At 39.6% G+C, this 144,179-nt stretch overlaps 1 protein-coding gene across 1 annotated transcript; it reads left to right on the forward strand.

The window, feature by feature from the left end:
• The first annotated feature begins 16,753 nt into the window (after positions 1 to 16,753).
• hoip (NHP2-like protein 1 hoip) lies at positions 16,754 to 61,945 on the forward strand. The gene is made up of 4 exons (XM_067149372.2): positions 16,754 to 16,954; positions 17,098 to 17,215; positions 28,641 to 28,778; positions 61,671 to 61,945. Exons 1-4 carry the CDS (start codon positions 16,952 to 16,954, stop codon positions 61,793 to 61,795), a joined length of 384 nt encoding a protein of 127 aa, XP_067005473.1. The 5' UTR covers positions 16,754 to 16,951; the 3' UTR covers positions 61,796 to 61,945.
• Positions 61,946 to 144,179: the final 82,234 nt, after the last annotated feature.

Raw genomic sequence — 144,179 nt, forward strand, 5'->3', positions numbered from 1 at the left:
GTTATAGCTAAACTAATGTCAGGTTCTCTCTCTCTCTTTCCAGTCGACTCTCCGTTTACGGATACGTTGGTAGGCCTAAATACTAGTGACAACGAACCGTGTGACGTTGGTTGTCAAGTTGATATGTTGGATGCACCGCCGTCTCAATCTCTATATACTGCCTGCTCTGTGCTTAGCCTACAAGGAATACAAAGCCTGCTCATTCGCAGTGCACTCTTCAGAAACAGTGTCCGCCTGGCAGTGCGCGTCTTGACCACTGCAGCGCTAGTATACCACCTCACATCAGCACTCACTAGCATTGATAACGGGAGCTAAAACTTGCACAAATTTACCTCTACACTACACTTCCTGTATATTATATACGTTACTGAACAGAATGAAGTAGACAATAATAAATGTTCAATTTTTACCCCTAGCTGTGGATTTTCATTTGAGATAACACACATAACTGTCGAAATTTGTGTCTGGCATTTAAAAGGACATGAGGTCTTCACTAGATATTTTTACTACCGCACCGTAGATTTTCAGTGAAAATGAACGACTTTAACTATTTTCCTTGATATTTTCTCCTCATAAATCGTTTTTCTTCTCAAGAAGTATTCTCGGCGATACTCATCTGTGATGCCATTAGCGTAGTTGGTGACAGAGGGGCGTAGATACTTCTGCATTATTATTCTGCTTAGTTCCTCAGGATGATCACTTTTCCCACACCGTAGAATAGGATTTTTAGCAACACGTGGCAACAGTATTTCGGTTAATGTTTGTGCTATTTTTGGACTGTCCAGCGTTACCGATAACATTTCGTCCCTTATTTGCCTCAGTTTCATCAGCAGTGAAACAAAACTTGGCTTTGGATACCTGAGACGTGAGTCCACCTCTGTCTTTGATTTTTATTAATGACGTTAGTGGAGATGGACTCTGGATACTACTAATTTTATCAACACAATCTTGACATGGCATGTGGTCTTCGACAACTCTTACCAAGTACCCTCCAATATATGCCATTGCAGCACTCGACGGAGCGGTCACTAGTGTTCCATAACTTATCCTTGGTACTTGGTACCACCTACACAACAGAATAAGGACATTATTATTATCAGAACAGGAGCAATAATAATAAGTAACCTATTTTTTTTACCGTCACAGGGTCTGTGTATTTTATGTACCATACACTGTGTGTTTATTGCTTTAATCCACAATTCCCTAGTTGGCTCTTGGCAAGGGAATTCATGGAAAACTTTATTTCTAGAGCCTTGTTTATAAAACGGTACACAGCAGTACACCATTGTAATATAATTGACGTATTTTAACAATATATTTTTCCCGTTTGGTCAGTGTGTGAATTAAGCCGAAAGTGTCAGGTTCCAAGTCGTCCTCAATTTACAAGAGTTTCCCCATTTCACATTGGATGGTAAAATTATATTCTGTGACGTTTGCAGCAAAGAGGAGAGGGAAACTTGTTTTATATTTCCCCGTAACGAATTATAATCAATTTAGCAAAATCAGCATGGTATTTTAAATAATGCATATTAAATGTCCGAGTTCTAGTAATCACTATATCAAGTTCCTGTGCTGGTTGGAAGTGTAGTGTGTTGTCAGAATATGAAAGGAGAAGTGTTGGAACAAGCACAAACACCAGTCCCCGAGCCAGAAGAATTAATTAGACGTGATTATAATCACCCATTTGGCTGGCAATCGAATCCGGGACCTTCTGAACCGAAGGCCTCAATGCTGACCATTCAGCCAATGATTCGAAGTAAACAAAATCATTATTGAGTTTCATTATTTCTATCGGTATTAACATTCAACTTTCGTAGTAAACGTCACCAGTAAGCATACAACGTGTAGAAATACCGCCAACCCAGGTGTTCATGTGAGGATGAATTGCAGCGCCTCTAGCGGCAAATATAGCATCCACAGGGCGGACAGCTATGAGTGGCTATTGGGCAGGCTTTGTATTCATTGTAGGCTAAGCTCTGTGCACGGCCGACTTGATGCGTCGCTCTAGCTAGCTCCTTACCGGCCTTGACAATCGGGTCCACGCACTGTAATCGGAGTAGTTATACAGCACGACACGCGGCGCTGGCGGCCGACCTATTTGTGGTAGAAATGCATACTTCTTTATGGAAAATATATTGACTTTGATTGCCGATTTATCGTAATATAGAGTTATGAAGAATGTTACATAGGTTAATATTGTTGAAATTATTAATCCAAAAGGTTACATTCGTTGATATTTGCCAAAATGATGTCGTGAAATGAAACTGCGGGGAGATGACTTAGTCCAGCTGACGTTCTAATATTGACTCTGATTGCCGATGTATCTTAATTTAGGGAATAAAATAGTATGTTACATTGACTAATATTGTTAAAATGATTAATCCTAAATGCTGCTTTCATTGATATGTGCCAAAACAACGTCGTGAAAAGAAACTGCGGAGGATGGAGTAGTCCAACTGACGTTCCTTAATTGTGAGGAATAATAATAATCGTTTATATTATCATGGCATTCAGATACATAGCAGAACTTACCACAATACTTTTGTCTTATGATGTTAATATTGAGAATAAGAGTCATTGTTCAATTAGAGTTTTAAAATTCTTCAAGCGCTGCTCTCAGGAAGGGGGCTGGACAAAACATTCAAGTCTTACTTTTCCATATTCGTTGTATGCATAACACAAATATTTTGACTCAAACATGTTTAAATTTTAATTTCAATATATATTTTTTCAGATTATATTTCATTCATACCTTTCACTAGAATATTAAATACCGGGCAAGTTGGCCGTGCTAAATTCAACAATAATTTTTACTTGAAATGCAGTAGGGTGGAATAAGTTGGCCGCGCGGCGTGCAGCTGTGAGCCGTGAGCTTGCATCCGGGAGACAGTGGGTTCGAACTCCACTGTCGGCATCCCTGGGGATGGTTTACCGTGGTTTCCCGTGTTCACATCAGGCTGTACCTTAATTAAGGCCACGGCCGGTTCCATCCCTCTTCCTTGTCTATGCCTTCCAATCTTCCCATCCCCAACACAGGGCCCCTGTTCAGCATAGAAGTTGCGGCCGCCTGGGCGAGGTACTGGTCATTCTTCCCTGTTGTATCCCCCGTCCCGCAGTCTCACGCTCCAGGACACTACCCTTGAGCTGGTAGAGGTGGGATCCCTCACTGAGTCCGAGAGAAAAGCCAACGCTGGAGGGGTAAACAGAGTAAGTAAGAAAGAAAGAACGAAGGTAAATACCCGAAATAGAAACGGAAAACTAAGATGAGAGTGCTACCTGCTTTTAGCCACTCCGTAATTTTGTCCTGGTCTACAGAGAATTCGTGAAATGATAGTTCAACTTTGCTCCTTTTTTTCCTGTTCGGAATACAAAAAAGGCACACAGCAATATATATTCGAATATTTCCTAACACAGTTCAAGAAAATCAAATCACCACACCATTATAAAACGAATTAGCGCATAAATTAAAATCCTTGTTCAGGACGAAGTTACAGCGAGAAATCACTTTGTTCTTGTTTCCATAAAATAACTGCTCAAAGTACGAAAAGATGCACAAGAATGTCACAAATTCCAAAATTTGTAAACACAATTTAAAAAATATAATCACCACACTACACAATAAAAAATAAACTCACTAGCGCATAACTATCAGATCTCAATATCAAGCCAACAAGTACCTCATTGAGAACACATTGCCAACATTTACGACAGCAAAACCATATAAATAAACTGGAAATACGGCAATTTGCATTATACAGCTTCCTGTCAGTGGGTAGTAGGTCAGCGCTCCAGCGGCATTACGGTGAAACTTTCCAATTACAGCTTTATGCTGGGCTTCACAAGCGATTGTCAAGGCCGGTATAAGGAGCGCAGCGAGGGATCCAGTAGGCCGTGCTCTGTGCCACGAGAATTGCGTTTACAGCGACATTGCAGATGGCAGCACTGACCGCACCCAGAGAACATGTTGGTTAGATGAGAGTTGTTCCGTAACATCAATATAAAATGAAAAATAATCTTTAACATGTTACTAATTGAGAGGATAACTAACATTCGACATTTGAGCTTGGCTTAAGATATAGAAACGTAAAATAATACAGTAGATATTATATTAGGATCATCCCATGCTGCATGGTACATGCCAATTTCAGAATTTTCTCGACACGAATAACGGAGCACCTTTTCCGTACTTTTCTTACTGTTATTTACCAGCAGTGGGCGCAAAAAAAAATTCTATCACTATTTCGCTGACCCTTTGTTTATGACCAGTTTTCAGGATACATTTTGTAGCACATAATGCAGTGCGTGCGTTCGTCATGTCATTAAATCCACCACCCAATCTCACTGAACTAAATAGATCTATTGCGTCTCCAGAAAATCATCTAGCGAGAACATAAAATAACCGATTTTGTAACAGATAAGAGACACATTCCACTATAGATTTCACAGTTAGCGAGACAGCATCTGCCGTCTCATTAGTGAGACACTTCAGTTTTTCACGTTTTGATTCCAACCGAATTATTTTAACGTACTTGATGAAATCATCATTCAACCATTGTAAGTATTTTATCTGCTGGTGAATAGAAATGCACAAAATCTAGATTGTTTTTCCGAAAGGCATTACAGTAATCATTTCTGAACTACAAGGGATAGATCGGAGACTTCTAAACCTTTAACGAGGAAGTAGGCAGCAGGACTAGATAACTTCTCTGAAAGTCGGATTACAAGAAAACACAACAGTTTATTCGCGAGATCGTGAGATTTTACAATATCTGTGCCGCATACACTTTCAACATTGACCACACAAGCAAACTTGTCACTGGTTCGGTTCTAGAGGAGCCGTACCTAATTAGCCATTTAATCAGCGATCAGTTACACTCCTGTCAGTTGGTCTGAGAGTTTTACATTCTGCTCTAAGTCTTTCCTTGGGATATCCCGACAAATACAATCAACATTTTCCATTTACGCTACCTGTCCAGAGTACTTCGTGACGGAGCTGACACAAGACCAGGAGTTCTGCCATATTCATAACCGTTTGGGATACCATTCCCCACGCCACGTAGTAGCGCGTGATTTGTTCTGACTGCCCGGACTTTGGCTTGCGAAAATTTTGGATTTGATTTTTAAAAATGGTCGTTTTTCCATTATATTTGGCTGCTTCCTTTACTTTTTCAAACGATAAATTTCTGGGTTGTCTTCGAATTGTCTCTGTAGTCTTTTAACTTTATTATGGTTAGTCATCAGCTGTTATCGCAGTCTCAGAATTCTTGATCGTAGCCTCTAATGTCTGATTTTTTGACCTCTGCTGTCATTCTTACTCGTTAGAATATTGACTTCGATTGATACTATTTCCGGCGGTTGAAGAGCATGTTTCATCACAGATTTCTTCCGAAGAAATATCTTGTCGCTGTCTGGTCTTTCGTGGAGCTATTTTTCTGGTTTGAAGGTAATGGGGATAATTCGAAGACCGACTAGGCACGCTCTCTGGCTCCAATATATTTTTATTTTAGTTTTTACCTCCATCTCTAAAATTGAGGCTTCAAACACGGGAATAATCGGATGGAATCCATTGATTACCCTTGGTTTATCCTTGCCTTGATATAGCGTTAAGCCAATTTTACCAAAGTTCTTTACTTGGGTGGATAACAGGAATCCTCACACCTGAAGAATTTGGATTTCCTGCTTTCATATACAGAGAAGAACACAACAATTAATCATTTTACAACCAGGGACACACACATAAATGCTTGATGCAAACGCACTGGAACACAATAACGTGGGTACGGAGATAAGTTGGGTGCGTTAGCTGGCGCCCCTAGCGGAGGTTCGTGACACTAAGAGCTCACGCTGAGAAGCACGTTAACCGTATAGCATAGAGCAGGCAGTTTATAGGATTGAGACGGTGGTGGTTGGATGACAGTAGCATGGACAGTCTAAAGAGAACAAATAAAAGGCTTCGCGTTGCGCTATTCAGAATGAAGAAGAAAATAGTAGATCTGGAAGAAAAATTACACCGATCAAGTTAACAGCTTGAAGATTGTAATACGCAACTCAAACCACTGAACATTATAAAGAAAGCTGCAGGTAAGGGTGTTGAAAAGCCCATTTATCTTCAAGTGAATAACACTCAGAAACTGCGCCCAGTATGGTCTGAAGAAACTATACGGCATTGTATTTGTTGGCGGATTGCTTCTCCGAAAGGTTACGAGTATGGGCGGAGATCAACATTAATACTGTGACCTTCACGTAGTACATTAGACAGACTGTGGTGGCCAAATTCTTGAAACCTCTACTTAGTAGTGTAGGGAAGTACCATACAGACAAAGTTTCCAGGTTTTCTTGTTCGTCGAAACCTCTTTCTCGAAAAGTCCTGAAGCTATATCTCTCTAGAGCACCACATTATACGTAGAACTCTTTAATTTTTCTGTTACTTTCAGATTTTAAATTTTGCTTGTATGCTTATCTAGTTGTATTCACGCGATAACTGGGTACGTCTGGTGCTGCCGTCTAGCGGCAGATTGTTTCTAAGTCGTGTTACACGTTTGAATATGGAATGAGCAGGCAGTATAAGCTGCCATCGGATGCAGATCGAGCAGGCAGTGGTTGACGAGATACTTTCCTATTTTGAACTTCAATAAATAATTTATTTAATGCACACAATGTGCAAAGAATTGATATACAAAATATTAATCTTCGTTACAAAATTTCACCAGTGATTCCGATCGCTGTATACAATTTAGAACATGGTACCTAGTACAGTGTGCACCACATCTTGAATATACACAGTTCAAACCTGGTTCATGATAATGCTTTATATTACATAGTTAATAATGGAACCCATGAACGGAGAACCTTGTCAGCAAGTGTCGCAGTTCATATCCACGTTACACCCACTCGCGATTTAGCATGGCATCGGTAGAGTAGAAATCTTCCCAGATGGCAGCCTTCTTCGATCGTAGGTCTCGAAACAGATGTATATAGTGTGTTGTTGCTGGAATTAACAACTGTAGCCTTAGCTTTTCCACATAAAATCCCTCTCTGCATAGCTCATGCACGAGTCGGGAAGGAGAATATTTGGAGAGGCACAGAGCCCGTTTCAAGTAGTTTGCCTTCAACTACTCGATTTTATCTAACTGTTTCATACTCAAATGTTCCCAAATGTTTTCCAAGCCATATGTTGCTATAGGGCTGATTTTTAGATGAAAGAGTTTTATGGCTGTTTCTAAAGACAAGTTTCTCAGATGTTTAATGTCAGATATTGCTTTCATAGATGCATTTAGACGGTCCATGAGATGGAGGGTGAAAATATTACCTTGGGTTTGAAAAATTACACCCAAGTATTTAAAATGCTTTAAGGACTTAAGTTTTTGGTCTCAATAAAGGAAGGTTCCATGAGGCCCCCCTCTTCTAAACGTCATGGACACTGTTTTTTCTACATTCAGTTTGAGCTTATTTTTATTCATCCAACCTACTATTTGGTTGAATGATTCCTGGAGTTTCTTCTCTGACGTTGATGTTAAGACCATATCATCAGCGTACATTAATAGTTTGACGCTTTCCTGGTTTACCAAATCCACTATGTCTGCTGTCGCAATGATGAACAGTAGTGGACTTAATGGTCTCCTTGTAGTACCCCGGTTGTTTGTTCCAAAATAATGGATTTGGTAATGCCATCTTCTACTTCTATTGAATTGTTGAGCAGTAGGTTCCTAATCAGCGGTATAAGGTAGTTCGTATTACCAATGATACTCTCCAATTTTTCTAACAGTATAGTTCTGCTTATGGTGCCAAAAGCTTTCAAATAATCTATAAAGATGACATGCAATTTACCCCCTGGTTTCTTTAAGGCTTCTTCTATGTCAGTCTGGAGACACCGGATAGCTAAAATCGTTGATTTCCCTTTTCTAAATCCAAATTTCGACTCCGGTAGGTTATTTTCCACCAGTTTAATGAGACGTTTACCTACTAGTGAAGTTAAAGTCTTTAGTAGAGTACACTCTAGTGCTATTCCTCTATATGAATTGGGATCTGCGGTGTCACCTTTGCCTTTATATAGCATTTTAATAGTAGATTTTCTCCAGTTGTCTGGTATCCTACCTTGCCGCAAGCATTCATTCATTAGGTGAGTGATGGATTCACCCAATTTTGGGAGAGCAGCTTTAAGGTGTTCATTGAAAATGTGATCTGGGCCACATGCCTTGTTATCTTTAGATGCTGTAATAGTTGATACAACCTCATTAATTGAAAATTCGTTAATTTCAGGGATTATTTGAAAAACTGGCACGAAATAATTAGTAGGTCGTGTGTGTCTCTCTCTTGAAGCACTGCACTCAAGTGCTTTTCCCAATCTTCCATTGGTAAGTTCCTGGAGAACTTCGGTTGTCTAGGCTTCAGGGCGAGGTAAGGATCTAGATTGGCACGTTCTATAAGTTTATTTTCTTCTTCCTCTCTATAATGATTATTGGCTTCTTTTAGTTGTAGTTTGTATGCTCTCCTTTTACTGGCATATATTTCAAATTCTTTTTTCTCTCTTATGGTTGTATGTAATGCTTCCAGGACATCTCTACGACATTTATAGCATTCTTCAGTGAACCAGATTTCCTGACCACAGGTATTGATGGTAGAGTAGCATTCTGGAGCAGCACTTCTAGATATAATGCAGCCTCATTAAGATTACCCTCTCGTAATAGGTTAAGTATCGTTTGATTATCTTCACCACAGATAAGAGACGGATTACTTTCTCTACTTATTTTTCTACGTTCTTTAACTGTATCAAGCGTACTTGGCCTATTCTCCAGCTGTAAGGAAGTTGCAACTGGTAGGTGTTTCCGTTGCGCCTCGAGAATAACCTCCTGCTTGATCGGCACAAACTTGGAGTTTATAAACACCAGATCCATTGTGCTAGCACCATTATGAGACATGTAGGTATTCATGTCAGAGGCATTCACCATCCGAAGACCTTCCTCTTCTAAGAAGTCCAAAACTTCTGTTGATTTTCGATGTTCTGTATCAATGCGGCAATTTAGGTCTCCGGCAAGGATAATGGCATCATCCCTAGTAGTCACAGTTAAAGCTTTACTAACTTCCTCAATAATCTCAGTTGATGAGAAACCTGGCTGGAAATATACGCATACACAAACACACGGCTTGGTTCGAACTACTAAAACGTTCGAAGATCTGTATTGTACACTAAATGGTGAGAATTGATCAGTGAACAGACATGCAATGCCTCCTTTGGGCCTCCCTACTGGAGATTTTTCTGCCATGACGAATGTTGAATAATGTCTACTGGTTTGCCACGCATGCGTTAAAAATGTTTCCACTAGGATTATTACATCAAATTCCTGTATCATCTCTTCTAGTGTGTTTGTCATGCTCATCAGTCCTTCAATATTCCATAATAGTAGCTTAATCTTTGATGTAGGCAAAACGTTGTCGTCCTTATCAGGCTTTGGTTGAGAGCATTGTATCCGAGCAGTTATGGGGTCGAAAATTATACCTCCTGACCAAAATCCTCCCTGGCCAGAATTCTGGGTTATTAACTTTTTCTAGGTGGACGAAACCAATACCAATTAGAAACGCCTCCTTTACACCTTTTGTGTCTAATTGGTCACAAATAATGTCATCAGATATATTGTTATCTCGAAGGAATTTAATAATATCCTATGTCTCCGTGTTCTGATGAAGTTTGCCTATATACAACCAGGCTGTTCTATTAGCCTCTCTTAGGTTGCTAGTTTCATCAGCCTTTCTCGAACCTATGATTACCTGTCTACGGTGCCGGTTTCGCTTCACAGCCTCCGTCCAAGTTCCCTCTTCGGTGTTATCAGATGACGTTTCTTTGTCTTCAATTACTCTAATGTTCTGTTCGTGGCTATTTGACTCCACTTGTGGTGGTTTCGGGGCCAATCCTTTCTTGGCAGTGATTCTTCCTTTTTGAGGTCTTTGGTGTTTTTCTTGGACTAATTCATTGTCTGCATTCAAGTTGGTAGCCTCAGTCGTTGTGGTTGCGGTGTCTCCCGTTGTTTTGGTGTTATTCGTAGTTCTTCTGGTTGCAGATTTTTCTAGGCCTTTCGACAATATGTCTGCTTGCTGAAGTCGCGTCTCCAGGATGAGCGTCATTTTCTTCATTAGATCTTCGCTTACTTCATTAAGCTTTTCCTTGATTTCATCGCTTGTTTGTTTATTTTCAAGCGCGATTTGTCTTGTCTCATGATCTCCTGAGGTTCCAGAGTTCAGTCCGTAGGTTTTTAGGCGGTTTCTGCATGTTTCACACATCCATAGCAGGGATCCTTTCTTTGACTTTAGAGCGTTGTACTCTGTTATTGTGAGCGTAGTGCAATCTCTGTGGAACCGGATTTCAGTCACATCACAGCTGACGGTATTTTGGTCCTTTGTCAGGGTTATGCACATTTTGGGCACTGCTTATTTTCCATGTTCTGGTTGTTTGGTTGCAGGAAGTTTCCTCGCAGTTGTGGCAGGTCGGTGGTTTCCAGGTGTGTCACCGTCATACGGGGTCTGCCAGATTAATTGTGTTTTGTGTGTCGTAAGACGTTCGTCACCCTGCGATAGTCCTCTCGCTTTAGCAGTGAATGCCTGTCCGTATTTGCTGCAGCTGTAGACTTTCTCTCTTGTGTGGATCGGTTATGAGATAGCAGTGATGGTCTGACCGCATTTAATGCAACTGTGGAGTCTGAGATTACACTGCACAATAAAGATATGGTTTTTTTTGCTAGTTGCTTTACGTCGCACCGACACAGATAGGTCTTATGGCGACGATGGGACAGGAAAGGGCTAGGAGTGGGAAGGAAGCGGCCGTGGCCTTAATTAAGGTACAGCCCCAGCATTTGCCTGGTGTGAAAATGGGAAACCACGGAAAACCATTTTTAGGGCTGCCGACAGTGGGATTCGAACCTACTATCTCCCGAATACTGGATACTGGCCGCACTTAAGCGACTGCAGCTATCGAGCTCGGTAAAGATATGTTTATTATTATTATTGTTATTATTATTATTATTGTGAAAAGCCTGTTCATTAATAGTAATCTATTGTCCCATTTAAATAACTAATAACGGCATAACTTAACGTTCACTGATCCTGAGAATTTATCTTCAGGCACAATCAGGTATTATTAGCTAAATTAACAGTCTAATAAAGTGCCTAAGTGTGGCGCTAATAAGATGTAAATTTCTGTCGAACTGTGCGATGGGCTGAAGTCCTTGTCCATCCTCCGTAATTGAATTCTGGGTCGTCTTGAATGCACATACGTTGAGTAGTTATTCACTACGAGGTATAACGATTCTCAGCTTACCTTCACGTCTCACATATGGACATATGTCTGGTTGCTTTCCATCCTGGCTCTCTACCGCAGTTAAGCATCCATACACGATCTCTCTCAACGTCACTCGGAAAGTGATTGCTTTGTAGCCTTTGTGGGAACCAAACTCTTTAATATTACTTATCTAGACTCACAGAGCGCGCTGATGCTAAGCGGAATATTGAACACTTTCGCGCATCGCCATGTTGCGGGCGCTTCAGCTTCGAATGCATGGCTAGCACGTGGTGATGTTTACAGACCCTTGCATGTTTTCGATTTGAATCATGCCTGTTAGTGTGTCTGGGTTGGTTTTGTATGTGACGGAGTGATAATATATTGTCAAATATTTTCAAGGAATGTGGGAGCTGATACATCACGTTAGTTAAACTGATCGGCAATATTAGGCCTAAGGTTAGGCATTACCTGTGGAATGGAAAGATATTCACGAGGGTGAATTCGTGTGCAGCCTTCATTTGTACAGACTGTTATCAGAAGGGATCTGGTATTTCTTTTCACATGTGAGTAGAAATTGAACTGTTAAAAAATAAGTTTCATTTACCATAATCGAGAACTAAACAGGTTATAGGGTGGTTGATTCAGAGAACGTATTGACATGAAATATAGAATATTTAGGCTTCTTTTTGTTGTTTTCCTTTTTCCAATTCATTGGGGATAATTGTTTAGAACTAAAAAGCTGTTCTGAAAAAGACTACATATTTTTCATACAAACTGTGTAGCGGTATTATAAATTTTATAAACCTGGGCCTAGAATCCGTAAGATATGATTGATACAACTTGATAAAACCTTCTAATATTAGGGTAAGGTATTGCTTCAAATTATCAATTATCTGAAAAATGATTTCTTAGTTCGTACGTCTTAATTTCTCCAATTTTTCCCACTTGCTTTATAATAAAATAATACAATTGTTAATACGCTATTCCAGAAAAATATGACAATATAAAGTTTAAACAAAGCTCATTACAATCTTGACAATCTGCATTAGAAAAAGCTAATCAAATTAACTTTTCACTATGACATTAATCTTTTTTGTTTGCAAGTGCTTTAATTTCAATTACATTTTATTTTGTGTCTGCAGTAAAGCATGGTGCTCATGTTAGAGAAAAATTAGAAAGCACTTTCAATTTTTATGTGCTCAGATAATATTAATTCAGAATGAGTTGGTAAAAGCAGTAATATTTAAGAAGATAATATTATTAGGAGGGTTTTACATCTTAAATGATAACATTCTTACTTAAGCCCAACCGGGCGAGTTCGCCGTGCGGTTAGGACCGCGCAGCTGTGAGCTTGCATGCGGGGTATAGTGGGTTCGAACCCCACTGTCGGCAGTCCTGAAGGTGGTTTTCCGTGGTTTCCCGTTTTCACACCAGGCAAATGCTGGGGCTGTACTTTTAATTAAGCCCACGGGCTCTTCCTTCCCATCGCTAGGCCTTTCCTATCCCATCGTTACCATAAGACCTATCTGTACCGGTGCGACGTAAAGCAAATTGTAGAAAATAAACCTTAAGCCTAAACCACGCAGAGAAACTCAAACTAACCCTAGACATTGATTTCATTTTAAGAAATACACAATAGAAGACTAGCACCACTGTAACGAATCTCAGGCAGCATTGACCTAAATCCAAATCACACAAACATGATAATTAACTTCTACTCAACCAATTACGTTTTTTTCATATCCAAACCAAACCAAACCCCATGGCACAACAGGCCCGAAAGGTCATGGCCTACCAAGCGACCGCTGCTCAGCTTGAAGGCTTGCAGATTACGAGGTGTCATGTGGTCAGCACGGCGAATTCTCTCGGCCGTTATGTGACCGTCAGATGGCTCCGCAATTGTAATCACGTATGCTGAGTGGACCTCGAACCAGCACTTAGATCCAGGTACAAATCTCTGACCTGGCAGGGCATTGAACCCGGAGCCTCCGGGTAAGAAGTAGACACGCTACCCCTACACCGCAGAGCCGGAATTTCATATTCAGAAAATGATAAAACATTTATCTGATGGTTTTAGAAAGATTTCTGCAGTCATGTACCTTTTATTGTTCAGGTAATTGAGTAAAATTTGCTGTAATGACTTATCTGAGAGGAATAATAAGCTATGTACCTTTCATAGAAAGATTTTATTTCACAGGTTTGCTTTTTTGTTGATATTGAAGATTATTGTTATCGGTACAGGAGTTTGTAAATATTTAATTTATGTGTTCTCCAGTCTGCTGAGAGACAGGTAATTTTTATCTCATGACATGCAATCATACTTAAGTTGTAGACCGCTTTTTGAACATGTCCTCATATTTTCAATAAAGGTAAATAATTGTTGATCCTAGGTTTCTCAAGAGACAGATTGCCACGTGATTCTCGTCCTTTGAGTCTGGCCTTCTTGCCATACGTACAATGTTCAAACACATCAGTTACAAACATGACCCTTATATTAAAGTGAGCGACATGATAATTTTCGAGGTACCACTAGTGTTTTATAGTAGTGTATTTTTCAGTCTTCCTATTCAGCCTGCTAAAGGTTTCTTTCTTTAGGTACGCCACATATAGGCTATCCAAAGGATTTGTGTAGATTGTTCAGTTTTTATGCAGAGGTATATTTTAATATTACCACAGTCTTGATATTATGCGTATTTATTGCGTGTGTATACGGTAGTCGGTGTAGGCAGTCATTAATTTTATGTTTTCATGTGTGCGAAATGTAAGTTAAAGCATGAATTCCATACAACGAGCTAGAATAACATAGAGGGGCTGTATACCTGACATCAGCGCTCCCTGCTTGAAGCAAGTTGATAAGGGGCAGCCATGTTATCGGTTGTCAAAACAAAGCGAATTGGCGCGAGAGCATATGTTGAGGTGACAAGGAGATCGTGCATGCCAATTTAATTCCCTAAGTTTTAAGAAGCGAAAAGATAGATTCTCGCTTTCAAGAATGCCAGCCGTAAGCTCAGCGTATGGTTGTACTAATCGGAGTAATAAAACCAAGGATATATCGTACTTTGAGTAAGTATTACTGAATTATAGCCGAGATTCCTTTTTGTAATTTCTGTTTGTAATTAAATCCATTTTATTGTTTACTTAGCGAAAGTACGGATAGCCACGGTAATTATTTGTCGAATTTTGTTTCAGATTTCGTTTAAAGAACAAGGAATTAACTGAACAATGCGTTGTGAGGGCGAAAAGAGATAAATGGTATCCCACTCAATTCAGATGCTTATGCTCTGTACATTTCCAGCCCTATTAAATTTTCGTGCCTTTGCTGGCAAGATGTAGTGTTTACAGTGCACTTTGTCTTCTGGTTTGGGCTAGAATAAATTTGTTACTTTCATTGACCTGTCTCAGTCTCATCCTTGGCTTTGACAATATGAAAGTGGCTGCGGTATGAGTGATGCTAGTAATGCCATTCCTTATGCAGCCAGTCCCTGCTATGAATGGTGTGAAAATGTTGCTCATAGGGTCGGTTGGTGCACGCATTTCAGTGGGCTTGGCAGACTGATATGCAATAGCAACTTCTGGCCCAGTGAGGAAAGCAACGGGAAACTACCTCACTCCTCATTTCCCTAGTACGCCTCTTCAGCGACACCTAGGAAATCTATGACAGCTAATGGTGGACCTGTTGAGGATCCAACCAGCCTTCGGGCTGAATACCCAACATACATACATACATACATACATACATACATACATACATACATACATACATACATACATACATACATACATACATACATACATACATACATACATACATTAAATTTTCATTCACATTTACAAATAAAGGAAATGGAACGGCCACCACCAAGAAAACGTAACCACAAAAGATCACTTATTTCTTTCAAACGTACACCAAGTATGATAAATACAGCATTTTACTGCTATTTTTGAAATGTATACAGCCTTTATTGTAGATGTCTGTTGCCTTGGTTTTTAAAACTATGCCACACTTCATAATGGACAACTTTCAAGCTAGTAATCCCAGTATGATATGGTAATGGGAGAAACATGATATCCCCCCTATATTATAATAAATAATTACACTAAACGATTATTGTGGTAAAGTATTCATGGACCGCCTCTGTGGTGCACTGGTTAGCGTGAGTAGCTGCCACCCCTGGAAGCCCGGGTTCGATTCCCAGCTCCGCCACGAAATTTCAAAAGGGGCACAAGGGCTGTAACGGGATTCTATCAGCCTGGGGAGGTCAACTGAGTAGAAGTGGGTTCGACTCCCACCTCAGCCATCCTCGAAGTGATTTTCCGTGGTTTCCCACTTCTCCTCCAGGCAAATGCCGGGATGGTACCTAACTTAAGGCCACGGCCGCTTCCTTCTCCCTCCCCTCCACAAGGCCCCTGTTCAGCATAGCAGGTGCAGCCCTCCCTCACAGTTGTATCCCCCGACCCAATGTCTCACGCTCCAGAACACTGTCCTTGAGGTGGGATCCGTCGCTGAGTCCGTGGGAAAAACCAACCCGGGAGGGTAAACAGATTAGGAAAGGAACACAGTACTCATGAGGATGAAATAATTTTAAAAATATTAACAGAATGAGGTTGTAACCTATTATAGGTGCCTATGATTTTAAGGTTTCCTGTCATAAATATTTATGTTCATCGTTTTTATTCTAATTTACGCTTAACCACAACAGCCAAGCAGGGTAACGCTCTTGTTCCGATTTCGAGACCTATTCGTATGCCACTGTGCGATGATTTCGAACTACCCTACAATCAACTGATTGTGATGTTGGCCTCGTGCCGCAATATGATGAAGTGGCGGTATTCGCTTTCATGCTTCAAGCTTTCGGCAACGGACTTTAATTCTCCCCCAGCGATTCTAAAATGCGGATTTTCTACACTTTTCGTCATTTAAAGGCCATGCCCCCTTGCTTGTGTGACAACAGGAAACATGTCGGACGTTCGTTCTATTAGGTTCACCCAGGCAGCGCTTCCGCCTCTCTATGTTATTCTAGCTCGTTGATTCCATACGATCTCCGCGTCAAGCTGAGGAGCGCCCGCAACATGGCGGTACGCGCATGGACATGTCTTCCCCAGTCACACGCTTCTGCGCAGCCAGCGGTGTGGGACCTTGGTGGGAACTATTAGAACCAGACCCCGAGACAAAGAGGATAGAATAGAACGAGAGATCATGAATACATGAATGATTGCAAATTTGCGTTGGATTTTTTTTTTTTTTTAGACATATGACGTAAAACGTGATAATATACTGTACTGACAGAATAATTATCCCTTATCGTTAAATACAATTTAGAAATGATCTCAATCACAAATGCAACACAAGACGAAGTAGAAAATCTTATCCCTAAAAAATAATTCCAAGTCGGTTGATAAAAGGAAAATTAAGTTTGACTTAATTGAACTTCAATAAATACTCAGTGACATATCGGAGTTCTGTGCTGTGTTGTATTCTTTGATCTCAACACAAAATAACACTTTGTTTATTACCCGCATCCTTGCGTTAACCTGAAAATTGTGTTGAACCCAAACGGGGTGATAGTAAAGAGTTTATTTTTATGCAGTTGAGGTGCTCCTCAGTGAAGCGAAAGATATTCGCGGAGAGGTTGCACTTTTGTTGATTTACTTTGAGGACAATCTCGGCAATCATCATCGAACATGGTGTGTAAGGCTGAAAATTTATGTTGTCGTAAGTGGAGACCCCACGTGGGTTCTCATTCCATGTAATACAGTTAGCGCGTACATTGTTTGCTTCTCACCATTGTTTAGGTTCTGTCATATTGCAGTATTGTGTTTCATTTTAGGCAGAAGAGGTTAATCCGAAGGCATACCCACTAGCTGATGCTACCTTAACCACGAAGATCCTAAATCTTGTACAGCAAGCTATGAACTACAAGCAGCTGAGGAAGGGAGCTAATGAAGGTAATATGATGGTGGTGATTGTTGTGCGGCGCTAAACATCTAATTCATCGGCTTCTGATGTAATACAGATGGGTTGTAGAAGGTGGTGGTGGTGGTGATTATTGTTTTAAGAGAAAGTACAACTAGGCAACCATCCTCAGATGGGTTGTAGACCACACATTAGTACTGGTAAAATTTGTTATATCTATCTCAAATAGGAAACATGTTTCAGCTAAAACGTAGGTAAATTTCAGGGGTCTTCAACAATATTTTTATTAAATCCTGTGTATGTATTTACTGGGGCACTGCGCAATATCACGTTTTTTGTTAGGCCGGTAAAATTTCAGCCCTAGTGACAAGATGTTTCTTATATTATAAGTGGAAATTAATTAAATCTTACGTGGAATGCTTCTCAGAGGAGAGATGTGTTCATAACGATGTCCAGGAACCCACCATCCATCCCCAAGAACTACATTTATAACCCAAAGAAGAGTATTACACGCTATTTTCATTTCTGAAGTAGCTGTTGCATCCCTATTGGCCAACGTAAAGTGGCACGTGATCTCATTCCTGTCAGTAATGTTAATCATAATCAGTTACCAACCCCAGCACAATAAAAGTGCAAGGAAATTTAACATGTTAAGTAAACATTGTACAATACAGAACAGCAATATCAATCAAGATATTTTACTTTTATGACCTAATAAAGAGCAGCACCCGCCATCGTCCATGGCTGAAGTAGCTACTTGCATTCCTATTGGCCAACGTAAAGTGACCTGTGATCTCATTCCCCTCACTTATGATAATCATAATCTGTTACCAACCCCAGCACAATAAAAGCACCCCTTTCCTTGTCCCTATATCACAGGTCTTGTCCAGATCCTATCCTAACCGTCCGCACGGCAAGAACCAGTCCAGACCATTCGTACAGATCCTATCCTAACCATCTGCATGGCACGATCCAGTCCACACCAAATAGTGTTTTCACACAATACTAAAGGCTTAAGGCTGCTTTGCGGCTTCTAACCTGGGGGTTTATGCCCCCAGACCCCCTTTGCTTGTCCCTATATCACTGGTCTTGTCCAGGTCCTATCCTAACCATCCGCACGGCAAGAACCAGTCCAGACCAAAGGTGTAGCTATAATCACAAGCACCACCACCACCTATCGAAGCACCACTCACTCATTAGTTCCTGAGTAGAGAGGTTGGCAGCATTGAGCACCGCTTGACAACATCCTTCCCGAGAAGGCCGCGAGCGTGTAAACAAACAACAGTTGTTCCGCGCGCAGCTGAATGTAGCGAGTATTGGGCTGTGAGGGGTCAACTATTGATTCAGTCAGTGAACAATCGACAATGAATTGATATTGAAAGTGACGTATCTTATTGAAAATCAAATGCAGAGAAATAACGAGTAAAAGTACACAAGGAACTTATCATCATTCCTAACACTAGACCTCATAGAATGCGCTGCTATCGCCTCCAGCCAAGGCTGCTTCGCGGCTCTAACCTAACTCAAACCCCCCTTCACTCGTCCCTATATCACAAGTCTTGTACAGATCCTATCCTAATCGTCCGCACGGCAAGAACCATTCCAGACTAATGGTCTTGTCCAGGTCCTATCCTTACTGTCTGCTCGGCAAGAACCAGTCCAGACCAGTCGTGTTTCCACACGAAACGAGGCCTAGGGCCGCTTTGCGGCTTCTAACCTGGGGGCTTATGCCCCCGGACCCTCTTTGTTTGTCCTTATATCACTGGTCTTGTCCAGATCGTATCCTAACCGTCCACTTAGCAAGAACAAGTCCTAACCAATCGTGTAACAATAATCACCACCACCACCTAACAAAGCACCACTCACTCATTAGTTCCTCAGCACACAGGTTGGCAGTACTGAACACCGCTTGACAATATCCTTCCCGAGAAGGCTGCAAGCGTGTAAACAAACGGCCGTCGTTCCGCAGGTGTGAAAGTCTTGTCACGAGGGCTAAAGTAATGATGTTAGGCTACATATTCCGTTATACATTGAATTACTTCGTTTTAGTTTTATTAATCTTTTCTCGAAATTACGACATGCAAAACTTAACAAGACATAGGCCTAGTCCTAATTTGTGTAATTAGGCAGAGTTTACAAGGGGACAGCAAACTTGACAATACAGCAGGACAAGATGGTACGGCTTCCATTGACTCTTTGCGAAAGATAGGTTAGAGATCCAACATGGTGTAGCTTGGGCGATGTCACAGCGCGCTATGCAAGGCTGCCAATTTAGGAACTTCGGTTCTGCTGATGACACAACCAGGCTAGTACCATTGGGCTAGATTGTTAAGGTCTGGCTAGTGACAAGACCATTGGGTTGGATTGGTTAGATTTGGTTAGTGACACAACCATTGGGCTGGGGGCATATCAAGTTAGGGCTGCGAAGCAGCCAACAGACCTCTAGCATCCCCTGGAGTCCTGTTAAAACGTGATAAAGAGTAAGGTTACGGGCGCATGCTGTGGCAGTTCGAAACAGTACAGTTTTTTATATTCAACTAAGGTTGCAGTCTTGTCAGAGTGTGTGCAGGTCATGAAAGTCTTGAAAATGTCATGAATTTTGTTTTCAGGTCATGAAATTAGCAAACGAAGAACTTCACATATGTGAAGTTTACTAGTCTCTACAGTGAACAAACCATCAGTGCCATGCTTCTTTTCATCATTTCTCCTTATCCAGCTGGGTTGAGGTACTTCTCAAACTACCTCTCTCCTTCTACTCATCATCATCATCATCATTTCCCTTTAATCAGCTGTAGCCGGGTAGGGGCAAATATGGTTCCTCTCCATTTTCTTTCGGTCTTTCCACCACTCCTCTTCCAACACTGTGTCCCAGTCCAGGTTTCTTCCTATAATACTGCGTTGGATTGTGTCCGTCCATCTCAATCGTGGTCGACCATGGCCTCTCCTTCCTTGCATTTGTATTTCCATCACCTTTTTTGGCATTCTTTCATCACTCATTCGCTTTACGTGCCCAAACCATCTTAGTCGGCGCTTCTCAATTCTATCATTCATTTTTTCCACTCCAATTTCTTCCCGGATTTTCTCATTCCTTATTTTGTCTCTTCTACTCTTCTGTAACATACTCCTCAAGAACTTCATTTCGGCTGCCTGTATTCGACTCTCATCCTTCTTTGCCATTGTCCAAGTTTCTGCCCCATAAGTAGTTATGGGTACGTAATACATCTTGTACATAGTTTCCTTTGCTTCCAGCTTGAATCCTCTTACTAATTTCAGCATCCAGTCGGGCATTCTCCATTAATTCACTTCCCAGGTATTTAAATGTTTCCACTACTTCCAGGGGCTTGTCTGCAAGTCTAATTTGACCTTTCCCTTCTTTCTCCCCTCTAGTCATAACAAGGGTTTTACTCTTCTCTGCACTTATTTTCAACCCACATTCTTCTATTTTCCCATTCACCACATCCAACTGTTCTTGAACCTTCCTGTCATCTTCTCCCCAAATCACAATATCATCTGCAAATAACAGCATGTTCATTTCTCTTCCTCCATATTCTGCTTTTGCTGTTCTCATGATGTCATTCATTACTATGGTAAACAATATTGGTGATAGAACACTTCCCTGCCTCAGCCCACTAGTTATTTTGAACCAACTTGTCCTGCCAACTTGTGTTTGCACGCACCAGACTGTCCCAGACTTTAGTCCTGGGGACACTGTCATATGCCTTTTCAATGTTGATGAATGTCATCACAATATCATTCCCGTTCTCCCATTGCTTTTCTGTTAGCTGTCTCTTAATGAAAATGGGCTCTATTGTTGACCTTCCACTTCTGAAACCAAACTGATTTTCCAGTATCTGATTCTCAACCTTGAACCTTATCCTACTTTCCAGTATCCTCTCCATTATCTTAGCAACATGGGATATTATAGTAATTCCCCTGTAGTTCTTCAAAACTTTCTTATCGCCTTTCTTGAAAATTGGGATGATTATTCCTTTTTCCCAATCATCAGGGACCTCCTTTTTCTCCCAGACAATCCTGAGAACTCGATATGTCCATTAGGTATCAGCCCCATGTGGATTTTTATCAGTGTATACTGATTTCATCATTTTTATAATTTTAACTGTTAATTCCACCTTTAACATCGTAATATCATTTTCTGTTTTTGTGTCTTACTACTGTACCACTATTTTTCATCAGGAATTTGTCAAAATTCACATCTTTTCTTATCTCTTTTGACTGTGTTAGTAACTGTCAGCCTTCATCTTTCATCAGCTATGTGCACACACTTTTCTTGCTTCTTAAACACCCATATAGCATTGTTTTGCTCCACCTCTACATCCTCTTCTCTCTCTTGAGAAAATCTTCCACTTTTCCTCTTTTCTTCAGGGTAAAAACTGACACCTTGTCACAAGATGTTTGTAACATTATAAGTAACTAGAAATGATTGAAATCTTACTTGGAATGAGTATCAGAGGAGAGAGGTGTGCATTGCAATGTTAAAGAACCTACCATCCCATACAGCAAGTCTTTCTTCACATGGTACAGCTCAGCGAAAGGCGGTATTTTACTTTTATAACATAATGAAGAGCATTACTTGACATTTACCATTGCTGTAGTAGCAATTTTATTCCTATTGGACAATGTAAAGTGGTACGTAATGTCATTCTGTCAATTATGATGAGATTCAGTTACCACCCCCGGTACAATAAAAGCACACGTAAATGGAACTGGTGAAGGATAATAATTTCGTGTGGCTATTTCTAGCCGAGTGCAGCCCTTGTAAGGCAGACCCTCCGATGAGGGTGGGCGGCATCTGCCATGTGTAGGTAACTGTGTGTTATTGTGGTGGAGGATAGTGTTAGGTGTGGTGTGTGAGTTGCAGGGATGTTGGGGACAGCACAAACACCCAGCCCCCGGGCCAGTGGAATTAACCAATGAAGGTTAAAATCCCCGACCCGGCCGGGAATCGAACCCGGGACCCTCTGAACCGAAGGCCAGTACGCTGACCATTCAGCCAACGAGTCGGACTGGTGAAGGATGACCAATGGTCTTGTCTAGGCCCTACCCTAAACAGTCCAGACCAATAGTGTTTCCACAGGAAACTAGAGGCCTAAAGGTAATCGCCCACTACACCGCGCTGCGCAGCGCAGCCGAGAAGAAATTTCCGTGGTCTGCTTCTTGTGAAATGGAATGGCTTAATGCCCACTGCAGGGAGCCGCGCCGCGCGGAACAAGCTTGTGGAATTTCCGCGCCAGAAGCCTCCAGGTTTCTGGAACGGAACTTTTTCCTTTCGGCACGCTTGTATGGGCGAGGGTAGAAGGAAGGAATAACGGGAAGAATGTGGTTTCGTGCCATTTCGGCAGTCCTCGTGAGTCCTTGACTAGTGCCATCACGCTCGTACCTTCACACGGTTAGTGGTATTGTGCACTGTAAGCCTTTCTGTTATCTTGTCTGCGTTTCTGTTGTCTTCTGAGTTGTGCTTCCTCTTCTGTTCTGAGATCATCGTTCATTGTGGTAAGAAAAATTATTCATAACCAAACTGAGCTAGAATTCAACAAAATCAACATCGAACCGGATGTTTTCATGTGTTTTTTATTGTAAATTTAATTAGAATATAATTTAAAAATGTAAAGGTGTTACTTCGCCAACAAACTACTCAGTCACGTTTATTAAGTTAGGTAAAACAAATTTAAGGTTCTCATTTCCTTTTTTAATTCAAATTATTGAAGAAGGATTGGTGCCTTTGGTGAAGGAACATCCCCATCTGTACGATCTCTCTCATCCCAAGTACAACGATAATCTGGCAAAGGATAATTCATCGGATAAAATCAGCAAAGAAATGGGCCTTAGTCACAACATCCATTAAAATAAAAATTAAATTAAAAATTCAGCCTTTGGGGAAGTTTTATTTAGTTTCCCAACTAGTTAATTTTGTCCATCTACGCTCTTTCAAAAAACACTGAGTCAGTTATTTTATATTTTATTTACTCCAGAACCTGTATAGTCCTAAAATAATTTAGTACATTATCTTAGGATGGAAGTTTTCAGCAACTCTGTGATACTTTCATACTATTTAATCTGATGCAATTGTATTATCTGTTATCATCTTTAGCCCTAAAGTACCTTCGGGTAAAATAGGCTTTTGTGTATCGCACAACAAATAAATAAAAAAAACCTTTTGATACGCTACAATGAATTATCGGTAACTACTCTTACTGTAGCTATATTGTGTTACTCTATTTGTACGAGAATATATTAAATTAAAATATAACTGAAACAAATAACTTACCTGAAGCATACAGCAAGTCTTTCTTCACATGGTACAGCTCAGCAAAAGGCGGTATTTTCTCGCTCTACACACGGCTTAACTATTTTCAATAGTTCATAGAATTTTTCTTGGGACATACGAAAGTAGTGGGAAAATTTACTTCGGTCCTTTAGTAGATCAGGAAATAAATGGTGAAACTCTCCGTACGTTTCCGTTTTCTCATAAATGTTGTGGACCCAAACTTTTCTTTTGCGTTTTTCTTCTTCCTCATTTGCAAGTAGCGCAACCGCAAATAATAAGTCCTCCTCGGATCTGGAACTCATATTTCTGTGAGAGCTGCACTTCCCCAACTGGAGACACGGCGGCGCGGTGAGGTGTGCTGTATGGGCGAAGTCTCGGAAAATGGCCCGTGGAATGTTCCACAAGCTTGTTCCGCACGGCACGGCTCCATGCATTGGGCAGCTTCACGGCTCTAACCTTTGCTTGTCACCATATCACTGGTCTTGTCCAGACCCTATCCTAACTGTCTGCATGGCAAGAAACCTCTTCAGGCCCTACCCTAACCATCCGCACATTAAGAAAAATCTTTTATTTCACCTTTCCACTACTAGCCCCTTAGTTCCTATTAAAACAATAATCACCCTCACCAGCCCTTAGTTCCTAGGTAACCGGGTTAGTTGGCCGTGTGGTTAGGGGCGCGTAGCTGTGAGCTTGCATCCGGGATTAGTGGGTTCAAATCCAACTGTCGGCAGCCCTGAAGATGGTTGTCAGTGGTTTCCCATTTTCACACCAGGCTGTACCTTAATTAAGGCCACGGCCGTTTCCTTCCCATTCCTAGGACTTTCTTCTCCCATTGTCGCCATAAGACCTATCTGCGCCGGTGCGACGTAAAACAAGTAGAAAAAAAACTTGACTGTACTGCTGTTGCTTGTAGTGTTTCTTCTTTGCTGGTGAACTCGTTACGATTCTCGAACAAAACTAGTGGAACTGTATAGATTCAATAAATTATCATTTGCAATGAAGTTTACGAACAGGTGTAAAACAGCTAATCGGAAATGAAGTATATCGACAGCACTATCAATTGTGCGATCGAGTGATCTTCAGAAGTGCCAACCTAAACATAGACTACTGTAAAATCTATATCCGAATGGTAATAATAACAAATATAATCAAATTAATGTGCATTTTTGTTATATGCATATTAAGGGGAAGTATTGTGTTGGGTTCTACGATAAGCCAGCGCCAAATGTTAAAAAACGGAAGAAAGTGTCGAACGGGGAAATAAAAAATGTAAGGCTAAATTAACAGTAAAAAACCGTAAGAATACAGGAAAAACGTACAACCTGGCAACCCTACGTCGCACCGACACAGATAGGTCTGATGGCGATGACGGGATAGGAAAGGGCTAGGCGTGTGAAGGAAGTAGCCTTGACCTTAAGGTACAGCCCCAGCATTTGCCTGGTGTGAAAATGGGAAACCATGAAATACCATCTTCAGGGCTGCCGACAATAGGGTTTGAATCCACTGTCTCCTGGATGCAAGCTCACAGCTCATATGCCCAACTCGCCCGGTCGTACAGAGTGTAATAGACTGCCTGAATATTGGTGGGAAGTAGCTGGGGAGTTAGATAACTTTCTTCTTTATCGTGCTATTTCTCTGGTTCATGAATTTTATCATACTACTGGTATGTAACACACTGGTTCATCGTAGCATTCGAGCTATTCAGTCCCTACTCTGAGGTACTGATTGGAATGGGCAGTGTGCATATTTAACAAATAATGGCAGAGGAATGTTCACAGCTATCTGCGGCCTGGTCATTCTAGCTCTGGAACTTTGCACTGTTAGATCAGCACCGTAGTACTGTTTGTTAACCCTGGAATGGTATGATGCTTAAAACTTACATCATTGGTATGATGTCGTATTTTTTACGATCTTGAGAAAAAACACTTATTTTGGTAAAATGGAAATGAAAAATCAAAACTTATATAACATATTTTAATTTTACACACTTTTAAAAGATAAAAATACATTGAATATAAAAGAAAATTTTATTGAGGAACAATGTCAAGCATTGTCTAGTCGTCGACGTCACCTAGCAGTTAAGTCCGTCTGAAAAGTTGAAAAAAAAATTGAAATTAGTATATTTAATTTAAAAAAATAAATTGTATGTTTAAACAGAGGGCTAAATGATCAAAAAGTTTTGGTAATAGCTCAAAATAAATCTTACTTGCAATGATATGATGTCTTGATGATGCTGCAGTTGATTCAAGCGCTGCAGATTTTGCAGATATCACCGCGGTGCTCCGCGCAGAACGCAGTGTCGCACTTGCTGCAGTAGTTGGCTGTCATTCTTCGCTTTTCAGCTGGGCACAGTTTACAAGTTGTTCTCTTCTTATCCATCCTAGGAAGAGCTGGATCTGCTGCTTCTTTTCGGCCAAGAACACTGAAGACCATACTTCTTAGCTCCCTCGGAAGATTGATAGTCAAGCGCTGTTCTAGCCATGGAAAAACCAACTGTTGATACAACTGATTCAAATAAGCTGATCTTGTCATGGTTTGTTCTTTTCTAGAACTCAAGACCCTGTTCAAAATAATAAGTGAGTTAACTCCTCCGATGTCGATCAAGTCATAAAAAATTCAGAGTGGCCATCTTTTTGTTTTCCTTGCACTAGATCTGACTGAAACCATTTGGTCAAGAGTATCTACTCCTCCTTTGGTCTGGTTGTAATGGTCAATCATAACTGCTTTGCCATCTTGATTCACTCCCTTGTCTTGGTGCATTGTGGAAATAAGGCAAACTACCTTGTTCTTCTTAGCCTTGTGCGATAGAAGTGTTGTAGTTTTGCTGAACAGGTATTTTGCATCACCAATGTCCCTGTTCTTCGTTGATCTCATACTCAAAGGTATTTCTGGTTTGTTTAGGCGGATCGTTCCTAAAAGTGTCAGCTTGTAAGGAGCCTTGAGCAATTCATCAGCCAACGGAACGGTTGTGAACCAGTTATCCATTGTTATGTTGCGGTTCGATCCATGAAATGGAGCCGTTAACTTTTTCACATAGTAGTGGGAAAGAGGGCCTTCGACAGTTGTGTTTTGTTTCCCTAAGTATGGCTCAGCAACTAACATATACTTAGAACCAGCATCACAAACCATAACAATTTTTAGCCCATATTTAGCTGGCTTTTTAGGCATATACATTTTGAATGGACATCTGCCTCTAAATGCAAGCAGCTGTTCATCAATGGTGAGATACGGGCCAGCCTCGTAGTTGTCTATGCATGATTTCATGAAAGCTTCCCAAAGGTCCCTTATAGGTGCGAAGCGATCCGTCGCTACTCTCTCAGCTCGGGTAGTTTTGTCATCGAATCTGAGACAATCTAATAAAAACTGGAATCGCTTTTCACTAAAGCAAACTCTGTAAACATTACCACTTACAGAAGGATCAAACATTATTGCTGTATTTAGGCTATTGTCCTTGTGGAGAGCAGAGAATATTAGAATTCCCAAGAGTGCCTTTATCTCTGTGGGAGAGGTTTGACTGTTTGAAAACTGGATTGTTTTGTAGTTGGCTTGCTTTCTCACTATTTCTTCATTTGTATGAGTAACGATTGAGTTCACCATAGTGTCAGTAAAGAACAACTGAAACACATCTAAAGGGGTTAGAACATCCTTACAGCTGCCTTTAGGCCGTTGTCGGATATTCACAATATTTCTAGGGGTATTTCTTGTACTTACGGTTGGAGGATTTTCAGTCCAGGAATAACCGTTTTTTTCCTTTGATTACTTTTGTCGTTCGTTGTGGAGTCGAGCTTGCAGATCCTGAAGAACCAATAATAATAGTAGTAGTAGCAGCAGCAGCAGCAGTATTACTACTATCAGGTCTTGATTCATCAGATAGAGTTGTAACCGATTTTGTCCCACAACTACCAGAGGGACGAGGGGTGTCAGGAACTTGTGTAGTAGTGCTGTGTGGGCCAACCACTCCTGATGTGTACATTGAATTCTTTTCATTTGATGAATGACCACAACGTTTTCTCTTCAATTGTTCACGAAATTCATCATCTGAGGATTCATCTGAGGTTGAAGGTATATAGTCGTCACTCCCAGAGTATGCTAAAATGTTATTTTCTGACTCACTTCCGCTATCTCCTTCATCTTCATCGGTATCAAAACTATCATCATTTAAAAGTTTGTCAATCTCCGATGGTGACAAAGCCATTTATAAAAAAACTAGTAGTCTAAAAACAGCGTAAAACTCGACAAAAACAAATAAAAAGATATACTTAATATAGCCTATGGTACTAATTTTCAACACACTAAGTCAACAACAACAACGACGAATATTTGATCTAACAATTAAACTTAAATTGAAACACAACACTATGCAAAATAGTTACACCATCGGTATGATATCGTAACATTCACGAACTGACGCCAAAAGCTCTAAAACAAGAGCTTCCAGCACGACGGTTGCACGTGCACTGACCTTGTGAGTTAAGTGGGGAAAGACATTGGGAGGGCCGGAAAAGTCCGCGCAGAAACCTGTTCTATGCAATCAAATTTGTGTTACGTTTCGTAAAAATTACGACATCATACCATTCCAGGGTTAAAGGTGAGAAAATGTGCAGTTTCTCATTTGATTGAGTATTTTATATGATAGCATTGCTCTTAATTGCTACTTTCCTACTGATGTTTTTGTAATAACCTATGTTGACTTCAGTTAGGAAAACCACAAAGTCATTCTTTCTGAAAATCCCATAGGGAAGCACGGGTACATGAGATAGTTATAAAATATGATGAAGCAAATTGGTTGTTTCATTTAATTTGATGTTGTTTCTTTGACATACAGTATTTTAAAGTGCAAAAATCTCACTTCAGTTCATTTAGTGATGTGGTAACGCTGTGCTGACTGTGAAAATATGATGTAGTGACTAAAGTAGGATATAGCAGCAAACTGAGATGATTTCCTCTGAAGTACTCAATTTTATTGTAGTGAAGGTGAAAAATCAGCTCTCAACTAAGGCTGAATGTCACAGCATAAGAGTTAAAGATGTATTCTTTTAGTTATCACTGTTTTTGTAACATGATAATCATGGTATGGATCGAATCAGTTGTAGCTTATTTATGCTTATCTATTGAAGGAAACTTTAGTTCAAGACTTTATTTTAAGTATGTATGTATGTGGTTTGTTACAGCTACAAAAACGTTGAACCGGGGCTTGGCGGAATTTATTGTGATGGCTGCTGATGCTGAACCATTAGAGATATTACTTCATTTGCCATTGTTGTGTGAAGACAAGAATGTTCCTTATGTCTTTGTGCGGTCCAGACAAGGTATGAATTTTCATGGTGATAAACTCTGGAATCTGATTTAATTATACATGTCTTTTGTTTGTAGGTTTATGTTCGGAGCATAAATTGTTAAATGTAGGTTTTGCTCAGGTATCTTAAAATAATAAAAGGAAGAGAGAGAGAGAGAGAGAGAGAGAGTGTGTGCGTGTGCGCGCGCACACATGATAACCCAGCCAAATCTATGGCACACAGAGATCTGAAATTTTTAACATAGGTAGGTGGAAGGGGATCCAGATTTTTCATTTTTGTCTTTGTTGGGGCGTTATGAACGAAAAACCAACAGAAAATTTTTACAAGAGAAACAAGTTAATTTATGACATGTTAATGAAAATTAAATTTACCTTATCCCTCAGGTCGGATTCCCCCTCGCAGTAAGAGCTCGGAACAGACACGTCCACCTCCATGGAAGACCAAGATGACAATCAAAGCACTAACATTGCTTCTTAAGGCTAGTACACACCTAGCGACAAAGTCGCAGGACATTGCATGGGGACAGTTGCGAGACACTGTCCCTAGACTGTTGTGATAACAATGTCCCGCGTCCACATCTATAGAGCGAGTTGCACCACAGGAATCGGTGCGAAATGGCGCAAGAAATTGCTTTATGTGCTTTTAATGTTGTGAATCTTTTTCTCCATCTTGTGAATGGACATAGTGAACCTTTTAGCCAGAGACTCCTTTGCTTCCCTCTATTTGTCTTTTTCTTTTTTTATACTTGGTAGACATAACATCCCAAAGACAAGGGAGGGTGTGTAAATCCTCAATGATTTTTAGAGTAGTTTCCATCGCAAAACAACAGAACACGAAACACAACACCAACACGTGGCGGCTATCTGCACACTGACTTTGTCTCGCAACACGTCCAGACTGCATCATGTTGCGCAAAATTTGTATCATGTATCCCATTTCGAATGGGAGACCTGCGACATGCAACTTTTGCATCGCGACAGTCCCAAAAACGGAAAAAATTTTGCAGGACATCCCTGGGATTTGTCGCGATACATGTGTTCCGCAACTTTGACGCCTGGTGTGTACTAGCCTTTAGGATATCGCACACACATCCACCCGTTTGCCCATATCACCCTTCCAAAACAAGGTAAGTAACCAACCAATCACATGCAGAATTTTAACGAGCAGCCTTCGCATCTTCTTCCATTAGGGTGGAATATTTCCCTCAGTCTCTGACATTTGCCAGAACACCTGAAACGACGTTTCATTCTGGCATCATACCCAGAAGTTTGCCAGAACACAGTAAACAAGGATTCTCTCGGGCGTCAGCGAGACGTGAGAATGACATAGCTAGGTCTGCTATAGGATGTCACCTCTCTGCTTTACTGAGCCGAACAAAGATTCGGTTTCTTTGGGTACTGTTAATAATAATAATAATAGTAATAAACTGTAAAATAAAACAAGGATTCCCCCCTTTACACATGCAACTCCAAAGATAATTTTATATGCATTTTATAAATGTGAACAGTACATACGATAGGTAAAGTCAAGGAGACATTTTAAGTCATTGCGTTGGAAGCCGTTTTCAGTCCCTGACATGAGATACCATGTTCAGTCCGTGATAATCTGGAAGTGTTTGTGTGTATATGTGCAATGCCCAGCCAGATCTACAGCACAAAGATTACTTATTTATTTCTTAATTTATTATGTTTTTGTAGGTGGCAAAGTTGGGATCTCTGCCCTCTCTTACAGTTAACCTCTGTAGTAATACATCAATGAGAGCAGAGCTTAGAGCAGGGGTCTTTAAATGGCGGACTTCGGTCCGTGTGTTTTTTTTTTTTGTTTTTTTTTTTACCAGACCTGCACAGTTTATACGATATCAGGAGAAAGAAAGAGAACATATTATGATTAAGAAAGTAAAAATATGACTAACAGCACTTGCTCCATAGATAGCAGTATCCTGAACAGGTTTTGCTTTTTCCTCCAAAGATGGCAGTGAATGTTTACTTGGATTTTCTCTATGCTGAAAGTCAACTCAAGAGCTGAGGAAAAGTATCCTTCCGCGTGGGAGCACATCCCCTGTTTTCTCTTTTCGTTTTGGTTTTCCTTCTCTGCCACAACCGGCTTATTATGAATGTCGAGCCTCTGACAAATACTTCATTCTCAAATAGAGTAGCATTGAAAGAAATTACTTCTTTTCACATCGTTGTACTTTGATTACGTACAGTATCTATTTATTTCTGTATTGATCATGTAAAGCGTACAGAATACTGACGAATACCGAGGCAAGAGAAGCAATGTTTATTTTTATTTCGTAATGCAATTTGTGCGTGGCACATGGGGACTTACAACGAAAAGTATGATGACATAAATATGAGATTCTGCTCGTGTGCAACGACTGTCGGTGGCAGTTACTCACAGTTCAACAAGCTGAAAACCCATCTGTGAGTAGGATTGCAAAATACAGTGTTTCCAAGAGTGTTGTAAATATTGTAGCTTTGTCATTCGGAAGGTTAAAAACTAACTCATGGTCCCCTCGTGGCAACATTTCTGCAGGTAGAGGGCAGTTACGAATATAAAGTACAAATTTTTAATTTTTATTATGATTGTTATTTAGAGTATACTAAGGGTCCTATACCCATACTGTGTTAAGGCTCTTCCTGTTTTACTTATGGCGAGTGCGTAATTTGAACTGAGCTGACACATAGGCCTATTGATGAACTGCCAAACAAACAAACAAACAAACGTTTTCTGTCACATAAAGCTGGCATGCATAATAGTTGAGTTAGGTTTTGTTTCATTTTCCTTATCGCCTTGGATTACTTGTTTACATAATTCAGACACTTTCTTAAATCAAAAACTAAAGTTTTGGTGACTTTAGGGAGACGTGTCCCGTATAAACACTGTACGTCAAAACGCCGGTTAGCTGCAAGTGTTTTTTTCACCACGTCTTCTACAGTCCACAGCTGATTCTCATATCTTAGGCTACTGTAAACATTCAGAACAATTTGTTCAGACTTCCTGCTTTATTTCCCTCCCACTTTTATTAGCTTTAAAGTATATCACAGATGACTCAAGCATCACGGCATCACCCACATGATGGTCACAGCTGACAGCCATTATGAATACTGAGCATGCTGTTGCAGCCAGTGTTGCCAACAGTTTTCTTGGATCAATCTTCAACGTCGTAAAAAGTATGCGAACTAAACAACAATGGAATGAACTCGAACAAAGCTTAGTAAGCACACAATGCAATAACATATCAAGCTCATGTTAAATAATTATATATTTGGCTACAAATACTACCGAGAACAATAACTGTTCCCAGCCATCTGCATTTGAAAGATACGAGTTGGTAACAAACCCGAATGACATACAACTTGTGAAATATTTTCCATATTTTTACAGGGCATACATTTTTAATTGGTCAGGTTAGTTCACCAGAATATTTAACAAAACTGAGGGAAGCTCCTGATTTCAGAAACAAGCAACAAACCTAGGAAGTAATTACCATTGCGGAAGCCTCTTCACTGACCAGAAGTCTGGCTAACATCAAAGTGACTGCTTAGGTCTTGAGTTGACTCTCGGTATAGTCTGCAACATCTTCCCTGTTTGTTGGTTGTTAATGTTATTTTTTAACCCTTCAAGCCGGTATTAAAAGTTGGCCAAGTTTTACCCTACAGCGGTAATAAATTTTAGAAAAACATGACAATTTCACATGCTGTCACAAACATTGCTGTTACTTCTAAACGAAATGTCTGATTTTGTTCAAAATAAGTGGATACGCAGTTCATATCATGCAGACGGTGTATCTACAGACGGAAAGGTGGCATGCAAAGTAATGAAATGCCTAATTACCTTCTTGTTGGAATGAAATCCGAATCAAAAGGTGTCCATGACTACTTGGGTGAGCATTCACTTACTATCATTATGTACCTCACATGCAATTCCCTGCTGTGTGTAATCATCATCACTAACACTTTCATTATCACTTGGATTGTTTTCATAACTACTTTCACCTAATATGCGTTTGAGAGCTGCATTAGATAAATACTTACCATGCGAGGATGCCGCCATGTTGTTTACAACGATCGACGTTGATGGAACAAATTCTTTTTATGCCAACATAATTCCGCATTACTATAGAAGATACTCCCCTGCATAGAATTATACCCTGCACTGCGAGCCATGCTAAAAGTTCACATTTGATAACCAACAGATGGCACGCAGATGTATGTCTAAATCATCGCTAGCCTAGCCCGTACAGGTATACGTCTAACTGCTCCTAGCTTATGTTTTGTAGGTCCGTACACATACCCTTCGAACAGGCTTGAGAGGTTAATTTGTTTGCAGAGCGAGCGACATCTAACTCATTTCTCTTTACTCAAGAGTTGAAGTAAGAAATAATTCATTTTCCCAAACTTCCTGTGGTATCTTGTAATGAAAGTTAGTTGCTCAGACTTTTGTTTGTTTTATCAGCTGGAGAGGGAATTTGATGAACAATTCGTGCAGTTCAGCAAATTTGAAGACTTTTTCAGGCAGTGGAAAAGTCTCCTCTCCATCGATTCTCGAAGAGAATGATGTACCATAGCAAATGAATTTTGGAACTTCAATATTGGCAGAATTACATATGGAAATGCTGCAGATGATTGAAGAAAGGGCAGGGAAAGTTGATGTGACGTTTTGGCTCTCTTGGTAGAGATTCTTTCCTTAACATGCGCAAGTTTATATGTTGACAAGGTTTGGGACAACATATCTGTTGAAAATATACACTATGTGATCAAAAGTATCCGGACACCCACAAAAAAATACGTTTGTTATCTTAGGTGCATTGTGCTGCCACCTACTGCCAGGTATTCCATATCAGCGATCTCAGTAGTCATTAGACATCGTGAGAGCAGAATGGGGCCCTCCGCGGAACTCACGGACTTCGAACGTGGTCAGGTGATTGGGTGTCACTTGTGTCAGAAGTCTGCACGCTAGATTTCCACACTCCTAAACTAAACATCCCTAGGTCTACTGTTTCTGATTAATAGTGAAGTGGAAACGTGAAGGGATACGTACAGCACGAAAGCGCACAGGCCGACCTCGTTTATTGGCTGACAGTTGAAGAGGGTCGTCAAGTGTAATAGGCAGGCATCTATCCAGACCATCACATAGGATTTCCAAACTGCATCAGTATCCACTCCAAGTACTATGACAGTTCAGCGGGAGGTGAGAAAACTTGGATTTCATGGTCGAGCGGCTGCCCATAAGCCACACATCACGCAGGTCAATGCCAAACAACGCCTCGCCTGGTGTAAGGCCGGCCACAAAATGAGACGCAGGTCCGTGAGGTGACGCAGGGTGACTCACGGTGAGTTTCTGCGAACCACAGAACTGACTGGACCCACACATGTTACGGCGCAGGGTGACGTGACGCAGTTGCTGCGCGTGGTGATCCTGCGGACCACAGTCCCTCTTTCGCAGTTTCCTGCAAGACTCGTGGTGATTTTGGTTGTTCATAAACCATTTTAGTGACTCAGGAATTCTTTTTGAAATATCATATTAAATTTATTTTTTGTCTAAACCACCATAAACTATATACTTTGTTTTGAGGAAGAATTAGTGTACAATATAAAGCAACAGAATACCAATTTATTGCAGTTAAATGTTTTATCTATTGATGAATGCAAAAATAATTGTTTTGAAAAGGGAAATTCCAAAAATAAACTCATGTGACAAATACAAATTATTTGTAATGGCTAAATTGAGATACAGTGGAACCTCGATTATCCGTTCCTGGAAAATACATTTTCCCGGAATATGCATTCAAATTACGTGGTCCCGCAAGCATCGTAATTAAATCACGTTGTAATAGTCCCGCATTATCCGTTCCTCGAAGAAACGATTTCCCGGATCAACCGTCCAGAAATTCCAGTCCCATCAACGCTAAATCCTCGATCAATCGTTTTTTAATAAACTGTATCTCACAAAAGGACGGCTATGGCATATTTATGGATCTGCGATAATTAAAGCAAGTACTGTACCGGTACTGGAAAAGCGATCGGCGGTGAACTTGCATAAGGACCATCTTAGCATCGCATTCGGGTGGTATTGTTTAGAGAATCTCGGAAAATCATAAAGCAGAGAGTGGCGACAACAATTGCAAGGAGACACAGCGCATTTCGACAGCTCTGCTTGAAGACGAAACGAGTTTCGTCAAATGTTCGCACTTATAAAACGTCCATATTACGTCCAGGGTTAGATGTTTATATTTTTACTTTTTTCGATCGTACTGCCGTAGAGGTTTTTGGCACTTTGCTCAGGGCACTGCAGAGTAACTGGGCTTTCAGGCAGGAATCGAAACTGCTTCTTAACACAAATTCAGTATTTTTGATATTATCGTACATGATTATGTTAGCGAGACCAAAACACATGTTGCACCTAAATGTAATTTTAAAAAAAGAAAGCCATGGGAGGTCTTGGAATTGCCTATTACTGTTTAGGTCCTAATGTAAGAATGGGAATTTTACGTTTTCGTGTTAAAATACCAAAAACCGCAGTCGTTTTATTTGCGCACGTTACATTTTAAATGGTTGGTATAATTTCAAACTCGCACTGACATGTGCAGCGAGCGCGCTTTCCAGATGACCTCAAGTTCACAAATAACCGTAACTTCTGAAGTTTTGATATTTCTTTTATCTTTCCAATTTGATTGGATTTGTGACGCGCAGAATTGAATATAATGCATTCGAGAACTTTTAAGAATCGATACTTATATTCGAAACCATGTTTTCGAGTTCAACATAACCTTTAAAAGTCGACGTAGGCCTAATTTGCGCCAAATACAGTAGAGACAATACACGACACTGAGCGAGATATCGAGGGACAGCTATTGGAGCACACTCTAGCGGATAGACCTGAACGGTACTGATTCTGTCATAAGAGCACGTGTATTTTTGTGTGAAGTTTTTGGTGTTATTTATGCGTTTTCAGTGAGTTGACATAATTAAATAGTAGCGTGTGCCATTCCTTGATATCTCCTCTTAACATGAGGGGAAAGGTATGTGCTGTGTTTGGCTGCAGTAATTACGAAGTAGAGAAAATTGCGCGGTCGTTCTTCAGGTTCCCTCGTGACAAGAACATGTAAGTAATATTGTGTTTGCATATATATTCTTCCAGTGACAGATTTTTTTATAGTACTTCATAATCTTCTGACCTGCTCGACCCATGTTTTAACGGGCTTAAAATATAATACGCATATTTTATTGTATAGTGCAGCAGTTAACCTTCAATACCAATGTGTTGTTGTAGATGTGATCTGTGGGTTTTGAAATGTCACAGAAGCGATTTGGATAAAGTGTACAAGAAAGAAGGGACGTTACGCTTGTATAAAAATTATAAGATCTGTTCAGATCATTTCCAGGCCAGCGACTTTAAAAATCCTCGACTGTACAGCCAAGGGTATGTTACATTTTTACTCTAATTGTACGTAAATATTCCTCAAAGCATCACTATCGACAACATTTTCAAACTTTTCTTTCTGTTATCCCTCTTCTCAGATTAAAGCCGGGATTTTATAGATTTTCTTTTCATGTTAAGAGGAAAATTGTCCAGCTATTAAATGTTAATTCATTGCATCATATGTGTAAGGAATGTGCCGATATTTTTATTGACAAATGTCTTAATATGATGATACATTGTTTTTAAATGAGGAAAAAAGACAAATCCAACCGTAAGATTTCAGGCAGGTATGCTAAAGCTAAAAAAGTAATGAATAAATGAAAGATCAAGCCATTTTACAGCAGTCCATTTCACGCCTTGTTTATATGTCTAATTTCAGTTTTTGAATAATAACCTTTTAAATAATTCTTCATTCATTTATCCAGAATTGCTTTAGCAACTTCGAAGTTAATATCTCAATACCACTTTCTTTCTAGACGTAATTTATTTATCCATTTCCGTATATACATTTCCATTGATGTTTGAATTTAGTGCGATTTGTTCAGGTCAAGTCACTAGGAGCGCCACCGTCGAATTGTCTCCCATTTTAGCAAGGCGAAATCCGTAAGTGTCGTGTATTGTCTCTACTGTATTTGTTTGCGCGGTACGAGATTTCCAGAAACTGACTACGAACAGTATACCGGAGATCAGGTCAAAAATTAGATGTATGGCTTTTCCGGCGTTTGCTCTATTAACCAGCGTTTCGTCTTAGGTCTGACACTAGACTCTTCAGAGTGGGATGTGTCAGACCTTACCCACTGACGCTGGGGTGTATGCAGGAGAACTTATCAGAAGCTTATTTATGAAAGATTAAGAAATGAACGGATTTCACATTCATTTTGGGTGCTTTCGTATATAATGTGCTTTATTTTATTAGATGAGAGAATTGAAAACTACTTGTGGTCGATTGTCGTTTGGCTTGGCGTTATTAGATTTTTCGAAGAGTTTGGCTAGCCTAATCAAAGTCGCTGAACTGAAAGAAGTTTTCACGGGAAACTGACGAAGATTCCCCTGTAAAACTGAATATAAAGTATCGAGATTTTGAACTCGCGTACCGGTAATTAATGCGGTTTCGTGGTCTAACATGCCCGCCTCTCATCCAGAGGCCCGGGTTCGATTGCGACCAGGTCAGACAATTTTACCTGGATATAAGTCTGGTTCCAGGTCCACTCAGCCTACGTGATTACCTTTAATTGTGAAGCTATCTAATGGTGAGATGGCGACCCCGATCTACAGAGCCAGGAATATCGGCCGAGAGGATTCATCGCACTGACCATGCGCACCTCGTAATCTGGAGTCCTTCGGGCTGAGCAGCGGTCGCTTGGCAGGCAAAGTCCCACTGCGGCTGTAGTTTGGTTTGGTTTAGGAGTTTTGTAAGATTATAATTATACATATTTCATTTTTGTGATGTTTAGCCAAATTGTTGATGGTTTTCATTCATTCCCGGATTTTCCGTTTTCCCGTATTGTACATTTTATTTTCATGGTCCCTCGAAAAACGGAGAATCGAGGTTTCACTGTACACAAATTGAAAACAACTTATTTCCATACACAAAAAGTGCGTTTTAGTGAGAAAAATAAGTAACAAATAATGTGACGAAGTCGTGACGAGGGGATATGAGAGAAGTAATTATGAGTATTAATTTTTTTCTTTTTACAAGTTCCTTTACGTCGCACCGACACAGATAGTTCATAAACTGCGTACTGAAACTGTGATCCAACTTGCGACGATTGTCGCCGTGACTCCCTCTGCCATGAAAAATTCGACGTGCCAGCGTGGTAGTGCCAACAGTAAAATTCGGATGTGGTGGTGTTATGGTGTGGTCGTGCTTTTCATGGAGGGGGCTTGCACCCCTTGTTGTTTTGTCGACACTATCACAGCAGAGGCCTACATTGATGTTTTAAGCACCTTCTTGCTTCCCACTGTTGAAGATCACTTTGGGGATGGCGTTTGCATTTTTCAACACGATCAAGCACCTCTTCATAATGCACGGTCTGTGGCGGAGTGGCTACATGACAATAACATCTCTGTAATTTACTGGCCTGCACAGAGTCCTGACCTGAATCCTATAAAATACCTTTGGAATGTTTTGGAACCCCGACTTCGTGTCAGGCCTTACTGACCGACATTGCTACCTTTCCTCAGTGCAGCACTCCGTGAAGAATGGGCTGCCGTTCCCCAAGCAACCACCTAGCACCTGATTGAACATATGCCTGCGAGAGTGGAAGCTGTCATCAAGGCTAAGGGTGGGCCAACGCTATATTGAATTCCAGCATTACTGATGGAGGGCGCCACGAACTTGTACGCCATGTTCAGCCAGGTGTCCGGATACTTTTGATCACATAGTGTATTTTCCAATATGAATTTGAAGAAAATATTTCAGATCCAGAATTACTAATGAACACTTGAGGACTAGTTAACCTTTGCTGGAACCATAGAGTTAGTAAATGATACGTTAGAGGTAGCATTGGCACCACCATCTACGAGAGAATCACTGTAGCGAGTGGAGCCTGTTGAAATCGCAGCTGTTTGGCTAAAAGCTCACTCCACTGTACTAGTCAATGTAAATAGGGGACTTTTAAAACTGTGTGGATATAGATAAGGTTTAAAATTCTTACATGTAAACATTCTCAATACTACAGTATACTTGTGATGCTTCTCTCCAGGAAAAAAGAAAGCCCAAAAAGTATAAATACAGGAGAAATATATGATAAGAGGATGGTGTTCAAGAGCAGTTAAGTAACATAAAATCAGTTTACTATTCATATTAAGTCTTCTAACAACATACGTATAGAATGGGGGTGCGTATATTTTGCAATTTTTTGTGTAAATAACCAGGACTTTTGTATCATTCTGCCCAATGACTGAAAATGTCCTCTCTCGTACGAAGCAGATTAGTGAGTTTTTAGGCCTAAAAATGTTGGCAAGAGTTTGGGGTAAAGTAGACATAATATTATCATTGCCGGTTTAGACCCTAGCTTTCTGAGCCCAAGTTGGCAGGTTCGAGCCTGCTTCAGCCTGGTGATACTTGAAGGTGGTCAAATATGTCAGCCTCTTGGAGATAGATTTACCAGCACATGAAAGAACTCCCGTGGGAAAAAATTCAGACACCTCAGCGTCTCCAAAAACTGTGCAAGTACTTAGTGGGATGTAAAGCCAATATTATTATTGTTGATGTTTTCTAAACGTGATTACAAGTGGAAATATGACACTTGGTTGTGGTTTCAGCCTATTGTGGAGTTTTTATTCATTTTTTCCTGAAATGTAAGATTTGCTTTAAGATTTTAATTTGTAAAATGATTTCTGTTAATGGAAAGGGAGAGTGGTAAATTATATGATTGAAGAGAACTGAAAAAATACAATATTTTTTACAATTTGCTTTACATCCCAGCGACACAGATAGGCCTTATGGCGATTATGGGATAAGAAAGGACTAGGAGTGGGAAGGAATCACCCGTGGGCTTAATTAAGGTACAGTCCCAGCATTTACCTGGTGTGAAAATGGGAAACCACGGAAAACCATCTTCGGGGCTGCCGACAGTGGGGTTTGAACCCACTATTTCCCGAAAGCAAGCTTACAGCTGTGTGGCCCTAACCACACAGCCAACTCGCTTGGCCAATAATTTATTATGCTTGTATATAGTCCTATATGACATTTAAAGGAATAATATTTACGAAAGTAAAGGACTCAGATTATCACGTAGTGTTGCATATCTAGTTTCTAAATTGTAAAATCTGGTAAGATATGAATGGGGACTGCTGCACGTATTGTACAAAGGGAAAGCAACAAACTCTATACATTGAAACCTCGGAATGCAGGTAACTTGGTCTACGAGTGTTTTGCAAGATGAGCAAACATTTTAAATAAATTGTAACTTGATAAGTGAGTGAGGTTCCGCAATACGAGCGTCACGTGTGCCTACGTTTTCCCCTCCTCTGTTCGTTTGTTGAATGGATGAACGAGGTCTTTGGTCCTGTAGTGAAGAAATACCTTTCAGAACATAATCTGCCCCTCAAAGTCTTGCTGGTAATGGACAATGCTCCTGCTCATCCTCCAGGCCTTGAGGACGACTTGCTGGAGGAATTCAAGTTCGTTAAGGTTAAGTTCCTTCCTCGCAACACTACTCCACTACTCCAGCCTATGGATCAGCAAGTCATTTCTAACTTCAAGAAGCTATACACCAAAGCACTATTTCAGCGATGCTTCCAAGTGACCAAAGGTACAAACCTTACCCTCCGAGAGTTTGGGAGAAATCATTTCCCAATTGTGAACTGCCTGAAGATCATCGATAAAGCCTGGGATGGAGTCACCAAGAGAACTCTCACTTTCACTTGGAGAAAGCTGTGGCCTGACTGTGTTCTTGAACGTAACTTTGAGGGGATTGTTGGTTACAATGAACCGCCGATTGTCGATGAAATTGTGTCCTTAGGGAAGACTATGGGGTTGGAGGTGAATGACGTTGACATTCAAGGGCTGGTGGAAGAACATAGCCAGTAACTGACCACCAACGAACTCGTCCGGGGAAGATGAGGAGGAAAAGTCAGTGGAATCTCTCACTTCAACTGAGATTCGTGAGGAGTGCAAAATTTTGTAGAAAAACACCACCCGAATAAGGCTGCAGCAGCGCGAGCGATGAATCAGTTCGATGACAATGCAATGTCGCATTTTTGTAAAATACTCCAAAAAAGGCAAAAGCAACAGTCATTGGACAAGTTCCTCGTTAAAGTTGCACGAAAAGAAAACAATTCCAGTGAGCCAACAGATAGCAGTGATTCCGTTAGTGAAATTCCTGCTACACAGTGACTCTTCTCATGTCATCTCTTGTCTCCCTGACACCAACAATGATTCTATTGTAAGGAAAAGTGCACTTTAGTGTATTTTACGTTATATTTTGTTTTAGAAATGGTATGCGAATACATATTTTTGTGTTGTGGACAAATCATCCGCATATCAATTGTTTCTTATGGGAAAACTTGCTTTGATATACGAGCGCTTTGGATTACAAGCATGTTGTCGGAACGAATTATGCTCGCAATCCAAGGTTCCACTGTATACAAGAAATATACTCAATAGCTTTTAATGTGATCTTTTCTTATTTTCTTTTTCATACCAATTTGCTTTGCATCACACCGACACACATAGGTCTCAATCTACAAGTTTCATTTCCGTATTGATTTTGATATTCACAAATATGAACTTTTTGAAGCTTCCACCTAATCAATACTTTATTTATATGTTATTATTTTACAGTATCGGTTTTGACCTTTTGATGGTCATCTTCAGCTGACCAACATAATATATAATTAAAACATCACTGTAAGAATGTCACATAATATGGGTAAAACATTATCAATTTACGAATGTTCTTTGTACTAGCTTAAGCAATCGTCTGCGTTGAATGATATGAGAATTAAAACTTAACATTACTATTATGAGCATGGATGATGTATGTTAAATATGCAATGTCCTTAAATTACAAAAGTCCACTGTTCCACATTAAAACTTATAGCTAGATGAATAAAACATTCTGAAGCACAATTAAATTAATGTGGCATATGGTACTTATGTGACTATGTTATGACGTGATCAGCCGTGTTTGTCTACTGATGGTGTAATGGTATAAGTTTCATGAAGTAATATGAACACTTATGTTGAAGAATAGACTCCATCCACCCTAACACACACAAGAAAGCAGCATACCATAGTATGATATATAGAGCCAACACAAGAACTGAATCTGATTTATGAAATAGCCAGACAAAATGGATACAAAAAAAGAAATGATCAATAAAATCATCTATGAAATAAAAAATCAACCCAAATCAAAACTAATCAGAACCAACAAAACCAAGAAAGATTACGTACTTTTCACTTTTAATAACACCCACATCTACCCTATAACTAGGGGCCGTATATTTTGGTAATAGCGATACGCATGAATTATTTTCATATCTTCTTTCTTGCCTATGTATGACCTTGTAGGTACTTAAAAGTACTGTATTTTAGCAAAATGAACTCAAAAAAAAAAATTGCGAATTCTGATTTATTGCACGAATTGCACAAATAATCACGAAATATGCCTCACTTGGTATGAAAAATGCAAAATAGTACCGGAAAAGCTCTCCAATAAACATTGAAATGTTTCTGAGAAATTTGCTATTGTAATTTCCTTTTCAGTTTCTTGATAGGCTGTATATTCTCCACACAAACGAACACAAAGCGATGAGCACTGTATATCGGATGTACGTGTATTCATTTCCGCGATCTCTAAGACAATCAATAAAAATTGGTATATGTTATCGATTACAGCAAATGGTGTTGCGGTCGTAGTAAGATCGGTCGTAGATACAGCAGTGCGCATTATGCTCTTTGGCAGTGGGAGTTTGCTACTGGCAAATGCCCAGCATTTAAGTATAAAAATGCCAAGAACTAAAAAAACAACAGTTTTTTTTCGAGGGCCGAGGAATACAACAGTGAGGTGCTCAATGTATTTGATGCTGCAAGAAAGATTCAAATATGTAAGTACTCTAATGTTCGTATTACGTAGAAACGGAAAGCCACGTGTGATAAACACTGCAGATAATCAGAAACACACAAAAACAAGAATGAAGGCAATTGTACATAATTCTAAGTGGCAAATAATAATCGATGATACTTTACACATCGCAAAAAAGTTGAAAAGTGATAGAGAACAGTTTGTAATAGACACAACAAAAGCATTCATGCAAGCCAGCATTCCTATAGAAAAACTGGATAATCCTGGCATGAAGACATGGATGAAAGATAAATAATACTGACTTTCTTGTAAAATACAACAGTATTAGTAGGCCTATTGTAAATAAATCACCTGGTAGAGTAGTAATAATGTTATTGTTTTTGTCCCACTAACTACTTTTACGGTTTTCGGAGACACCGAGATGACGAAATGTTGTCCCACAGGAGTTCTTTTACGTGCCAGTAAAACTAGTGACATAGGGCTGACGTATTTGAGCACCTTCAAATACCACCGGACTGAACCTGCCAGCATGGGCTCAGAAAGCCAGCGCTTTAACCGTCTGAGCTATTCATCCCTGGTCAGGTAGCATGAACATCTTCCAGGGCTATATGGCTTTGCAAAATGCAGTGAAAGAACATCTGGTACAGGAGAAGAAACAAGACATTGGTACTGAAGTTTCAGGTTTGATAGAAGACCACAGTGAATTTACATCCAAGTGTTCGCAAGCATTATGGTTTCCGACGTCTAATGTGGTCAACGAAAGGGGCTTCTCTGCTTACACAAAGATACTTTCTGACTGTCACACAACTTTGCATCCTGATGTTGAGACCATGCTTACTTTGTAGACAAGTAATTCAAAATGTAAGAAAAAAAAATGTAAGCTATGTATGAATTCATATTACAGGGCAGATCACTTAACTTCATTTTTATGTATCAGTGATTTATATACCGGTATTTATTTATATAACATTTTGTATATTTAGTTCTTCTAAGATTAATAACAATTAAACACATTGCAAGAGTTCACTTTAAAACCTCTAATCACAAAATTAGTTAGATTTACCCCATACTATAAGGTAGATAACGTAAGAAACAACGATCAGTACGACAATTTATTTCACGAAATACCTACCGAAATAGTGTCAGTTTTATTTCACCAAAAAATAAAGCCCTTACCTATAACTAGAGGCATGATTTTTTTGCAGTAATTTTTGAACGATTTCGCAAGAAGGATACTAATTTTCGCGTTATTTCACGAAATATATATTGCCGTATCGCTTTAATTTCGCTTTAATGAAATTCTAAAATTAATCATTAAAGGTTTCATTACTATCACTGATCGTTGATTGTGGATGTTTAATTGATAGACTGTACATACTTTTGAAGCCATTTCCAGACTGCAGTGTCGTCTACCTTCTCTAGCGGGACGTTGGCTTTGCGTAGCATCGCTGTTTCTTCATGAATAAATTCTATTTTTTCACTCTTAGCTTTCTTTTGCATATCTAATGAGAGTTCTATTGTTGCCTGCCGTTTCACTGTTGGAGTGCTAAATTTATGTTCTGAATGTTCCTTATTTTTAAAACAATGTTTTGAGACAGTATCTTTTTTTCTCCCACTCGATACGAACACTACAAAATTTACACATTAAAATATTGCTTTCCGAAACGTATAAACCTTCACTCGCAAACTGTTTAGCTCTGCTTGTCGAGCAACCCATCTTCGCTACTGTCTGTGATCACTTTCTTAATTTCACCTGACCACGAAGGCGAAATACACCCGTCAATTGTGCTGCTTGTAGACTTCATTAGGGATTCCAGGATTGCACAATGCCATGAGGAGACAGAGGTAGGATTACCAGCCACCACAAGAACAACATTCCAAACATTTCGTTTGACAAGAAGCCTGGAGCCAACCCTTTTTCCTTTGATGCCATGTCTTAAAGAGATTTTCCAGAACATGAATGATAACATATTTATTTCCTGTTGATGAATATTTGTTCGCTCTTCCTTTTCTTTTCATACATAATCTTGGAACAAAATGTCAAGTTCGTTATTCACTACAGATTTCGCTGTTATATCGCGCTTATCGCGAAATAATTGAAATTCGCTCTACAATGGCCTTATCGCTTTAATTCGCAAACATAATATCCATATTTTCTTAACCAGAAATATATGATTCGTAAAGATATCGCAAAATCGCTTCAAAATATTTTTGTCGCGTTTATCGTTAATGCGAAAAAATCGTGCCTCTACTTATAACCAACATTTTCAAAAAAAAAATAATCTAAAAATAGCCTATAGAACTACATACAATAACGCCAGTATTTTACACAACACCAAATCCATCAACAGCAATAATAAATACAACCACTTAGGAATATATCGTATGAAGTGTAACAGCTGTGAAGCCAGTTACATCGGGCGCACTGGAAGGAACTTTCAGATACGTTACAATGAACTATTATTGCAGTAAAACAATCATTTCTCAGCCATAGGCCAACACATTAAGGATTACAAACATAAATTTACAAACATTGAAAACGACATGCAAATTCTAAGTATCAACCCCAAGAACCCCTTACTCAACATAATGGAAGAATTTTATGTTTAGATCAGTACACCAATCCAAACATAATTTAAATGAAATTACGGACAGAATTAATAATCTTTTCAATGCAGTTATCCCTTGCCTAAAAACACTTACCTAAAAAGAATCAAGAAACAAAACCCAACACACATTAACCCTTTGCGGTCTAATTTTCTGTCACATGTTACAGCAGTCTGGCCCGAATTAATTTTGCACATTTTTACCTGGTCAGATTAAATTCTGAACTTTTATTAGTAACTATAATTATAATATTATTATGATTATTATATTGCATAAACATGAGTCTAGTGAGTTACAGGTTTACACAAAAGTCATCAGTGCAGGAGTAAAAAATAACATTAAAAAAATGAAGTGGAGTGATGCAGCTAGGAGGAACCTACGGTCCTCTAGTTTCCTGACCTGATGAATAACTTAGAGTAAGAGGCTCACTAACATGAAATGTTACAATCTGGTAAACACTGCTGTTGTTTGCATTTCCATTTGTATGTGCGAAAGTATTTTCTGCATAACTGTTACTCAAATGATCAACACTGACCTGAGAAGAGTCATCATTGCCGTGTGCCTTATCCCCTCCTCCACCCTGGCACATTACCTCTGTGCCGTCTTCTTGCTTTTGTAACAAGCACTGGAACTGCCTCTTCTAAATCTTCAGAAACAGTATATGATGGTCCGGGCTCATTCCGTGCTGTTTTACGCACAGGTCGATTCACTGAAGTTTCACTTGCAATGCTGGAGTTCACTTCATCTTCACTTGACAGTTCTCTAAACTCTTTGTCTAATTCAAATAAATAATCACCGTCACTGCTGTCTAAATAAACGTGCATATGTATTTCTCCTTCATTCATATTTGCTGCTATTATATCGCAAATTCAACTGAAACAATTCCCATTCACAGATAAACATCCCTAGTACAACACGTGTGCGCACTACTCAGTGTAAACAGAACACAGCTGACAGGCCGCGGGTAACAATAATGATACACGGCTACATATATCTCGTATTATTTCCATGGAGATAAAAGAACGGCTTCCTTTGTGCATGAAAATTTTCTCTATAAACATCAGGGATATCGATTGATCTCAATCAGGTCAAAGAACTTCAATAAATAACTTCTTACATAGAACAAAATATAATGTCGAGGTGAATTCGAAGTTGGACCAGTTACAATAAACCATGATGACAAGGTCATCTCGACGTTGGACCGGAAAAGGTTAAAGACCCGCCAGAAGACACGCCCCGCTCCACTCCTCCCTCAACAGCCGCAGCCAGAAGCAGCAGCTTCAGACACACACGGAACAGTGCACGACGTCGTCCCGAATAGCACACACCGAGTCAACAACAGTAAGTACACGCACACCTATTCCCATGTTATATAGACATTTCAGGCAAGCGTAAAGTTTCTTACACTTCATAGTCTATTTTTACAGATACAAATACGTCCAACAACACAATGTGAAGAAAGGAGCTTTCACGCTAATCAATAAGATATGTTAAAATCTAGCAACACATAATGACGTTTGACTAAATCAAATAACATAAAGACCAAGGGAAACATGTTATAAGAATGATCTATCTATAATTTTACACATCCTATTACATTTTATGGCAAAAACTATTTTTAACATGAACTGCAAGCACTGCATATAGATCGACGAAGTTCCACATCTAATACTGGACAACAACCTTGACTTCATAAGTGTTCATATTACTTCAAGAAACTTATACCAATACACCATCAGTAGACGAACATGGCTGATCATGCCATAACACAGTCACATAAGTACCATACACCGCATGAATTTAATTGTGCTTTAAAATGTATTCATCTAGCTGTAAGTTTTAATGTGGAACAGTAGACTTCTTTAATTTAAGAAAATTGTATATTTGAGATGCATCATCCATGCACATAATGGTAATGTTAAGTTTTAATTCTTATATCATTTAACGTAGACGATTGTTTAAGATAAGACGAACATTCGCAAATTGATAATGTTGATAGTCTCCGTGATTGGAATATTCGAATACATATTTTTCACATCAAAGCTATGGATAGTATTATATTGCGATAAAATTAAACTTTTTGTCCTATCACAAAAATCTATGGTTTTGCGGAGACTTGTATCTACATTAAATCTGTAATGTTTCTTTAAAAACGTGTGTACAAATTTGGCCGTTTTATATGTAGGACTGTTTCTGAAGTTTACAACCGGTCTAATAAGACATTGTCCTTGATGAACCGCAATTGGGCCGACCTTCTGTAGTATCAGATGATTTGGTGGGTGCAGTAGGCTCAAAAATCCGCAAAGACTGGCGTTTCACGATTTTTACTTATCAATGCAATTTCCATAAGTTGCACGGTCAGTGCTATACAAAATCTTTTCTGACACTGTGTAGTTCAGGAAACTGTGCTCACAATGGGTTCCCAGACTGCTTACTGAGGAACACAAAACAAGGGGAACGGCTTGTGCTTTGACCCTTTTATCCCGATACAGTGAGGAAGGAGATCAAAGTTTGGACCACGTTGTCACAGAGGATGAAACATGGCTTTCGCATTTGACTCCCGAATCGAAGCACCAATCGTTGGAATAGTAACACACGTCATGTCCAATCAAAGTGAAAGCCAAACAGACAGTGTCAACATGCAAAATTATGGTCACTGTATTTTGGGACAGACGCGGTGTACTGTTAGTCAAACTTTATGCCATGAGGGACAGCAATAAACTTCAAGGTGTCACCTAACCTAGGTTTACCGTGCATGTATTATGAAAACATATTTCAAGCTCCCTGTAGAATAATATTTTCACTATAAATTTACACAGGAACAGCCTTTTTGATTTTTTTTGCTAGGGGCTTTACGTCGCGCCGACACAGATAGGTCTTATGGCGACGATGGGATAGGAAAGGCCTAGGAGTTGGAAGGAAGCGGCCGTGGCCTTAATTAAGGTACAGCCCCAGCATTTGCCTGGTGTGAAAATGGGAAACCACAGAAAACCATTTTCAGGGCTGCCGATAGTGGGATTCGAACCTACTATCTCCCGGATGCAAGCTCACAGCCGCGCGCCTCTACGCGCATGGCCAACTCGCCCGTTTTTTTTTTAAATTTAACAAGACATGAAAGTACATAACCTAACCTCTGAAATTAGTTATGCACATCGCTGTATTTTGAGAAGAAGTATCACATTCTTATTTTATTTCAGTGCATAGTATTAGAATAAAGCAATCGTTTACTTCAGCCTTTATTTCTAAGGTGTTAACAACTGTTAGCATTGCACTTGTTGCGAAAACATATTATCCCGATGTTTTACACGAGTCGTCGTGAGGAGACCTCAGGCTCGCTCAAGATCGACTCGCTCGCGCGTAGCGAGCAATCGATGTAGAAGTGATCAACCGCATATCGTAGAGTCATATAGTGTATTGGATACAGTGTATGAATACAGTAGAATATCGATGCAAAATCGGTTAATTCAAAATCCCACCTAATTTGAAGAAGCTCTCATTCCCGGAAACATGACGTACAGTTTTGCCTGTAATTTAAATTGTTTAGGAGCCTCCGTGGCTCAGGCGGCAACGCTCCGGCCTCTCACCGCTGGATACTGTGGTTCAAATCCCGGTCACTCCATGTGAGATTTGTGCTGGACAAAACGCTGGCGGGACAGGTTTTTCTCCGGGTACTCCGGTTTTCCCTGTCATCTTTCATTCCAGCAACACTCTTCACTGACATTTCATCTGTCAGTCATTGATCATTGCTCCAGAGGAGTGTGACAGGCTTCGGCAGCTGGCGCAATTCCTATCCTTGCCGCATGTTGGGGGCTTCATTCATCCCATCCCTGACCCGGTCATTGACTGGAAAACAGGTTGTAGGTTTTTCATTTAAATTGTTTAATTCGAAATACGGATAATTCGTAATTCGAAGACCAATGTTGGTCCCATTAAGAAATTCAGATTTTTAATTCAAAGCTGCCATTATATTTTTTAAAAATAATATTTTAAAGAGTAATTTAAATTTGATATTTATCCGCATCATGATAGAACGCGTCTTCCGGAACGTGCTGGGGTAGATTTCAGTACTTTCACTCACTTCAGTGTGCCTACAGTGTGCTTCATATTTTATAAGGTCAAGTAAAATAATTCTTTTGCATTCAGCGTTTTAAGGAACGCCATAATGTCACCTAGCAGTAGTTTTTTTCTTCTTTTTTTTCATGGCATTTCAAAGGTTTAAACTGTGAATCAAGGTTAATTGCATGCAGTATGGGTCTTAGAATATTTTTTGATGCGGCAAGGGTTGGCATTTCTGAATTAAGAGTTGGCAGTTAATTTGAAATCACGTAATTCGAAGTCCGATTTTTGCGTCCCAATGACTTTGAATTAACAAGGTTTTACTGTGTTGATAACGGATAAAAGCTAACATGCCCGAATTTGCCCGTAATAACGGATGAATGAGTAAAAGTGTTCTCATTGGAATATGATATTGCACAGATTATTATAGGAATTTTCGAAGGTTATAATAATATTACAAGCCGTTACCGCTAACAAGAAGAGACTCTCTCCGAATGCGTCAATAAAAGTAAACCATGAAAAACTTCAAGAAAACAGAAACGACTTTCAAAGACGTATGCGGGAGAAGAAAATGGAGACTTGTGAGGATATTTGAGAGAATATAGCTAATATAGCTAAGGATGTTGCACCATTGCGACGAACTCGCAGACACCGATGGTGGACTACAGACTGTGATGTAGCAATTGATAGGAGAGCTGCAGCCTATAAAGCATGGTACGCAGATAAAACAGAAGATAAATTTGAGACATACAAAGAGGTACGCAAACAGACAGAAAAGATCCTCCGGCAAGCCAAAAGGAATCAAATATCTGAAGAATTTCGAAGTATTGACACGGAATTTAAGAAGAACAATACTAGAAACTTTTATAGGACCTTTAAAGAGCACATACATGGATATCAACCGTCTACCATGGGATTTCGAAGGGAAGATGGAAAATTGGTAGTGATTAAGAATGAAAATTGCGAGATATTAGCTACATATTTTGAGAAATTGTTGAACTGTGAAAAACCTAAAAATAAATGGCCAAAAGAGGATCCAAAGCAACGGAATGAAAACTCAATATCCCCTGACGAAAAAGAACTCCGTGAAATAATTACAGACTTAAAGAACAACAAAGCTGCAGGGGAAGAATCTGTCACAGCAGAGATGCTGAAAAGTGGTAGAGAAATCGCAATAACAATTTTAAGGCGAGAAATGGAAAAGATATGGGAAATGGAGTTAATCCCTGAAGATTGGAAAAATGCTATCATTCATCCTCTACACAAAAAAGGTGATAGAGCGGATCCTAACAACTATCGCGGCATTTCCATCACACCTGTAACTTATAAGACACTCTCTAAAGCACTACAGAGGAGACTTGTGGAACAAGTGGATCACCAGCTAGGCGAGTATCAAGCGGGATTTAGGAAGGGAAGATCGTGCGTTGATCAAATCTTGAGTCTGAAACGTGTACTAGAGAATCATCTCTCAAAGAATCTGGTAGTCGTTTTTGTAGACTTCAAAAAGGCGTATGATTCAGTCGACAGGGAAGTGCTATTCACTATATTAGTGGAATTTGGAATTGACGCCAAAACAACAGCAATTATTAAGCAGACTTTAACTGGGACACATTCGAAAGTTAAGTTCATGGGAGAGAACTCCAAGCAGTTCCAAATTAAAACAGGAGTCAGGCAGGGTGATGGATTGTCACCAATTCTTTTCAACTGTGTGTTGGAGAAGATTATCCGGGAGTGGGAAAAAGAACTGGACAGAAAATAATTACTTAACCAAGTATACATTGGAGGGTCAAAAAGTGGTGTCATGATTAATTGCCTTGCCTTTGCTGATGACGTTGAGCTGCTATCTAGGAATACTGACACAGCAATAGAACAGCTGAATGTACTAAAACTACAAGCAGAAAAAGCAGGACTACAGATTTCTTTCGAAAAACCTAAATATATAACAAACATCAAAACAGCCCCTCGGTACCTGAAGACAGAACACGGTAAAATAGAAAGAGTTGATAGCTTTAAGTATTTGGGTGAAATAGTGCAATTGAAAACAAATGAAAGAGAAACAAACAACAGCAGACGGGAGAAAATGGCTGCGGCTTTTCGTAGGACATATCCTGTATACAAGAAGAAAACCATCTCCAGACGAGCTAAACTAAGGCACTACAATACAGTGATTAAAACGGAATGTCTGTATGCTAGTGAATGCCTCCAAATAACAGGAAAAGCGGGACAGAGAGAAGCTGAGAAATTTGAAAGAAAGATCCTTCGTGAAATAATGGGTCCAAAGATTGTGGATGGACAGTATAGGCTGCGAGGAAGGGAAGAACTTTACCGAGACAATGAAAGGCTAACTGAGTCCATGAGAAAACGGAGACTTAAATTCTATGGGCATTTATTTAGAATGGATGAGAAGAGACTAACGAAAAGGATTTTCACAATACTAGACAGCAGACCTAAAGTGTCGGATAAATGGTTCAGGGAGGTGAGAAAGGATCTCAAACAGGTGGGACTAAATTCAGAAGACATCTCAAACCGAACAGAATTTAGGTCAGTGATCGACAGATTTCAGGGATTCCATGACGAACCAAAACTTAACCGTGGGTGGACGGAAGAAAGAAGACAGGCTGCCAGAGAGAGGATGCTGAAGTTCTGGGCTGTGAGGAAGGCTTCCAGAAACATGTAATTGTTATCTAACGTGGTCTCTAATGGCCGTAAACGAATATATATACTAGCAAGATACCCGTGCTTCGCTACGGTATTATACTGAAATTTATAATTGAATGCTTATTGTTTTATATATAACCCACCGAATTTCGCGATCTGACTGGTTTTCTGAGAAAATTCGCGATCTGACATGTTTTCTAATAGATTACGGCAAGTTTCCTCCCATTTTCCAATCTTTCCTTCCAACAATCGATTTCGTACTTCCCGGGCTAGGTCCAGGTATTCCACCTGGTCAGTTGGGTCCCTAAATCTTTCCCATCTTTTCCTATAAGCACTTTTAATATGGATCAAATCTTTGAGGAGATCCGGCGTGGTGTCTTCTTGGGTGCCTTGGCGGTACCAAACCCGCGGCCGAACTGCATTCTTAGTCATTACCCGTCCAGGACCCGTTTTCGGCGGTCTGCACATTTGACGACGGTCCAGAACATTATTATTATTATTATTATTATTATTATTATTATTATTATAGATGTTCTGGACCCCATAGCAAGATAATTACTTGGCGGTAAATTACATCTGCTGCCATTGTTAGTGTTAACAATGTGACCAGCACCATTGTCGCGCGTAGGCAAGTGTGCGGGATTTCTGGCAATACGAATGACATACTTCCGTTCATTATTGACCTTGTTATAGAGGTGAACAATTGGACGGTCAATCTCATTCCTATCGTTTATTTCAAAGGTGTTAAATTTTTTATATATATGCCAGGAGAATCTACTGTAATCTAAGAACGTTCTCCGAAGAAAAAGATGGCTCTTGAAAATGAAAGATAAAAAATGATCGGTTTATGATCAGAATAAGTACATCTAAAATCTACAGCCTATTTCCAGTCGTTCGACAGGGTCAGGAATGGAATGAATAAAGCCCCCATCTCGCAGCGACAATAGGAATTGTGCCGGCTGCCGAAGCCTGTCGCACCACTCTGGGGCAATGGATATTGAATGACAAATGAAATGATATTGGACAGTGTTGCTGGAATGAATGATGACAGGGAAAACTGGAGTATCCTGAGAAAAACCTGTCCCGCCTCCGTTTTGTCCAGCACGAATGTCACATGGAGTGGCCGGGATTTGAACCACGAAACCCAGTTGTGAGAGGCCGGCGCGCTGCCACCTGAACAACGGAGGCTCCTTATAACTACATTATGAACAGTAAAGTCAACTGGTCTCACCTCCTTTTACACCCCACCGCTGTTAAGTTTATTTACCCCCTCCCCACAAAAAAATTAAAAGAAGGCATGTTTCTTTATCTTTAAAAGAGATTCCAAACACCAATGTTCACGTCTATTACCTTCAGTTTTGAGATTTAAGTATCCCCATAAAAATAATTCACTTTTTTCACTTCCTTTCACACTCCTCCCCCTCCCCTAAGTGAATTTTCCGGCAAAAAACCTTGTTTCTTTTATAGTAAAGGATCTTCTAAATACCAATTATCACGACTCTAACTTCTTCAGTTTTTGATTTATGTGTCCTCATGAAAGGAATTCAACTACTTTTCACTCCTGCCCGCCAAGATGATTCCCCCCACCCCAAAAACGCATTTTTCTTTGCTTTTAAAGGATTTTTTAAAGATTCCAAATATCAAATTTCACGTCCTTAACATCTTCATTTTTGAGATATCAGTAGCATAATTAAAAGATTTCAACACCATTTTCAGTCACTTTTACCCCCCTCTACCCAACTGGTATTTCGGAAAACTAAAACCACATGTTTCTTGACTTTTAATAGAGATAAAAAATACCATTTTTTCACTTCTGTAACATGTTAAGTTTTTGAGATATACCGTAGAAGTACTCATTTTAAAATTTCACCCCCTTTTTAGTTCCCCTTAAGTGGAGTTTCCAAAAACAAATCACCTATGTTTCTTTACATTTACAGGAGATTTCAAATACCACTTTTTACGCCTGTAACATTTTACGTCACGTGTCAAATCCATGCTATCAAGAATCGAACTTCTAAATGATTTGTCAATTTATGCATAATGTTCTTAGGGCACAAAGGTTCAATATAATATGGTGTTTTATATAGTTTTTTATTTTTACAATTTACGTTATGTCACGCCGACACAGATAGATCTTATGGTGACAATGGGACAGGAAAGGGCTCGGAGTGGGAAGGAAGCAGCCCTGGCCTTAATTAAGGTACTGCACCAGTATTTGCCTGGTGTGAAAATGGGAAACCATGGAAAATCATCTTCTGGGCTGCTGACAGTGGGATTCGAACCCAGTATTTCCCAAATGCAAGCTCAGCTCACTTGGTTTATGTTGTTTTAACATTATTTGTACCATCCACTAACCCTGTCTTAAAGTAAAAGGTAAGATTGAAAGAGTTAACAGCTTCAAATATCTCGGCGAGATTGTGCAGATGTGATCTAATGAAAGAGAAGGTAACAACAGTAGGCGAGATAGGATGGCTGCAGCACGGTGTTTAAATCCAGTTGTTTCTATGGAAGTGAATGCCTCAGAATTACTGGAAAGGCTGTTCTGAGAGAAACTGAGAAGTTTGAGGGGAAGATCCTTCGAAAGATAATGGGCCGAAAGATCGTGGCTGGACAACACAGGTTGTGAGGGTGATAGGAATTTCATCAGAAATCCAAACGACTGATGGAATCCATCAAGAAACGACGACTCAAGTTCTATGGCCACCTATTTAGAATCGAAGATAAGCGGTTAACTAAGAATTTTTTTTACCATACTCGATGGAAGATCTAACACATGTGATAAGTGGTTCAGGGAGGTCAGGAAGGATCTAAAATAAATTGGACTAGATCGTGAAGATATTGTTGACAGAACCAAATACTGACACCACATCAATAACTTCAAGGGCTTTTATGAAGAAGAACAGCAAAACAGCAAATGGATAGCAAAGGAGACAGGCTGCCAGAGAGAGAATGCAAGAGTATTGGGCTGCAAAGAAAACTTCTAAAAATGTGTAAATGTTGCTTATTGTGGTCTCTAATGGCCGTGAATTAAATGCTGGCAAAGCCGCGGTTACCTAGTTTATCATAGGAGATTTTACTACCCTCGGGGAAAAACAGGATGGAAAGGAGTGAAATAGGCAGTCTGGCCAATACATGTGGTATTTACGAAAGAAAATGTCACATATTATAGGTCGGATTCCACATTAAAATGGAGATCCCGTTGCTTAGGATTACAAGGGTAAAGGTCACGCAATACTCTCTGAATAGCTTGCCTTTTTAAAAAAATAGAAAAATAAGAACGCAACGGCAAAGCGTTTAGAGTGACACACTCGACCAGGTTGGTTGTGGGAAATGGTGCATGTTGTTACAGCGGGTGATCAAAATGTCCACCATTGGTGGTAATACATGCTCGACACATTTGGAGAAAATGCTCTTGAATCCACCTCAGTACCTTGTGGTTTTGACTGATATCCTGAGCAGCTTCCAAGACACGTTTCCGGAGCTCTTGCAGAGTTTCTCCTTCTCTGTGATAACATCTTAGATTTCATGTACCGCCTAAAGAAGTCATCTAAGGGATTTAGATCAGGGCTTCTTGCTGGTCAGCTGGTAGCGGCGCACTGCGTTAGTAATGTGCGGGGAGCTGATCGTGTTGGAACCATGTGCTGTGTAGTATGGAGTGAAACATCCTCTAGTGATGGTGGTGGAGTGACTTTCAGAAACTGATACATCAGTCAGTCTATGAGTTAATACAGGGATGGTGAACCTTTTCCAGCTTAAGGAATGGCTACAAACCCCTCCCCACTCCCACCGACTTACTTTCTTAATTCCGAATTATGTTTCATAATATGTCATTTATTCATTTAGTGATTTATTTACTTATATATTTAATATGTATCTTGTAAGTTCATTTGATTGCATGTTTCATGGTTGTATTTTGCAAATACATAAAACATAAATGTAATTCTCACATTTAGTACCCATGTCATATATATTAAGTTCAATAACACACAAGAAGTACTTAGGTCGGAACCGAGATGGCTTCTAACTGTTGACTTCACAACGTTCATTGTAGAAAATAGCTGTTTGTAGGTATATGGTGACCCAAACAAAGTAAGTAATGCTATAGAAAGTTTCTTCATCACCGAAAATTTTGTGGGAGGCTGTCCCATTGTTCACGTATTAAGTTGTCTGGCTTCTGGAGAGAGTATTCACCATCAACAGAACAGTATTTTCTCCCATGATTCACCGAGTTGTACAAATTTCTTCACCCATGTACTGCTTTCTCCACATTCAATCAGCTCCATTTCTATATGGTCAGTAAAAAATTGACCTCTTGTCATTCATTTGTGCAAAATGAGATTTTGTAATAAAGTGTAATGTTTTCTCTATATCTCGAAATTGGGAAAATCTCTTGGAAATTATTTGTTTTGAATTTTGTGAGATGTCCACATACTTCTTACAAGTGCTTTTTTGTGCCTTCAAAAGTTAATTGATTTGCAAAATATGACATCAGTTCAAGTTGTGCTTTAAGTGAAGGAAAGTACTTAAAATTCCTTGTTTCAACATCCCTGACGAATACAGTTTTCTGTGGAATGATTTTTATGATTTCAAACAATATATCTGCAGAATGTCCCTTTCCTTGCAGTTTCTTATTCATAACACTGTATACTGCTATAAAATCACGAAGAAACATTTATTCGCACAGAGAAATAGGGTCCGTGAGTTCGGGGAATTCTTCGTACTTTTCTATCATGAAGAAGCGAATTTCGTCCAAGAGTACGACAAGCTTCTGGAGTACTTGACCACGACTTAGCCAGCGAACATTATTGTACAAGTACGCCACAGTGAGATTCCACTTCGTGTAACATTTTCAAGAACTGGCGATTATTTAGAGCACATGCAGGTATGGAGTTAACAATTTTAGTTACCACTGAGAGTGCTCTTTCAAATGTCCGCATATCTTCTTTCGCACGTAGGGCCTCCTGGTGTAACTTACGATGGACTGTAAAATAGGGTGTTTAACTTTTTCTTTAAGAAATTTCACAAACCCATTATGAATACCCACCATATTTGAGGCAATATTCTATAAGTGAAACCCCATTTTAATACATATTCTTACTTCACATAGTTCGTTATAACTTTACCTATTGTCGTATTTCGTAAACTCAACATTTTAACTAATTCCTCCCTCATCAAATTTCCACAAGGGAATTGGACAAAAACAGCAATCCTTTCTTGTAAGGTCACATCCGTGCTTTCATCAAGATAAACTGAATACAGCTGGGAGCTGTCCGAATCAGCTTTCAATTGAAGACATACTGAATACATCTGGGAGTTATCCGAATCGGCTTTCAATTTCTCCTAAACGTGTTCACTCATTCTTATTATTCTACCCTTGACAGTACTTCAGCTGGCTGCCATTCTTTTAATTCTGTTTATTATTCGTTGTTTGTTAGGAATGTCTTAAATTAATGTATCAGGCGTCAATAAGAAAGTCTCTTTCAAGAACTCATCAGAAATCGGTTTCCCATGCTCTAATAGCAGTGAGACAGATGGAAACAACCGCACTGATATTCCTTGGCCTGAAAGATGATACAAAACAACTTGTTTGTTTTGTGTATTGTCTTATTTCCTCATTTGGTATGGAACGAACATTTAAATTATTCGTTCGAAATGGCGCTTTACATTAAAAGTGCGGGATACAACGGTTTTCAAGCACAGGCAACACAAAGCTTTATTGCTTCTTTCTATCACTCCAAATTCCATTGTCCACTGTTCTTGATGAATCCGGTCACTACCTTTCTTAAGTTTCTGTTTTTTTTTCGGCACCGAAAACATGTTTATGAGGTCGGTATACAAACTACATTCAATAAACAGTAACACACGGCGAATAATTATGCGCTACTAGCTACCACACACTCACTGACTGATGGCCAGGTTTTCGATATTTATTTCTTACACGTGAAACACTATGACTATACGATCCACGCGATATGTGTATTCTGTAGAACAAGACGTGTATATACAGTATAAACTATAATATGTTCATGTGGTGTGCCATCGAAATCATGTTTGTGTGTCATCCAGTGACACGCGTGGCATAGGTTCGCCATCCCTGAGTTAATACCACAGGCATAACGTATAGAAGAGAACACTTCACCTGTTTCAGTGGTTTTGCTGCAGAATGGTGCTTGCTGCGCTATACAATTGCAGTATTGCATTGTACAATGTAAGATGATGTGAAAAGTGAGCTAAGTTTCAAGAAAATTTTGTACAAATGCAGACTTTCTTATACAGCACCCTAGTTAATATCGACCACTACTTACAGTGACTTTCTAAATCGTAACATATGTACACTTCCTGTAGAAGATCGAACTAAAAATAGGCTCTTTTCGAGATTGACAATGGAGAATTTTGAAAATTGATTGCAGCTGGTTTCTCAGAACACAATTTTATGAGCTGTATTACTAGCCTGTATAAAACTTGAGTTGACTCAATTTCGTTGCAACTGGAAATAGCTACAGAAATCTCAGGCACCTTTTCAAGTGCCTTCAAGTTGTTGCCTGAAATGCTTGATGTAACTTCTGAAAGTCTTCAAGAAGAGAAGTTAATATTACTCAGATCTTATTTCACTCTGATGTCCAGCTCATTGGCTGAATGGTCAACATCGAGGCCTTCAGTTCAGAGGGTTACCGGCTGAATTCCTGGGTGGGCCAGGGATTTTAATTGCATCTGGTTAATTCCCTTAACTCTGTGTTTGCCCCAGCACACTCCTCTTCATGTATATACAACACAGCACACTGCCTACTGCTGAAAAATGCAATAGTTAATACATCCCACCATATAGGGATGACATCAGGAAGGGCATCCAGCTGTAAACAAGGGATAATGGGCTGATGATCTAGATGTTAGACCCCTTTAAACAACAAGCAAAAGAGAGCTAAGTCTGCGACACAGTTTGCACCAGTATAGTTGATCCGTTATTGGACATTATCCATTTTCCAGCTAACTCATTCCTGGTTGCCAGAGTTTCGCCCCAGTGTGCTAAGTTGGGCTCATCAGTTGGTAAATAGCACACGCATGGCTAGTGCATACCGTGGAGGCCACTGAGTAGGCTACTTAAAGCCACCAGCAGTGCCAATTCTCTATAAGAGACTTTCTTATTTTCAAAAATTGATGCCTGCCTGACCATCAGATGATATAGGTGTTGATTCCCATAGGGAATACCAATATACAGTAGTTGGTCTGGTATTGGACATTATGAATTTTCCAGCTAACTGTTGGGCTTTGATCTTTGCCCAGTATTCTCACATTTTCAGCCGTTGTAACTCCTTTCTGTCCAGGGTGTACCTTTCTTACATTTCTCAGTCCTCTTGATTTTTCAGGGTATGTCGTACAGACCGTCTGTCTTGAAGATCTGATATTCCCAGTTCTTCATTGTCCTCAGTTTCTGTCAGCCAAGTGGTACAAATCTTCTTGTTCTGCCAGAAGATGAACAGGTGATTGGTCAGTCTTTTCGAAGGCAGTCTTACTATATGGCCATAGAAAGCTACTCTCCTTCTCCTAGCACAATCAGAGAGCCTCTCTATCTATATGTTCATACAGCTCGGAATTGTGCCGTCTACGGAATTCTTCATCTTCCTGAGAATTATCCTCTCTCTGACTTCCAGTTTCTCCATCAGACCTCTTCGGTTCAATGAGACACTCTCCATGGCATACAGAGCTTCTGGTCAGATGACCAGTTTCAGGTTGCGTGACAGGCTTTTTTTGTTATAAGTGTTTTTTGTCAGTCGATACTGTAGGCCAGTTCCAACTTATTGACTCTCATGGATATTGATGCCCTTTCTGATAAGTTTAGTTCATTCCATTTGCCGAGATACTTACATTTCTCAGTCCTCTTTATTTTTCCCTGTTCTAGTAGTATCTCTCTGCTAGCTTCTTTGATGTTGGTGAAGAACTCTGTTTTCTCCAATGACACTTGAAGACCCACTTTGGCTGCCTGTCTTCTGAGGCAGTTGACCTATATTGTTGCTGTATCATGCGAATTGGCAATCGGTGCCCTGTCGTCAGCAAAGGCCAGGCATCTACAACCAGCTCTTCCTTATGACCTAGGCATATCCCACTCTGGATACCGAAGTTGGTCAATTCTTTGCGCCATTCTCTCACAACCTTTTCAAGGACACGGTTGAAGATAAATGGGGGTCCATCCCCTGTGTCTCTCTTGATAGTCAAGGTTTCTAGAATGAGTCTGCGGGTTTTGTTGTCTAATTCCAGTTCCTGGAGAATTTTATTAAATGTTTCTCTATTGATGTAGTAAGTACAGTTTTAAAGTTGAGGATGTGGTCAGCACAGGATCGGCTTTTCTTGAAGCCTCCCTGACACTCTCAGAGTTGACTGTCCAGTTGACTTTCTGCCCATGTTAGAAACGCCTTGGAAAAAATCTTGTATGTTGCCGGGACAAGAGAAATCCCACAGTCAGTAAAGTCTCCCTTCTTATGAAGGGAATGAATGAATCAGCTGAGGTCCAATCAGGTGGTAATTTCTCTGTTTCCCAGGTGTTCTGTATGATCTCAATGAGCTTGCCCACGGCATTGTTTCCAGCACATTTCCAGAGTTCACCAGTAATGGAGTCCTCTCCAGCTGCCTTATTATTCTTAAAAAGTTGAATGATTTCACAGACTTCTTTCCGTAAAGGAGGCAGAGAGTCTGGGTTTGGTGTGGTTTGTAATCAAAACCTTCGCTGGCTAGATCACAATTGAGCAAGTTCTTAAAGTACTGGGCTAAGAGGCGGCAGTTGTCCTTATAATTAAAAGCCAGTTTGCCACATGAGTCTCTGAAGTGAAGACTTTTATTATATAACATCAGTATTAGATTTATTTACCTAAGTAATATAAATTTGTGTCCTCAACTGAAGATGGTGCAGCTCTTTTCAGGCACGCCCCCAATGGTGGTAAGCTGCATGTACCTTTTTAACCACATACCAGCCCTCCTGCCAATCTTTAATTTCTGCCAGTTCTGGGAATCCAGCCTGGGTCTACAAAGACAGAGAAGCTAACTGTTACACTATGGAGTAGAGGAAAGATAAAGAGTAAAGAAATGAAATATGGTATTTATAAACAAATGACCTAGCTTGACAAAGATAAAAGATTCCAAATATGAGGAAATTCTAGGTAATACAACATCCGAACCTATACAACTAGTCTGTAATACTTGCCGTCTCTCGTTTACTTTGGACTAGTATGTGAGAGTGTGCCAATTACGGTGAAAATGTGGTGGTGGGGGTAATAAATAGCTGGGCTTCAAGTCTACTATCTTGTCTCAAACACTGCAGCTAACACTGTCTCAGGGATTTACATGTGGGTCACTTGAAAGGTTAGTCACTGCCCCAGATACTAGTCTAAAATGTAAACCCATATTGACAATGTGCTCCTTCCTTTTGATCGTGCTCATTCTCAAGGACTTGTGACAAGAATGTGTTGGTACTTCTTTTCTTTGTTATTTGGTAGCAATAACGACTACCTACATATACTTATGTTCATGAATGAATGTATGTCTGTGTAAAGTTATTGTGTTTTTCTCATTTTTTTTTTTATGATTACTTTTGTTTATGTTCTGAGGTGAATAACTTCATGATTTGTTACAGCTCTCGGACGAGCTTGTGGAGTGTCGAGGCCAGTTGTTGCTTGCTCAGTAACTGTGAATGAGGGGTCGCAGCTCAAGCCTCAAATCACCACAATCCAGCAAGAAATTGAAAGGTTGCTGGTGTAAAGGTTATGCAGTACCTGCTGTTCATTAAGAAATATTTTATTAATGATCTTTAATTTAGTTAGGTAAGAGTTTATATTTTCATTCCACAAATGATACTTGTAAAGAAAAATAAGTCATTAAACTTCATTTTGTAATTAAATATTAAAGATATACCATTTGTTATTCTTGTAAAGACCCTAATCCTCTCTCATTGCAAATCCTAATTGGTCATTCCTCAACATTGAGTAAGGACAGGAGCTTTAAAGCTTCATCCATGCATTGGAGAGTATTGTTATCAAATCAGGTTGCTTTGTCATCACAACGCCCCTTAATTGAAAAAAAAAATCATCCACTTAAGGAAATTTTTTGAAATTGCATGCATGCCATACAGTAATGATTATTTTGATGCTCATCCATGGACTGGTGTGATATAGATTTCTATGCCACTTTATCCTATACTTACCTCTCGCTACATCTAACTTGTTTGTCGTATGCGTGTCTTGGCCTTCCTCTACCAGAGTTTTGATTTTCTTTCATTTAACTGTGATATAACTTTTCCAAATTTCTCCTTGATTTCATTTACTGCCTGTGTATAAAAATTTAAAAGAAGTGGGGCAAATTGCAATCCTGCTTTGCTCATTTTTGTAATAGTTGCTTCTCTTTCATATCTATTGATTCTTGTTACTGCAGTGTAAGTTTTGAACAGATTGTAGATATCTTTCTTCCTCTATAATTACTCCCAATCACTTTAAAATTCTCACAGTAGCTTGGACCCATCAACATTATCAAATGTCTTTTCCAGACCTTCAGATGCCACATATTTTTTGGACTCTTATCCTTTTCAATCCTCTTAGATGAAGTATCATTATTTACACACCTGAAATAATAAACTGATGGTGCAGTAGTTTTCACGCTTCTTAATACAGTCAAAACTGGTTAGGACGTTTTTGTAGGTACCGAGAAACAAACGTCATAAAGAGAAAACTTGTTTAAAAAATAAGCTTTTAAATTAAACGACAAAACTTTATACATAACGCCGCTGCTGAATGTGTTGGTACTGCTGCACAGATGTCATCAGTTGCATTTTCATCCTCAGGTTCTTGCTCATTACTGTCTTTGTAAGTCATCAGCTGTTCATGAATTTCGTCTACCATCTGCACTTTGCAGGTGGCAACATTGTCATCACATTCAACATACGTGGCAAAATTCACGTCGTCTTCATCTGTCCCAAGCTGGTCACATTCATCATCCATATAATCAGTGCTGTCCATTGAAACGTCATCAGTTGCTGAACAAACAAAGCCCGCTTTGCGGAAACAGTTTTGAACTGTGGTCTCGTTTACTGATGCCCAAGCAGATTTAAAGAAATGCATGGCATCCAGAATTGTGATTTTACCTGAAGCTGTTTCCACGAATACCAATCTCTTCTGCACAAGAATCTTTCTATATTTTTGCTTCACACACCGGATGGTGCCCTGGTCCAGCGGTTAGAGATGGCTTGTACAGTTTGCGGGAAGAAACACTACACATACATTTCTCAAATAAGATGTGTCATTTGGGTGCACGGCACAGCGTTCAATGAACAAAATGATTTTCATTTAGACTTTCACGGCCCGTGTAACTATTCATGAGTTGTATTTTTGGGCTTATGCCGTGTATGAAGAAAGGCAAGGTTCCTTTTGAAACGTTGAGTGTGTTTATAATTATTTACACGGCATAAGCCCAAAAATACAACTCATGAAAAATACTTTTCCTCTGCCGTACTCCCATTCTGGCTTCAAGTGAAATTCTCAAGAATCGATGACATCATCCAAGCATTGGTATTTGCTGTGTACTGGCATGGAAAGATACGCACATTCTTAAAACTGTGCGGATTCTTCCACTTCCCTGTTATGAGCGGCGTCAGTTTCTTTATACCACTCTTACTGCAGCATAATAGCACTGTCAGTCTCTACAGAGTTTACCTCCATGGCATTTCTCACCCTTGAACGCGTACATTTTATCAGGAAGAAGCTGGAAAAATAGCCCAGCTTCATCTGCCGTCAGTCTTTCTTTACTGAGTGTACCTCCATGGCATTTCTCACCCTTGAACGTGTACATTTTATCAGGAAGAAGCTGGAAAAATAGCACCTGCATTGAAAACATCATCAAGGCTATAGTCCTATAAGATTTCCAGCAGTGTCATTTCTCTCCAAGTCAGAACAGTATCGATATTGACGTTGGCAGCCTTCCCAGATACGGATTCATATGGATTTTACTCCTTTTTTTAAAAACCTTCAAGCCATCTATTAGATGCCTTGAAGTTACAGAATCCCATTTTGGCAGCTAAATGTGATGCTTTGGTCTGAATCAATGTTCCATCAATAGGAATATTCAAAGCCTGAGCTTGTTTAAACCAGTTTCGCAGAACATCTTATAAAGCTTTTACGGACACATTTCATTTGGCTGCTTCCTCCTGCCAGACAAGTGCCCTCAATCTTCTTGTGGTTGCTTACGATTGTATTTAAAGTTGTCGTAGGAATGTCCAACATCCGGGCAATTTGCACACGTTTCGTATGTGGATTAGCATCCACTTTCTCGATAAACTTTAATTTTTCATCATTGGTAAACTGTCTAGCTTTCTTCTTCTCCATAACTGAATGTCCTGCAAAGCACTCGTCCTGTGCTTAAATACAATAGGCCTTTCACTTACGTAAAATTAAGTGCTACACATCAGCTGTATACGTATGTACAGTAGGCCTAATTTGTACGTTACACAATTCACTTACGTATGAAAATTAAGCACCAAGATTAAGAAACAACACTCAGTACTGTTGCGCTATCCAAACAACCACAGCAAAGACACGCCCGAGTTTGTTTAAACCAGTTCCCCAGAACATCTTATAAAGCTGGAAACTGGCTTTTATGGACACATTTCGTTTGGCTGCTTCCTCCTGTCAGACAAGTATCCTCAATCTTCATGTGGTTGCTTACGATTGTATTTAAAGTTGTCATAGGGATGTCCAACATCCCGGCTACCTGTTGCCAAGGCAACTAGAATACTATCCCCTGTAGCTGTAGGCCGACATGTTAGTGCGCTTTGTTGTCCGGGTAGTCTGCGGCCGTAAAATTAAGTTCTTTGCCAAATTCTTACCCACGCCAGCTGTGGCTGGTGCATCGTGCGCATCTTGGCCTGGAATGCTAATTTAAATTCCTTATGGGGAAGTTATGAACGTACTAAAGCGTGACATAAATATGCTATCCAGGTTTCTTTAGCATGTATTTAATAGGATATGAACTGAGACTTAGGAATAATGACATAATAGCCAGGGAAACTCGCTAGAGAGGGACGTCCTAACCAGTTTCAACTGTACTTATTTTCTTATTTTTATATGCCTGAGGTACTAAACTGATGGATCAGTAGTTTTCATGTTTATCAATTTAGCACACTGATTTGTTCATTATTATTATTACTGCGCTTTATTATTACATACAGTATGCATATCATGTTGACTGTCACAACATTCTATTACACAATTTCACAACACTGGATATACACTCCTTAAACTTATTTCCACTACAACATTCAATAGTCTATCTTCTTTCTAATCATGTCTTTCTGAATGCAGTCCTTAGCTGATGCTATTAGTTCGTGAAGCATTGAAGAGTTAGATGTAATGGCAAATTGCTTTATGTCACAAATGCACTGTAGGGCCTGTTTGTGGATTCGAATATTGGTTTGATCTTGCTCGTCTCCTTCCGTCTGCTCCTCTTTCTTGGCCTTTCTCGCTCCTAGAAATGTTGCACCTGATTAAAAATTGTGAAGTGTAAGTTATTCATCACTTCTAATAAAGTTCTATGACTCGCAGGGAACGTTTCTTGCTTAACACAGGTCGGATATTGCCGATACGTTTTCAAGCGCTTCATTCGTTCCGTCACCTGTATGACTGTACCTGTTTATTTTAGAAGACTAGCCTTTCCCTCACAGAAATTCAGAAGTGTCACAGTGAAGAAATAGAAAGGCAGGTGCTCTGATGGCAGGGATGTCCAAAACCCATGCTTCAGTTTGTCCATACAATGATATTGATAATAGCAGCAGCAGTGCACAAATATTGTTCGTAGAACTATATCAGTTCATAATATTTTCCTCATTGTACAAACAGATTTTTAAAAAATATTTTCTTTTTCCGTTTTCGCATTGAGGAGATTCCGCATTATACAAAAGTAAAAGCATTAGAACACCGTAAGCTTTGCTGGGACCAGGAAAAAATTCCGTAATGGACAAGTTTCCACTTTATTCAAGTTCTGCTTTCAGCAAGTTTTACTGTACTTGCATTCAAATCTGTGTTTGGCTGAATAAATGCATTAAGAACAGCAGCATAGACTTGCAGTGGCTGCAGCACAATGCAGGTGTTGTGTATGTGTTGTCGTGACAGTTGCTGTGGGTGGAAGGGACAAATAAGTCAAGGACAGTAATTTTGTATACACCCGCAAAGGTAAAACACCTCTACTCTCTTCTCAATCACTTTCGTTTCTGCTCTTGGACATACTGTCGAGTTTACTCTGTATGTGTCAAACATAAGTTTTCTCATATACAGGATCTCTCATAAACCTAAACCGTCCAGCGGTGTTTCTACCCTCCAGGACCTAAGCAGCTGTACAGGAGGCGCGCGCATAATTCTTGACCTTACAAGGATCATGCACGTGTTTGACCTAGCATCAATAGCCAGTCTGAATCTCAGCTGTTAACACAGCGAGATAGTTATCGTTGCAACACTGTATTTGCGTACATAAAAGTTATTTTAAGTAAGAGTCGGCTCGGCGGGTACACAATGCATTTGTTCAGCAATTTCCTGGTGAAGTGCCACCATTGGATCGGCGGGTATGCGATGCATTTGTTCAGCAGTTTCCTGGTGAAGTGCCACCTTCATGAGCACAGATTCACGTACTTGTAAACAAATCTGAAACCACGGGCTCAGTGCTCAATAAAAAACATGCGTGCACACAAACAATTTTAACAGAGGAAAAGCTAGATGGCATTGGTGTGAATCTTTATGATTGATATTTATTATTTAAAGGGGCCTAACATCGAGGTCATCGGCCCCTAATGGTACAAAATAAGATGACAAATTAAAAGTCCAAAATCCTCCACTGACCAGAATTCGAAGCGTGAGGACGAAGAATGAATGGATGTATATGAATTTAAAACGATCAGTGGATCCGACCCACAGTGCCTCACATGCACAGAAGCTGGCACAAAACAATAGTATTACGGGCCAAGGGACTGCTTCTAAAGCACGATGCTGAATCGATTATGCTTGTTGTCGAAACGGGTCCAAAATCCAGGTCATCGGCCCTTCATAATGGTATTTATTGCTAGAAAAGTGGAATCATGGTATTTGTCATGTTGCGGTACTAATCAAGAGTAGCATAGACTCGTGGTATTCCACACATTATGGTACTACTCACTGGTAATGAAATTCGCACATGTATTACAGACCTACTGTGTTTCGCACATTGCGGTGCCACTGACAGGCAACGCAAACTTATGGTGTTCATCACCTAAGTGTACTAACCACAGGGACTCATACTATCCCGTGGTGTTCCTCATATAGCGGGTACTAATCGCAGGCAAAGCAGAACCATGGGTTTCGCCATCCCATGGTGTCGCTCGTGTAGTACTACTCTCAGGTAGGCTACTGTAAAAAGCCGTCGCGCTCTCATTTCCTATTAATCAAAATCCAAAATCATGTTGCGGTACTAATCAAGAGTAGCATAGACTCGCGGTATTCCACACATTATGGTACTACTCACTGGGAATGAAATTCACACATGTATTACAGACCTAATGTGTTTCGCACATTGCGGCGCCATTGTCAGGCAACACAAACCTATGGTGTTCATCACAATCGCAAGGCTTGGCCTATCATCAGGCTGTAAGCCATCATACCTGGCGTGGATCTGCAGGTGCTGTTGTCTACTCCAAGTTCTTTGTTTGCATCCGAGGAAAACCATAAACAGATCTTTGCCTTTTTCCCAATATTTTTCCGTATGGACCTGTTAGGCCTGAAGCCATACTGTTCCTCTTCAAACTATGGCTCTAAGATAGACTTGCAATCTGCTCTCTAAGATTTTCTTAAGCCCATGAGAAAGGAGTGTTATTCCCCGGTAGTTGGAGTATTTTCAGCGATTTCCTTTCTTAAACAGGGGAATAATGTCACCCTTGCTCCAATCAGTAGGTATCTTACCATCTTTTCAAACTGCATTGAGCACTCTGTGTAGCCACTGTAAAGCCTGGACTCCTGCTGCTTTAATCATGTCCGTGCTGACTTCATCGATTCCTGGGGATTTCCCTTGCAGCATCTTCTTAAGGGCTACTTCTGTTTCTGCCCATGTAATGGGAGGTACCTCTTTACAGGTTTCAACATCTGCTTCTGTCCTGTTCAATAGGTGATCAAAAGGATTTCTCAGAACCTCTCTGATGTCCTCTTCTTTCCTGGCCAAGTTTCCATTATGATCCTCAATTGCTTTGATGGTTTCAGCTGAATTCCTTTTGTTTTTGATCACTCTGAACAATAGTTTCATATAGCCTCTGCTGTCTTCCTTCAGTTTTTGAGTAAATTTCTCCTCTTCTACTACTCTTTTTTTAACTCTCAGTTTCTTGTCCCGGTAAACTTGCTCGAGGTCTCTGATCTTCCCCTCATCCCTTACCTGTTCTGGCTTACATTTCTCTCTTTGTTCTTTTTGTGCCATGTTCCTTTCCTTTTTTGAGGATCTTACTCTCTCATTCCACCAGGGTGTCTCTTTTTCCCTTACTCTCGCACTTGTCTTCCCACAAACCTCTATTGCTTCTTTTATCAAGGTGTTTTTAAATCTTGTCCACTCTACCTCACCACTCTCCACTTCTTCCGTAGGCAGTTGTCCTCTTTTACAGTCCTGATAGTTGGTCCTTTTTTCAATCTCTTGTACTTCCCACACCTTAATCTTAGGTTTTTTCCTGGTTGTTATCTTTGGTACATTAATGTCTTTCAGATGTACTACTAATAACCGGTGGTCGCTATTGAGGTTCTCACTTGGAATCACCTTGACATCAGTCACAAGTCTACTTCTTTCTTTATCTGTAATGACATAGTCAATGACCGTCTTGTTTTTTCCATCCCAGCTGTAACGGATAATTTGTGACTGACTTTTGTTGAACCAACTGTTTTTTACTACCAAACAGTTTCTTATGCAGAAGTTGAGGAGATGTTCGCCTTCCGAATTCCTTCTCTCATAGCCATGTGGGCCCATCAGCTTCTCATAGCCATTCCTGTCTGTCCCGAGCTGTGTGTTGAGGTCTCTGATGATGATTGCCCTCTCTTCACTCATGATCTCTTCTAGGTCTTCGAGAAACTTGTTCTTTTCATCTTGCTTGCAACCCATCTGAGGAGCATACACTTGCACCAGTGTCAGCTTCTCTTTCCCAAGGTGAACTGTTGCCTTTATTATCCTCTCATTGATGTACTGGATCTCTGTAATACCATCTAACTCATTAAACAATATCAATCCTACTCAATTTCTCATTTCTATGTTGTTACCATTCCAGTAGAGTGTATAGTTTTTCCTCAACAATTTCTTCCCTTTACCTTTCCATTTAGTTTCACTCAGTCCTAGGATTGATATGTTCCTTCTCTCCAAGATATCCACTAACCCTTCACATTTCCCAGTCAAACTCAGTACACTGATTGTTCCTATTCGAATGTGTTGTTTTCTCCGGGGTTGTTGCACAATCGCAAGGCTTGGCCTATCATCAGGCTGTAAGCCATCATACCTGGCGTGGGTCTGCAGGTGCTGTTGTCTACTCCGAGTTCTTTGTTTGAATCCGAGGCTCGTATAAGTGTTAAAAGCAATTGCAGTTACTATCCAACTGACTTGTTAGGCCTAACGTTAGAGAAGATTTTCTGTCAGGGTTATCTCCCTTAGCCTTTAGCAGTCTCCTGCCACATCTGCAAGGCAGCAGCTTCCAGTTTAATTTATGTGTCATTTCCTACACAATGGCTTCAACAAGCCCCCTGAGTGTGAACTCCTCTGCCCATAGCCATTAGTTCTCCCTTAGTTTGTCAGGTTTGGTAACAGCCACCCAACCCACGGCCACGGTAGCAGGATGTACCTGACCTGACTATTTTTGAGTAAGTATGTATTATTTTTTATTCTTCCTCTTTCGTTCTAGTAAATTAATTTCTGTTCAATATTTACGTTAAGTAACGATTAATCGCGTTTTCAACTTGAATTGTGAAATACATTGAAGGAATGGGTTTATTTTCTACTATTTATTATGTTACTACCATGTTTTTTTGTGGTAATCACTGTAAAGCATGACACTGTAGGCCTAATATATTTTCTTGGGATTGGAATGTATTCATTCAGCTATAAAGCACGTTTATTAAATCTCAAACAATACTTTCTTTGATATGTACTGGAAATTAAACACATTGATGAAATTACATTCATAGTTTTAACTTTACTCTTTCCCAGTCAGAAAGACCGTGAGTGCCTTCTTGAGTGACAAAACATCACGCGCCCTCTCGAGGGCTAAATGTGATTTATAATGATAGTGCTAAGGGAGTGAGTGGTGTAAACGTGAACAGTATTTGTTCCAGTGCTGATCAGTGATGTAACATTATGGCCTGCAAGGCCAATGCAGGTGGACCCAGGGCTTAAGGGGCCTGCAGACTTCCCCAGAAAAGCAAATCAATTATTAAATAACTTTTCCCGAATGCCACTTTACGCGGAAAAGGTGACATCATGATGTGTTTGTAGAATGGGCCCAAAAAAGGTGGTTTTTACAGTGCGCATATAGAGTAATTATCGGATGGTTGATTCTGCCTGTAAATTACCGTTATCGTGTTGAGTCTAAGATAGCTGTCTCTCACAAGTTGTTATTAAAGAGACCGTGAAAATTTGTACCAAAATATAAAATTTTACATCTAATTATTTCTGTAATCTTATAGTAAATCCTTTATATATATTAATTGGATATAGATTGCATTAAATATCTGCTGTAGTTATTTATATGTGTTAGTGATAGGTTTTATACAATTTCTTTAAAGGGGTGCAGTTTTGTTTCCTGCAGGCGGGTGTATTACATTCATTACGCCTCTGGTGCTGACACTATCAGTTTTGCAACACGGAAGGCCTCTGCATCTGCTCTTTTGTTGGGAGTCATTGGGGGGCAGACATTTTTGGATCCTGGTTGTAGTTGTTTCCTTTCTGGCCAATTCACTGTATCTCAATGTTTATCCCATGCCTTGCTATCCCATTCGCATAGGAAACGGGGAAATTTTGTATAGCCTTTTTGTTGTCCCAGCAACAACCCAATGATCTTCAAATCACCTAAATTTGCCACCCATGCTCATGATATTTAATTTTTTCAAGCACCAACTTTAAGGTCTCGTGTATGTTTCAGACATTTTTGTGGAGTGTGCATGTAGTACGGATGCCAGAACATTTGTATTATGAAGCAAAACAGCCTTTAAACTTCTTTTGGAAGAGTCAATAAAAACACACCAGTTACTATTCCCATGCACTATTTTCATTGGAATCAACATCCATATCATCTGATGGCCAAGCAGGCATCAATTTTCTTGTAAAGAGACGAAGTCTGTCCTAGTGCACTGGCACTGCCGGTGGCTCCAAGTAGCCTACGCAGTGGCCTCCACGGTATTCACTAGCCAGCATCTTGATAAGTGTGCTAGGTACCAACTGATGAGCCCAACCTAGCACACGGGGGCGAAACGCTGGCAACCAGGAATGAATTAGCTGGAAAGTTTATAATGTCCAATAACGGACCATTTATATTGGTATTAGTGTCCAGTGTGCCGATAAGGAGCCGTGTGTATTTTGTGTCTCACTGAGCCGTGCTTGCCCACGATTCTTTCGGTGTGCCATGTTTCACTTTCTCGCTGCAGCGGAAGCTCGGCTCCCCGCCAACGTCCAGTGTCCCGCTAGTGTGCCGTGAGTGCGCCACTCGCCACTGTCCGCTGGGAGTAAGCTGAATCGTGTGCCGTGAGCTCGCCGTTCCTGTTAATCGATTCACTCGGACACTTGAATGAATCGATACACTGCTTCAAATCACGCATTCAGTAGCCAACACTATTCACAATAACATTTAATTAACAGAATGTGACATCTTTCATCCACTTTAGATCAGCCATAGTTAAAAGACAAAGAAAAAAATTGAAACAAAGATACAGTAAAACACATTTAAAAAATTGGGTGATTCTGCTAACGAATCTGTCAAAATGCCAATTAAAGGATATTACCTATTTTTAATATGCTAAACATGCAAAATAAGTTAAAATTTGTAAAGTTTGATACAGAAATCGTTGTTGTTGTTGTTGTTGTTCGAGTCATCAGTCCTTAGACGGTTTTGATACAGCCCTCCACAACACGCTATCCTGTGCTAACCTTTTCATTTGTACATACTGTAATTACTACATCCTACATCTGCTCTAATCTGCTTGTCATATTCATACCTTGGTCTACCCCTACTGTTCTTACCCCCTACACTTCCCTCGAAAACCAGCTCTAGGCTACAAGTCCTAGGTGTCTTATGATGTGTCCTATTATTCTCTCTCTTCTTCTGGTCAAATTTAGCCAAATCAATCTCCTCTCACCAATTCAATTCCGTATCTCTTCATTTGTGATTATATCTACCCATCTCACCTTCAGTATTCTTCTGTAACACCACATTTCAAAAGCTTCTATTCTCTTTCGTTCTGAGCTAGTTATCGTCCATGTTTCACTTCCATACAATGCCATGTTCTAGACGAAAGTCTTCAAAAACATCTCACTGAGCCATGCTTGCCCACGATTCTTTCGGTGTGCCATGATTCACTGTAAAAAGAAGAAAGTATTCCTTCCTTAAGTGGCAGGTATAACTGACAGAATGGGGCGCATTCTTAGGAAGCACAATATAATTCCAGTTTTCACCACGGACCGGAAGTTCCATGTGGTTGTGGTTGCTCATATATTGGCATCGCGAAAAGGCTTGTCAAACCAGGGTGAAAGAACACATTAGGTCGGTAAAGAATGTCGCTCTTTCATCTTCCACGGAGAATGCCATAAGCCAGTCTGCCATAGCAGAACATTTCTACTGTACAGACCAGAAAAATCCTCTTTGACCAGGCGAAGGTCATCGCGACTGTAAAAGACTTCTATGCTCGACTGGAAAGAGAAGCCATAGAGATAGAGCTGCGCCCAAATAACATCAACAGGGAAGACGGCTTCAAGTTATCAAATACATGGAGACCTGTACTGCAGAAATACATGCATAACACCACTATGGAACAGTGGGACGCGCTCGCGAAACCGTCGACAGAGGGCATCGAATTACAGCACGAAGATCCTTGAGACCTATTAGTGGGGTAGGCCGTGGATAGTACGGCCATGACTTCCACGTTTCTTTGAATTTCTTTGCTCATTGTCGGAAGCAGAATTGAACTTGCCCTGATTAAGGCCAATGCAATTTGGCTGAAAGCTCGGCTTCATTAAATAAGCATAGTGGCTTTAATCCAGTAATCATTTATTTATTTACATTAATATCTTTCTAATGCCTATATCAATGTTCGAGGTAAATACATTTATTTTCTTAAGAAAGGCCTTCCTTGCTTGTGCTAGTCTGAATTTGATGTCCTCCTTACTTCTACCAGTATTAGTTATTTTACTACCCAAGTAACAATACTCATCTACTTCCTTTAAGACTTCATGTCCCAATCTAATACTTCCTGCATCACGTGACTTTGTTCGACAGCACTCCATTACTTTTGTTTTGAACTTAGACTCTCTCCATACCATTCAACAATTTCTTCAGATCTTTTGTAGAGTCAGATAAAATACCATTATCGGCAAATCTCAGTGTTTTGATTTCCTCTTCATGGACTTTCGATTCCCTTTCCAAATTCCTCTTACCGGGCGAGTTGGCCGTGCGTGTAGAGGCGCGCGGCTGTGAGCTTGCATCCGGGAGATAGTAGGTTCGAATCCCACTATCGGCAGCCCTGAAAATGGTTTTCCGTGGTTTCCCATTTTCACACCAGGCAAATGCTGGGGCTGTACCTTAATTAAGGCCACGGCCGTTTCCTTCCAACTCCTAGGCCTTTCCTATCCTATCGTCGCCATAAGACCTATCTGTGTCGGTGCGACGTAAAGCCCCTAGCAAAAAAAAAAATTCCTCTTTGATTTCCTTTATTGCGTGTTTTATGTAAACATTGAAAAGGAAAGGGGACAAACTGCAATCTTGCCTCACTCCTTTCTGGATTGGTGCCTCTTTTTCAAAGCCCTCGATTCTTATCACTGCAGACGATTTTTATACAGATTGTAGATAATTCCTCTTTCTCGGTATCTGATCCTGATCACCTTCAGAACCTCACTCAAATAGCTTGGTCTAATCAACATTAACGAATGCCTTTTCTCAATCTATGAACAAATAAACATTATGCTGGATTACGGAATAATTGAACCATCTTGTAGCCATAGTATTGATTCTTTAATTATTGTTGCCAAGAAGGATGTGATCTATTGAGATATGTAAGTTAATAAGGGCAAAATTGATTCGTTTGAGTGACAGAGTGCTACTCAGAATTCCATTTTCATCATCTGCAGAGGTGGGAAATATCTTGAAGTTATCCAGCTTTACATACACTGACTGACAGAGCAAATGCAACACCAAGAAGGAGTGGTCAGAACGTTATGCCAATTGCAGGGTAGACTGACGTCACTGAGGTATGCTCATGATGTGAAATGCGCCGCTGTGCTGCGCACGTAGCGAACGATAAATGGGACACGGCGTTGGCGAATGGCCCACTTCGTACCGTGATTTCTCAGCCGACAGTCATTGTAGAACATGTTGTCGTGTGCCACAGGACACGTGTATAGCTAAGAATGCCAGGCCGCCGTCAACGGAGGCATTTCCAGCAGACAGACGACTTTACAAGGGGTAGGGTGATCGGGCTGAGAAGGGCAGGTTGGTCGCTTCGTCAAATCGCAGCCGATACCCATAGGGATGTGTCCACTGTGCAGCGCCTGTGGAGAAGATGGTTGGCGCAGGGACATGTGGCACGTGCGAGGGGTCCAGGCGCAGCCCGAGTGACGTCAGCACGCGAGGATCGGCGCATCCGCCGCCAAGCGGTGGCAGCCCCGCACGCCACGTCAACCGCCATTCTTCAGCATGTGCAAGACACCCTGGCTGTTCCAATATCGACCAGAACAATTTCCCGTCGATTGGTTGAAGGAGGCCTGCACTCCCGGCGTCCGCTCAGAAGACTACCATTGACTCCACAGCATAGACGTGCACGCCTGGCATGGTGCCGGGCTAGAGCGACTTGGATGAGGGAATGGCGGAACGTCGTGTTCTCCGATGAGTCACGCTTCTGTTCTGTCAGTGATAGTCACCGCAGATGAGTGTGGCGTCGGCGTGGAGAAAGGTCAAATCCGGCAGTAACTGTGGAGCGCCCTACCGCTAGACAACGCGGCATCATGGTTTGGGGCGCTATTGCGTATGATTCCACGTCACCTCTAGTGCGTATTCAAGGCACGTTAAATGCCCACCGCTACGTGCAGCACGTGCTGCGGCCGGTGGCACTCCCGTACCTTCAGGGGCTGCCCAATGCTCTGTTTCAGCAGGATAATGCCCGCCCACACACTGCTCGCATCTCCCAACAGGCTCTACGAGGTGTACAGATGCTTCCGTGGCCAGCGTACTCTCCGGATCTCTCACCAATCGAACACGTGTGGGATCTCATTGGACGCCGTTTGCAAACTCTGCCCCAGCCTCGTACGGACGACCAACTGTGGCAAATGGTTGACAGAGAATGGAGAACCATCCCTCAGGATACCATCCGCACTCTTATTGACTCTGTACCTCGACGTGTTTCTGCGTGCATCGCCGCTCGCGGTGGTCCTACATCCTACTGAGTCGATGCCGTGCGCATTGTGTAACCTGCATATCGGTTTGAAATAAACATCAATTATTCGTCCGTGCCGTCTCTGTTTTTTCCTCAACTTTCATCCCTTTCGAACCACTCCTTCTTGGTGTTGCATTTGCTCTGTCAGTCAGTGTATTTTAACTTATTGTGCATGTTCAGCATAATAAAAACAGGTAATATCTTTTTTAAAGTGTTTTAATGTATCCTTGTTTCAATTTTTTCTTAGTCTTTTAACTACGACTGACGATATCCTAAAGTGGACGAAACATGTCCCATTCTATTAATTAAACGTTATTTTGAACATAAATAAAATATTCATTGTAGAGGTGGAATTTTTACTAAGAAGTATCACAACACTTGTTCAAGTGACAATACGGGCTAACAATGAAATTTGTTTCTTGCAATAATACAGAATATTTTGCAGAGACTCCAGTTACCCATGGCTTGTCTTCATCGCCAGACATGCAATCAAGCCGGAAATATGAGCGGTGCACAAACAGGCACTCTGACACCGCTAACAGAGAAGCAACCATTGGCTCCGTTATCCATTGAGGTGTCCATTACCCGCTGTATTAACATAGTATTGAAAGAGGTTTGTGAAGGATTCCAGGCAATAAAAAGTTAATTAGAATGGGAGTATGGGGTTAGGAACATGGAAAATTATTTTATAAATCAGCAAAAGCAAAATCAACATTTAATCATGTTGTAGACCTATATATGTATGAAGATGGTACTGTAAACAATATAACAAATACAAAACCTTTGTGCCCTACTTACTGGATCTACAGAAAATCACAGATCAATGAGATTGTTACTATAACCTAATACTCAAAACACTGGATGAGTTATCTCCTCAAAAACATTAACTAGTGACTGTTAGTTATTGCACATTTAAAATTACTACACAAAACATACCAGGGGTAAACAAAAACACTTAGTAGACTGCTCGAGTCAGTAAAAAATGTGTCAAACACACTGAAATGTGACTGGATGAACATTATGAGGTGTAAGGAAAATATCGAAGATCTCCAACCACTCGTATGTCCAAAGCCAAGATACCTGCCAAAAGGGTTCTCAGAACCTTCAGAACACAACACACTATCATCTGAGAATATTAACGAATCACTGATACTGCAGACTGTCAACTGAAAGAAAGATTCAATCAACCTGGCATCAAAAACATTTGCAGCATGAACAGGCACAATCGGCAGCGGCATATTATGCCCTCACTCCATATGAACATTACCGAGAGGTTTGGAATAGAACCCAGGCTTTTGGCATGCAGTCTAGTGATTAAAAATTTTATGCCACCACCTCTCCTACGGTGCTGACAGATCCTGGACTTATACTGTTAAGTCTTAATCAGCCCCTTGGTGTTATTTTACAGGAGTAGACAATGTGCCTAACACCGGGTTTCACTCTCTCCCTGTCTCGTTATCACCACCACCACAACCACCACCACCATCACATCCCCCCTACACGCAGGTCGCCAAATTGAAAGAGCTGCATCAGGCCTCTCCAGAGGTCACACTCAATCAACTATCCAGAGATGGACAAATCGTCATTAGAACTAGCATTTAAATTTTTTTTTTTTCCAACAGTGTTACCAGTGGCGTATGCTGGGATCAAGACGTGGGCTACCACTAGACTTAGGTTACCTCTTTTCGATATTTGGTTTAGTGAACGGCAAGCCTTAAGTGTTTTGAGCTGCAGCCAATAGCCAACAGAGAAGCCTGCTGTGTTGTGAAGGCTGCTTCACAAGCTACTGCCCTGGCCTCTGCTCCTGTCAATACTCATCACTTGATCAGTGGAGATGGTAGCCTAAGGTTTAGCAAATTAAAGTCCGGCTTTGTGGCTATATCGATAGAATGCTTGCCTTTGGTCCGACGGCCCCAGTTCAATTTTCAGAATCAACCCCCTCATACTGTTAACTCCCCTGGCTTGGGGACTGGGCGTTTATGACATCTTCGCCATTCATTTTATACTCGTTAGGTCACCACCAAGCCTGTACAGATGCCATGTACTATTCTTTTTCTTTCTCTTCTTTTCTTACTATTAAATAAAAATGTTGAATTTCACAGTGGTCGTACCCATCGTTCACTGGTTAATTAGCTTCCTCGGGAGATCAGTGGTGGTGGCCGACCCATGATCACGGGATCAATTTCAACAAACAAACGAGAACACCAAACATGAAAGATTGCATTTCATTTTAGCAGATCTATCAATTAAAAAAAAAAAAATTACATTGCTAATACAATAGCAGCCCTGCAGTGTCTTCCTGCAAGGATGTAGAAGTAGATGGGAGTGAAATACCAGCGCTCTGTTGTCTGTATAATTATGTCAGAAATATAAGGTGAGGAAGTATATACGATGAGTAACGCGTGGTTGATAATTAGCAGTGGCAATCTGACGGACCGAAGCCTAGCACACCTATCTTCCCGGTCCCCCCTCCTAACTGCGGGGGGGGGGGGGGGAGTCGAGGGGAGAGGGACGAGAGTCTGGGCTGGAACATCAGTTTCCGATGCCTTATTCTCAGAAATATGTGCAACATTTTTCTCTCTCACTGCTTTCAAGTTTTTTTAATGGAACAATGTGTCAGATGCTTACATTATAATGTGCTTCAGATTTCCATAATCCTCAATTGAGGTTAGGGCTTCACTGATAGGCTTGGTAGCTCTCAGTATACGCCACTGAGTGTACTTGTGTTGAAGAAGTGGATAAAGGAGTTTCAAGATAGTGTCACCAGAAGTGAAAGGCATGTTCTCCAATGCTAACTACTTCGACTGTTGGTTAGTGTGGGTTTTTTTTTTTTTTTTTGGTAAGGCTGAGAGGAGCTTTAGTTTGTTATGATCGTTAAGACATGTACATTCTTCAATGTTGCAAAGGAGAATCATGTGACATTGTGTCACGTACACAAAACAGGCTCGGTACAACCTTGAAAAGTGGCCGGAATAATGATATTGCAAGAAATTAAATTAATATTTTAGGTTTCCTTTTAACTGAAGTATTTACGACTTCCACCTATTCTATAATGCACATTATTTAATCAACATTACATTGAAAATGTCCTGCACATGTTTCGACTTAGCTGAATAATGATAGTTCTGTCTGAAATAACATTTGGACCGAATAAAACTGTAACCTACAAGTTTTTACGATATTTGTTATATATTTTAATCTTTCAGTAATTATACTCGCATAGACACTGAATTGATTCCTACACCACACTGTTCCTGTACATTTTTAAATAGTGACCACACTGTGAACGTAAAATATCCCTTGAGGTTTATAACCTAAAAAGTTTTCAGATCATCCCTGGACCGGGGAACAAAATAACCACACTGAAATATCGTATGTACTCTGTATATACATCCCCATGCAGGAACTATTAATACAAATTAACACAAAGTCCTAATGATAAAATATGTTGATTTCCATAGAGAACCTGAAATATTTGTTCCGAATGAGTAATTTATAATGTCCAATAACGGACCAATTATATTGGTATTATAAAGTCCTAACCTATCAAACTAATATCCAAATTCCGACTTCCAGTATATACCGTCCAGTCACATTGGTTCAATACATTAGAAAGAAGATGGGAGGAGTGGGTTATTATAAAGGATGTATTAACAAAGGGACTGATGACTGATAAGACCTTTCGGTACGGTACATCGATTGATATTTACCTTCATCTTCATGCTAAAGCTAAACAAAATGCTCATTTCTGCATGCAAATGTAAAGTGATATGCCGTTACCAACATAACAAATCATAAGTCCTGGTCGAAGGACTTTAGAATGTGGATTAATTTGTTTCAGTCATTTGTTATCAAAATTGACGACGTTGAAGGCTCTTTGCTGCAGCCCGAGTTGCACTGTACGGTGTACAGATTTCTGTAGCTAAGAAATCTTTCGGCGCATGGGCACATTTGGTTTTCGTTCGATGACATGAATGAAGTTGTTGGCGTGGCACTTGGCAGAAATATAACAACATTTTGTTCTCTGTTAACATGTCGATAGAGTATTTCGTCAATATTCGCAGTATATCGGAGGCCTATTCCAACTATAGATTCTATCGTACTCGGAGGTAGACTGGATCTTATAAGTTACTATCACCATAGTTAATGTAACGTAATAATGAGGTATAACTACGGTAATTTCTTTGATCGTCGTTTATGACTTGGCCAGTTCAGTTCTCTAAGCTTGGTTATGTTTCATATGATCAGTTTAAGTAAGTTACGGGTATGGGGATCATTCACTGAGGTACCGATAACTTTAATTTCATACAGTTGATCTACCAGCACCGAGAGCCAATGCCCCGATACAAATAAGTCTATGCAATGAACAATTTAGCATTTCGAAGGGAACCTCCGCCTGTGGGTGGAGGCGGTAGAATAACATTCACGGTATCCCCTGCTTGTCGTAAGACGGGCTCTTGGGAGCGTGGGTCGGCGACCACGGGACCCTTCGCTGAATCCTGGCATTGCTTCCACTTACTTGTGCCAGTCTCCTCACTTTCATCTATCTTATCCGACCTCCCTTGGTCAACTCTTGTTCTCTTCCGACCCGGATGGTATTACGTATGGAGTCCCAGTGAGCTTTCATTTTCACGTCCTCCGTGACCCTTTTTTTTCTTTGGCCGATACCATCATTTTTCGAAGTGTCTGATCTCTTCCATTTTCTCTCTCTGATTAGTGTTATATAGAGGATGGTTACCTAGTTGTATTTCCTCTTAAAACAATAATTACCACTACCACTCAAAGATCGGAATACCGTAAGAAACCATGGTTGGACGAATCAACTCTATAAGGCCTGTGAATCATTAAGTGTGGTCCGTGGTTCAAATACCTACCACAGCAATAGTGACTACCGGTACCACCTTTTGTGGCGATCATCTCGCAATTACTCAAAACATCGCGCAGTCTGTACTTATAATTGTTAAGTCCCGAGACATAATTCCCATCGAGTCAAACGTCAATCAATTAAACAATTAATTATTCACAGACATCACTAGCACATGTACATTATTCAATGTTGCAAAAGAGACCTCGAAGTGGTTGGAATAATGATATTGCAAGAAATGACCTTCGTTGGAGTTACAGCTACCGTATGTTGAGTCCGAATGTAAATAAAACCATAGGACCTGACTGCGTGATAATCATGATACCATCTCAGAAATGTATTTTTAAATCTTCTATGACTATTGTTACATCTTCGTTCTAACGCGTTGGTAAATAATCGTCATCTCTTCAGTTATTATATTAAAGAACTATTAGAAACTGGCTCTAAAAAGTAGTTTTATTAATTTAAGGCAAAATCTACAACAATTTAGTACAGTACCGGTATTAAAGAATATACCGTACCGGTAATAGATATCCATCGACTGTATAATTATGTGGTTGGTAAGGGCAATTGGATTTATTGCTTCATTTTATGGGCGTAGAACTATGTGATTATGTGCTCTGTGTAGGCCTATTCAGTGTATCGGATAAACTATGCAGCCTGTGCTGGCCGGAATTCGGAGAGTATACCGGTATGCCGAAACTGAAGTGGGAAACCACGGAAAACTCTTCTCGTCTACATGCCTTTTGTTTTAATCCTAACAACTCTAACAACAAAATTTGAATCCTTCGTGTCAGAGCCGAGAATCGAACAGGAAACTACCCTGCTAACTCTTAAACCACTGTGACGACCAAGGAAGACCATGCGAGCCATCAGATAACCATCAAAGTCAACTTACTGGTCTTAACTACAATTTTGCATCAAGTTAAGTTACACAGGGCATGTTGATGAAATTTCCAGCGCCTGATTGCAAATTTTGGTTATCCACTCGTATTCTTTCCCCTTAAATAGATCCTATTTGTTTATATGAACCCTGGACTTAAATATTTAGTAGTTATCTCCAGTTAACAAGAATTATTCCCAGAGACGTTTATCATTCATTATTTTCGCTTGCAGTAGATTTATGGAGAACCGTTACTCAAATGTCTACAGAGCTAATAGACTACGTACTGTATATACCTATTAATACAAGGAAATAAGACATAATTTTGTGTTAAGTACGGCATGTTGATGAAATTTCCAGCGCCTAACTGCAAACTTTGCTTCTTCACTCAGTCTTTCCTCTTTTTTAGATGCTATTTGTTCATATGAACCCTGTACTTAAACATAATTATTAGTTATCTCCAGTCGTTTGTCTTAACAAAACGTTTGTCTGCTGTTGGTAAATCGCAGCAGAAATTTCCCGACAAAAATAATGAGCTTTCTTATTCATTCATAGGTGTCTCCCTTGTCGAAAATGTGCGCGGTGCATTTTGGGAAAGTTTACCGGGGTTCTGTCGCTTGATAAGGTAAAAACAACAAGTCATGTCTTTTAATTTGTTTGTAGTATTTAAAATATTTTCTGTCGATTTTACATCCTATTTAACAGTAGTCATCAAGCCTAGATCCTTTTTTCAGTCCAACAATTGTGATTGACCATCCCATGCACTTTTCTAACAATCATGGGGAAAATGTATGGGGTAGTTTTATCAGTAGAACACTTCCCAAAGTTTTCTTGTACATGGGTGGTTATGATGATAAGAGACATGCTAGTTACCAAATCTGAAACCATGTAGACCTATTACAATGCAATGGAACTGGGTTGACAGTCCTGCCAATCTGAATGGTATAGTCATCATTTTTATTTCTTGCAGGTAATTGCTAACATGGGGTTATGGGGATAAGTAATAGTTCTATATGGATGTGCTTACAGCCAGGAAGGAAATTATTATTTTGGAACTCATACTTGTCATTGTGTTCATATGTTTGTAGATGTTCTATTTGGAAAACAGTTTCTGAAGAATCAAGGGTTTTTCCAGAGATTCTTGATGATGGGTTATTATACCTTGGTAACATACAATGCTCTTAGTTATTTATGAAGTGGAAGTCCAATTTACTGTTACAAGTCTTTGTCTTATCACTTGTTGAGAAGCTAAGCTTCATCGATTCTAGTGGATGCCGAACTACAGAGGGATACCAATATTTGATTAGTTCATCTAATACTATGAAGGAAACTTCGAATCTTGTGGATGATGAGAATTCAAATATAACTCGCTACCAATATTTTTGATCAGAAATGTTTAGGTACGTTGCCACTCAGTTCAGAATTCTGTAAGATATCGGTTCATATGCTTGGCTTGCAGTTGCCTTGTACAGGTATTGAGCTAACTTGTATAAGAATTGGTCAACTTCATTTGTTACTTAAATGCAGCAAACTTAATGATATTTTGTTTTGTGTTGTACTTTTCATCTAAAGTTAGTCGACCTACATAGTGAAGCTTTCCTGCTATCTTTTTGTATTCTTAAGTCTTCATTGTGGAAATATTTGCTACTATATATTGTGTGGCTTTGTTATTTGTTTGTAGATGGCTTTTTAAGAATAGGCCTACCAACTGAGGTTAATGTTGTGAATAGTAACTAATTTGTTGACTTGCCATGGTAATGAACAGATCTGTTTAGTTATATGGTGTCTTCATTCTTATAATTTTATAGCCCATATTACAGTGCCGTGCAATAGTTAGAGTGGGGTAAGTCAAATAGTTTGTTTTATATGTCGAACATGCATATGGAATGTTTGGAACTACATTGAAGATGATTTTTATGGTACTGATAGAGTGAATGTAGGATGTAGTTTCTAATGTCATGTAAAATAAAACATATGATTTTGATTATCTTGGCTTGGATTTAAAGTGGTGACTGCATTTATATTTACATCCATTGGTGTCTTTCATTGTGTACGCTAGCTTTTAATGTTTTGATGTTGATGTAGTTTCTAATGTACAGTATAACTCTTGGTTCTCATACTCTTGGTCAGAGACTTGGAGGTTATGTAAAGATATCTGTTATTCTTTGTAGTTAAAAATTCACTCCTTCTTTAGATCATTATAATGGAACTGTTGTACGTAGGTTAACTTATATCAATTGAGAGAGAAGAGGAAGAAATGTTAAACTCAGGAGTTAAATTTCATTCTGTTGAAATATAGGCCCTAACTTAGTAGTGGTAACTATGTAGCGTATGGTTCCTGAACTATTTTAAATATGTGAACCAAGAAAAAGGAGAAGAGGGAGAGAAAACTGAAAGAAAATAAAATAATGGTGTTTGTAGGCCATATAATTATAACCAGTCTTTTATTATTATTTTTCTAAAAGAATACTCTATATTTAATACCGCAATATGACCCACCATGTCTCCTTGTACATCCTTAGTAATGTAGAGATGTATGTGTATTGGGTATTCAGTTTGAAGGCTGGTTTGATCTTCCACAGCTCCACCAACAGCTGTCATAGATAGCCTAGTTGTCACTGAAGAGGTGTACTAGGGAAATGAGGAGTGAGGCAGTTTCTCGTTGCTTTCTTCACCAGGCCAGAAGTTGGTATTACATATCAGTCTGCCAAGCCCACTGAAATGCATGCACCAACTAAACCTATGAGCAATATTTTCACACCATTCATAACACGGACTGGCTGCATAAGGACTGGTATTACTAGCATCGTTCATACCTCGAACACTTTAATATTGTCAAAGCCAAGGATGAGACTGAGACAGGTCAATGAAAGTAACAAATTTATTCTATCCCATACCAGAAGACATAGTGCACTGTAAACACTACATCTATCGTCGCCATAAGACCTATCTGTGTCGGTGCAACGTAAAGCAACTAGCAAAAAAAACAAAAAAAAACACTACATCTTGCCAGCAAAGGCATAATGTAGAGATACCAGTCAAAACAATCTTATGGTAACTTATGTATCGGGGTACAATAATTTGGTTCTCCATCATGCACCATAGTATATTTTCATGTAAATACAAATGATTATTTTATTTAGGGGTCTAGAGGAAAAATGTCCTACTTCCAAAAGCTACATTACATTTTTGTTTCTTGTTAGTTCAAGAGAGTAATATGATGTGAGCTTGCATTCAGGAGATGATGGTGGGTTTGTATCCTAATGGTTTAATGTTGCACTAACACATCAAAGGTTTTCAGGTTTTCAGTGATGCACAGATGGGGAAGGGCTAGGAAAAGAAAGGTAATGATTGTGGCGTTAATTAAGGTACAGTTCCAGCATTTGCCTGGAGTGAAAATAGGAAACCACAGAAAACCATCTTCAGAGTTGCCAAACCATTAGGAAAAAAATCAGATTACAATTCCTATTGTTCTACCTCATTTTGGTTCATAAGGAAATGGTGGTTGTATTTTTCAAATTTTTTTTGTAAGGTTGATATTTGTGTACTGCAAATTTATAACAAAGTCAATGGAATATTATTGCATAATTTTGGTGAAAACATGTCAATCTGTACGAAACTACTGTTGCGTAATATCTGCTCAAAGCCAGCTTTTCAACATGCCAGTTAAGCATTAGGACTATTGAGTATGGTCATTAAAAAAAAGGAAACTTACTCCATGATGGTTGCCAACCATTTGTGAGGAGCCATCGCCAGAAGAAGAAGAAAAAAAAGTGAAGCAATATAGGAATATAATTGATCATCCGCATTAGAAAGACTTTCCACAGAAGCACGCTGGTACTAACTGCAATGATGTTATTGCAGATCTTCACCGAGTGGTACCCAAGTGATTATCTAGGCTTGGATTTAAAATGGTGATTGCATTTAATTCCATGGTGTCTTTCATTATATAGGCTAGCTTTTGATGTCTTGATGTTGATGTAGTTTCTTATGTACAGTATATCTCTTGGTTCTCATACTCTTGGTCAGAGACTTGTAAAGAAAGGAATCAAATTAAGTAATTTAATAGATATATACTTACCAGATATTGTAATAAGAGTTGAATCATGGCTGAAAAATGATATAATGGATGCAGAAAATTTCTCACGGAACTGGAGTGTGTATCGTAGAGGTAGGATAGGAATTTGAAGGAGGGGGAGTATTCATTCTGGTGAAAGAAGAATTTGTAAGCTATGAAAAAGTTAAAGATGACAAACATGAAATTCTAGGTGTAAGGCTAGAGCCATCTACAGTTAAAGCTGGAAGGTATGCTTGGCAACGCTGTATCTATCTGTCAAACGGAGGCCGAGAGAAAAGGGTGCGTGTCCGATTTTGAATGACTTCACCCATATTCACTAAATTTAGACTAACACGATGATTATGATAAATGCACATTCTTCGTAAAATGTTATGAAGAAACATACACATCAGTAAATGCATTCACTGAAGTTAGAAATACACATTTTACATGAATAAAAACAAAACACAACAAAACAAAACAACACAGTACTCACAAGCTCAATTATTGTGGAGTGTTGACAGCTTCTTCTGCTTAGTGCTTTTATCCTCACTTCTGACATAACTCATGTTCATCTGCTTTGAGCACTTATTTAACACGACATTGGAAAATGTAGACAATAAACAATCTATCGCACCATTATTGTCACGCCCACAATGACAGCGTTCAAACGAGAACTGTTGATTGTCATTTCTTCCTAAAGCAGCTCAGGAAAGAGAGAACAGAAATTCTGTATAATATCCACAATCCAGGTAGTCTTCGTATACCACTGTTCTGCAGACACACAATACAATGTGATGGCACCACTAACTCACCTCTGAAGTTCTTCAAAATAGGGATCACTTGTTTCATTACTCTGCAGGAGACCTAAACAAGTGTCACAGCTTATCCTTCTGGATATTGTCCTTAGTGTATGCCCAGAAATATACAGCATTTTACCCCTGTCATGATGGAATCAGACATTTGTAATTGGCTACAGCCAAACCTCACTTTTCCATACCATCATCACTACCACCGCAACCCTAGAACACCCTTAATCCTAATTTTCATCTCACTTTCTAGGACTTGAAGTGCAGTAACATTGTAGTTACAACCAATAAGCTATAAGTACAGGTATTGACTAAATCTTCTTTCTGAGTTATCACTTTGAAACTTTCTTGGCAGTAAATAACTTGCTTTCACAGTTCCAAACAAAACTTTTTGAGTAGGGCCTAACTCTTCTTTCTTTCAGTGCACATAATGCCTCATCGGAGGCAGCCCTGCCCAGGGAGTGGCGCCCCTGCCCGTGTGAGTCCCAGAGCACACTGACCCGGTGTGTATCATCTGGTAAGCGTCCCAGCTCAGGGTTACGAGTGAAAGCCTCGACGGCAGTGAAGGCGGAGATAAAGATCATTGGTACGGCGGAACTGGGGGAAGAGGCACCTTTGCTTTTTGGGGTTGTAATAAAAAGCCTGTTTAAAATCCAGGTGCGTCTGAGTGGTATCCACCGGCTTCCTGGTCCGCGTCTGACACCTTGTGGGTGCGGCGACAATACCAAGCTCCAGGAACTAACAATCCCTGGTTCTAAGCACCCAGCACTGCTGGATCTCCTATTACAAGCCAAACATGATTCGTGAGCGTAGTAACAACATTACCCCAGGTGGTACCCAATCCACCCGTCGCATTGAGAATGCAACCAGGCTTTCGGGTTCTGGGGAGTGGTAAACTATCCCACAAAACCCCCACGTACATTGGTACATTCAATATCAACACTTTGATACAACCAGGAAAATTACTAAATTTAGTCACAGAACTTGATCGGCAAAAAATTCTTATCCTTGCCCTGCAGGAAACTCGATTTACTGATGATGTCACCTTGGATTATGGAAATGGCCGTATATTCAAAAGTAAAACAGACCAAAAGATTCTAAATAGGACCCCTTTATTTGGTATGAGCTTTGTAGTACATAAAAGTATACTGAACTCGATCCAAGAAGTTAATTCCGTCAACAATCGCCTAATGACCATGAGGATTCAGTGTGCCAATAAAAAATATACATTAATAAATGCACACGCCCCTTCAAATATAGACAAGAAGAAGAATCCCCAAAATGTGGACAAATTTTGGAACAAATTTGAAAAGGTAATGTAAAAAATTCCAACGGATGACGTCAAAATCCTCTTAGGTGATTTCAATGCACAAATCGGCCGAGAAAACGAACACAGGAAAACCGTCAGACTCTACCCGGTGCACAAATTTACCAACAAAAATGGTTCAAGACTCGTTGAACTATGTGAACAGTGCAACCTTAAAATCCTGTCCACATCCCTCAGAAAGTATCCCAAGAAACAAAAAACCTGGAGGTCCCCCATTGAATCCATTGGTGAATTTCAGATTGATCATGTAGCTACCTCATATCCGCTACAGAAAGAGGTACATGATGTACAAGTGAGAAGAGGAGCAAACATCGACTCTGATCACTATCTCACAAGAGTTAAAGTAAAATTTACTCCAAGAAAATCCAACAACAGAAATTTGACATAAGAAAGGATTCCTGTTACGGATCTAAAAGAAGCATGGGAAAATCAACCAGCGAAAACATGGGAAGAATTCCACACCAAAATCATACAGAAGGCACGGGAAATGGTACCCTTAAAAAGGAATACAAAACACCCCTGGTGGAACTCAAATGCAACCAAGCCCTAGAGATAAGAAAATCTACATTTCAGAAATACAACTGTAGAAAATCCCAGAAAACTCAACGAGAATTTTATGAGACCAGAAAACAAGTATCCAAAACCATCAGGCAAGAAAAAAGAAAGCACCTGAAAGAACAACTGGACTCAATTGAAGAAAACTTTAGAAACCACAACACAAGGGATTTCTACAGAACATTCACAGAAAAAATCCGAGGATACATTACACAGAACTTATGCTTCAGGAAACAAGACGGAAAATTGGCGCTTACTAATAAAGAAAACTGCCAAGAACTTGCACGGTACTTATCAGAACTTCTTAACTGCCCCGAACCCACTGAAAGATTTCTTGAAGAAGCATCCAGTTTCACTCACCCAGAATCACCTCCACCAAACCAGGAAGAAATTCAGAGCCACATTAAACGACTAAAGAACAACAGAACCTCGGGAAGAGACGGGATTGTTGCAGAATTCCTTAAGAATCTTGGTCCAGATTCACTCAATGAACTTACAGAAATCATACAGAAAATCTGGAAAAATGAAAAACTTCCAGAAGACTGGAAATGTGCCTTGATTCCCCCACTTCACAAAAAAGGAGACAAAACCGATGTCAACAACTATAGGGGAATCTACCTCCTTGAAGTCGGCTACAAAATTTTCTCTGCATGCCTGTTGAAAAGAATACAATAACAACTAGAGCATAAGATTGGTGAATATCCAGCTGGGTTCCGCCCTCACAGATCGTGCATTGAACAGATCTTCAACCTCAAAACTGCTCTAAAATTCAGGGCCCTCAGAAACCTTCCAATCATCTGTACCTTCGTAGATTTCAAAAAGGCTTATGATTCAATTGATCGTCAATCTCTGTTCAGCATCCTGAAAGAACAAGGACTAGACTCCAAAACGCTAAACTTGACCAAACAGACCCTCACTGACACGAAGTCAAGAGTGAGATTCATGGGAGAAATCTCAGACGAATTCCTGATAAAAACTGGTGTCCGGCAAGGAGATGGACTGTCACGTCTTCTCTTCAACCTCATCCTAGATAAGGTGATGACGGAATGGGGAAAAGAACTGAACGCACAAAATAGCTGGAACCCAGTTAACATTGGGACACAAAAAAACAAGCTTGAAATTCCATGCTTAGCCTTCACAGATGACCTGGCCCTTTTGTCCAGTGATGAAGTCACAGCAATAAAGTAAGTTGAAATTCTCCAAGAATGTGCCAGAAAGGTCAGACTTCATATCTCCTTCCAGAAAACTGAATTTTTCTGTGCAAAACTAGACATCCATAGTCTTAATAGAAAATGCGGACAAATCTACAGAGTCCCCCACTTCAAATACCTGGGTGAAATCCTCGAACCAACCGGACAAGAGAAAATAGCCCAAAACAACCGTGTCCAAAAACTCAGAAGAGCTTGTGGGAGAACCAGAGAAATCTACAACAAATAATGTATGTCTCTCCACGTTAAGATTAAACATTACAATACTGTAATCAAACCTGAGGCTTTATATGCAGGGGAAACTCTAATGCTTCATAGAAAGGGCGAGCTGGAAAATATCCTAAAAGAAGAGCGAAAAATCATGAGGAAAATTTTAGGACCAAGCAAGACACACTGGAGAAGGGTACCACCTCCAAACCCGGAAATCCACAGAAAAATGATCTAATATTGCGGCAGACCTCAGGGAAAGAAGGCTAAAATTTTATGGTCATGTTAAGAGGCTTCCAGAAACCAGACTAACCCACCAAGTTCTTGAAAGAGTTAATAAACTGAAGAATTTTCTTTGGATAAAACAAACAAAAGCAGACATGAAGAACGCACAAATTCAACCTGAAGAAATTTTGAATCGAGATATATATAGAAAAAATATTGACAAGTGGGAAGTTACTTCAGAGAATGAAGTACCAAAAAGAGCAGGTACCAAGTGGACGGAAGAAAGGAAGAGGATCTTTAGTCAACAGATGAAAGCATCCTGGATCCTCCGCAAACGAAATCATAAATAAAGCTTCGTGTGTTCCGAAAGGGACCATTCACGCATAATAATAATAATAATAATAATAATGTTATTTGCTTTATGTCCCACTAACTACTTTTACGGATTTTGGAGACGCTGAGGTGCCGGAAATTAGTCCCTCAGGAGTTCTTTCATGTGCCAGTAAATCTACCAACACGAGGCTGTCGTATTTGAGCACCTTCAAATACTACCGGACTGAACCAGGATCGAACCCGGCTCTTTTAGTGCAAAGTTTGAATTATTTCCTTAAAAATATGAGGCAAGACAAAGAGTGTGCTTTCACTGCTTACCTCACGATACTCTATGAGATTGTGAAGCATTTTAATAGATTTATTTGTACACATTTAACACTACAAGAAGTGGTTCCTATATAATTTAATAAATATGCATTTAGTTGAGACCACTTTGATATTTTACCATCTGCTAAACATATCATTTCTTTTACCGACACCTGATAGCTTAACATATACAGTGACATTCGTATCTTGGTAAATTTTGAACAAATTGGTTAAATTTCCCATATTATCCATCTTCTTGTGTACCCTACTCTACATTTCCAGGCTCCTACCTTAAGGATCTTTTCTTTTAACACTTTTAATATTTTGGCAAATTTGGGAAAATAATTGGACATGCATCAGGGAGAAGCTTATATTTAGGTGGTAGTATAGTTACGTTGACTTTACCATGACAAATTGTATCCCCAATTGAAAAACTTTCGTGTGTGACAGGTTTTATGCATACGACTGAATCCTTCCCAGGTTCATTATCCCGTTTAAATGACAAATTAATTTTTGTTTTAATTCCTCGTCTGAAGGAAAACTAAACGAGGTAACAAAACCTTTTTTAATGCTATAGTTGTTACATTACATGGAAGCACAACATTATCTGGGCATCTGCAAATACACAAAACATTTTATTAATAAGCCAAATTCAGTCCGCACCTTCAGAAATAATAACGTTATTAATTTAACGTACCACTAACTACTTTTACTGTTTTTGGGAGATGCCGGAATTTTGTCCCGGAGAAGTTCTTTAACGTGCCAGTAAATCTACTGACACGAGGCTGGCGTATTTGAGCACCTTCAAATACCACCAGACTGAGCTAGGTTTAGAAAGCCAGCTTTGCATTCCAAGCTACTCAGCCATGCTTAGCCTTCACATTATTGTTCTATCACTTGTTATATATTCGAACCTATGCATGAAAAATTAAAAGAAACACGAGACAAAGTTCACTAGTCATCAACATACACGGATAGATCCCGCGCTTTCACTTTGGCCTCCAGTGGACATTGCCAAACTTACTAGACTCCTGTTTGTAACTGTAGTCGGCTATGGTAAGGCTCATCTCTAAAGATAATAGGCAACTTGATGCCTTTGGAGTCTACACACCGGGAAAGGGTAGCGCTGACGCTGATTCAGAAGTATTTGATAAGATAATCAGCTATGTGGGAAACGATAAGGAAAGGAACATGATTGTAGCGGGTGATCTCAATTTACCAAATGTCAATTGGGAAGGTAATGCGATCGACAGGAAGCATGACCAACAAATGGCAGATAAGGGCATCTCATTCAGAAAGTGATGGGACCAACTAGAGGGAGGAATATTCTGGATGTGCTGCTGGTAAAACCAGATGAGCTCTATAGAGAAACCATACTAATAGATGGTATTAGTGATCATGAAGCTATATTTGTGGTAGTTAAAAATAAATGTAAAAAAAAAGGAATGTATTAAAATTAGGACTATTAGGCAGTACCATATGGCTCATAAAACAGGCATGAGGGAGTAGTTTTTCAAAAGTAATTATGATCGGTGGGAAACAGTAAATAAAAATGTAAACAGACTCTGGGAATTGTTGAAGAATGTGAAAATAGGTTTGTATCTTTAAAGGAAACTCATGGCAACTGTTTTCTGGGATCGCCGAGGTGTACTGCTCATTGATTTTATGGCCCGTAGAGACACAATTAATGCTAATGCGTATTGTGAAACATTAAAGAAATTACGGTGGGCAATACAAAATCGACGGCGAGGTCTACTGTCTACATGTGTCATTCTCCTTCGTGACAATGCCAGGCCTCATGCAACTTTTGCAGCAATTCAAGTGGGAAACCTTCGACCATCCCCCGTATAGCCCGGACTTGGCCCCTTCGGATTTTCATCTCTTTACAAAGCTTAAAGACTTTCTGGCGGGAAAAAGATTTGACAGCGATGAAGAACTTAAACGAGCCGTGACTATGTATCTCAATACGCTGGCGGTGGAGGACTATGACGCTGGAATACAAAAACTCGTCCCACATTATGACAAATGCCTAAATTTGCTCGGAGATTATGTGGAGAAGAAGTGTAAAGTATGCTCTTTCCAATAAAAATGTGTATATTTGTTAATATTTACTCCTGTGTCTTTATTGCGCAAATGGGTACCACTTTCCGGATGGCCTTCGTATTAATTAGTTTGACATTAACCTTCTAGACTAATATTATATTATAGTTTGTAAGGTAGCAGTCCCTTATGTTAGTTCTTTAGAAAATGATCAGTTTCAGCTCTTCATTTATATTATACTGTACATTAACTCTCTAAAGTAATGTTATATTCGAGCACGGAATGTATCTATTTCCTAGAATAAGAATACATTTCATCTCTTCATGAATATTTTACGTTAACTCTCTAGATTCATCTCATGCCTATTTTGTTAAATGTAACTCCCATGACTAAGGTACCTTTCTAGCTCATTAATTAATTTATTCTTGTCATTTGGTAGGCAAAGTCCCATATGGCTGTAGTACCATGGGGTATTGTGTTAATTTCTTAGATCAATGATCCAATTTAGCTCTTAATATATGTTTATCTTAAATCTCTAGAATAATGATTAATTTAAGCTATTCATGTAATGTTGACTCCCTATAGTCAGGTTTTTTCTAGCTCATAATATATGTATTCTCGTGGGTTTTCTGTAGAGTATTGATCCTTTTTAGCTCTTAATGTACAGTATGTATTCTCTAGATCAGTGTTCCTGTTAGCTCTTAATGTTTCTCTTTCAGCATGAAGTTCCTACACTTAGGTTCCCTTAGTGCTTTTAACGTTTTTGTACTTTAGACTGTTATTTCTTTTCACCTGTCATTGCATTTGTACTTATTTTAAAATTATAAATAAATATTGTTGTTTGGTAACTCCTAAATATTTTACAACACTCATATTTCAATAATAGTAATAAATATTTGCAATCTGGCATTTATAAGTTGATATGTGCCCAATGTAAAGAGCCAGTTACATTGGGCAAACTGGAAGGAATTTCACCACACGTTACAAAGGACATGTTAATACTAATTGGCTCAATACATTTTCTGTGATGTGTGAGCATATGAGTGAACATAACCATACATTTTTCATCATAGATCAAGATTTGGAAATTGTCCACATAGTTAACAAGGAAATGTTCATAAATATTCTCGAAAACTTAGGTATACATCTCGATGAAAGGAATAACTCCAATTTACAATCTTAATGAAATGATAGGTAAAACTAATATCTTTTTCAACAAAGTAATAAACATAAATTCTCAACCACAAACAAACTTCTAATAACACACAACGAGTAAGCTACTTCGTCCCCTCTCACTGCATCTGCTTCCCCTGCTTGCCCTTGACTATCATTTCTCCTGAACAGCAGTAGCCCATCTAGATGACCACATCATCTGAGAGTATCAACATCAGGGGCTGGATGGAAGAGCATTAGTTTTACACTCATTCATTATCTAATTCTATTCGCTACAGGTTTCCTGATACTCATATTCCATTTCTTCTTCTCTTTTTTTAGTTCTTTTATTATCTACTAAGAAGAGTGCTCTGTCAAGTTACTGGATATAAATGTAAAAAATTCCATATTGATATCTTCACAAATACTCTGTCAAAACAAGGCCCACAAAAACAACCTAAAGAAATGTTTCTTCCAGCCTGTTGGATCCGTAATCAGCACAAGCCATCTTTTCTCAACAAGAGTCAATTCTTCAATGAAGATTTTTATGATAGATTAAGCTAAGACAGTTTTAAGATTAATTAAAGAAAATTAAGGCTTTTACTTCGTCCTCAATGGAATTGTGTGCTCAAGTGTATTAATGTGTATCAGTGTTTTTTTTATGTGTCCAATATGTTTTTAATGTGTTTCAATTTTTAAAATAAGTTATGGCTCAATAAAGACTGAAACATGTACTAGTTTTTAACATGGCTGTTTAAAGTGAACGGCCTTATTTTCTGTATTGAATAGGTGGACCTAATAATAAATTCTTTCCTAAGAATTTTGTACAAAGATAGGCTTGCTTTATCATGGAGCACTTGCCAGCTGCAGAAATAACATTGCCTCCTTTGGTCTTGGTGTGAAGGATATCTCCATTATCTCCTTCCATATGGCTTTCTGTTTGTCAGTGGGGTACCAGAGTACCCATTCGGAATACACTTTCCGATTCGCGAGTTCTCTGCACATGATGCTATGTATGGATCCATTGCTGAAGTTGACAGTTATGTACGGTGATATGCCGATTGTCCTTCACTATTGTGTCCACAATGGCCATCTTTTCTTGTGTCAGTACCTGCTCTGTCTATTTACATGTTTGTTATAATATGAGCTAAGTTGTGAATAAGTTCAGTGTATGAAGTGGGTTTTGGCAGTGGGGTCATGTAAGGCGAATGGATGAGGATTGGTTACGTAGGAGAAAAAGTGGTCTGTTGAAGGTAAGAAAAGCAATGCCACGAACCTACTACGATGGCGTAGCAGGGGGAGAGGTGATACTCCCACGTGGCGCGTCCCAGGTGGCGGATAGGGGGGTCCTAACCGGCTTGCCGGCGGACTTGAGGGAAATAAAATACCTCTCGCGGACCAAACACACTACCCCTTGCGGGTGGGGGACGCACATGTAGAATACACCCGCGGTATCCCCTGCCTGTCGTAAGATGCGACTGAAAGGGGCGACCAAGGGCTGACTGAATTAGAACCATGAAACTAATTTTGAATCGTACCATCACGCGGGGAACACCATAGGTTGCCTGTACTTGCGAGTAGTACCACTAAATTTGGTACAAAATAGGTTTGTGATTAGTAGCAGTAAAAGCCTGGCCTGGTGGATTCCAGTACCCGTGCGTCGTACTCATGTGAGCAACACCGCGGGTCTGGGCGTAGCCTGTGAGTTGTACCACTATATGAGCAGCACCGTGGGTCTGCGTTGCCTGTGATTAGTACCCACTATGTGAGGAACACCACGGGAATGCCGGCGCCCGTGTTTAGTACACCTAGGTGGGGAACCTTCTCAGTTTGCGTTGGCTATGAGTTGCGCCATTGTGTGAGACACACCATAGGTCTGCGTTGCTTGTACGTATTGCAATACTTGTGAGTAGTACCATCTTTTGTAGAACACCGTGAGTCTTCGCTGCTTCTGATTAATACCCCAACATGACACATACCATGGTTCTATTTTACTCGCGACATATACCATTCTGAGGGGCCTTAGACGTGGATTTTGCACCCCCTTTAGACACCAAGCATCATTGTGCTTTATAAGTGGTTCCTTGGTCGGTAATAATGTTAGTTTCGATCTGTTTTGAGTCTGATCCACTGGTTTTTGTTTGTTTGTTTGTTTTGTGTTTTGTTGGGTTCCTGTCCATCCATTCATTCTTCATGACATTTTTTTTTTTTATTTTGGTCAGTGGATGCCTTTGACATTTTTGTTCTTTTATTTCGTACCATTAGGGGCCGATGACCTTCGACGTTAGGCCCCTTAAAACAACAAGCAGCATCATCATCATCATCAATAAAAGCAATGAAAGACAAGGCAAAGAGGTTAAAGTTCTGATTTGAGAATAAGAGGTGTGGTTCACCGTGCATACATGTCCACCTCAAAACTTGGCACACCACTTAAACACAGTGCTTTGATTGAACATGGCTTGCATTTGACCAAATATTAAACTTGCAGAGGCCCGTCCCTTACACAAGAAAAGAATTACGCCCTATTGTACTTGGTTGGACATGTCCATTACGTACCACTGTAGCTTCAACTGTCTCCTCTACTCAGCAGACACGTGACTGCTCCATCTACTATTGGCAGTGTTGACAGCCTTGTTTATGTTTCATTTCAACAACCCTTATACTTAGAATGTGTATTCTTCTAGGATGATAGTATACCAAGTGAAATTGAATCAAGGTGTAGTAAAGCTAATGCAGTGAACTTGTAGTTGAAATTAGTGGTATCCTGTTGGAAAGAAGTGAGCTGTTGTATGAATTTAAATATACATTGTTCTTTCAGAATTACTTTATGGGAGTCAAAGCTGAGTGGACTTTGGATATCTTATTCATAAACTGGAAGTAAAGACATGAAAGTAGTGAAAATGATTGTAGGTACAAACAGGTGGGAACAATGACAGGAAGGCACTTGTGGAAAAGAGATGAGGGTTGTGAATAAATTCTGTGTATGAAGTGTACAAATAAACTGGCTTTGGCAATGGGGTTGTGTAAGGCGAATGGATGAGGGTGGGTTATCTAGGAGAAAAATGGTTTATTGAAGGTAAGAGAAGTCTTAGCAGTAGGATTTAGGCAGTACCATATGGCTGATAAAGCAAGTAACTATGATCAGTGGAAAATCTCTATATAAATAAAAATGAATCACTAAGTGTGTTGCTAAGCACAAAACTCGGGAATGGCTGGACCAATTCGGCTAATTCACTTTTTCAAATATTCGACGAAGTCCGAGTAAGGTTTTTATGAAGAGAAAATTTGGAAAAAATGCCAGGAAAAATGTAAAAGCCCCCGTTTCTCTTTTTCCATTCAAACCGTTCCTCTTTCCTTCTACCATGTTCGCGCTTAGCGCTGTCTTCCTCTAATCCAGCGCGTTTGTCAAATGTCTGTAAATCTCAATGTTATTGGTTAAAATGGGTGAATATCAGATTATGTACGAAATTTCAAGCCGCATTTGATGCTGTTAACAAAAAAGAGGTGGCCAAACAATTGAGTGTGAAAATGTTAATATAATGGAATGTTACCTCAAATGCAAAATCTTCATTGCATAGAACTTGTCATGTCATAACTCCTATTTTATATTCACTATATTTGTAGTTTTTTCACTGCTGGTAAAGGAACATTTCAGCTCGACGTAGATAAGTTTCTTTTTAAATTTAAATGATAAGAACATGCACTATTCGTGTTTCTTTTCAGTCATGTTCAGAGATTTTTATGTGCAGGCACGAAAAAGTCAGTTGCTGGCCAACTTCTTTGCTATTGAATTTGCATGGGGGGTCAAAGTGAAGCAAATGGTCTTCAGATATGGAAGTTATTTTTAAAACAAACCCCAAGTTCTTATCTCGCTTAGTTCTCAGTTTGTGACAGGAAGAATATCTCCTTGGGTTTTGGTTTCGCGCGTGGCTGGCTGGCTGCCTCGACTGCCGGTATGGATCTCCCAGACATACGCTCTCCAGACAGTTGCATGCAGCGTCGTGTTTTGTTATAGTTGGAGACCTTTGTCTACCCTGATTGTTTTTAAATCTTCGCTTCTCAACAAACAAGTTTATCGATTTCTTTGGTTGATTGGTTTATTTTGTTGTGCTTCTATACACAGTATACTCATTTCAAGACTCATGCCGCCTGTAAGACGCGGGCGGAGCAACTTCGGTCGAAGAACTCGAAATGCTACAAGCCAAGCTAATTTTCAGTCTAATTGGACTGCACAACAACGTGAAGAGCGAAATGAAACTGAAAGGATTTGGATATCACAAACCCATGCAGCGCGTCGTTCAGCTAATAACCTTCCAAGTTTGAATCGAGCTGCTTTCAGTTACGATGTTTCAGTTGACTACAGTGCCTATCAGTGCATTGCTATTGGATCTATGAACTCAGTTTGCCAAAATTGTAAGGCACTGAAATACAAAAATGAAGCCACTGGATTGTGTTGCGCAAATGGCAAAGTGAAATTAGTGCCATTGATTCCACCACCAGATCCATTGTATTCATTGGTTTCACGAACAGGAACAGATTCCATACATTTCCTTACAAATATCCAAAAATATAACAACTGCTTTCCAATGACTTCATTTGGGGCAACAAATGTACTTCGGGACAATTTCATGCCAACTTTCAAGGTAACATATAACAAACAGACTTATCCCCCATATTGCTTTCTTATAACAAACAGACTTATCCCTCCATATTGGTTTGTTTATTTTATTTTATAGTTTTTGTGACAAAAATAAAAAATCTGTCCTCCTTAATTTACAGATACAAGGCCAAATATATCACAGAGCAGGTTCACTGTTGCGAGTGTTAGATGGCGACTACAAATTCCTGCAAATTTATTTCATGGGCAATTCAATACAAGAGATTGATCTGTGTTGTGCACATAACAGTTGTAACGGTTCAAATCCCGTTACAAGATGTTATCTGTATTTTTATTATTGTATGATTTTATCTGTATTTTATTATTATTATTATTATTATTATTATTATGATGATGTCAGTATTATTATTATGTTATCTGTGATATTGTTACTATTATCGTAATTATCAGTCTTATTTAATTTGATTTTGCAATGCCTGTTGCTTGCAAGATTGTACTTAGATGTATGCATATATACGTATATGTAGATTATCATTAAATACCTGTACAGTGAGAGTTTCGATGTATCAGATGTGGAAGTGACGTTGTTATATTGCTATACCACTGGCGATTCTGCCAAGTCATCGCTAAGTCATGGCCACGTCATCGTATTTATTTAGAAATGCGCTCAGAGAGTCAGCCGCCCCGGGCTATTTCATAACTGTATGTAATATTTGCCGCGTTGTGGGAGTATGTCATTGTTATTTCTGGAGATTACGTAGCTGTGTCAACCAACGTCTATAAAAGGTGGGTGCATATTGTAGCGTCAGTCATTAGTTATACGGATGCAGTACAGTGAAGAAGTCTACTAGATCAAGAGGCCTTAGTTGGTCAGTCAACGAGTGTGAACGAGAGATGGTGAAGACTTAGTGAGCCATTAATTATTGGTCATTGAGAGAGTGAGGACAAGGTTGGTCGCTCACTCAGTTGAAGACACGGACGCAAGGGCTTACCATGGAGTCAGAGAGGGCAACCCTGGACCTGCCAAGAGGTAATACCATATTGACTTACAAAGAAGTCAGATGATATAGAGAAGAAGCAGTCACAAGGATGTTTCACCAAGTTAGGCGTGACACATCTACAGTAAACACCAGAGCAATGGATTACGTCGTAATTACACTCAAAGTGTTGAAGGTACAGTTAAGTGAATCAGTGAGGGAAATATTTCGTATAAATTGTTAAATGTCCGGTCAAGAAGAATTCAAATTCATGCCTAGTTTCTTTCAGTTGCAATGTCATAATTTCATATTCTCATCTGTTTTATCGCAACAAGACTCGCTATTTATTGATATATTATTTAAAGAATATATATTGTTCTGTCAAAAGAATTCATAGTTTTATTTCATTGACAGTAAAATATCTTAACCTCAAAATTAATGGGGAAACCGAACGCCAATCTCCTTTTCCCAGAACTTATATGGTATGTTGTCAAAAGTAAGCTTATTACCCCACACCCTAGAGATAGTCAAGAGTCTCATTCTAATATTGCTGCACTGAGTGGCAGCTGGCGCCCTTCAAATAACGTATGTGTAAGTAAGCAGGTAACAAGTAAGTGTGAGTATAAGTTCCGACGAGTGTGTATTTTATTTAAAGAATGTTAATTTTCATAATTTCTATTTTAAATGCAGATATTCAGATTTTTCAAGTTAAATGCAGTTTTATGTATAATATTTGGAAATTTTGTCAGAAAGTTAGGAAAGTCACAAAGTGTCGACGCAACGTGGGACACGAAGAAATTCAGAATTTGTTCTGAATGACAGCATATCATGGGTTCATTTTTGGAAGAGTAGGCACATTTAAGCCAACAGAAGTATTACCGGTAAATGTCAGGGGTGTAATTTTGTGATATATATTTGTATTTTGGGGATATGTCAAGGGATTTGAAGAGGGAAATTAATTTGAGATCGCGTACTATCACTAGTGAACCAAAGATGGACAAGGAAGACAATAACAAGTCATGTGACGACGAGGTCATTGCTTCTGCGGACATCCAAGGTGATATTCAGAGTAGGGAGCAGGTGAATACGATGGAAGCTTCTGAGGAAATTCAGAAAAGTGCAGAAATTGAAAAGCACACTGAAACTCAAAAGGAAATTGCGGGGGGAATGAACCAAGATTTTTTTAATTTGTTCAAGGCCGAAATGAACAAGTTCAAGGAAATGATTTTTAGTAGTATTAAAAATAGTCATAAACGAATGGAGGATACGATTGATATTTATTGTGAAGATAGGAATAAATACATGGAAGTATTATTCGAAAATAGGAATAAATATGTGGAAGAAATGAGTAACTCTCTATGCAGCAACTTGGAACAAATAATTGAGAGTAACAGTGCAATCATCAGTAATATAGATTCTAAGACACTAGAGGTAACAGAGCAAACATGTAAGTTAGAAAGTAAGTCAAATAAAGTGAGTGTTGACCGTAGAGGAGAAATGAAGTTGAATCGGAACAGTCTTCATATTCAGACCGAGCAAGTCAAGGAAATATGTACAGGGGACAGTAATAATATCGTACTGTTAAGTAATAAAATTTCCAGTAATCGGGAAGAAATTCATGAGGTAGTCGAGGAAGGATTGGACAAGATTTGCAATACAGTTGGCGAAGATACGGGGGAACAGATTAGTAGAAATGAGGAAATTGACAGCAAACTTGTGGAGGTCACTGTACTACGGAACGAACAGGAAATACTATCACAGCAGGTGAGAGAGAGAGAGAGAGAGAGAGAGAGAGAGAGGAAGAATTGCAGGAAGACGTGAGAATAGTGGAAGAGAATTCTGAGAGAGCAGCGGAATAGAAGAAGAAGAAGAAGAAGAAGAAGAAGTTGTGAACTGCCAGGGAGTGATACGGCAGGAATTTGAATTTGCTGGTGAGTCGGCTGGTGAGATGATAGTAGCGAGTGGTTTGTTCAGTAGGGATCGTGATTTAACTGGGTTTTCTGGAGAACAGTTCAGTTCTATATAAGTTGTAAAAGTAGTTGAGAAAAGATTTGCTAATAAGTTGAGGAATAATATTACTGAATGGGAATATGTGTTGGAGATCTTGTCGAATGTTTTTATCGGTGAAAGTAAAATATGGTTTCGAGTGTACTGGAATAATGTGTCTAATTTAGGAGAGATTAAAGGCAAATTCATTGATAAGCTTTGGAAGGAATGTGTGGAAGGGCGCGCGCGCGCGAGAGAGAGCACATGATGTCTGAGGAAAGTAGTATAGTAGAGAGAGGGGGGAAAATGTTAGCCGTGTATCAGAGGAGAGGGAGTGATCATGATGAGCAGAGGATTAAGAGTTATGTCGATGGTGATAGGGGTCAGAGGAGTAACCAGAGAGAATCGGAAGATGGGAACCGTATGGATTTGAGTTATGAGAGAGAAGGTCAGAGGAGTAACCAGAGAGAATCCGAAGATGGGAGGCGTACGGATTTGAGTTATCAGAGAGACTATGATAGCCTTAATATGAATGTTATCAAGGTGTCGTTATCGAGCCAGAGTATTTCAGATTCACAGGGAATCGGGTAAGTTAAGTGAACAGGCTGAAGGTAGAAGTTGAACAGGGATGTAGTATAAGTAGTTGTGTAGTGAAAGTAGATTTAAGAGTATAGTGTGATTGTGACCTAAGTAATGTTAAGTGAGATATTTAAGTAGTGACGTAGTCGTAGATAATGAAGTAATTAATGGTAGCAGTAAGTTAGACGTAAGAAGTGTTCTGTTAACTGATGCAAGTACTTGTGATACCGAGAATATGATGTACGTAGTGAGGTAGTCGATGATGGAAATTAGTGAAGGTACTATTAGATATTATAACAGCCGTTGGGTAAGTCAAAGTGAGTAAATAAGATGATAGCGGTACCAGTCAATTGAAGATAATTGTAAGTTTCAGTCATGCCTTGTTGTACCAAAACTTGTGTATTCAGTTGTTTTAGGAGCTGACTTGGTTGCAAATTATGGAAGTAGAATAGACTTTGATTTAGGTAGTGTGTGTTTGTTCTGGGAGTAAACTAGCAAACAAGTACGTGTTAATTATGATGGTCTGAGGTAAGTGTTTGGTAACGTGTGTTCTTTAAAGGTATATGAGAGGTAAGTGAAGGTGTTCCTAGTGAGAGGAAATGTGTTGAAGTGTGTCAGGTGTCTATAACGACCAGTATCTGAGGGATAGTCGGTATGAGGCAGTGACGTGAGGTAATTTGAGTGAATTACAGGAGAAGTAATTGTGTTCGATGTTAGGTAAGCATCGAGAGATATTTAGTGGTAAGTGAGGAAGAACACGTATATGAACATAAATTTGTAGTAAATGACCATTGATCGTTTGTGGGAGGTAAGTACCCCATTCAACTTAAAAATGCTAGTGAAGTCTTAGAACAAATAAACATTATGCTGGATTACGGAATAGTTGAACCATCTTGTAGCCATAGTATTGATTCTTTAATTATTGTTGCCAAGAAGGATGTGATCTATTGAGATATGTAAGTTAATAAGGGCAAAATTGATTCGTTTGAGTGACAGAGTGCTACTCAGAATTCCATTTTCATCATCTGCAGAGGCGGGAAATATCTTGAAGTTATTCTTTTGTATCAGGGGTATTTCACTATTGTGAACCGTATCAGGAGTGTGCTTATTCTTTAAAAGATCAGGAAGGGGATGTTGTCGGTATTTATAGTATAATGAATGCAAGGAAGTACTTCACGTGAGATTTGTTGAGATAATAATAAGATGAGTAATTGTGTGAGAAACTGGCAAAATAAAACTAACATATGTGAATTTGCGTGTGAACCAAGTGTCGTATTGGTGCATTGGAAGATGAAGTGCTACATTGTCATGTTCTGTGTGACAAAAAAACGGAGAACAGGACATTGGACAGTTATCTGTGATAACAATATGCAAGAAAAGTTCTCATATAAGTGAATTTTCACAAAATGTTTTGATATGTTAAAAAAAAAAAAAGGAGAAGAATGTTGTATATTGATTGAAAATTATTTGTGTGTGTTAAATTAAGGGCTATGCTCGTGTGTATTGTATGAGAATGGGACACTGGACAGTTATCTGCGATGACAATGTGCGAGAAAAATTCTCATACCTTTGATATTTTATAAAATGTATGGATGTTGAAAAAGAAAATTATTGTTGTATACTCATTTAAAGTGTTTATATGTGTCAGTGTTATATATATAATTTTGTTCATAAATCAATCGATTCTTTGTTCTTCGATTTATTTATGAGGGAGGCGAATTGTAATGGTTCAAATACCGTTACAAGATGTTATCTGTATTTTTATTATTGTATGATTTTATCTGTATTTTATTATTATTATTATTATTATTATTATTATTATTATTATTATTATTATTATTATTATTATTATTATTATTATTATGTCAGTATTATTATTATGTTATCTGTGATATTGTTACTATTATCGTAATTATCAGTCTTATTTAATTCGATTTTGCAATGCCTGTTGCTTGCAAGATTGTACTTAGATGTATGCATATATACGTATATGTAGATTATCATTAAATACCTGTACAGTGAGAGTTTCGATGTATTAGATGTGGAAGTGATGTTGTTATATTGCTATACCACTGGCGATTCTGCCAAGTCATCGCTAAGTCATGGCTACGTCATCGTATTTATTTAGAAATGCGCTCAGAGAGTCAGCCGCCCCGGGCTATTTCATAACTGTATGTAATATTTGCCGCGTTGTGGGAGTATGTCATTGTTATTTCTGGAGATTACGTAGCTGTGTCAACCAACGTCTATAAAAGGTGGGTGCATATTGTAGCGTCAGTCATTAGTTATACGGATGCAGTACAGTGAAGAAGTCTACTAGATCAAGAGGCCTTAGTTGGTCAGTCAACGAGTGTGAACGAGAGATGGTGAAGACTTAGTGAGCCATTAATTATTGGTCATTGAGAGAGTGAGGACAAGGTTGGTCGCTCACTCAGTTGAAGACACGGACGCAAGGGCTTACCATGGAGTCAGAGAGGGCAACCCTGGACCTGCCAAGAGGTAATACCATATTGACTTACAAAGAAGTCAGATGATATGGAGAAGAAGCAGTCACAAGGATGTTTCACCAAGTTAGGCGTGACACATCTACAGTAAACACCAGAGCAATGGATTACGTCGTAATTACACTCAAAGTGTTGAAGGTACAGTTAAGTGAATCAGTGAGGGAAATATTTCGTATAAATTGTTAAATGTCCGGTCAAGAAGAATTCAAATTCATGCCTAGTTTCTTTCAGTTGCAATGTCATAATTTCATATTCTCATCTGTTTTATCGCAACAAGACTCACTATTTATTGATATATTATTTAAAGAATATATATTGTTCTATCAAACGAATTCATAGTTTTATTTCATTGACAGTAAAATATCTTAACCTCAAAATTAATGGGGAAACCGAACGCCAATCTCCTTTTCCCAGAACTTATATGGTATGTTGTCAAAAGTAAGCTTATTACCCCACACCCTAGAGATAGTCAAGAGTCTCATTCTAATATTGCTGCACTGAGTGGCAGCTGGCGCCCTTCAAATAACGTATGTGTAAGTAAGCAGGTAACAAGTAAGTGTGAGTATAAGTTCCGACGAGTGTGTATTTTATTTAAAGAATGTTAATTTTCATAATTTCTATTTTAAATGCAGATATTCAGATTTTTCAAGTTAAATGCAGTTTTATATAGAATATTTGTAAATTTTGTCAGAAAGTTAGGAAAGTCACACAGTTCAGCGAAGAGGTCTATTGTAGAACAATTACAAACTTTCTTTCATCAACACAATCAGTTGATTACATTGTTCAAAACTGCACTGGATCTCATGCCATCTGATCATCACAAAATTATAATCAGAGATGATAAAACTCCTGTTGACCAACATGCAAGACGTTTCAATCCGCCAACAATTGATGAAGTTGCCATTGTTATACTTGGAGAAAATTCGGAAGCCGGTGATATTGTTTTATATCGCCGGAATGATCAGTTACAGCGTGTGTATGAAACATACCGCTCATTCGATGTGCTACAATATCCCATCATTTTTTGGCAAGGTGAAGATGGTTATCACTTCTTGATCAAGATGATAAGTCCCCTTACAGGTAATTATAAATTTGTATATTTAGTATCAGCTACTATATGTATTATATGCAAGTTCAATCACTGTCATTAAAACAATAATTTATTTACAGGTGCCGGCCGAAACCAACAAAACAGTCAGTTCAATGAAGTATTATTCACATCGCCTTATGGTTCATGAAAATGAAAACGACCATATATTGAAATGTGGGCGATTATTTCACCAATATGCTGTTGATATGTATGTCAAAATTGAAACAGTGCGTTTGACATTCATCAAGTTGAACCAGAGCAAACTCCTTTCTGGAGAGTTTATTCACCTTCGAGATGCGATTAACAGTGATGGAAATGCAGAGAATGTCGGCCGGATGACCATCCTTCCAGCAACATACATCAGAAGTCCTCGACTTTTGCATGAATATGCTCAACATGCCATGTCGTATGTTCATCATTATGGCACAGCAGATTTATTTATCACATTCACGTGCAATCCACAGTGGATAGAAATCAAAGAAGAGTTATTCCCTGGGCAATCAACCATTGATCGCCATGACATTATGGCTAGAGTCTTCCAACAAAAGTTGAAATCTTTAATGGATTTCGTTGTGAAACATAGCGTGTTTGGCGAGACGCGCTGCTGGATGTATTCTGTGGAGTGGCAGAAACGTGGATTGCCTCATGCACATATTCTGATTTGGTTGGTCGAGAATATAAGACCAAATGTTGATGAAGTGATATCAGCTGAAATCCCTGATGTACAAGTAGATCCAGGCTTGCATGAGGTAGTTATTAAAAACATGATTCATGGTCCCTATGGAACACTTAATCAAAATTCACCGTGTATGGTGGATAGTAAATGTTCGAAGCATTATCCACTTACCGGAAATGAAGGTTATCCACTGTGTTGTCGCCGGTCGACTGCAGACAACGGAAGATCAACAACAGTCAAAGTGAACCAACAATACATTGAAATTGATAATTGTTGGATTGTTCCATATTCACCGATCCTATCAAAGACTTTCTAGGCGCACATCAGTGTCGAATCTTACCATTCCTTCAAATCTATTAAATACATTTGTAAATATGTAACCAAAAGAAGTGACATCTCTATGATTAGAGTTAGTGCAGAGAATTCCAATGATGAAGTTACCCAATACCAAATGGGCCGCTATGTTAGCAGTAATGAAGCAATTTGGCTCATTTTTTCTTTTCCCATTCATACAAGACACCCCACTGTTGTTCACTTAGCCATACAGGTAGAAAATGGTCAAAGAGTATATTTCACGGTTCAGAACGCATTACAACGAGCTGTTGAACCACCATCTACAACCTTGACCAGTTTTTTTGAATTGTGTCAGAATGATGATTTCGCCCGAACACTGCTATACTCCGAAATGCCAAAATATTATACTTGGAATCAATCCTCAAAGAAATTACAATGCTGGGGCTGTACCTTAATTAAGGCCACGGCCGCTTCCTTTCAACTCCTAGGCCTTTCCTATCCCATCGTCGCCATAAGACCTATCTGTGTCGGTGCGACGTAAAGCCCCTAGCGAAAAAAAAAGAAGAAATTTCAACGACGGAAACAAGGAAAACCAGTTCCAGGTTACCCAAATGTATATTGCACCGATGCAGTAGGTCGAATTTATTCAGTCCATCCAAGCAACGATGCATGTTTTTATTTGCGATTGTTATTAGTCATTGTTCGAGGCCCAACATCATTCCATCATTTACGAACTGTTAATGGTGAATTGTGTGGCTCTTACAGAGAAGCCTGCAACTGTTAGAAAATTATGCTCATCGGGATCAAACTCTCAATGATGCTGTAATTTCTTCACAACTTCGTCAAATATGAACATTTTTTCCTATAATTTTATTATATCAACATGCTGCCCATCAAAACCAGTTGATTTATGGATCAAATACAAAGATGATATGTGTGATGATATCTTGCATCAAATGCGCATCACAACAGGAAATCCAAATGTACAAATCAGTGAAGAAATATACAATGAGGCATTGATATCAATTGAGAACATGTGTTTGATGATGTCAAACAAAGTATTATTTCAATTAGGCATGGCCGCACCCAATCGCCAGATGCACAACACTTTTAATCAAGAGTTGCAATGCGAAAAAACTGTATGATCTCGATGCTTTAAGATAGTCAGTTTGAATAAATCTTCCGCTGTTGAACCAATAACAAAAGTATGTATTTGATCCTCTAATGAAAGTTGTAAATGATGGAACTGGAGGGATTTACTTCTTGGACGCTCCCGGGGGGTACAAGAAAAACTTTCTTAATTTCATTCATTTTAGCAACAATTTGCTCACACAATGAAATTGCACTCACACTTGCTTCATCAGGCATTGCAGCTACCTTGTTGGAAGGTGGTCGAACAGCCCATTCACCGCTAAAATTGCCATGAAATATGCAAAGCAACGAAACTCCGACCTGCAACATATAGAATAACTCTGGAATGGCAAAGGTTTTGCAGTAATGTAAATTGATAATGTGGGATGAATGCACCATGGCACATAAAAAGTCTTTGGGGGCATTAGACCAAACCATGCAATGATTTTGTCAGCAGGAGATTTTTGTCAAACATTGCCAGTGATTCCACGGTCAACGCTAGCTGATGAACTTAATGCATGTTTAAAGTCATCAGTTTTGTGGAAAGACGACAAGATAGTACATTTAAGCCAGAATATGCATGTCAAGTTGTAAATTATTTTCAAAACAACTAATTGACATTGCCAATGGCAAATTCCCTTCAGACGTTCTGACTGGCTGCATTACTTTTCCTGACAATTTTCGCCAGTTTACTGAATCCAAAACCAAACTCATTCAAGAGGTGTTCCCAAACATTGCTCAAAATTGCAGAGATCATATTTGGTTGAGCGAACGAGCTATATTGGCTGCCAGAAACATGGATGTAAATGAATTAAAACTCAAAATGAAATTGCCGGTGAATTGAGGACATACAAATCAGTTGATTCCACTACTAACCAAGATGATGTCGTCAACACTATCCACCCGAAATTTTGAACTTGCTGGATTTGCCAGGATTGCCACCTCACATTCTTCAATTAAAGGTCAGATCAGTGGTCATAATGTTGCGAAATATCAAGCAACCACCTCTTTGTAATGGCACACGACTAGTGGTGAAAACATTACTGAACAACGTGATCGAAGCAACCATTCTAACGGGGAAGTATAAAGGAGAAGACGTTTTGATACCACGCATCCCTATGATTCTGACTGACATACCATTTGAATTTAAACGACTGCAGTTTCCAGTGCGGCTCGCTTTTGTTGTGACCATAAATAAATCCCAGTAGGCAGTCATTGAGTGTTTGCGGCATTAATCTTGAAAACCCATGTTTCTCGCATGGCCAATTTTATGTTGCCTGTTCCCGTGTTGGTAAACCATCAACTTTGTTTACGTGCCAGGTAATCAAACAAAAAATATCGTGTACCTTAAAGCTTTACAATGAAAAATATCTTCATAGTGTTGATTGGAATCAGTGTTTCCTACTAAGAACGAGGAGTAAATTTTGCCACATTATCTTCATCAACTTATCAAATTACTTGATTTGCAATGGGGGATAATTATGGCTCTGTGAGGGATTTGAAGACCTGCTGAACAGTTCACATCTATGTTCCAGTTAATCAGGGTTATTTCTGGGTAGTGATATGCTGTGACCTATTGAGCATTTCCTTATTCACAATCAAGATATTAATATTGCAGGTAATGAAAACACAATTTCCCAGTAGTTTCTTACTAACTTTTGGTAGCAGTTGAAAATTAACTCAATTGATGTTGGTTATGGTTCATGTTTGTGGATTACTGTAGTCACATCCTAGTTTGTGAACCATGGGCAACGGCTGAGTGGCCTAGTAAGTGGTCCTGAGAGTCGGGATACCAGTTGCTATGGAATGGGAGTGGGCATCTCGGACATATTCTGAGTCGTGGTCCTCCTTGTGCTCAGGCGGCTAGGACTATACAATTCACCGGTGGTCCATAACCCGTTAGAGGAGAGATCCTCACTTGGACTATGTGCAAGTAGGGTAGCATCCTGCTTCATGAATTTACCGAGCTCAGAACATTTTAAGCAAGCCTCGGACCTATGGGAGTAATGGAGTCCCACTCCCATTTGACAGGCGAGGGACTCCTTGGAAACAACTTGGCGAACAAAATGGAATTCGATGGGGAGCTATCATAATAAATGGGGCTTATGGAAGAAAGAAAGTAGAACTGGCTGAGTCTGTAAAGAGGCTGCATCTGGATGTGCTAGGAGTAAGTGATATTCGGGTAAGGGGAGATAATGAGGAAGAGGTAGGAGATCATAAAGTGTACTTGACGGGTGTTAGAAAGGGAAGGGCAGAGTCCGGGGTAGGGCTCTTTATCAGGAATACCATTGCACGCATCATAGTTTCTGTTAGGCACATAAAGGAGCGAATGATGTGGGTAGATTTGTCAGTTGGAGGAATCAGGACAAGAATTATGTCCATGTATTCACCATGTGAGGGTGCAGATGAGGATGAAGTTGACAAGTCTTATGAAGCATTGAGTGACATCATGGTCAGGGTCAACAGCAAGGATAGAATAGTGCTAATGGGCGATTTCAATGCGAGAGTTTTGGGAATAGAACTGAAGGATACGAAAGGGTGATTGGTAAATTTTGGGAAGATATAGAAGCTAATGGGAATGGGAAGCGTTTGCTGGACTTCCGTGCTAGTATGGGTTTAGCTGTTACGAATACATTCTTCAAGCATAAGGCTATTCACCGCTACACATGGGAGGCTAGGGGTACCAGATCCATAATAGACTATATCTTAACCGACTTCGAATTTAGTAAATCTGTTAGGAATATACGAGTTTTTCGCAGATTTTTCGATGATACAGACCACTATCTGATCTGTAGTGAACTAAGGATCTCCAGGCCTAGGGTAGAGAAAGTGAATTCTGTCTGCAAACAAATAAGGGTAGAAAAACTCCAGGACGAGGAAATTAGACAGAAGTACATGGATATGATTAGTGAGAAGTTTCGAACAGTAGACAGTAAGCCGTTTCAGGATAGAGAAAGGGAATGGGTGGCATACAGGGATGCTGTAGTAGAAACAGCAAGGGAATGCCTAGGAAATTTTTTTTCCGCTAGTTGCTTTACGTCGCACCGATACAGATAGGTCTTATGGCGACGATGGGACAGGAAATAGCTTGGAGTTGGAAGGAAGCGGCCGTGGCCTTAATTAAGGTACAGCCCCAGCATTTGCCTGGTGTGAAAATGGGAAACCACGGAAAACCATTTTCAAGGCTGCCATTAGTGGGGTTCGAACTTACTATCTCCCGAATACTGGCCGAAGCGACTGCAGCTATTGAGCTGTGTGTGAAGATGGGAAAAGGCGAACATCTTGGTGGAATGATGAAGTGAGAGCAGCCTGTAAACGTAAAAAGGCTTATCAGAAATGGCTTCAAACAAGGGCCGAAGCAGACAGGGATTTGTACGTCGATGAAAGAGAAAGAGCGAAACAAATAGTTGTTGAATCGAAAAAAGAAGTCATGGGAAGATTTTTGTAATAACCTGGAAAGGCTAGGTCAGGCAGCAGGGAAACCTTTCTGGACAGTAATAAAGAATCTTAGGAAGGGAGGGAAAAAGGAAATGAACAGTGTTTTGAGTAATTCAGGTGAACTCATAATAGATCCCTGGGAATCACTGGAGAGGTGGAGGGAATATTTTGAACATCTTCTCAATGTAAAAGGAAATCATCCTGGTGGTGTTGCAAACAGCCAAGCTCATGGGGAGGAGGAAAATGATGTTGGTGAAATTATGCTTGAGGAAGTTGAAAGGATGGTAAAAAAAACTCCATTTTCATAAGGCAGCAGGAATAGATGAAATTAGACCTGAAATGGTGAAGTATAATGGGAAGGCAGGGATGAAATTGCTTCATAGAGTAGTAAAATTAGTGTGGAGTGTTGTTGGTAAGGTACCTTCGGATTGGACGAAAGCAGTAAATGCACCTGTCTATAAGCAAGGGAACAGGAAGGATTGCAACAACTATCGAGGTATCTCATCGAGGTATACCAGGCAAGGTATTCACTGGCATCTTGGAAGGGAGGGTGCGATCAGTCGTTGAGAAAAATTTGGATAAAAACCAGTGTGGTTTCAGACCACAGAGGGGCTGTCAGGATCAGATGTTCAGTAAGTGCCAGGTAATTGAAAAATGCTACGATAGGAATAGGCAGTTGTGTTTATGTTTCGTAGATCTAGAGAAAGCGTATGACAGGGTACCGAGGGAAAAGATGTTCACTATACTTGGGGACAATGAAATTAAGTGTAGATTATTAAAATCAATCAAAGGCATTTATGTTGACAATTGGGCTTCAGTGAGAATTGATGGTAGAATGAGTTCTTGGTTCAGGGTACTTACAGGGGTTAGACAAGACTGTATTTTTTCACCTTTGCTGTTCGTAGTTTACATGGATCATCTGCTGAAAGGTATAAAATGGCAGGGAGGGATTCAGTTAGGTGGGAATGTAGTAAGCAGTTTGGCCTATGCTGACAACTTGGTCTTAATGGCAGACTGTGCCGAAAGCCTGCAGTCTAATATCTTGGAACTTGAAAATAGGTGCAATGAGTATGGTATGAAAATTAGCCTCTCGAAGACTAAATTGATGTCAGTAGGTAAGAAATTCAATAGAACTGAATGTCAGATTGATGATACAAAGCTAGAACAGGTCAATAATTTCAAGTATTTAGGTTGTGTGTTCTCCCAGGATGATAATATAGTAAGTGAGATTGAATCAAGGTGTAGTAAAGCTAATTCAGTGAGCTCGCAGTTGCGATCAGCAGTATTCTGTAAGAAGGAAGTCAGCTCCCGGACAAAACTATCTTTACACCTGTCTGTTTTCAGACCAACTTCGCTCTATGGGAGCGAAAGCTGGGTGGACTCAGGATATCTTATTCATAAGTTAGAAGTAACAAACATGAAAGTAGCAAGAATGATTGCGGGTACAAACAGGTGGGAACAATGGCAGGAGGGTACTCAGAATGAGGAGATAAAGGCTAATTTAGGAATGAACTCGATGGATGAAGCTGTACGCATGAACCGGCTTCGGTGGTGGGGTCATGTGAGGCGAATGGAGGAGGATAGGTTACCTAGGAGAATAATGGACTCTGCTATGGAGGGTAAGAGAAGTAGAGGGAGACCAAGACGACGATGGTTAGACTCGTTTTCTAATGATTTAAAGATAAGAGGTATAGAACTAAATGAGGCCACAACACTAGTTGGAAATCGAGGATTGTGGCAACGTTTAGTAAATTCTCAGAGGCTTGCAGACTGAACGCTGAAAGGCATAACAGTCTATAATGATAATGTATGTATGTTGATGATGTAGACATTTGCATTATTCTGATTTTTGCGTGCAGTACAGACTGAATTTGAGTTTGTTCCATTGTCATTTCTTTTTGACAGAACGATGTCTGTTGGGTCAGCTAGTGGTAAATAGAACTCTGGGATGGGTGTAAAGCAATTGTTGAGGAATGTGAAAACAGGTTTGTACCTTTAAAGGCAGTAAGGAATGAATGAAAACCTACAACCTGTTTTCCAGTCAATGACTGGGTCAGGGATGGAATGAATGAAGCAGATATAGGCTATTAGTACGATGGGGTCACCACTCCCAAAGTGATTTTTTAATGACTGATATATGCTATGAAATGAGAATGGAGAGTGTTGGTGGAATGAAAGATGACAGGGAAAACCGGAGTACCCGGAGAAAAACCTGTCCCGCCTCCGCTTTGTCCAGCACAAATCTCACATGGAGTGACCGGAATTTGAACCACGGTATCCAGCGGTGAGAGGCCAATGTGCTGCCATCTGAGCCACGGAGGCTCCTCCACTTTATTATAACAGAGAAATAAAGAGACTGAGAAGGAGGTGCAGATTGGAAAGAAATTGTTAGAAATGGCTGTGGAAGTAAGGAGAAATTGAAAGAACTTACTACGAAATTAAATCCAGCAAATAAGTCAGCTAAAGATAATATTATGGTAAGCATTGTTGGCAATCATACAAATTTTAGTCAGAAATGGCAGGGGATTAATGAACAAGGGGATTGTGTATGTGAGGATCTTCAAAAGGCAGAAGTATTCAGTCAGCAGTATACGTAAAGATTGTTGGTTACAAGGATAATTTCCAGATAGAGAAGGTGACTAATACTAAAGAAGTATTAACATTTACCTATGATAACAATGGTATTTGCAATAAGATACAAAAGTTGAAAACTAGAAAAGTGGCTGGAATTTATAAAAACTCTGGGGATATACTAATATAGATATAGTACCATATCTGAAGTACTTATTTGATTATTGTTTGCATGAGGGAGCTATACTAAATGAATGGATAGTTGCTATAGTAGCCCCTGTGTGTAAAGGAAAGGGTGATAGACATAAAGATAAAAATTACAGGCCAGTCAGTGTGACATCTAAGGTTTGGGAAAGCATTCTTTCTGATTATATTAGACATGTTTGCAAAATTAATATCTGGTTTGATAGAAGGCAGTTTGGGTTTAGGAAATTTTATTCCAGTGAAGCACAACTTTTAGAATTCCAGCAAGATATAGCAGATATCTTCGATTCAGGAGGTCAAATGGACTGTATCGCGTTTGACCTGTCTTAAGGCATTTGATAGGGTGGATCGTGGGAGACTACTGCCAAAAATGAGTGCAGTTTCACTAGACAAAAGAGTGACTGAATGGATGGCTATATTTCTAGGAAATAGATCTCGGAGAATTAGAGTAGGCAAAGCTTTATCTGACTGTAATAATTAAGAGGAGAATTCCTCAGGGCGGTATTATTGGACCTTTGTTTTCTTATATAAATGATATGAGTAAAGAAGTGGAATCAGATATAAGGCTTTTTGCAGATGATGTTATTCTGTATAGAGTAATAAATAAGTTACAAGATTGTGAGCAACTGCAAAATGACCTCGATAATGTTATGCGATGGACAGCAGGCAATGGTATGATGATAAACGGGATTAAGTCAGATTGTGAGTTTTACAAATGGGAAAATTTCTCTCAGTGTTAATTACTGCATTGTATTCAGTACAAATAATTTTATATTGAAAGGTTGAACCTTGAAAAACTTATCTCTGTAAGTGGTATGTTCCGAGCTGTCAGTGGAAAGATGGCGTGGAATGACATTAGTAGATGAATAAGTTTGAGTAGTGTTTTCAAAAGTAGGAAGGATCGCAATATGAAGATAAAGTTGAAATTCAAGGGGACAAATTGGGGTGAATATTTGTTTATAGGAAAGTGAGTTAGGGATTGGAATAACTTATCAAGCAAGATGTTTAATAAATTTCCAATTTCCTTGAAATCATTTAAGAAAAGGCTAAGAGAACAACAGATAGGGAATCTGCCACCTGGGCAACTGCCCTAAATGCAGATCAGTAGTGATTGATTGATTGAGACAAGGCTAAGATATGAGGATTAAGTTTTGATTTGAGAATGCGTGGTGTGGTTTGCCTTAAGACCTATTTGTGACAATCTTACTGCACTGTGCGATGTAAAAGAACTTCTAAGAAGAAAAAAAAAAAAAAAAAAAAAAAGGAAGAAAGAAAACAGGTGTGGAACTATATAAGACCACATGGCTGCTTGTAAATTGAGGATTGTGAAGGTGCATTGTTCACTCACAAACACTTGCAGACAGAACACGGAAAAACATACCAGTCTTTAATGATGTATGTATGGACGTTTGTATGTATGTATGTATGTATGTATGTATGTATGTATGTATGTATGTATGTATGTATGTATGTATGTATGCATGCATGCATGCAGAAGATACATCATGAAAGATCTGTAATATCTTACCTCCTAAGGAGAGAAGATTCTCCCAAGGTTTGGGAAAGCATTCTTTCTGATTATATTAGACATGTTTGAGTCTATTGTTTTTTTCTCTTCCACAGATTTTGCATGTGTAGCTGATTTTACTGTAGTCCAAAATTCTCACTGAGTGTGTGGTTCTCTCTGATCTTTTTTTTTGCTTTACGTCGCACCGACACAGATAGGTCTTATGGCGATGATGGGATAGGAAAGGCCTAGGAATTGGAAGGAAGCGGCCGTGGCCTTAATTAAGGTACAGCCCCGGCATTTGCCTGGTGTGAAAATGGGAAACCACGGAAAACCATCTTCAGGGCTGCCGACAGTGGTACTCGAACCCACTATCTCCCGATTACTGGATACTGGCCGCACTTAAGCGACTGCAGCTATCGAGCTCGGTCTCTCTCTGATCTTAAATGAAATCTTAACTTGCTGGGAAGTTCATTTTAACTGATAATTAATCTTGTGATTCACTTTATGGAAGGGAGCAGCTTGTATAAAACTTTGTAAATTTCAGGTATTTAGTTCCCCAGGAAGAATATATTACTTTTATGTGTTTGTGTTCATTTTTGGTATTAAATTATAGTCTATTGTTTTTTTCTCTTCCACAGATTTTGTTGGAGCTTTGAATGGATATTTATTTTCATTTTTGTTTCCCATTTTAGCAGGCTAATAAGTACACTGTTCTGTTCCATAAAAAAGTATCCATCACTACTCAGACCAACATACAAAAATTAGGCCCAAGTAAATTATTAACACACTTCCATGGACATACATTAACACACATCATTAGGCCTTATTGATAAACTCGTATCTGGGACTGTTAACCCAAGATGTCTCTACTGCCTATGATGAATAACTGGCAACAATAACAACTAATTGTACTGTACTCTTTTTGTTTTCAATTTGTGTATATGTTGTGATTTTCAGGGTCATACGGAGAGGCTAGCCAGTTACAAGGTGCTAAGGGGGAGCTTAACCAGTCAAAATGGATGGTAGAGAAACTAAATCAGTTGAAGAAAATGAAGATGTAAGTACTGCTGTATATTTTTCACATCTGTTGGGAGTGCAGTACTGCTTACTCAGGTGTCAATACAATAACTGTAAAGAATATTGCTTTCTGTTGAAAGTGTCTTGGAGGCTAAAATCACACTATAATAATTTATGTTTTACTGAAGAATAAGTGAATTTTATTTTATGGCTGCATATTGTGCCAGGAAGTTATTTGATAATAAGCCACGCCTAGATATATCGGAGAGTAAAGATATCTTAATCACAGGGTACACTGGGTGTAGACCTGGAGCTGGGTACAGAGAGAAGCCCTAACTACAATGAGTTCCAAATTCTTTAAACTGAATTTATTCACATGAGGTTCACCTTACAAGTGTGCTGGTTACAGTGTAGTTGTTTCCATAGATCCTCCTTGATGGCCGACGACTCAACCATGGAAACCCGATCCCTCGTGTGCAGCAACCAAACCATGGAACAGCGATCCCTTATAGGTAGCAACCAAACCTTGGAAACACAATCCCTTGTGTGCAGCAACCAAACCATGGAAACACGATCACTTGTAGACAGCAATGGGTCGTCGTAGATTCTTGACAGACCTAGCACGGGGTAACCACTCACTGATTGTTACGTGAGTGTTCGGATTCAACTTTCCTCCGAGTATTGGAATGATTCACATAAACCACAGCACTTAGTGAATTATAATCGTTGACTCGGTTGTAACTTAGAACCCAAACGTAATTTAAAAAAATAAGTTTCTCGTGGGAAACTTGTGGTGGCTTTCCACAAGAAAAAAAAGAGATTAAGTTCGACTTCTATCACTTACATAGAGTCTTTCTGCCTAATCAATATTTGCACTGTTCATTGGAACTCATCACAACACAGTTTATTCCTGTTCACGTTAGGAAATAGAACGTCTGATAATAATTCTAAAGAAACTGAATGTTTGTAGTGACCTACTAGAAGCACAGTTCACTTGGAAATTTCACTTGCATCACATGAATGTCTATGAGTGCACTTGTGTCTATGTCATGTAAAATACTAGGAAAAATCATTATCATTCCTAACTACTGCATTCTATGCGAAGCAATTGTTGTTGTTGTTATTATTATTATTATTATTATTATTATTATTATTATTATTATTATTATTATTATTATGTTCGAAGAAAAAACGACATATCACTTTCACTACTGCATTTTATATAATGTCTTAGTGAGTGGTTAAACACTTCGAAAGGTAAAGTCTCTGAATATTCTGTTATTCACATCTTAATGTTAAAGTTTAAGTCGAGTTCACTTGGAAAAATCACTATTATGGCTTCTAGCACACACCCAAATGTTATTTATACAAGTCTTAGGATCACCTTCTTCAATATTTATTAGTCCCTCAATGAGGTTCTACTTACTGAAAGTTTATATCTTCGTCGCCATAAGACCTATCTGTGTCGGTGCGACGTAAAGCCCCTAGCAAAAAAAAAAAGTAAGTTTATAAGTACCATAACGCCGGAATTATTCTATGTTCCACAGCTCGCACGTCACTTGGGCATAATCTTGCCCTGCAAGCTGACTCTGTATCATGTGGCGAACCAACATCATCGTGTTTCTGGTGTGAACTGCCGTGACAGTACCAAGAGTTATGGCTCTGACGTAATGTTTTATAAAATCTTGAATATCTCCGTAATCCCTGGATAGATTTTGGAGAAATTACACTGAAGAGACGTTTGAAATGTGCACTATAGGGCCGCTATTAGCCGTGGGCGACTGGTGGAGTTGCGCCACTAGTTGCCAGTGGATTTAAGTACCGGGCGATCAGTGGCGCAACTTGTGAATACTTGCTCGGTTCATACCGGGGAATAGCCAGTTGAGAGAATGGCGTCCTACGAAGAACTTCTTCTTCTTGAGCATCTATTAAAAAGGAAAAACCGAAGGGTTAGGAAAGTGCGGAAACATCCTATATTTGTTTCTCGGCTGACTAGAGGATTATATTATACATTGTTTGACGATCTAAATGGGGATGACAGTAAATTTTTCAATTACCTGTGTATGTCAAAGTCGTCATTTTGCGAACTGCTTGGCCACATAAAATAAGAAATAACGGGAAACGACATACGACTAAACAAGTGTTTCCCAGTTGAGCTGTAATTCACTAACTGTTATGGCTTCTAGCACACACCCAAATGTTATTTATACAAGTCTTAGGATCACCTTCTTCAATATTTATTAGTCCCTCAATGAGGTTCTACTTACTGAAAGTTTATATGGTACTTGTAAATGTAAACGATTATTGAATTTATATGGGCATTATATACTATATTTCCATATAAGAGTAGTAAACGTTTTATAATACTCACACACCGGGAGAGTTGGCTGTGCGGTTAGGAGCGCGCAGCTGGGAGCTTGCATCCGGGAGATAGTGGTTTCGAATCCCAGAGTCGGCAGCCCTGAAGATGGTTTTCCGTGGTTTCCCATTTTCACACCAGGCAAATTCTGGGACTGTACCTTAATAAAGGCCACGGCCGCTTCCTTCCAACTCTTGACCCTTTCTATCCCCTCGTCTCCATAAGACCTATCTGTGTCGGTGCGACGTAAAGCCTCTAGCAAAAAAAAAAATACTCACCTCAAGTTCTTTAAAATGCTGTTCCAAGAATTCAGTGTTTTTATTTTGTCAGTGTAGGCCTAAGCTTCAGTTCTGGAATCCCAAGTGACCGGTTTTCATTCTAAGTCAAAAATGGTCTTCATTATTTATTTGACTTTCAAATTATTTTGCCATCTCCTTCATTTGCTGTTGTAGTTTATTTGATGTCTCCATCTTCAATAAATAAACTATCACAATAAGTAAAATATTCACTCTGCCACAGCACGATACCAAACAAGGTAATGAAGAAAGATCGCTGATTCAATTGCGTTCCATCGTCCGCATTACGTCAAGCTGGTGTGAGAACACGAACTTGAGTGACGTTTCCGTATGCGCGGGGAGGTACATCCGGCGACTAGTTGCGCCACTAGTCGCCCACGGCTAATAGGCTACATTTACTGCAATGCCCCGTCACGCAGTTGAGCAACTAAAAGTCGCCAGAGCAGTCGCCGGCTCAGATGACGGCCGGCAACTAGTTGCTCAGTTGCGCCACTAGTCGCCCGCGGCTAATAGGCTCCATTTAATCCAATGGTCCGTGACTCGCCAGAGCAACTAGTTGCGCCACTAGTCGCCCACGGCTAATAGCGGCCTAAGATGCCATTGTTTCTGAATCGAAGCCTCGATTGGTTTAGGATATAGAAAAATTCCTTGCTTGGATGTTTCCAGATTGTATGACACAACGTGTCATTGACACTGCGCTGGCTGTTTGATGACGACAGTAGTATTGTGCGGGTTGACTACTTGCTCCTGCGAGATTTGTTAATATGAGCACTGAAAATACACTGCGAAGGCCTTTTTTTTTTGTTGTTGTTTTTTTGTTTGTTTGTTAGGGCAAGTCCACGAGAGTCCTGGGGTGAAAACTATGCCCCTCTACACATCTGTTTCTGAGAATGCTGATGAGTTGGAAAGTGTCTATTTTGCTACAGTAGCGGGGGGAAAACGATCTGGCTGAGAGGCAGTATTTGCCTCCCATCAGAGATTGCAGTGGCCTCCACGGTATGCACTAGCCATGCATCTTGGTAAGTGTGCTATTTACCAACTGATGAGCCCAACTTAGCACACTGGGGTGAAATGCTGGCAACCAGGAATGAGTTAGCTGGAAAAATTTATAATGTCCAATAACAGACCAACTATATTGGTATTATAAATTTACTCATTCAGGACAAATATTTCAATTTCCCTATGGGATTCAACATCTGTATCATGCTAAGATTTGTTTCATAAGTGCAACTGAAACTAGAGTTCCTAAAATGGAGTAGTTAAAAGTATAAAATACATTTAAAATCCATAATTGTGAGTTAATACCACAACATTTCTGCTACAACCATTAAATATCAGAGATTTATTTTTGTTACAGAACTAAAATTAAAGAATAACTGAGTAGTTTGCTGCAAGAAACTTATAACTTTGATTAAGGTTTCTGTTTCCCTTATTACTGATGTTCTCTTATCCCCTACTACTATTGATATAGACAAGGAATGGAACATAATAGTTGCTGGTCATTTAGGGGGTTACTGCATGCAGCTTGTTCAGTGTGTTATGTTCAGTGGTTATCAAGACAAGGGTATTTGTTTAGAGCATGAGTAAACAGTACATTCGTAAAATACTAGCTGAAGTAGATTGGAATAATTTTATTTAATTTCTTTTAAATATTAAATTGATGTTTTTGAAATATTAGCTGAAGTAGTTTGGAACCATTTTCTTTCATCATCATCATCATCATCATCATCATCATCATCATCATCATCATGCAGTTAATGGAATAAATAATTTGTGTTTGGTTTCTCTTAGCAGTATTGAAGATTGTGATTGAAAGAGTTATGTCTAGGTGTTTGGTAGATTACATTATGTATGTAATTGGTTTGGGGGAAGTAGGAAATAATATTCCATTTTTTGTTTAAATATCTGTAATTTTTTTTCATAGGATACTTATAAAGACAGGTTGTCGTATGGAGTTGTACCTTTCACAGTTTCTACATTTACATTCATATAGGTACTAGACACATTATTTTGTGTAGCACTTTAAGATCCATTGCAATTATTTTTTCAAATAAACAATATGATATTGATTGTACTGTGAATTTAGTTAAGGGAAATAAAAAATCTTCAAAGGGAATATATGAAATAAAACTTCCGTTTGAAGCGTTTCAGTCACACCTTCAACACTGGAAATATCCCTGCAAAGTGGCTGAAATCCACCTTCATCAGCCTGCCAAAGAAACAAAATTTTAAATGATGTAGTCATAACGGGCTTGAAAGTCTGATGAGTCACACTCTGAAAATGCTTTTAAGAATTCTTTATTATCGATTATGGAGAGCAATAGTGAAATAGCAATGAAATTCAGTTCTGATTTGGAAATGATTTTGGTACTAAGGGCGTCCTGATGTCGATCCAAGTTTTAGTTCAAAAGTGTCTTGACCAGCAGCAAACTATCTTCTCTTGCATCATTGATTATGATAAGTGTATAAATAAGCCCAAGACTTGAATGATATTGACTATTTTCAACTGTGTGTGTGTTAAAATAAATGTGTTCGATTATTGAGGAATTGTACCCGTGTTTTATCGTTTTTGAAGTGCATTCCCAACATTTGGCGACCGTGACAGGACATTAGACAGTTATACAATTATAGAAACACTTTCATAAATAACATCTCAAGCATGGAAGTGACTATAGCAGTGACAAAGAAATCAAGAGCGGTATTACGGCAATCAATAACCAAGATCTGCAATGAGCTCGAGGCATTGCTACAGATGCCGGAGAAAGATTTGGAAAGTATTAGCTCACATATGGATCTATTAGAAGTGAAATGTCATGAATTAACAGGTATGGATACTCTTATCTTCACTAATATGATTGTGAATGTGGAGATTAGGGATGACGAATTATAAAGTCAATACAGCTGACGATTATAAATTCAAATTTTATAAGGTTAAGACTGTTGTTACAAAATTATTAAATGAAGATTGGAATTCAGAAGCAACTGCAGTATCAATTAATTCTAACTCATCACTCCATGTTAAGCATTCATACAAACTGCTTTTGTTGGAATTGAAGCAGTTCAGAGGTGAACTAAAAGATTGGCTTTTAGTACCTCATACAGGCCACCATTTCTGGTTCCAGAGCAAGAGATTTAGTTAAGAGCTTTTCTGCTACCGGAGAAAATTATTCTAAAGTAATATCAAGTCTCAAAGCACGCTATGGGAAGGATGGTTTGCTTGTAGAAGTGTACATTAGGGAGTTGTTAAGTTTAATCTTACAGAATGCTGTGAGCCTTAATAAGGTATGTTTATCATCCCTCAATGATAAGCTTCAGAGCCACATGGGAGCCCTAAGAACCTTAGGTGTCACAACGGACATGCTTTCACCGCTAGTAGAGTGATGTTTGCTTGAGGATATTCTAAGAATTTGGGACAGAACTTCTGCAGTTGCACTCATTGGCCAGTCTTCTTCAGATTGTTCAGATGCTGAATCAGGGGGCGCTGGTGTCAGTGCCCCGAGTATGAATTCCAAGAATAGTTTAGACAGGTTGATGCAATTTCGTAGATGTGAAGTAGAACAGGAACAGAAGATTGCTTTGGCTGTGTCAGATTTTGGTGTTTTGCCTTAGGTAGCTGTCGAGGGAGGTATAAAGAAGAAGGACAAGAGCTTGAATTACACTACTAATCCAAACGAGAACATTCCTACAGTGGCAAGTCTGCTTACTGCATCTAATAGAGAAACAACAGAGTGTGTATTTTGCTCGTATAATCTCAAGCCTCAAGACTGTATTAAGGCACAGAAGATGACTTTGCAAGAACTCGAGACTAAAAGATGCTGTTTCTCTTGTCTCAAGGTCGGATATCCAGCAAAGAAATGTAGAAATAGGCCTAGGTGCATCATTTTTGGTCGAGGACATTTTGTGGTTATGTGTGATAAGTTGCCACAAACAGACTCAGCCGTAGAGAGACCAAACTGAACAGCTTTTACTTCGCAAGTCCAGAAAGATAAGGCTTTAGCTAGTTTGTCGAACCATTGTGGAGTGTTAATGCAAACACTGGTTGTCCAAGTTTAAGGACAAGGAGTTGAGCGGACTGTAAGAGCATTGATTGATTCAGCATTGCAATGTTCGTACATTTTGAAGAGTACAGCCATGGAAATGGGATGTCAAACTGGCCGACAGGAAAATATCCAACACTCGTTGTTTGGAGGTACAACCACTGGAGTATAACATCACTGTGTGTACACTATCTATCTCTCTAGTCTGGATGGTAGCTATAAATGTCACTTTGAAGCATTAGACCAAACAGGAATTTGTGGTGCCATACCTTCAGTACATCAAGGTCCTTGGATTCAGGAACTAAGTAGTCAGGACATTGTTTCGAGTGACATCGAATCTTATGGACCGATAGAAATATTCATTGGAGCTGATGTTGCAGGCAAATTGTTTACAGGAGGCCACAAGATACTAAGTGCTGGACTAGTGGCCATGGAAACTCTTTTGGGATGAATTTTAATGGGCAAAGTACCTTCGGCTATGGTGGTGACAGCTATGCTAATAAGAGAAGCCTGTGTATCAGATTAGTGGACTCTGGATGTCCTTGGCATAATGGACCATGCTGAGAAGAAAAGTAAATTAGAACTTCAAGAGGCTGCTCATCAACATTTCTTAGATACAGTAAGGATCAGTGAGGATGGTAGATTTGAGTTCTGCCTACCCTGGATAGAAAATCATCCTCCACTACCTAACAACTACAATATGCCTGAAAAGAGAGTTCATTCCACAGCCGAAAGATTAAAATCTGAAGGCTACTATGATGCATATCAGTCTGTACTGGACAAGTGGACACAGGAAGGTGTAATAGAAGAGGTACCTGAAGAAACAATGGATTCTCCCTGTCATTATTTGCCACATTGTCATATCGTGAAACAGAATAGTACCATGCCTGTTCGTCCTATGTTTGATGCATCGGCATGTGAAAACAAGAATCCCAGTGTTAACAGTTGTGTTGAAAAGGGACCGAATCTCATAGAACTACTTCCTCCAGTATTGGCTCGTTTCCGATTGAAGAGAATTGGAGTAATGGCAGACAACCAACGTGCTTTCCTGCAGATCAGCATCTGTAAAGGGGACCAGCCATTTTTGAGATTCTTGTGGATCGACCATCAGAGTACCTTGAAGTTCTATCAACACTGTCGTGTAGAGATTTTTCAAGAGCAAAGCGCAAAGAGGAATCATCAATGGAGAAGTGATGCTTGGAACCGCGTTTGCTGTTAGAACCAAGATCCTTAAATCGGTTGCAAATTTCAAACCTGTGAATGACAGATTGTCTATACTCACAATTAAATGCGCGAACAAAACCTACGCCCTAGTTAACGCACATGCTCCTACAAACTATAAGAACAAGTCTGATCCAGACGAAGTTGATAATTTCTGGGACCTACTGGATGAAAAATTAAACAAAATCCCCAAACACCATGTCAAGCTTCTTTTGGGTGACTTCAGTGCCCAACTAGGTCGTGAACAGAAGTACAAGAAAGTTATAGGAAATTACCCTGCTCACAAAAGAACCAATCCCACCGGCAAAAGACTGGTGTCCATTTGCGAAAATAACAACCTGCAGGCCATGTCGATCCACTTTCGCCATCTACCCAGAAAGCAAATGACTTGGCGTTCTCCCGTCCAAGCTCTCGGAGAGTTCCAAATTGATCATGTTGCAATCTCCAGGAGAAACAGCCCTGAGATTATGAATGACAAGGTAAAGAAAGGCATCAAGTGGCCTCAGATCATTATATGTCTCTTATCAAATTCAAACCAATTCCCGCAAACACAAGGAAGACAACCAAACAGATCACACGCTTCGACAATGATAAACTTCGGCAAAGGTTCGAGGAGTTCCAGGAGAAGGCTAGACCAAATGACTGTGACTTTAACAACGCCATAAGTCTCCTTGTTCAGGCCGCCAAAGACATTGCAGAAATCAAGAGAAGCAAAAAGCATGCCTGGTGGAATAGTACCTGCGAATCAGTCCTCCAAGAAAGACTCAATGCGTGGAAACAGTACTACTCTACGAAATCAGAAAATGATTGGGAAACCTACAAAACCCAACGTGCCCAAGCAGCTAGGGTGTTCAGAACTGAGAAACGTAAATAAGAAAAATCTCTCATTGAAAAGATAGAACAAAACTTTAGGAAGAATGAAAGCAGAGAGTACTACAGAGCCTTCAAACGCAAACTCACTGGCTATAAACCACCATCTCTATGCTTTGAGCGAAAGGACGGCACACTGGCGACGTCAGATGAAGAAAATTGCAGCATTCTGGCAGATTACTTCAAGAATTTACTTAATTGCTCTAAACTGCAAAGTGCCATTGAGACCAAGGAACCCTTACTCAGGTACACAGATTCCAGACCACCCGACAGAGATGAAATTCAAGCGCCACATTGCCCATCTCAAAAATAACAAAGCGCCGGGGGAAGACTCAGTAGTAGCAGAACTATGGAAATATGCCCCAGAGGAATCACTTGATATCTTGCAAAAGCAAATAGAAGAAATTTGGAACAAGGAGACCCTACCCGAAGATTGGAAAATAGCTTTGATCCATCCATTACACAAAAAAGGCAGCATGAAGAACATCAACAACTACAGAGGAATATCTTTGCTACCCGTGACTTACAAAATTCTATCACTTGCCATCCTGGAGCGTTTGGAAGCACAAGTCGAACATCAAATAGGTGAATACCAAGGAGGGTTCAGAAAAGGTTGCTTATCAGCTGAACAGATCCCAAATCTCAAAACAATCATCAGATATTGTACACTAAGGTCCAAGCAGTATGTGTCTGTCTTTGTGGACTTTACGAAAGCGTATGACTCCATTGACCGGGAAGTCCTGCTAAACATCTTAAATGAATTTGGAGTCGATTTGAAACTGCTGGCATTAATTAGAGCCACCCTGACCGTACAAAATCCAAGGTGAAGTTCCACGGATGTCTCTCGCATTCCTTTGACATCAAAACAGGAGTCCGACAAGGTGATGGGCTATCCCCGATACTCTTTAACTGTGTTCTTGAAAAGATCATCAGAACCTGGCGGGTGAGATTACAGGAAACCAACTACAGTCCATTGAGAATAGGAACCAAATCCAAGGGGATCGCAACAGACTGCTTAGCATTTGCTGATGATATTGCTGTTCTCTCAAACGACATAGAAACCGCTAGAGCTCAAGTTGAAATTTTAAAGGAAATTGTCAAACAAACTGGTTTGCAGATATTGTTTGAGAAAACAGAAGTAATGACTAACATCAAAGAGGCTCCACCAAAACGCCATACAAAATACGGGGACATCGCCCGAGTAGACAAATTCAAATACCTGGGTGAGATCATCATGAAAAATGGACTGGACAAAGATGCACTTCAGGAGCGAGTACGCAAACTGGAAATAGCCTACCAAACATCCCGCACAATCTACAACAAAAAATGCCTTTCCCAAAACACCAAGATACGTCATTATGAAACAGTTCTGAAGCCAGTAGTTCTATATGCAGCCGAAACCCTGTCTCTAAATGCCAACAAAGGACTCCTTGAAAAACTGGAGAAAAGAGAACGCAAAATTGTGAGAGGAATCTTGGGATCAAAGTACAGAAATGGAAACCATCAAAAGAGATCCAACAAAGAAGTCTACAGCAAAATAGAGAAAATTACTGACACAATCAGAAAAAGACGGGCACGATTTTACGGTCATCTGAAAAGAATGGACGGAAGAAAGTTAACTAAAGAAATCTTTCACTTTTTTGATTCAAACCCCAAAACCACAATTCCCTGGTTTAGAAATACCAAAGAAGACCTGCAAATGCTACATATCTCAGCTGAAGACGCCCTTAACAGAGATCTCTTCTGCAAGAAAATATTGATGAATGGGCTAAACCGAGACGAGCAACCGAAGAGAAGACACAGTGTCCCTTGAACAGAGGAGCGTAAGCAGGCCCACTCACAAAGAATGAGGGAAATTTGGGCTCTAAAGAAGGCCAAGTTCAGTGTCAAATGCAACAAGATTTAACGTGGTCTTTGATGGCCCCAGCAAATTATATTATAATAATAATAATAATAATAATAATAATAATAATAATAATAATAATAATAATAATAATAATAATAATAATAATAATAATAAGTAAGTAAACTCGTGTCCTCATCCCGAGGTGGTGCAGCTCTTTTCAGGCACACCCCCATTGGAGGTGAGCTGCGTGTACCATTTGAACCACATACCAGCCTTCCTGCCATTCTTAAATTTCTGGCAGTACCGGGAATTGAACCCGGGCCGCCGAGGACGGTAGCTAATAACACTAACCGTTACGCTACGGAGGCGGATAATAATAATAATAATAATAATAATAATAATAATAATAATAATAATAATAATAATAATAATAGGATATTAACTAGGAAGAAGAAAATAAAGGTGACAAAAATGGTGATTACACAGTGCATAGGTCTACACACGGTCATAACGAAGACAAAACAACGCAATTAAAATGAATAAACCATAACGGAATGACAAAATGAAAACTAGCACGGACACGGGGCAAGGATTACCAACCATAGCAACAAGCCACAAGAAAATTTTGAATAGCAATAACACATGCACCAGCGAAATAATAATAATAATAATAATAATAATAATAATAATAATAATAATAATAATAATAATAACAACAACAACAACAAGGAACCACACCAAATGAGCAGAATAAATATAAACAGAGAGAGAAAATAAAATTTGTGATAGCAAAAGAATTTCAACTTAATAGCAAAACAATGGGTATATCATTTAAATGCCACCAACATGGAGTACAAACAGGGAACAGAAAAGAGAATACCAATGCAGAAATCTTACCACAAGGAGCATACAAAATTTAAATGACAATTAAGCATAATATTATATGACCAAAAGAAAAATATTAAGATGTAGTACTTACATGAATAGCTAGATATCCCATAGCAACTTACCGGTATCAACCTATGCACTGGTAACACCCAAAGAAAAAGCGTTTACACTAATAAAAAATCTTACATACTAAGATTACATAAGAACATTAAAAAAAATATCCCTAAACGAGATATTATACTACATTTCATCTGACTCCAGTCGGGTAGTGTTTCATTTTAGCAGAGTGAAGGGGAGACATGGCCTCCAGTGTCTGTCCTCGGTCAGTCTTAATGGCAGACAGCCGCTTTCCAAAGTAGTCCGCGCTAGCGGTAGTGTCTGGCAATAGTTGTTTGCTCTGGTGATATGAGTCTGTACACAAGACTAGTAATGCTGTTCTCAGACAGATGGTGTCGGAGTTCGCTTAGCCGTCACACACACAGCACATATGGATAACACAGAGAAATGTTTCAGAATAATTCCCTGACGATATGTCACAATAGTCTCATATGAAATGAGCAGAAGAAACGTTGACAAATGTCCAATACATTTTAGCATTTAAGGTTAGCCGTGCTGTACAGTCATGTAATTTAAAATATATGTCGTCTCGAGTAGAGTCTGATCCTGAGTAATATTTTGTTACTGTAATAACGTTACATCACCCCCACCTGAAGAAGGACACGAGGGGGTCTACAGGTAGTATATGGAGTTCAGTAACATGCACTTGAAGTTGGCACGGCATAACGCTGAACACAGCAGCGTCCAATACAATAAAGGTCCATATAATTTAATTGACAAAGTTTTAATCCACCTACTCGATACTATACAATAATTGTAATGCCTAAGTATACATTACAATGTACTAGGGGACTAGTTTCAACCTGTGTGTGTCATCATCAACCACAATGGTCTACACACACACACACACACACACACACACACACACACACACACACACACACACACACACACACACACACACACACACACACACACACACACACACACACACACACACACACACACACACACACACACACACACACACACACACACACACACACACACACACACACACACACACACACACACACACACACACACACACACACACACACACACACACACACACACACACACACACACACACACACACACACACACACACACACACACACACACACACACACACACACACACACACACACACACACACACACACACACACACACACACACACACACACACACACACACACACACACACACACACACACACACACACACACACACACACACACACACACACACACACACACACACACACACACACACACACACACACACACACACACACACACACACACACACACACACACACACACACACACACACACACACACACACACACACACACACACACACACACACACTCTCTCTCTCTCTCTCTCTCTCTCTCTCTCTCTCTCTCTCTTATTATTATTACTATTAAAAGAATTGCGCATGATGTGCATCAGTGTTTCGCATAGGTACACTATGATTTTGTTCTCTTTTTGCAAAACTGCAAGTGATATCTGTGACAAATTTCACCACACAGTTCGCATACACATGAGTTACAAGGATCATGGAATATCTTATTAGTGCATACTTCATGATGGAAACCATGACAAGCATACCGTGTCACCATATGTCTTAACTCGTAGTTACACTGTGTCCACACCTTATCCGTCATGGCGTCAGTGGCATAAAACTCGTACCAAATGTCAATTCGTTTTTGTTGTCATTTTCTTAATGCATTTTGGAGGGCAATCGTTGATGGTAGTAGCATAGTATTTCTGATTTCTTGAATTAGATAGTCTTCTTTCATTAGAACATATACAAGTCTTGATCGAGTGAATTGTGAAAAACCAAGTGTTCTCTTGAGAAATAGAGCCTTCACTTTTTCTACGGTTTCCAAATTACATACTTTTAAATGATCCCATATAATTTCTATTCCGTATGTCAAAATTGGAATTATTTTCGCTCGAAAAAGTTTCATTGCTATGGTCAGAGACAATTTTTATGGGTTTGGAATATCTTTCATGGCTCTAATCGCTGCTGTTACCTTTTCCTTAATGTGTATAGAGAAGGTGATCCGAGTCGTCTGGAGACAAATGCCCAGATATTTGAATTGGTTCACAATTGGTAATTTGTTTTCTTCTAGATACAGTTAATCTTTTAATGCATTCTTTCCTCCTTTCCGGAATATAATTTGAACTGTTTTCTTAGTATTAATTGAGAATTTATTTTCAGTGGCCCATTCTGAGAGTCTATTGAATCTATCTTGGACATTTTGTAGGGTTGGCCCTCCTATGACAATGTCATCGGCATACACGTATATCACGACGTCTTTATCCATCCCACGGGTGATTCTTGTCACATCGGATGTTACGGTATTGAATAAGGCGGGACTCATGGAGTCCCCCTGAACTACACCATTCATTTGCTTTATGGTACTAAATGTGGCGTCATAATCTATTATCACTCTTGTGTCAGACAGAATGTTTCTGATTATTATGGTGAGGTAGTTTTCCCGTCCTATCATGTGTTCTAATTTCGTGATTAGTATTTCTCTGTCCAGAGAGTCGAAAGCCTTGTTGAAATTTATAAATACTGCAAAGAACTTTCCCTTTTCCTTCCTTAAAGTATCATCGATGTCATTCAACAAATTCTTTATTTCATGAAGAATTGACCTACCTCTTCTAAAACCAAATTGAGAGTCTGGAATAGAATTGTCAATCAGCTTGTTAGTCTATTGCAAAGAATTTCAGTGAAGACTTTAAAGCCATTGTTCTCCAGGGCGATACCTCTATAAGAATTTGGATCTTCTGTGATTCCTTTCCCTTTGTAGAGAATTTTGATTTTGGAGTACCTCCAGCACTGTGGTATATCCCCTTTTTCTAAACATTTGTTGAACAGTTTTGTCCATAGCATGTTCATCTGTTCAAGTGAATCTTTTAAATGCTCATTTGCTATATCGTCGGAGCCGGGGGCTTTCTTTTTCTTGGACTCTCTTATTATCTCTGCAACTTCTTGCTCAGTGATAGGTTGTTAATTCGAAACATACGTTGAAACTGCTTTTATATTTGCATCGAGGTTTCTGCAATTAAGAATTGACATGAAATGTTTCTCCCATGTTTCTATCTCGATGTTGTGGCTGAAATGTGGTTGTCTTGGTCTTAATGCTACGAAAGGGTTTGCCTCTGCTTCTTCTGCTAATTGGGTGTGTTTCATGTCTAAATAGTTTCTTTCTTTTTTCCTTTAAAGTTTCTCTGTATTTATGACGAGCATTGTTATATCTTTCAAGTACTTCAGGATTCTTGTTACTAGATCTTGTTTTATGTAAACAGTCTAATACGTAATCGAAAGCGACTTTCAACCTATTAGGTCGTGTTACATACATATAGTACGTGATGAAGAGATGTTAAGTACAGAACAAAAATGGCCAACCAGACACCAGTGGGATCCGAACCCACAACCTCCCGATTTCGCGTCGGTTGCTCTACCAATTGAGCTACGGTGGCCTAGGCCATCTTTGTTCTGTTGGAAAGGATCTGAGCTACAGGTCTGGTACTACCACCATCACACTGTAGAGTGCGTTTAAGTTGCCCGTTGAGGGCCAAGTCAATGAATATTGAATTTTCACGACCACATTGTAATCAAAGCGACTTTCAACCTATTAGGTCGTGTTACGTACATATAGTACGTGATGAAGAGATGTTAAGTACAGAACAAAAATGGCCAACCGGACACCAGTGGGATCTGAACCCACAACCTCCCGATTTCGCGTTGGTTGCTCTACCAACAGAACAAAGATGGCCTAGGCCACCATAGCTCAATTGGTAGAGCAACCGACGCGAAATCGGGAGGTTGTGGGTTCGGATCCCACTGGTGTCTGGTTGGCCATTTTTGTTCTGTACTTAACATCTCTTCATCACGTACTATATGTACATAACACGACCTAATAGGTTGAAAGTCGCTTTCGATTACAATGTGGTCGTGAAATTTCAATATTCATAGTCTAATACGTATTTCCTTTCCGCATAGCATTGAGCATCGAACCAAGGTTTTGACTTATGATGATATTTTTCTGCTGATACAGATGCTGTTTTTATTGTGTCTGCTATAATCCGGGCTGCATTTTTGAGTTGTCCGTTACTTAGTTCTTGGAGAACATACTGGTTTGCGGTGTATGCTGATTGCTTGAGTGTTTGTACATTGAGTGTTCTATTCATTCTGACTTGATTACTCTTTCGAGATTGAAGTGTTTTTCTGTTAGTTGTCAAGAAGTTAGAACTGGTAGGTGCTTCCTGATGCCCGTTAACCCGTTAAGTGGGGAGGTCATAAACGAGGAATTCCTGCATAGTGGGGAATCATTTTCAGTAATTTTTTCTTTAAAAAGGAAATAGTTTTTGCCAACCTACACCCGCTTAAATATTATATTATGTTAAAATTAGCATAAAATTATACGTTGCGGTGTAAATTGCATTATTATTTACAATTAAAACTATTTTTCAATTCATCCAGTGTCAGTGCAAAAATTGCATATGTACCATTTGATATTTACTCCGATTCGGAGTATTATTTGTGTTGCTTATATTAATTCAACGTTGAAATGCATAACACACAAATAAAAAAGTATCATATACTCCAAATAATACAGACACATTCACTCAAATATCACATTTTCCTGAAATAATATAGAAAAATGGACTCACCATGTAGGCCTATAACTTGCCATTGAAGAGAGCAGCGAGTAATCCATGAGTTCATTCATCACAATTTTGTCACCACATTACACAAAAATTACACTACACTGTTCAACACTATTCACACTAATTATTTACACTCAATAGCTATAACAAATGACTGGAGAAAAAATTGAAAAGAACTATTACTGATAGTTGCTGGCATGCAGAATGTACAGTGGTCACCGAGTGTAGACTACGATCTTCTCAGATTCCCCAAGTATGGAACCTGAGACTCGCTGGCATATTTGCAATGCTCATACTTCAACTGTATGGTATAGCCTGAAGCAAGGAGAGGGGCACAAAGCGACATTGCATACTACACAACAATACTGAGTGTCCCGCCGCTGGCCTTTCGCCATGCAAACAACGCATCTCTTATTTGCGTGCAGTCTTGATTTCGAGGCTGGATTGAAATCTGGAAAGTGCCTTCCCGAGAATCGAGTTGACAAGTCAACGGGTGCAGGTCTCACTGATCTAATTGGCAAGGCTGTGTTAGGGGTAGCGTTCGCATACTTCTGAAATAGTTTCTGCACAATTTGAATACAAAACTCCAGCTGAGTGAATTTACCACCATGTTTCTTGTATATCACAAAAGCATTGAACACTGTTATATCCAGTAGGTGTCTAAAAACCTTGTGGTAATATTTCTTCATTCTTTTTCTCGCCATACCGTATAGCACGATACATTGGCCCGATAAGTCCACCCCTCCCATTGAGTCATTGTGCTCAATACATACGACCGGCTTCTCTTTGGTTTCTCCTTTGTTGTTGAGAACAGTGTGCATTTCCGCGTCATGAATACTACTCAGCATGCAGACGTCTCTCTTGCCTTTCCACTTCAAGGCCATGAGTTTGTTTTTATAGGCAAAAGCCACCTCCCCTTTTTTCAGCTTTTTCCCCATGACGTCCTTCGGAAATTTTTTCTGTTAGATTTTACAGTGCCGACAGCGTCTGTCTGAAACTCATTGAGCTGATCGAAGAGTTCCGGGCTACTGTAATAATTGTCTAGAGCTATGAGATATCCCTTATTTAGAAGAGGTTCGGCTAGAGCAAACACTACTTTCGAGGGCTTGGTGTACTGAGAAATATTTACCCCACAAACCTCATTTACTAGCTCAGTTTCCTTGCCTGTGTACCACAGGATATTCTACATATATCCTGTTTTAGCCTCACATAATTTAAAAGATTCCATCCTGAAACGAGCTTTCTTCTTCGGAATGTACATTTTCCACCCCAAGCGACCTTTCCAAAGGAGTAAACTTTCATCAATTGATAGATGATCATCTGGTAAATAGGATATTTTGAATTTTGATACAAGAATGTCTAGAACTGGCTTCAATTTGTAGTGTTTTGGGGATACGTGCCGATCGTAAGCCTCATTATCTGAGAAATGTAAAAATTTCAGTAGAAGGAAAAAACGTTTGTCGGACATGGTCTCGTAAAACACGGGCGTAGCAAACAATCTATTACGTGAAAAATAATGAGATAGCTTCGGCTTTTGAATTATACCCTGAAGAAAAAAGATCCCAAAGAAAAGTTTTATTCTTCCTTGTTAGTAGGAACCCAATCACTCTCCCTGCTTCTCCTTTTCATTTTAGCTGTTCCTATACTAGCTTGTATTGACTGCTGAGCGTACAGATTAGTTTGCTCTGCAAGAAGTTCGCACAGTTCATCGTCAATGAAATGCTCAATATTTCGTCCAGTTCTTTTTTATTTAAAAGTTCGCCCTGAATTCCACTTTGGTATGTAGCTGGAAATCGGGCTCTCCTACATCCCCTTACATCCCAGTCATTAGGCGAAGTAGGAGGCAAATCCCTCTCACTTTCTGACTCGTTACTCTCATCAGAGCTCGAACTCGACACCTGTCCACGGCATCTAGGCAACAGGCCTACTCCGACGGAAGCACTCGTGCTTGGAGCATCTAATAGCGGGATAGTTTCACCATTACTGTCTAAACTAGAATCACTGCAACTGTCTTCCTCACTGAGCTCGAGAATATCCCTATATCATCACTCGGAAGATCTACAATTCTTTTGGACATGTTGACTACAAATAGGAAACGCTACATGTAGAATTAAAACAATAAATCACAAGATACATTTATACACTGACTGACAGAGCAAATGCAACACCAAGAAGGAGTGGTTCGAAAGGGATGAAAGTTGGGGAAAAAACAGAGACGGCACGGACGAATAATTGATGTTTATTTCAAACCGATATGCAGGTTACACAATGCGCACGGCATCGACTCAGTAGGATGTAGGACCACCGCGAGCGGCGATGCACGCAGAAACACGTCGAGGTACAGAGTCAATAAGAGTGCGGATGGTGTCCTGAGGGATGGTTCTCCATTCTCTGTCAACCATTTGACACAGTTGGTCGTCCATACGAGGCTGGGGCAGAGTTTGCAAACGGCGTCCAATGAGATCCCACACGTGTTCGATTGGTGAGAGATCCGGAGAGTACGCTGGCCACGGAAGCATCTGTACACCTCGTAGAGCCTGTTGGGAGATGCGAGCAGTGTGTGGGCGGGCATTATCCTGCTGAAACAAAGCATTGGGCAGCCCCTGAAGGTACGGGAGTGCCACCGGCCGCAGCATATGCTGCACGTAGCGGTGGGCATTTAACGTGCCTTGAATACGCACTAGAGGTGACGTGGAATCATACGCAATAGCGCCCCAAACCATGATGCCGCGTTGTCTAGCGGTAGGGCGCTCCACAGTTACTGCCGGATTTGACCTTTCTCCACGCTGACGCCACACTCGTCTGCGGTGACTATCACTGACAGAACAGAAGCGTGACTCATCGGAGAACACGACGTTCCGCCATTCCCCCATCCAAGTCGCTCTAGCCCGGCACCATGCCAGGCGTGCACGTCTATGCTGTGGAGTCAATGGTAGTCTTCTGAGCGGACGCCGGGAGTGCAGGCCTCCTTCAACCAATCGACGGGAAATTGTTCTGGTCGATATTGGAACAGCCAGGGTGTCTTGCACATGCTGAAGAATGGCGGTTGACGTGGCGTGCGGGGCTGCCACCGCTTGGCGGCGGATGCGCCGATCCTCGCGTGCTGACGTCACTCGGGCTGCGCCTGGACCCCTCGCACGTGCCACATGTCCCTGCGCCAACCATCTTCGCCACAGGCGCTGCACCGTGGACACATGCCTATGGGTATCAGCTGCGATTTGACGAAGCGACCAACCTGCCCTTCTCAGCCCGATCACCATACCCCTCGTAAAGTCGTCTGTCTGCTGGAAATGCCTCCGTTGATGGCGGCCTGGCATTCTTAGCTATACACGTGTCCTGTGGCACATGACAACACGTTCTACAATGACTGTCGGCTGAGAAATCACGGTACGAAGTGGGCCATTCTCCAACGCCGTGTCCCATTTATTGTTCGCTACTTGCGCAGCACAGCGGCGCATTTCACATCATGAGCATACCTCAGTGACGTCAGTCTACCCTGCAATTGGCATAAAGTTCTGACCACTCCTTCTTGGTGTTGCATTTGCTCTGTTAGTCAGTGTATACCAACAAAACAACTTATGAGAGCTGAAAACATTCACACCGGGACACGAAATACTACACTCCTCGCGGCACACTGACTGAGCTTCTTGCCAAGCGCCACATAGGTTGTTCTTGCACTACGCAGCTATGTAGCAGATAATAAGGGGATTCCTAGACGAGAACTGCTTAGATACACGAAGGTGAAAAAAATTCTGTCAGATGGCAGCACCTCTCGGAACATACAGAGAAAGTTTCAAACCTACCGCTTGTTTCGTAACGGAGATAAAAAATAAAAACTTTCCGCGCTTCACATGACGCGCGTCCACCATCGGGCACGCTCCAGCCGCGTCACCTGAAGCGAGCCCCACTCTACGGGTTAACATAGATGATTTTAGAATATGTTGACTTAGGATTCTGATCTGATTGTTTGAAAAGACAAGGTCTATTATACTTGTACTGTTGTGGCAGATGTTGGGATTTGATGATCGTTATGTAGTAGTAGACCTTCTTGTTCTAAAAATTTTATCACTGCCTCCGTTTTGTTGTTTTGTATATCAGTTCGGCAGTTAAGGTGTCCTGCCAGTATTGTGGGCTTGTTTCCAATCTTATATAAGGTATTGCTCAAGGATTCTATTATTTCAAATGAAGATGATTCTGGAGGAAAGTACGCGCAGAGAATTTTTGTTCTAATACCCAATATATTTTGTGTTTTATGTATAACTTTTGCGGGTGTTAGCCATGGTTTAAATAAGCAAGATATGCCACCACTCAGTCTACCTATTTGTCCCTGAAAAGTCATGACAGGATGACCATAGTATCCTTTCACGCTAGGATTGTCCAGTAAGAACGTTTCTGTTAATATGACTATATCCTCTTAGAATGCATTCTCTGGAATTACTCTCATAACATTGCATACACCTTATATGTTCCACAGCAGTAGCAAGGTTTCCTTGTTTAATTTAGTCATCCCTTTCACTTCGTAATTGTACTCCTCCCTGTCGTTGCCTGATGAAACAAAACCGCCTTACCACAACCCATTTTGTCCATAGCCCCGGTGTGTTGCTGTTATCTAGATTTTCGAAGGCTACTCCACTGTTGAATGCTTTATTTTTTCCCCTGCTTTTCACTTCCTCACATGTAATTTTTCCAGCTATTCCGTTTTCTTTCAGATAAGATTTTAATCCATCTGTTGTCATGGTGTGATGTAGCTTACCCACATACAGCTATGCAGTACTATCGCCAGCTTTGACTCTATTGTGTCCATCAATCTTAGTGCCTATGTCAACCCGTTTTCTTCAATGATAAGACTGGGTTACCCATTCATTTTCATGATCATTCTCAATATAGGTTTCATGTGGCTCTTCTTCTTCTATGTTTCTATTCTTGTGTGGGCCATGTACCTGCTGTACATTCGGCGCTGGTTCTGGAGTCTTTGAGATTGTTAGTCTCGTCTGTGATTGTTTTGGAGTATGTACATTCGATATTGGTGGTTTTGGGGCCTTCTGTTTGACCTGCTTAGTGACAGATGGCCTTGCTTGGTGCTTCTTTGGTAGGATAGAGGCGATTTCTTCCCGTATTTTCTCCTGTAATTTATTTTCCATGAAGTTCAATAATTCTTATACTTTTTCCGTGAGAATTTTTATGGATTCTTCGTCTTTTGTATTGCATTTCCTCAAAGCCCTTGGTTTGCATTCCACGCAGAGCCTGGAAAGTTTGCAATTTTTCTTTTTATAATATCATATTCACCCCTCGTAAGGCCGTTGCAGTCTACATGCTGCCATTTGTTGCAACCTTTGCATTGAATACCATCTTCGTTATTGCCTACTTCCTTACGACAGATGTCGCATTGGTTGATGTGCAGTTCAGAAGTAGTTGGCATTGTCATTTCTTATTTCTTTAAACCCTCAGTTCCAATTAAATTGAAATAATAAATAAGGTAGTTCAAACTATTTAATACAAATAAATAAGAAATGTAGTGTTACATTCCTATTTAATTATAAACGGAAGCGGTACCGGTTTCGACGCCAATCTGGGTCATCATCATCCGAATAAAATGCAAAAAACAATGCATAGGTAAGGAAGAAATTAAAGAACGAGTCCCCACAAAAACGGTTGAAGAGGCAATATAAAACAATGGTGATAGGCACTGTAAAATCCAGAAGAAGTAGAAGGTAAGTCACTTAAAAGAAGCAAGGCGCAATCTTCTGAACAGCAGAATAATACACGCAAAGTTCGGCACTGTCTCAAAATGTTTTCGAGAAGCGGAGAACAGTTAAGTGAGCCAGCTTGCATACACTATCAGGCGCAAAGTCACAACACAATCCAACAAATATGAAGATCCAAAATCGTGCAGAAGCCGAAGACGAGTCGCTCGATTGAAGTAAATTGCCAGCTCCCGAAGATCAGCGCAACATATTCAACGTCTGGCACTGTGCTTTCAAACGCCGACGGAACTTGATGAATAGCTTAATGATCCAGTATTCACTTCGGTCACGAAAATGTACATATATATATATATATAATACAATTCAATATAATTGAAATATGTAACTAGGATCTTGTAGATTCTTTAGAACAGTTGATGTAAAAAACAATTGTGAAGAGAAAAATGGTAAAAAGCATAATACCGGAAACAAATGAAAAACGTATATGCACAGTGCGCTATTTCTTGAAGATAAGAATTCAGGTCGTAATTGAAGTAGTCAGTCAGCGCAAGGCATGAGTTTAAATTTGAATGTAAAGACCCAAAATGCAGGTGGCACTATAGTATATTAGTTGACAGTTCAATTCAGAAAGTAGGTTTTTTTTAGAGGAGAGGTGAAAAGAAAAGATAAGTTAATAAAGGAAGAGGATTAGTAGATAAGAGAAGATTAAAAGGATTTGAAGTTAAGAGGATGGGAAAGGATAAGATAAATAAAGGAGGGGTAGTTTAGGGTGGGTTAGGAGGGTGGGTTATTGGAGGTAGAAAACGTGGATGGAAAATTGAATTTGGGTTTACAAATTTAAAATTTTTGAAAAGAATTAGGAAGTCAAATAGGATATTGGGTTTTTCAGAAATGTTGTTTAAATTGAAATTAGGGTTGAAGTATTGGTCAAGGTGAATAAAACAATTTTCAGTAGTGTTTAGGAGGGGGCCTTTATTAATGATTTTAGGTATTTTTATGTTTTTTTCAATATTGGTGAAATTATGCTTGGAGTCTTGTATGTGTTGTCCTATAGCGGAGAATCTGTTGTATTTAATGGCGTTGATATGTTCGGAGTATCTGATGTTAAAGTTGCGGCCAGTTTGTCCGATGTACGAGGAGCTGCAGTTGTTACATTTGAATCTGTATACTCCAGATTTAGAAAAAGCATTAGATTTATTTAGTGATTTAGAGTTGTGTAATATATCAAGATTTCTGTTATTGGTTCTAAAAGAAATTTTCATGTTGTGTTTTTTAAGAACATTAGTTATTTTATAGGCATCTTGAGTGAAAGTGGAAAATGCAGTGGGTTTGGTTTTGTCTTTTGATAATGTAGTTTTCGGACGGTGTTTGAATTTGTTGATGATACGGTTTATGAAAGAGTTGTTAAAGCCATTAAATTTAGTGATATTATGGATGGTGTTCAATTCGTTATTTAAATCTTTTTTGGACATAGGGGTGTTAAAGGCACGAAAAATTAGGCTGTTATAAGTAGCACGTTTATGTGCTTGAGGGTGTGAAGAATCTTGCCGTATTGTGGTTGCTGTTTGAGTTGGTTTTCTGAAAATTTTGTAAGTTAAAGAAGAAGGATGTCTAGTTATAGTTAAGTCTAGAAAATTAAGAATTTTGTTGTGTTCTGATTCAAGGGTGAATTTAATGTTAAGAGTCAATGTTGTTGAGAAGAAGTAGTGTAGAGGCTGCATTGGTTGATTCTTCATTTAAGATTACTAATGTGTTATCCACATATCTGGCCCAAAAGAGGATATTACAGAAATTATAATTATTATTAATTTTCGTGTTTTCTAAGAAATCAAGGTATATTTCAGCTAGAATGCCTGAGGCTGGTGAGCCCATAGCTAAACCATCTTGTTGGTAAATGGTGTTATCAGAGGTGAAATAATTATTGTTGAGAACCAATTTTAAGATTGACATGAAGTCTTGAATTTCTAGTTTACTCAGATTACTGAATTTGTTTAATTTGTTGTTCATTATGGGGAATAATTTGGAAATTGGAATACTAGGATACATGTGTATGATGTCAAAAGAATGGAGATAAAAATTTGGTTGGATGTCAAATTTCTTTACTTTGTTGATTAATTCAGAAGTGTTTTTGATAGATTTGTTGGATAAAAATTGATAATTTTTTAGTAAAAATGTTTGGATGAATTTAGAAGTATTATATAATGGACTGGGTCTGTAATTGATTATTGGGCGGATGGGAATGTTAGTTTTATGAATTTTTGGAAGGGCTTTGGCAGTGGGTAGGCCTCGGTTCATGTTTATTAATTTAGTTTTTTCTTGATCTGTGCGGAGAAAGAAAGGCCCACTGAATGGATGTCAGATAATGGAACTGATTGCAGGACAGTCTTATGGTTCAAGGCATGACAGTCTACAGGACGATAACCACCGTTAGGTTTGGGCACAAGAAAGATAGGTGTGGAATAGGCAGAGTTAGACGGACGAATATCACCATCTTTGAGCATATCTTCGATAATGTCTTTCAGAATTTTCATCCTGGGAGGTGTTAATCGATAAGGCGGAGATCTGACGGGGATGTTATCAGATACATCAATTTTATACTCGAGAACATTAGTCAATCCAAGTTTATCAGTGAAAACATCAGGAAATTTATCGCATTAGTCACGAATTTGTATTGCTTGGTCACTCAATAAATGATCTAAATTAATTTTAGAGGGATCAACATTATCAGCTGTCTCAATGGAAGAAATTAAACTGGAGGCGATAATGTGCCTTCCAATCAATGGAATTTTAGAATCGGGAGAAAACTTGAAAAATAATTTTCTTTACTGAAGGTCAATTACTAAACCTACATATGACAGGAAATCAGCACCCAAAATAACATTAACATAATTCTTTAACTGCCATTAATTTAAATTTCCAAGTGAAGTTCAGAATTCTGATTTTGACAACAATCAACCCCATAACAGATACTGTAGATCTATTGGCAGTGATACAGTTCATAATTACCGGTTGAAGATCAGGAAGTTTACGAGGGGATTTATACCTTTCATACCAAGACATGTTGACCAAGGAATATATACTTCCAGAATCCACGAGAGCTGACACGGACTCATTGTTGATTTCAGCTGCAATAAAAGGCAAGTTAACACATACATTGGCAGAAATACTTTGACAATCAACATGACACAGTACATCAGTAGATGGGTTAACAAGGTTCATGTAATTATTTGGCAATGGGGAAAAACACACAGTTTTTTTAGTATCGGATAGTCATATACTTTGTTGATTTTGAGAGAAATTTGTCTGAGGATGGGAATTATTTGGGCAAGAATGTTTACCATGTTGTTTAGATCCACAAATGAAATAGGCAAAATTAGTATTGGGTTTAGCATTAGATGTAGTGGACTGTTTCAGGGTAGGACACTTATCCCAAAGATGTTCCCTAAAACCACATGCATAAATTTTTTTAACAGGTTTAGCAACAGGAGGTATAAGCTGGGGACCACTAGGGCGATAGAGAAGCGGTGGAGGCACATCTACCTCACAACACGAGTCTTCATTATGAACACTCTGCCTCAGTGCAACCAGTCTGGGTGTGAAGCACATGTAAGAATGGTACTGCGGGGACATGCCCCTTACTAAATGACTAACCAAATTAAGTTCAGGGATGGATTGCCTTGAAGACCTTACAGTAGTACTTCACATCTTTTATGTAATTCAACAACTTTTCATTTAACAATTGTCTCATAAAACAACAACTTTGTATGAAAGACTGCTGAGCAGTCCAAGGGATATATTTATTCAAAATGGTGTCATGAAAGTCTTCCACTGTGACGTTCTGCAATGGCATCATGTAACTTGTCTTTTAACATACCCTGAGAGTGAGGGAAGCAGACCCAGAAAACATTCAGTGAGGTTAATTCAAAAACATTAGTCGTTTCTAACAGCTCAGTATAAAGAAAATTATTACAAATGCATGAGCAGTGACAGTTACATTATATATTTGGTCATCATCAGTTAAATAACCTGGTTGCCCTAATTCAGCTTGAATTAACAGGCTGAGAGATGTACCCACTATACCTGCTCAGGCACCAAAAATGAAATATAATGTTCCAATATCCAAACAGCAGATTAGAGCAGATGTAGGATGCAATAGTTACGTAGAAATGAAAAGGTTAGCACAGGATAGGGTGGCATGGAGAACTGCATCAAACCAGTCTATGGACTGATGACTCAAACACACACAACACATCCTAATGATTAGTTAAAAAAGTCATTGTTGCAGTCAGGTGGCTGAGATTATAGGTGGTAAACTGTAAATTTACTTAGGAGAATTTTCTCCCCTTCCAGGCTTTATAGTCAATAATGACGTTAGACTGCAATTCTAAAGGAGTAGAAATAGCTGCTAATGCTTAAAAATCTTTGTCTTTATTTATAGCTTTGAAGGCTATTAGTTTAGTTAACTTAAATCCTTAAAGCATAATGTAGATGACAGATCTAAAAGGTAAATCCAATGTTGAAATTCCAGTTAAGGTAAGTACAATGGGGGGAAAAAGTGTAATTAAGAGATTTAACTAAAGTTGTCTTTAGTTTGTAAGAAAATAGGAATGCAAGAAATGTTAATCGGAGGTAATAGAATAATGTTACGAGAGTTATAATTACTATGATGACTGCAATTAACTTATAATTTATATCAGTTAAGGTTTGAATAATTAATCATTTAGGTAAGAACCCAAGAAAGGGAGGTAACCCACCAAGAGATAATAGAAGAAGAAATATACAAGATTTTGTAATCCGGTTGTTGGTTATTTTTAAGAAGTTTTGATTGATGTGGTGAACATGGTGATTGCATATTAAATACTAAAATGATGGACAAACTGAGGAATGAATAAATACTGAAATACAGTTATCATAAGTTTTCTAAGAATCAAATAGTTTCTTCAATCGAATCTACAGAGAAATCCGGTAATTTTTTAAACAACTCTAAGGGTATGTTCACACCACACACAGCGAGCTTGGCATTAAGCAGTACGCGGGAAGGTGCGTGGCATGCTCCGTTTAGAAACGCAGCTTCTTCCAATGAGACCGTCCATACCGCACGCTGCAAAGATTTCAAGGACATGCCATGCCAACTCTCCTGCTTGCCTCGCAGCTTGACAGGTAGTAGTGTTTCTAAATCCACCGTACTGCTTACTAGCTCGCACAGTTGAATAAGTTTTAATCAGTGCTGTGTTTAAGAGGAGACCTTTATGGGATCCCAAAACAGCGTCGTACAAAAACAATATGGTTAGTAGGAAACTCTGGGACGAAGTAGCTATAGAGGCGGGCTCTGATGCTATTCAGTATTTAAATAATACTTACAAAGTTGACTGGTGTTCTGGTTTAATTTTCTCAACTCTGTTTAACGATTAATATAGCAGATACATAAAATAAGGCTGCCTTAAGTTACATGAGGTTTACCATTTAACTAAATGAAGAGAATCTCATTTTTTCTTAGCACTATAAAATATTAGCATTCAAAATATGACACCTTTAAAATTATTTCTTTCCACAATGTTTTCCGGTATAGCATAATTATTCTGCCAAGTCAGTTTTCCAGGTCCACTAAATAATGCATTAGTATTTCCCTAATTTGCTGGCCCCGTGGTGTAGGGGTGGCATGCCTGCCTCTTACACGGAGGCCCTGGGCTCGATTCCCGGCCAGGTCAGGGATTTTTACCTGGACCTGAGGGCTGGTTTGAGGTCCACTCAGCCTACGTGATTAGAATTGAGGAGCTATCTGAGGAGCGGCCCCGCTCTAGAAAGCCAAGAATAACGGCCGAGAGGATTCGTCATGCTGACCACACGACACCTTGTAATCTGCAGGCCTTCGGGCTGAGCAGCGGTCGCTTAATAGGCCAAGGCCCTTCAA

This window comes from Anabrus simplex, chromosome 1 (assembly GCF_040414725.1).
Source record: "Anabrus simplex isolate iqAnaSimp1 chromosome 1, ASM4041472v1, whole genome shotgun sequence".
Classification (NCBI taxonomy): Eukaryota; Metazoa; Arthropoda; class Insecta; order Orthoptera; family Tettigoniidae; genus Anabrus; species Anabrus simplex.

Coding starts and splice junctions, on each gene's coding strand:
- hoip (XM_067149372.2), top strand. Junction 17,216..28,640: donor GAGGAAGGGAGCTAATGAAG/GTAATATGATGG, acceptor GGTTTGTTACAG/CTACAAAAACGTTGAACCGG. Junction 28,779..61,670: donor CTTTGTGCGGTCCAGACAAG/GTATGAATTTTC, acceptor GATTTGTTACAG/CTCTCGGACGAGCTTGTGGA.